We start from the raw sequence: 117,276 nt of genomic DNA, 5'->3' as shown, positions 1-117,276 counted from the left end.
GTTTTCATTGCATAGAAGTTCTCATTTGTGGCAATTAGCAACAGCCTTTGTAAGCATCGGAAATATTTAAACTGATCTTTCTTTTCTTCCCTGTAAAAATATGTACAGAATAACCAAGTTTTTTCAATTTCAGCATTGCATCTTGTAGTTTTTACTATGATAATTTAACTAATTCTTCCTTGTAAAATCCTAGCTTTAAGAATGTTTTCAACCAGTACAACTTTTTATAATCAATTCTAATTACTCGTTTTAACATTTGATATCAAATATCAAGGCTACAGTGACATCTTGTGGCATTTTTTGGTAAAGAAGCAATTTTCTTGTAGTCCTGTTACAGTATTTGAACACTAATATCCTGACTTTTTCAACTAGGATTGATCTTTCAGGTATTTTAAAACCCTATGTTGCATAAGCACTAATTTCTAAAGAACATTCAGAGGTGATGATGAATCTGTTTAGACTCCAAAATATTTACAAATGACATCTAAGTAATATCTTAGAAGAAATAATCACATGCATATTATTATGTTTTTCATTAAAGAATCCCAAAGCACTTTTATAATCACCAAAGGATAAAAATCAGCCTTTAAAAAATAAGCAAACAAAACCCTTTTGGTTCCCAAACAAAATTAATTATGACTGGAGCTGAAGTCTTACCTTTGAATTTTCTTTCCTATCTAAGACTAACTGCTTAAGGCTGTGTCTTTTTGATGTCTTTTCTTCCCTCACAAGTGGGCCTTACCTAAATTAAATGAGTGTATGTGACAACAAGTACACGTTTTTTAAAAAAAGAAATCTTGGTGCTGCTCATCTGTATGCAAACTGTGAGCTTACTTTAGACATCTTAACACTGAAAATTTTGGTAAATAATCTGAAAATCATCAAAAATCTGCTTTCTGTATTTTATTTGACAATGGTACAAATTAAATTTAACAATATCATTAAAAGCTTGTTCTATTAATTTTTTCACTGATACAGAAGAACAAAAAAAACCCAGAACAAATCAAAACAACTCCTTCCATCCAACACAGAGCCCAATGCTAAGATTTGGCTGAGCTGACAGTTTGTTTCACATTTTAAAAATAAGATAAACAACAACTGTGAGTCTTCACAATTCTAGCTGATACTGCACAGAACAGAAATTACGGAAGACCAGTAAGTAAATGAAATACAGTAAACTACAACTGGGAAAGTTGCATTTCTGGAAAGATGATAGACCTGTTTGTATACTACTAAGCACTACAACACAATAATTAAAAACTACTTTTCACTATTACAACAAAATTAAGCAGACTTTACAATGCCATGTTAAGATTTTGCCCTTTAAGTCTTACAAAAGTACCAGGAAGACTTCACTGAACAGAAATCAAATCCTTTAGCACTGATAGAACACGGCAAAAGAATCCTCTGTTCCCCCAAAGACTCACACCCTGCTGTAAAAAACTTGTCACATTCTTCAATCACTTTTTGTTCAGCTAATGTATTACAAAAAAATGATAAAATTATACATTTTTTGTGCAGATGCTATTTGTTTACCAGGTATTAGCTGTTATTGGTTGCCCACAGATACCTTTGAACTTATACTAAGAATCAATTAAAAGCTGATGCAGATGAAACTAAATCTGCTTTGGATGCCAAATCTGATTCTGTGGTCCAGGAAAATCACTGTCTTTTGTTCTTTCTTCCATACCATAAAAAAAAAAAAACAAAAAAACAACAAAAAAAAAAAAAACCCAAAAAAAACCCAACCCTTCTGCAACTGCAATGGAAAAGGTTTGTCCTGTCTATGTTAACACAAGGTTTCCAGAACTACAGAGCCCCAGTTTAACAAAAGCTATTGACAGCAGTTCTGTTTCTTGCTACAAATGAAGCCAGGGAATTCAGAGACTGATAACAGTCCATCCCTGTTAAATATTACTGTAGTGTAAAATACTTTTTTTTCCTAATGCTTTACCCATTCATTGCACATTTTAATTCTGTTGTCATAGTCACCAAAACCAGAGAAGGAACTAGAAAGTAAATACGCATTTGAAAGAGTAGTTAAAAAAAAACAACAGATCTGTACAATTACAAAATGTACACTGTAATAAATGTAGAACAGCTTGCTCTTACTAGGAATTGTAAATAAGACATTTTTAACAAGTGAGGATTTTCCTGGGCACATTTTTGTATCAATGTAAATGCAAAATATCAAAATAAAACTATGTACTAAAGAGAGTATTAATAAATAACATCCCACCCATTTCTTTGACTGCTTATGTAAGTGTCATATTTCATGTATTCATGTTTCTTACATTTCCAACTGCTAGGATTTACCTTTCAGCTGCTTGCAGTGTTTCAGCAACTCTAGGCAAATCAATAATAGGAAAAAAAGCCACATCACAGATCATTTTCCACTATCTCAGCAGGAATAGATATGGTAGGCAATGGTTTTAGGACTATCTGAGATTAAGGTGAGGTACTCTTCTCGCTTTCATAGCAGCTTCAGAACATCTCAGGACACCAAACAGCTTATATACAAACTTCAAAGGGGTTTTGTACAGGAGTGTAGAAGCCTGGCCAGCAGTTCACTGTCGCTCTTCTACAGTTTCACTGGGAACAGAAGGAGGTGAGGAGAGGAAAGGCAAGGAAGCATCTCAACATATAACCGTCAAAAATATGCCTAGGTCTCATTAGACTAGATAAGTTTATTCAAGAAAAAAAATCAAAATGTAAGATCTGAAGGGTGGGAGTGCATTTTTGACTGCATGTTTCTAAAGAATTGGCCTAATAGTTATAGTAGCTTTTCAGATTTTAAGGAAAGAGGATGATTTTATCACAGCTAAACATTGTTATATATTAAGTTTTTAGAAAACTTACCTTGGTGAATTAGTTAGAAAGGAAAAAAAAACACATAAAAAGCCCAAAAGCCCAATGGAGAAAAATCAGAGGCTACAAAGAGGGATGACCAAGATGCAGGAATTACACCTTATTCTCTCCTTGAACTCAGTGGAGTTTACTGAGTACAGTTTAACATTTAACACCTTAAATTCATTGGCTTACATTTTATTTTTGTGATTTGCATAATTAGGAAAACCAAACTGAGAAATCATGATATTAGAATATTTTAAGGGCATGCCATCATAAATATTAACCAGTTTATTTACACAGTAGGATCTCTGTAACAAATGCTCTGCTCGGTGCCACATTCCCGAATAGCCACTGTTAGTGTCTTTTTCTAAATTTCTTATATCAACAGGCTTTACAAACACTCCTGAAGGCTTTCCAGTATGCTTGGCTACCAGAAAATTCATGGCAATATCATCACAATTTTGAGTTTCATCTATTAAGGCGTAAACTGCTTCTGGCTGTCGTTGAAAGTCTTCTAAATATCCACTGTGAAAAAATGCTGCACCAATAAGAACCATAGAATACTGATCTCCATTTCCAAATCCAGGGTTCTGCAATTCAAAGCTACCATAACTGTATACGCCTGAAGGAGTAGAAATGTGCTTTCTAGGAACAAATCCCACTATATGCTCTGGAAATTGCTGAAAGAAAAAAGAAATTTAAAAGAAATCAAAGTGAACCCCACACTGTGAAATATGTGTTAAGTACGTTCATAAGAGAGATTTATCCATTTTTTAAATGAGAGGAGCACAAGATTATTGCCAGGAAATAATTAAATTGTTGACATATGGTCCTTTGATCTGCATAAATGTTGCAATTAAATACAGTTTCACAAAACTGACACAGTATGCCTCATTCCACATCATGCAGTGCCAAGAAACATCTTTCCACAAATTGCAGCTGTGTATTTGGCACTGAAAATAACTCTACAGACATTTTATCTTGTTTTGCAAAGTGTAACACTTTTGTTTAACAAACTACCATACTACAATAAATGTAAATAAATTCAGCAGTTAGCACCTTCATGTTTTCGTAAGTAAGAGTTACAATTTTAAAGTTATAGATTACAGGTACAGCTACTACAGAAGATTATTTTTGTAATTTCTACTATTCAACACTTCAGTCCTTCCAAAATCTAACTTTACAGCTAGAGAACCAATGGTCAAACATTATGATACAGTATTACTCCAAATAAACCCATTAATCTCAATTGTAAGTCACAAATACTGCCGGCCAAGATGCAAAACATTACCTGCCAAACAGAAAAGGCAAAAGCAAGGTCATGAGCGCTGACTAGAGTGTCATCATCCATCATTAAAACAGCTGAAGGGAGGAAAAAAAAAGGAAAAACTTTTAATTTATCAAAAGATTAAATACACGAGCACAGTACGCAGCACAGTATTTGACAAATTAAATGTGAAATTTCTATAACCATTAAGCTGAATTACAACTCCCTGAAAGTAGATTGAGAAAACACAACTATATTTCAAAGCTAAAGCACGGTTGCAGCTTTGTGGTAGCTGGAAGCAAACCTAAGTTTTAGATTATTTGCCAGGCTGGAACAAAACCCAGCAACTTTTGATCATCTGTAGTACAGCTGGAGAGATATGTGTTGGAAAACTTGGGAGTGTTTGGCAAAGCAGCTTAAAATTCTAGTAATCTTGTGTAAAGATACAACTAAAATAGAGTTAGATACCTTTCTTTAGCATGTGAGCCTTATAAAGGATTCTTAGAGTAAAATTTTACTCATCTCCTCACTGCTTGAAAGTTCTAAGTAAGCAAGTTAAATAAATTGCACAGGCAACATTCAACATGATTAACTATAGAAGGAAGACTCTTTGCCTTGAATTTTAGACAAAAGACTATCAGGAAGTGGAAAAGGAAGGATATTCTTGGAACTCCAGATGCATGAAAGCTTTTTAAATTTACAGTAGGCACAAATCCTATTACAGTAAATAAAACACTTGGGAAGTTGAAGTCTCTAATGTCTCCCTAGAAATCGTGGGTTTGGAGTAGCAAGGCATGTTAGGAAGGGGGCAGTAAATAGAATTACCTTTACTAATCATGAGTAAGGTCAGGTCTGTAATGCAACATATGGGGTTTTTTTCCACTCGAAACAAACAGGACTTATTGTTGTACACCTCCTGGAAAGAGCTTAGGAAGAATATTTAGATGAATAGCCAAAAGACTGGGGAAAATGCTCTTAAAAGGGATGCATAATTTGAGATAAAAAGCCAGACAGCTAGGGAGGGAGGTTTCTCAGAAGAGCAGAACATGCTTGAGAATTCAGTCTTAAATGGATTAAATCAAGTCTTTACCAGATGACTTAAGTCCAGATTAGTGCACACACTTAACAAATACATGCATTATGAATTTCAGTTTATGCTACAAAAGGAAGAGAGGCTGAACTACCTATGTCTGCCTGACAAAGGAAATGGGGAACAGTTGCAAAAGCCCATGAAATACTTTGACATCCCTCTTCTTTTTCCTTACTCTTCACTGACAGCCTGTTGGTGGTGTGCATCTGACATCAGAACATCAGTTTCCTCTATACTACTCACATTCTAAGTGACCCAGCACATCCACGGATTTATTACATAGTATAACTCAAACCATCTCTCTTTTAGCATTCAGATTTTAAGCATGAAAATAATATCAGTAGTAGTGATATGAACTGTTGATTACCTTTTGTTTCCAGCTCAGGGAAATTCTGCAGCCTGTTTCTCATGCGATTTACACTTTGAACTTTAAAGACAACAGGGACAGGATGAGGCCCCAGGGAATTCCACATCTCCTCTGGTGTCTTCTCACCAATGTTGTTCCACACAACAATTACTTTATGTAGGTTGGGGATGGCTTGATAATGATTTAAGAGCTTTAGCAGTAAGTCAGTTCTATTATATGTCTGCATAATAAGAGTAAATGAATCCAAGGCAGACTGACTCTGGGGTTTTGGTTCCCTTCTCAAATTGGGCAATTTGTCATCTTTGATGTTGGGAAGCAAAGCTGTTAAAGCACCTGCCACAAGAAGTAAGACGATGATCACCACAGAGGTGAAGCGGAGTAGGCGGATTCCCATAACTCTTCCTGGAAGCTTACAGAAGTGAAAATACCTTCAAAACAAGTTACAAGAAAGGAAAAGTCATTAAATCCATGTTAATGAGCAGAACTTCCACAATATTAAGCAGATTTTGGTTCAAGTAAATAAATAAGGAGGATTTTGTATTTGTTAAACTTCATACAGTTTCCTTTTCTCCTCCTTTACTTGTAAGATTAGTATGAATTGAATGCAAGATGAATGCCCTAAGCTTGCTACTAAGTAGTTACTCATCTATACATATTACTCATGTTAGTAATTTCTAGGTTTTCAGCAGGGAATTCTGATCAAATTCAGTGATCCAGGACAGCTGAACAATTACAATTTGAGAGTGTTTTTTCACTGATTTTTTAATCCTTCTTTTCCAAAGTGCAAATACCATGCTTGAAAATGTGAATGTAAATTATTTTAATCTAAAAAGCCTTGTGACTCACCTCATTGTTGCCAAGTAGGATCGTTTTTTCCCCCCTTCTTTTTATAGGGCAGTTGTTTGTGATCTTTAAATCTGTTGGAAATTAAAGGGACTCTATAATTGAAGATCAACAATTATCTACATGCTACCCAGCATTCTTTTACAAATAAAAGTTCCTCTCTATTATTGACTGATATACGCATTCATGGCAATTATCCCATCCTTTTTCCTATTGCTCAGTTGAATTGTCTCTGCCTGTCAATGAACACTCCAGAAAGAAGTTATTACACCAGATGGTCAAAAAGAAAAGAACAGCATGTTTCTCTACTTGCAAAATTATCGCCTTGTGCCAGTGCAATGTCTGTGTGTTCCATCCTTAAGTTCAACTACAGAGATATAAGGAGTTCTCCAGAACCTCACCAGCTGTTGCTTTGTTCACCAGGCACCACTAAAATATATATTTGGCTACCACAGTCAGGCAAGTACTCCCAATGAAGTTATTTTATTTTATGGCTCATCCCCTTCATGTTCTCCTTCCACTGAGTTAACGAGTTACATCAGGGGTTTAAGACACAGAATTTTGTTCTTCCCATCTGGTTTGGCAGCTTGGAAAATATAAGTGTAAGCACATAAAGGAAGGATGTACAAGATCCTTCCTTTTGCAGGACAGCAGAAGAAACTTGTGTCTGTTAAGGCTCTTAGATTGTGGGAGGGATTTTGTTCCTTTAAAACTAGAAAGAGTCTTTAATTTTGATTTAGGAAAAGTACTGTGAAAGCTCAGAGAACAAGAATTTGCTGAATTTGTTGAATAAATGAACCAATGTGAAATTTTATAGGAGAAATTTGTTTGAGCTATATAAACTTGCTTCTTAAAAATACAGATTTGCCAATTCGTGTGTATAACAATCAGAATATGTCCACGTATACAGGTCTTCCCAAATCTGAGTTCCAATTTTACCACTATTTTCTGAGGAGAGGTCACTGAAACTATTTCCAGAAGCTAATAATTTGTTTTGGTTGCCTAATTTTATAGGTTTAAACAATCACATCTGATTTCTAAAAATTATTAGCAGGAGTGGCTACTCAGCATTTATGAGGTCCACTGTATCCTCATGGTATGTGCTTTTGAAAACCTTAGATCCTCTTTCCCCAGTTTGCAACCTAGTTGCAACAATACTTACCACTACTACTGTAACGATAAATTAAAATTTAAAAGCATACAATATTGTTTGCTGTTTATGAGGCTTCCTTGCTTATAACACATTCTAGTGTTTACAACATGTAGTGACAAGCAAGGATTATATTATTATACACTCCCTAATTAAAATAAGCGCCTATTTAGATTTTTTAGAATTATCATCACGGCACTTTCTGATGTGCCGTGAAAGCGCAGATCGGTTTTGCCAGTTAAATTATGAAACTGCAATGCAGGATTGACCTCTTTTAAGAAACCGTACAGTACTCCCTGTACACAACATAAAATAAAAATGACGAAAATAAAACCCCGCTGTCAAAACCCAGTGCCTTAATCCTCGTTCCGAGGAAAAGATTTCTCGAGCGGGTGCCCCTCCTTTGGCGGGCAGCACCCCGTTAGCAGCACCCCGCAGCACTTCGGTGCGGCCCGGCAGCACCGCAGCATCAGCATCTCCCGCCCCGCGCCCGCGGCTTCGCTCACGTTGCGCTTCCTCCGGCCGGGCGGTGCTCCCGAGGCGGCACCGGCAGGGCAGGGCAGGGCAGGGCGGAGGATCAGAGCTGCCGGCCCGGCCCCACCGCCCGCACAAGCCCCTCCGGTGACTCAGGGGCGGCCCCGCGGCAGCGCCGCTTCCTGCGGGGCGTCCCCGCGCTTCCTCCCGGCAAGCTCCGCGCCGCACGGCGGGTCCCCGAGCCCCGCCGGTCACACGCGGGGCGCGCCGCGCCCCCGCCCCGCGCCGAGCGCCGCCGCGACAGCTGCGCCGGGAGCGCCCGGCATCGCCAGCGGAACGCGCGTGAGCGGCTGGCACGGCGCGGGGCGGACCAGGGCTCCCGCCCCGGGCGCGTTGTGTGTCCCCAGCGGGCAGCGCGCCCTGCCCCGCGTTCTCTCCCGCAGCCCCGGCCCGGCCCCCGGCGCGCCCCCACAGCCCCTCTGCCCGGCGGCGCAGGCGCAGTGGCGGCCGGAAGCGGCGTGTGGGCCGGCCGGGCCGCGCCCCCGCCCCTCCGCCCGTCCTCCCGGCCCGGCCCCAGCGCGCCGCGGCCCCGCCGAGATGCTGCCCCTCTCCATCAAGGACGATGAGTACAAGCCGCCTAGGCTCAACCTGCTCAGGAAGGTGTCCGGCTGGTTCAGGTGAGGGAGCGGCTCAGGGCGGGCCGGGTGCAGGCGGGGCTGCGGCCAAGCCCCCGCGGAGGGCTCGGGGAAGGTGGTGCCGGGGGTGCCTGGGCGCCCGGCGGGCGGGTCCGGCCTCCTGCCGCTGTGTCGGCGGCCGGTGACCCGCGGTGTGCTCCGTCCGCAGGTCCATCCTGGCGGACAAGACCTCCCGCAACCTTTTCTCCTTCCTCTGCCTCAACCTCTCCTTCGCCTTCGTGGAGCTGCTCTACGGCATCTGGAGTAACAGGTAGCGGGGCTGGGGGCGCGGGGCGGGCCGAGCGCGGCCCCAGCGCGCAGGAAGCGGCGCCTCCCGTCCGGCCAGTGCCACGTCTCCGCCCGGCGGGGCCGGGCCGGGCCTCCTGCCCGCCGTGCGGAGGGGCCGCTCGGCACAGCCTCGGGGCTGCTGGAGCGCTGCCCCGGCCGGGAGCGCTCCCGTGGGCAGCGACCGGCTCGGCCGCCCCTCCGCCGGGGCCCGGCGGCGCGGGGGCGGCGCGACTCGGCGCCTTCGGGAGGAATCCTCTTTGGAACTGCTGTCGTACTCGGCTGTGGGCTGAGGAGGAAGCCTGGCCTTGGCCCGAGTTACAGGACTCGAGGGTTGTAACCGTTTCGTGCTGCCGCTTGCCACAGACATCCTCTGTTTGGGAGGAATTTGTAGGTTGATTCCTGGGTTCCTTCCTCTTTCCGAGGAAAAAAAAGGAATTAGCACATCCAGGTATAATTAAGTGGTACTTTACACAGCACATAAATTCACAAAGGTGGGAAAAAAAGCAGAGACTTGACTAAATTGCTGTTGAAAAATGTGCAGTGAAATACAAGCAAAAGTGCAAAGTAACTTCTGTACTGATGTGTAGACAGTGGTACGGGTAGACAGTGGTGCTAGTGTCAATCATGCTTCATTTGTGATAGAGAAGTTGTTTTATGGTGGTATTTCACTCTCTTTTGTCTATAGTTCAGTTCAGAGTGAACTGGCTTGGAGATGTCAATTAAGCCCAGCAGTGTCCTTCCACGTGGGAGTTAAAGTAGTCCTTGCCAAAAGCTGTAGTATGGACACAAATTACGGAGACTCTTCTTTTTAAGAGTCTGGAGTGAACGCAGCAATGTGGATTTGGAAACAGTTGCATTCTAACACCATGTTTTTCTGAATCTCTCAAACTACACTATAAAATCCTTAACTTTGATTACAGTAATTAATCAAAGCTACAGTGTATCACTAGTGAGCACACAATGTTATCTTGGGCACAGAATATCTTAGTAGCACATAGACTATGTGTTTGGTTTTGGCTTTGATGTTGATTCACTTTGCAGTTGTGTGAGCGCTATTATGTGCATAGTCTGTCTGAGTATGGATGTTTTTTTCCTAATAACTCAGAAGATGTAAATATTTTTCTCTGTAGTTTGTGTATAAAGAGGCTTATGTTCATGTGAGTTCGTTCTGTCTTTTAAGCGTAATTTTTTTCGTAGTGGGACCTAAAAAAGTCCTTTATATGAGGTAACTAGTAGTGACACTTGGCAGTTTGTCACTGTGGAACTTGGCAATTGCAATTGAGAAGACTTACTTATTTTTTTTTTCATAATTGAGATTAAGAATTGTGATTTGCATTAGTTTTGTTTATATTTCAAGTCACTAATTTTGGGTATCTCTAAGCCTAGATTTTGGGCTAGAACAAAACTGTCTTAGCAAGCACCTCCTTAGTAGAGAGTGGTAGCAGAGATTATGATGGGGAATGCCTTCAGTGAAAGCAGGCAGTTCATGCTGTGGAAGAACAAGCACATAACAAGCAAACAAGGAGCCATATAGGGAAAATTATTTCTTCATTTTGCAGAGCACAGCTCCGTCGTTCCCCACATGAGAGATTACCTTTTGTTTGTCAAGCGGGTTGCTTCCTGAACTCACATAGCTGGTTTGTCATTTATATGATCATCCTAGAAATGATTTGGAATGCTGACAATCTTGAAGGACAGAAAACAGAGCTGGACATGGTATTTTGCTAGCTGAGAGCTTGTTTAAAGTTGAAATCTGCTACTTGGGCTGTTCTGTTTTACAATCCTATTACATGCACACTTGTGTAATTTGGTATTAAACTTGTATTATTAAATGAGCTGTGGAAGTGTCCTCATTTAGATGCTGTAGTTTATACTCTGGATGATGTGCTCCATTTGTAAACAAAGTTCTTCCATACATCCCATGTTGCTAATGGTTGACTGAATCACTTGTTTACTTTAGTAATCACTTTGCACACATTTTTTTAAAAAGTCTTGTTAGTTTATAGGTCACTTAAAAAAAGCCTCAGATGAAATGAGATTGGCCTCTTACCAGGCTTCCTGCCACTTGTGCAGCTAAATCACTTACAGCTGTACCCATGATCCAGAGCATGGTTATGCCATGTGGTGAACTGTGCTGCAGACACAGGCTATGCTGTTCCCTGTTGATAAATCCACATGCCTCTGGTCACCTGGAGTAGTGAGCTTAGGTCTTGAAAGCAGCTGTGCTGGTGTTGCACCTACTGTGAGTCTTGCCTTGCTGAGATTTGCAGGTGTGAGCACAGTGCCATGGTAACTTGCTGTATGATTTCTGGTTCTGGAGCTAGTATGGGATTTTGTTTCAGTAACAGCCTTTATATACTTCTCTTTCCTAGGAGACTCTATTGGAAAAAAAAAAAAACAAAACACCAAAAAGAGGCCTCGGAAACCACTAGCTATCTCTGTTTAGCCATGCTTATTCCTCCCATTTCATAATCATTACAACTTAGAGTTACTGTCACCCTGTTTACCTTCTACCCGAATGTTTGGTGTGTTTTATGGGTTTTTTCCCCCCACTGAATCTTTCTTATCGAGGAACCAAGTCTAAAGCGATGAGTTTCCCTAGAGATGTCACCTGGTTTGGGGCAGGGGGAAGCTGTCACCAACACCCTTCAAGAATTCCATAGCAAATTCCATTTTGCTACTTCATAGGCATCCAGCTAAAACATTTGGTTTTAACTTTTAAAGTTTGTTCAGAACAGCTTTATCTGTTTCCTGCTTTGGTGGCTATAGCACCTAAGGACAATTCATCATGGCATCGTCTTTCTGCCTTAAGTGTTACAGTTGTGTGTATGTATAACTCTGTATGTGTCCCTAAAGTATATATGTAAATATATAGATTGAGGCACTTGTTCTCTCTCCTCTCTTCCAAACTCGCCTCTTCCACAGTTGAGTGTTTCATCTGAAACACTTCAGATTAATTTTGTAATTGTTTTCAGTCAGACTCAGATGGTTTAGTTTTTTTAATGTGAGGTAGTTGGAACTCTGGCTAATGAAACCTTTTGTTTGACTTCAGTGTGAAAATGTGGCTGTCTTCTAGAACTTGATACTACCAGTAAACACTTCTTGTTCTCCAGTTTCCTAAAACTGAGTTGTGTACATAATTGTTCTTAGACAACCAAAGGATTGGGAAAATGGAACTTTTGGGATGCTCATCAGTGCCTCTGTATCAAATGTCTTTCCAAATATGAAGCAAATTATGTGTCGCACATACTTCCTTGCAGACTTACAGAACCCGTTTATGAGTAATTTAGTTAACTTTGGCAGCTGTTGTGTGTAGTGTTAAAGCCAGTTTACCTATAGCTTACAAACTGATATGAGTTCTACTGACCGAAAAACTCATGGACTAATTTAGCTTGCTTTGAACTTTTTAGCATGCTGTTTTACCCTACACTTTAACTGTGTTTGTCAGTCAAGATTGTAGTTGTGCATTGGTCTTTGAAATAAATCCTTTAAGATATGATCTTTCAGCTTCTGCTTCATTCAGCTTCTAGATCTAAGAGGAGTGTGGATCTTCTAGTCAATGCCTTGCAGCTGCTAAGGCAAAGATTTAAGGTTGAATTATGTTAGCAAGAGGTGTGCCTGTGGGTAGATCTATTCCAGAGGTTTTGGTTTGTGTCGAGGGAACCCACCTTTCACTAGCACCAAAATCATATGCTAGGAGGATTTTTTTTGCCAAGCGCTCTTCCAAAGTGCCTTTCCTAAGCTGACAAAATCAATTTTGGTGTTATATTTGTGTTGGTGATGAACTGTGGATTTCTCTGTGCTAGCAAAACCATGCCTGAAGCTTAGAAACACAGTGTATTCTGCTAGTGTGTAAAAGATAATTGGCTGTATATTTTTTTTTTATGTTCAACATGTGGAACATAACATTTTTTTCTTGTTCTCTTTCAGTTTAGGTCTAATATCAGATTCTTTCCATATGTTTTTTGACTGTACTGCTCTATTGGCTGGATTAGCAGCTTCAGTTATTTCAAAATGGAGGTCAAATGATGCTTTCTCATATGGGTAAGAAACTTCAGGCTGTTACCTTGATGTACTGTAATAACTGTTTAGGCAGTCATTTTTCACTCTATAAACAAAACCTCTTTTTGCAGAACATGGAAAAGCTATGTTGAAAGTGTGGGGGTTTTTAAGGTGAGTTATGTAAACCTTTAAGTTAATATCGCCCTAGAAATAGTAAAAATATGAAGGCATTGCTTTTGGGGAGAAGTTTTATCCCTTCCAAGATCTCTGTGATCATACTAATGGAAACAAGTTATACAGGAGAAAGGTGCCCTGCCCTGTCGGGTATTAATGGCACCAGTGAAGAGCGAGAGCTGCATCCTGCGTTTGTCCTCGCGGTGCATGAGGAGTGTTACAGGGGCTTTGGCTGCTGCTGTCCCATGCCTTCTTTGGAACAGAAAGTTACAGCTGAAAGGAGCTAAGTCACAGAGATGCTGCACTGAGATTATAAGCTATGATTCTTGGAATCAGTAGGACTTGACATCTGCCATTTGTGGCTGCCATTAATCCGGATCTTCAAGGCTGAGGTGTCATCCCATCCTGCCCTTGGTGGATATACTTGCTGCAGCTGGTTCTGTTGGAGGGTCACTTGGTTTCACTGAACATTGCAGTTCTGCCCTATAGAACAATACTGGTGGTACGATATTATTAATTGGTAATACTGATTAACAGCAAATGAGGTGTAACATGGGCTGCTGCACTCCCCATAACGTTACTGACCCGAGTGTCATCATTTAGCTTCAGCTGTCTTGCTTAAGTGTGAATTCTGTAGTTGAAACTTAAAGCACAGTTTAATTAAGATGGAAACTCCAGTGTGCCCAAAAATCAGTTTATGAAGAATCGTACCATGAACTCAATTGCAATGAAAGCAGGTTCTGTATTAATTACTGCTCTTCATTTAAACAGCTGGTGTTCCATTTATTAGAGAACAGCCACAATTTATTGTTTGATATTTGCTACATGGAAATTACACGTTATTCTAACCTGGCAGTTTTTTATTGTCAAAATTTGATGTTTGAAATAATTAATTTCTACTTAAAACTTTCACTAGTAATCCCCCTTATAGATGGGAAGCAAATTAATGTATGTCAGTTTGATATTATACGAAACTTTACGTCAGAAGACTTCAACTACATCTTGCATGCTTATTTTTGTGGCTTCCCCAAATATATCTTTATACCACAACTTCCAGTAGAGATGATCTTAAATGGAAAGATTTTGACATATTGAAAGATTTTTTTTTTCATGTAGAGCAGGTAATAGCTGATGTGGATCAGGTAGTGTTTGTCAAAATACAACTTAATCCATTTCATACACTTATTCTTAGTTTATATGCTGCATCTTCCATTTAGCAAATTCCTCTGTAGTACAACTGTTTGAGAACTAGAAGATTGCACTCCAATCTTTTAAGTTCCACTTCTAAATTTCAGCATTTAAATGAATGTGGTAATATCTGCTATTGCTTTTTCTGTTTTTTGCAGGTATGTTCGAGCAGAAGTACTTGCTGGTTTTGTAAATGGTTTATTCCTCATCTTTACAGCGTTCTTCATTTTTTCTGAAGGCGTTGAGGTATGTTATGAAGTAAATTACGCTGTCAATTGTCACATTTCTGTTATTAATAAGGGTGAAATTATTGAGTTAAATAAATCGATTAGGTTCATAATTTATTAAAAATCGGTGATTTGAACAGACAATAGGGCCATCTGAAATTGCTGTTTTGTGACACAGAAACCCAGCCTTTTCAGTATATCTGTACTGGCTTCTTAAATGGTGTGTTTTGTTTACGTGTAAAGATTCTGTGAGATGTAGTCTGTCCTTTTTTTCAGCCAGTTAAATGTGTCGTAGAAAGATCTTCACTTTTCATTGTTGAAGGACAAATGAGGCCAAGAAGGAAAGGCCCAAAGTAGCCACTCAGAGGAGTTAGTCATACGTCACGTGCTGGGAAGAAGTTGGACTAACTTGTTAAAGATAGAGCACTATCCTCCAAATCCTGAAGTCTGATATAAATGGCAAGTAGTGATAACTTAGAGATCTACAAGGGTTTTTTTCTCAATTTTTTTTTACATGATGATTCAGGTGATAATTTCAGGATTGAAATTTAGACATTAAGGGCAACATCGAGGATTAAGAGTAAAACTGATAACTATTTCAGATCAGCTTGCATTAATGCTTCTGCTTTTTAATGGGAGATAGACTATACATTTGTTTAGACTTTTACTTCATAAGATGTTCTAGTGAATTTTTCTTTTTTTAATAAAGAACTGGGAAGAGCTTTCAGGAACAGATCTTTTGCATTGATAAGCCTATCAATACCTTAGAATCAGTACAAGCTGGGCTGAAATTGCCTGTAAGCTTGGGAAAACTTCAAATCTAGAAACAGGAAAAAAACTTATTAGAAAAATTAAAAGCTGACTGGTCAAGGGTATTGTTGAAATGTAATTCTCTTCTGGTCTTAGCCCCTGTGGGAAGTATTCCCTTTCCTTGGGATGGTGACTTCTTTTCTCGTTGTTGCTTTAAAGTTTTACATCTGCTGGAAGTTTCATTGTCTTGCTATTGCCTGTACCTTTCATTCCTGTGGAGAGATGGTGAATGTTTATCTCCTCTGTCAACAGTAATTTACGCTTGTCAACACTTGAGATGTAAATTGTATTAGGTCTATAATGTCTCATTGAGAAAAAAATTCCAAACAAAGTAGGTAAAAAAGAATTTAAAAACCAAAAATCAATATAGATTTTAGAAGTTCTAAAAAATGTCACAGTTTGTTCTCAGTCTTCATTTCATTTCCCTCATTGCCTCACTCTTCTCAGAAGAAAGGAAGAAATAGTGGAAGTTGTTTAGGTGACTTGGGCAATCCACAAACGACAACAGACTTGAATGTTTTCATGTGGTGTTGAGTCACCTCCCACAGCAAAATGAAATCTTATGATAACAGTTAGCTCGACTATCAGAATATTCTACTGTACTGTCAGAGCTTTAATAATAAAATTTCAGCTTCAGACAATAAGAATTAGTCTATTATACCAAAAACTGGTAGTCCTGAGTAATTTTTAATTATGTCTGTACATATGTTTGTATGAGAATGCTCCTGTATCTAAGTAGTTTTTTCAGCATCTTTTAATAATGTAAAACTCTACATTTGTGCTTTGTTTTGTTTTTGTTTTTTTGTTTAGAGAGCACTTGAGCCTCCTGATGTACATCATGAGAGACTTCTTCCTGTTTCTATACTAGGATTCATTGTAAATCTTATAGGAATATTTGTTTTTCAGCATGGAGGTCACGGGCATTCACACGGAGCTGGTAGGATGTCTGTAACTTCCAGTACTGTTTCCTTTCTTGGCACCCTGTGTTCCAGGACTTTATAATCCTCCAATGTGAACCCCAGTATTAAATTTGAATGTCTTTTTAGTAGCAATCCTAGCCAAATGTATATTTGACTTCTGACTTCTGTGTTTTGTCACTAGCCCTAGTCACCGTTGTACTTCTCATGTTAATATCCATTAACTGGAACAATTAGAACTCTAGAATCTGCTTTCTGGAACAGGCACTGTTCTGAACAGGCACTCTTCTGCACCTTGTTGAAAGAGATTTGCAGAGTGTCTTTTGGAAAAAATTAAGCTGGACTTAAGCAAGGTTGTGGCTGAAAAATTTAGAAGACATTGTCTGAACCAAATTTAAGCATGGGATGATTCAGCTTCAGGTGCTTCTCAACTCAGGTGTCTTTGAATTGAAATGCAGAATTTATTTGCCTAAATATATGTGGTGAACACTTGGGTTTTTTTCTGCAAAGCCTGTTAGTGTCTCATTCAGCTTAACATATAAAACTTACATAGTCTAGTGGAAGGAAACACTCTTTCGTCTTTAAGCAGCAATCTAAGCTTGAATTTTGAATGTGTGAACAATAGCCTATTTCTGGTTTCTTAAAACAGCTGTTTTTAATGTGATTGTATCTAATTATGTGAACATTTTTCAAATTGTACTAAAAGTGTAGCACAGCTTCTCAGAAGTGGGAATGCATAAAAGCACTTGAGTTCTCAAATCAGTTATATTTTTTAGTGTGTATGTGTATATAATTTATGTGTATATGTATATATATATAATATGGCTGCACAGCAGAGCTGTAGATGACAAACAGTTTTGTTAAGTTTCTTAACTTATTTAAAGCCATACCTTAAGATGACCTAAAAGGCAAATAGGTTTTGAGTGGCTTAGAAACAAATATAAGTGTACTTTAATTCATTATTTAAGTTCATACTCTGATGGTGGTATTTGTCTACAGGGCACGAGCACAGTCATTCTCTGTTTAATGGTGGTCTCGGCCATGGGCACAGCCACGGAGGTCATGGGCACAGCCATGAACAGAAACATGCCCATGGACACAGTCATGGTCACGGCCACGGGCACTCTCATGGTCAGGATTATTGTCATGGTAAGTACTTAGTTAATGTCCTAGACCATCTTGACTCAATCTAAATGTGCTACTAATAATTTACTGGAAAAAAAAAAGAGAGGGTGCTGGCAGCTTGTTGAGATCGTACATGGGAGTAATTTCATTAAATGTCTAGTATGCTGTGCTGCTGCCATGTGTCGTGGCTCATTTTGTGTGTCACTTGCAGTAAGTTCAGTGTTAGTTTTTAAAGGCTGTGATTTACCTGTGGTTTTTGAATGTTCACCTTAATGTTATGTGTTGGCAGAGGGTGGAACAGCTGGATGCGATGGCAATATAATGAAATTATCAAGTGCTCAGCTTCAATTTTCTCATTTAAATCAATAGGCAAAGTTAAGCTGCTTTGCTAGTGTTCTCCATTTCAATAATCTTACAGCTCAAGATATTAGAAAATATGAACACACAAACTTTGAGTACTTATGGATTGTTAGTTGTACTTGGTTTGTGATTTCAAATAAGATTTTCCCTATCTTGTGTAGTTGTAATCTGTTTTAAAAAGGTGGTTGTGAAAAAGGTGCTTGTTACCTTAGCTGTGTTTAAATCTTTTCTATAAAGGCAAACAATCTGAGATGTTCACGCAAAATATGATCAGTAGCCTTCACTATGGGAGAAGAGGCAACCCATTGAAACAGTGCAGATGAAAGCCTTGTGGTGTTGCAGGGTTGTCAGTCCTTCCTGCCTAAGCCATAAACTAGGATCTGATGTGACTAAAAATGTGCACATTCAGAGCAGGGAATAGTGTTGCAACTTGCAGACAGGAGGTGACAGTGTAAAAATACTTACTTGTCTCTTCCTTGCTATTCTTAGCAGAAAAGTGGTGCTTGTTTTCCAGGAGTTCTCCTGGAATTTGGTTGGAAAGTAGGAGCTCCCCACTTTTGCTTCTTCCTTGCTTTCCCCACACTGCCCACCCCAGTGGAACAGTGAATGTAGCTGTGTTGCGCAATTTGATATTCAAATCAACTTTTGTGTAATATATTGTGTATCCTCACTAGAAGTCATTTGCTATCCTTTAACAAGTTTTTCTTAACATATCTTTCTAGTGTGTTCCACAGAGGCATTAATCTGCTTGGATGAGAGGATTTTTTGCTTAGTTCTACCTTCTCCAAGTCTTATCCTTGTTGTGCAATTAGAAATTTCCAAAAGGAAGACCATAACAGAATGTACCACTAGAGAGAGCCTTTGTCTAGGTTAATGTGTCAATAATTGTCTTCACAGATGACCATTCTCTTGAAGCAGTGGCTGGATCCAGCAAACAGATTTTACAAGGTATGATGATAATAAGTATAATAGTTTATTGGTTTTATCGAGGCCTGCCTGTCATTCATTTGTTTTAGAGGGTTCCTCTGGATAAATGCCACATTTTTCATAGAGGAGCTACTCTATGAAATCCCATTCCCCCTGTAAGCAGAGCAATGCTGTACCCTGTGCATGTGTAATTCACTGAAGTGTAAATGTAATGCAGTGTCAACACAGTTTAAAAGAGAGATCCCAAAATCTGGAATTCTGCTTCTGTTACTGGTGCTGAAAAATCAAATAATGAAAAACTAGGAAAGAGTGGTTAAAAGCAGAAACTTAAGGACCCTAATTGCAATGTATGTTCTGGAAAATGAAGAACAATATGATTAAGATAGAATGTATTTGAAAAATGCAGATAGATATAATTGTTAAAGAGTATCTAAGCTTAAAACTTATCCTTCATCAAGCTCTTAGAGTTGGTTTAAAGAAGGTGGTAATTTGTGATGCAAAGACAATCACTTACCTGACAATCATTCACAAAGACAATCACCAGCAGATCAATGTCCAGGGAAGTCTCTGAGCAGCTATTTTGAAAAGACAGCACCTCAGTTTTAGTGCTGAGCATGTGTGAGATGGTATGGAGTATCCCCCTGGTCTGTTTGGGTCACCTGTCCTGGCTATGTGCCCTCCCAGCATCTTGCCCCCATCAGCCTCCTTGCTCTGGGGGCAGTGAGAAATGAAAGGCCTTGATGCTGTCTAAACCACAGCATCATGCAGGCTCCTGTGGAGAAAACCTGACTCTGTCCCAGCCAGATACAGTACAAATGTAGGCTTGGAAAAATGACTTAAGAGCTGATTTGTAGTTGGGTGTTGTTTTTACAAGAGGCTGGAGACTTGTATTCAAAAAGCTGCTTCTGAGTGACTTCCCATCATCGCCAGCAGAGAGCTCCAAAGACTAAATTTTGGCTAGCTGCAAAGTACATCTTTGTATTTTAAGGCAGTGTTGTTCTTCAAAATAAGAGTGAAGTTTTTCATGTCTGCAGCAGTGTTTAATTCTCAAAACTATTTGTCTTGGATTTCTTTGCCAAATAACTTCTGAGAGATGTCGTCAATGAAACAGTAGCATGTTTCAAAGCTTTGCAGAGCTGTTTCTGTTAATAGTCTGTCCATCTTAGCACTGTCTGTAGGCACCAGGGAACGTGAATTTCTTTACTATAATGTGAATGAAAAAAATCTAGCTGCATCTGTTAATCACTGTTTAAGTTGATAGCCATGCTATGAAATACCCCTTACTGCTAACTGAAGAAAAGAATGTAAATTCTTCAGGTGGTCTATATTCTAAAAATATGTTAAAATCTTGTGATCACTTTGTGTGCTTGACCCAAAATTGACCACAAATTAAACAGGTATAAATCATGTTATCTAGTTCTTGCAACTCTTCTCTGTAAAATGTCTTTGAAATACACTCTTTGAAATACATGTCTTTGAGAATGCCAAGTTGTAATGATATCAATTGATCTTTTACAGGTGTATTTCTACACATTGTGGCAGACACGCTCGGAAGTATTGGTGTGATCATATCTGCTATATTGATGCAGAACTATGGTCTAATGATAGCAGATCCTATTTGTTCAATGCTGATAGCACTACTTATAGGTGTAAGGTAAGTGTTGCTATCCCTGATATTTGGTAGTACTTCTGATGCTAGTTACAGCAGAAATTATAGCTCAGAAGAAAAGGTTTGTTATGCTGATGACTTACAATGTTTGCTTTTCTTCTGAGAGGGGTATGTTATCTCTCTTCTGTACAGCTGTTCTGATGAACTCTTGTATGAGCTATTTTCTTTCCCTTTTCTACAGCCACAACTTTTGCTCTTAGATCTTCATATTTTGGCCATTTGCATAATACTACAAAAACGTCTTTCAGGTTCAAACTGTAGAAAGCTTCCTCTCTGTATTTAGTACATGCTTATATAAACCAATGTACTCCAGTAAATGGAGCAGAATGGCTTCAGGGCAGCAGAGTTGAGCCTGCTGGCACAGGATGTGCCCTTGTCCTTGACAAATCAAGGCTGGTAGGTTTTAAATTTTTTTTTCTTTCTCTGGTGAAAACTGTCTTTTCCTTTGTTTTTGTACTCTGAGACATCCTTATTCCTTTTAAAACCTGATGGAAATGCTTCAAGTAGCTCTAGACTTTTCCAGTTGGTGCTTACCAAGATCACTGTAAATGTGAAGCTATTTGGATTAGACTGGACAAGCAAATATTTCATTGAGTGACGCTGTTATTGAGGTTTTCTGGCAGCAGTTTCAATGGTGGCGCAGGGCAGCGTGCCTCAGCTCCAGTTACAACCTAATAACTGAACACCTTTGTCTCTTCAGCAGTGGTGAATGTCATCTGAACTGCAGTTACTTATGCTTATACCATGTATGGCATGTTTACAGCATATGCATGGCAGCATTCACAGGATTATTGATGTGAATCTCCCCATTTATCAAAGTAGGGCAGCGTGCTTCAGACACAACGCCCACAGAAATCTGCTAGAGATCACTATTATCATTTTAATATACACTCTTAATATTTTAACTTAAACATCTTGTAATTTCATAAAGGACAAATTATTACAAGCTACTTCTATTACTGAAATTTCAAAATATGGGAGAGGAAATGTGCAGGTTACCAAGAGGGGAGAAACTATTGCTGAGGTAAAGATAGTAGCTGAGTAAAACACAGGTTTCCATACACTTAGATTAGTGTACATAGATTAAATAATTGTCTGCTGTTTCAAAGGAATATTTGTCCATTTTTTCTGTGTCCCTTTTACTAGTTAAACCAACTTTGATAAGGTGAAGTGGGGTGAGAGTGTGTGTGTGCCCCAACAAGTGGACCCCACTCATGTGTGTTCAAAAATCAGGATCTGTTCCATAATCAGGATCTTTGTGACTCTAATAAAGCAAGCACAGTTTTGAGTCAGAGATGCAAAAGCCAGTCTGATAAGGTTGTCCAAAAGTTTTAATGGCGTTTAGGGACTTCACCCTAGTTGGAACTGTATCCTCCCAAGTTATTGCTTAATGGTCTGATTTTCACCTAGAGTCTGCAGGGCATGAGTAGGGGGTAGGTTTGATCCTGGGCTCTTTTTTCCCTGGTGTTTTGTTTGTTTTTTGGGGTTTTTTTTTTTGTGGTTGTTGTTAGTTTTTTGGGAGTTTGTGTTGTTTTTCTTTTCTTTTAATCGGTATTCTTTCTATGATACTTATATATCGAAAGAAGGAATAAAGCCAGAACACAAATCCTTATTCCCTTTTGTGGAACTTTTTGAGAAAGCAGTTGCAGGAGAGTGCAGAGGGAAGTCATTGCTCTTAATCCAGTGTTGCTTGTGTCTATGTGAGATAACTGTTCATTCATTCTTTTACTGAGTGTTTGCTTTGCTTCAAGGTTGGGGCAGTTCTCTCAGATTTACTTGAGTCTTGCCTGCTTCTGTAAGTGGGTGTTCTCTGTTCAGGTTTCTAAAATGATGGTCACACTTGCCAAAAGAAATCACACAAATACCTGTGTAAGATGACTAAAAAGCTTACTGCTGCAGTATAAAGCTGTCCAGACTCTACTTTGTAACCTGCTTTGTCTTGTGCACAGGCAGAAGGGTTGAGCAACGCTTCCTCAGAGAAGTCAAGTAGTGCTTTTAAATCAAATGGTTGAGCCTTGCTGTAGACAACATCTCTAATTAGTGCAAATTGTCAGCTGCTGACACGGTGTCTCTGTGTTGCTCCTGTGATCCTTCACTAAGGCTGCTCTAGGGTGACATATTCTCTGCCTAACACCTCCTGAGTTAGCACAGAACATTCTGACTGCATAGTGAAAATCTGCTGTGGGATTTGAGTTTGCCTGGATGCAACCACTAGTATCTAATGAACCCTTCTTTAATTACTTTTGGTACTATCTCATGCAAGTGTCCATTTAATTATAAATAGGACAAGCTTAAAATAGACAAGTCTGTCTTACTAACATTTTTAAGGTTGCTTTTTTTAACAAAAGCTTGGCTATTTCATACTTGTTCAGGTTGACACTTGAAGTTTTTTTCCAAGGTGTTGTCCTCATAATTGTATGTGCCTGAATCAATATACAATTTCTCAAGTCTCTAAACTGCTTTTAATATTTAAAACTAAATATTCATTTAGTTTTTAGCCTTAGCATTCTGAGCCTTATTCAGAACGTTGAAGCAATTTTAGTATTTCAGTCAGCTATGTGAAATTAGACACCACACAAAAGCCACAACACTAGTATAAATCAAGTTTGTCTGAAACCACTATTAGACCCACATGTTTCTAGAAAGGCACAGTAGACTAAATCTCATACTAGATTGCATAGGGTATGCAGACTACATATTAAGTGGTCAAAGAAATGAGGCAATTTACATTTAGTGAAGTTGTTTCCATGGGTTACCTAATTTTTTTGCATAAAATCTAAAGCTTCTTGAACATGATATAATATGAAAGAGCTTTGGGGGAGGGTGTGCCTGTACTGTTTTGGATATATGTCTTTAATGTTTGAGGCATAACAATATGAAAAAATTACTTTTTTAAATGAAGTGCTGCATTCTGTAAGATTCAGAAGCAATGTTTTATAGCAAAACTCCTCCAAACTAGCATGTTTGTCATTGGTGTTGTTTTAAGCCATTATTGCTAAATGTCGTGCACTGCTTTTATTTACAGGGTAATGGTACCTGCCAACCTTGCTTGAGAGTCAAGGTACTATGTTGTTATGAGAACAAGCAATTCAAAATCAGTAAAGTAAAGTTGAAACCTGTCATCCTTGTCTTGAGCAAAGCTTGCAGTCTGATTAAAATTGCCATTGCCTAGTAGAAAAATTTTATTAAAGTTCTCAAATAGGCTGACAGCCTTGGCACTGTGGATATGGATGGTGGTTGGGGAAAAACAAAGAATTTGGAAATCTGGCTGTAGATTTTCAGCTATGGTGTTTGAAGAACCATAGCTGGTCTTGATCCTTAGCAATGTTTGTTTACCTTCCACAAAATCTATCACAAATATCCTCTCTTTTCTGTAGTGCTGAGAGCACTGAATGAATTTCCTGCTGCGCTCTGAGTGCAATGACGGTGAAAAGGGTTCTTTACCCAGTGTTGTTTTCAGCCCTGCAGTCTGAGATTATAACAATGCCAGGGTCTTTCCTAGCTATGCCTACAAAAACAGTGGCATAAAAAGGATGGGACTGGAATGGATATGAATATTATCTGAATGCGATGCAGGTTAATTAAGAGTTTGATGCTTTCACTCTTCATTTTTAATCAAGCCTTGTGTCACTGGCAGGCTGGATTTATCAGATTCATATAAATAGCTTTTATCTGTTTGAACACCTTTCACTTCTTCTGTAACTGTTATGTGCAACTGTGATGTGCTGTAACATTAGCTGCTTTTGCAGTTCTAGCTTTTTCAGAGGATATGTTTTTATCCCAAGTCTAGCTGTGGGTTAGCACCTCTTTCAAATTCCATTGTCTTGTAAAAGAGTGTGGTATTTTAGACTTAAGGCTTGGTAATCAAGAGACCAATGGAAAATTGAGTCTACTTTAGCAGCAAAGTTTAAAGACTCCTTGTGCATGACAAAGCTTTCCACTTGATGAGCATTCAGCATTATTTATTTTCCTCGATGATCTTATCATTTAAAACAAACAAGAGGGGAAGTACCAGTGCAATAGTTGCTGCAGAGAGAGCCATGTATTTTTTTCACTAACGATTAATCCAAAAAAAAAGAAAAGGAAAGCTTTGTCAAATTCTCATCCTGCTTGGTTTTGTCATCTTTCGTAATGTTTTCTTCAGTCACGTGAGATGGAACTGATATTTCTAGTGCCTCCTTGTGATTAAATATTACTGTGTTTAGTTAATGTTTGAGAAAAGAGCATAGTGTGTGGAGTTTTGGGTTTTAAATTAAAGGTTTTGTACTTAAGTAGTATGCCTGAAACAATGGAAAACATCAGACATCATCAAAGTGGATTCTGTTGTTTGTGGTGTTAGTTTGGCTTACAGTAAGACTGTCTCGTGAGATGGTATCCCGTTGGATGCAGAGGGGTATGGCCGGCTGTGCTCTTAACAGCATTTGTGAGGGCCTATCACATCCCTGCAGCTGTCCTTTGGCCTTTTCAGCTTTTCAAAAGATGACATTTGTATCTGAACACTAAGACAGAGCAGGAGGGTGTGACCCAGGATATGCTTCAACTTCACCAACAGTATCAAGCCACATCCTGATTTACCTCTATTCTTTGGACTTTTAAGATGGTTTTGTTTCATAGCCTGTCTCTCCAAATGTACTGAGAGTTAATTTCCCTTCCATCAGATAATGTACATCAGTTTTACCAAATAATGTAAATAAGTTGTGCAAAGTAGACATTTTTTGTTAGATTTCTTTCCTGGCTTTTTTCACTCGTAGTGGTATGTTTCAACAGAAAGGCAGGCTATTACATTCTCCATTCCTTTAGCTATTTCCCTGGGGAAAAATATGCAGCCTGTATGTGTGTGGTTTTTGAAGCCTTTGGGTGCATATGTTACAGGGACCTTGTTAAATTTATGGAGATGGAGTCAGTGTTCAAAATTCCTGCATTCAGTTTGCATCCTGAAGTTGTGTATTGGTCTTTCAAGGTTTTTATTAAGAAGCAAACCTGCATTTTAAATAGTGAGTTAAACTGAAATCAATTCATCAGTGGAGTGTTTTGGCAGCTCCAGCTCCCCTTGATGTAATGCTTGTGACATGGACATTATTTAGTGAGATGGGTCCATTAATGAGAACCTTTTTTTCCCTAAACTTCTGTAATCCACTCTAGAATGTGACACTCCAATTAAGCTTCCTTTAGACAGATTGACAGTTATTGCACTGCTAAATGTTTGTCTTGGTGACAGGTCCAGTTTAGGCAACTCCTGGGTGTCCCTAATTGCTTCTTCCTATTTCTGAACTGATGCCTTGGTAGCAGCACAACTGTGTGAGGCCATGTGATGGAGTGCACCAGGCAGTGACTTTGGCTGGAACCACCATTGTGCCTGCAAGAAGACTTCATTTTAGGGTGATGGTTTTTCCAGAGGTTCATTAGACAGGAGTCACACACCCTCTAAGTCCCTCCCGCCCCTGGCTAAGGTTTAGCCAAGGGGTGGGCTGAGCAATCAGTCAGCCAGCACTGCTTCCATGGACTAATGGAACCACCTGTTTAAAACTGGTTAGGTCACATTGTCCACCATCTGCAAATACACAGCTGGTCTGTGCCATGCATTCCACATCACTTCATGAGATTTTGAACAAAGTTTCTGTGGTTTGCTCTAAGAACTAGCCTGGTTAATCTCTTACAAATGTTTTGGGCGTGCTTGCAATCCTATTACTCTGTGTACTGCAGCTGTGATGCCAGTGCTGAACTCTGAAATTCAGCTTACCATTTCTGAAATATATAGTCACGTTTGGTCCAGAGTGTTCGGTGACTTGTATGCTCTTGAAATTAAATTGCTATTTAAGCTTTGGTGTTGGGTTATAGATATTTGTTATCCTCTTGAAAATGTTAGAATGCTGTACTGAACCAGGCATGGTGCACTGTTCCTAAACAAAAAAGGTACCAAGCTGAATACTTAATAAGAGTATAACTTTTTAGTGGTAGCTTCAGGGTATGGGCTTACTGGTCTCTTGGTTTTATTAAAAAAAAAAAAAAGTAATAACAATAAAAAAGGGTATTAAATGTCTACTTAGTTATCTGATTAAACAAGACCACTTGGCCAAGAGGGAACCTCTAATTGCTTCCAAATGTTTAACCCCTGAGTTTGGATGAGACCCTACACTTAGTTCACTGCAAGAATATGCAAAGTTGTCTGTTTCTGACAAAATAACTTTGTAATAGCTGGACTGCTCCACACTGATTTCATTTTATGATTGCTCCATTATTATCTTAGTTCATAAGAAAAATATGCCTTAAGCCAAACACAAAGGCAAACCCTATTGCAGTTGAATATTGTTATGATTACTTGTGAATGATTTGCCATTGAAGTAGGTTTTGAGCTATACTTATCAGCTGCTTTGTTGTATAACTTCTAAGATACTAAGATATCTCATCTCAAATCCCATGATTAAACTATTAGTCTTTTGTGATCAGCCATTGGGTAGTTCTGTGGAAAATGTGAGGGAGAAGTAATCTTGCCTTTGGTAAGACACCACAGCAATTTTGTAAATCCTTCTATTTTCTATACTAGGTTTTCATGGCAACACTCTCAGCTTCTGGATGAACAACTAAAGAAGAATTTCTCATGAGTGTTAAGGAACCTTAGGTTGCATCTTTTGAAAATGTAATAATAGCTAATTTCCTTTTTTCTTTCTAGTATTGTTCCACTTTTAAAAGAATCCATTGGGATTTTGATGCAGCGAACTCCTCCTTCCTTGGAAAATGCCCTGCCTCAGTGCTACCAGAGGGTGAGCTCTTAAGCCATTTTTGCTCATCAAGCTGCTGGCTTATTGAGCCTCAGCTGTGTGTATGAGGATATTTTATGATGTTTTTTCAGTAATGCCTGTAAAAGTTCTTTAGAATATACAAATGGAGGTACTAGTTTAATTAATGTTTTCCTGAAGTCCCAAATTGTATGTAGCTTCTCCTTAGTTTGTGTTTTAAAAATGTGCTATGTTAGTGAAGAAAAATAGATCCTGAAGCTTTTCCTCCCAAAGTCTTCTGTGCTTACACAAAGTGCAAAATGTTTTTCTGTTTTGTTCAGTTTTTGTCTCCCACAAAATCTAGTTCTTAGTAATGTGAGGTGGAGTAACATTGAAAGTGTATTTGAGTATACATAGGTTACTCTGGATTTGACCTGTTCTCCTGTTTAACTAATCTATTACAGTGTCATGACCAGAACACTGAAGTGTCTTTGCAAAGTTAATAGGAAGCACTTGTAGGAATGCTGTCTGCCCTGGGGGAGTTACAGATTGTAATTGGTCACTTGGAGGGTTTGCTACAATTGGACAGAGGAAAAAGAAGGGGGTTGGCAGGACAAACCTAAGCCCTCACAGAATATTTACAGAAACGTTAATGTATTAATATAAATTATATATGAATATGTTTTCATTGAAGTTAGAATCTCACAAATTTTTTCACAGCAGAATTCCCACTTTTGCAAAAATTGCAGTTTTACTTTAATGCCCTCTCAAATTCAGTAACTGACTTTTTTCTTTTGGACACCTCTATTTTCAGGAATGGTTTCCGTAAAATACACGTAGAATGTAAATGCATGGTACAAAATCATGGCATATACACAAATCTGAATGATTTCACCTTCCTTAGGATAACCGAGATAGTAATGAGAAATTTTGCTAAAAGATCACAATTTGCACAGTGAACTAGAAGGAGAAGAATGCATTGGCTTTTATAATATTTTCTGTAAAAAACATAGTACAGACAAACATTTTCTGAAATACATTTTCTGAAATTTGCCTGTATTTTTAGGTGCAGCAGTTGCAAGGAGTTTACAGTTTACATGATCCACATTTCTGGACCCTCTGTACTGATGTTTACATAGGGACTTTGAAATTATTAGTAGCTCCTGATGCTGATGGAAGGTGGATTCTAAGCCAGACTCACAATATTTTTACTCAGGTATGTCTTATCAGTGGAAATCACATCTCAAAACATAAACTGCCTGTCACGTGATGTGACACTGTAATTCTTATCAAGCAAAATTAAATGTTTCTGGGTTTGGAATCTGTGTTTTGGAAAGCTTCTCTGCTCCAGCTGTATAGAACAATTTCAGAATACTCAGTTGTGTAGATGGAATTACTGTGCCTCTCTGCATTCGTTTTTGATGCCACTTAATGGAAATAACACCTCAGGTGTATCAAATTGGGTTGACCTATATTGACCTATGAGGAACCAAGAAAATAGCTGAGGAACCAAGAAAATAGCTGAGGCTTCCCTTGGGATAGGGCTTCCAACCACAGACTGGACCTATTCAAGCTTTTCACTGCACTGGCTGCTTGCACATGTGATGACTTTCTTGCCAAAATCATAATGTAGAACTGGTTTGAACGACAAAATCCTGTGTTATGCTCTTGTACTTAGCTTCATTTTAAACCGACAGCTCTTCAAGCAGCTTACTTTTCAGGAAGTTAAACTTGTACAAAAGAAAGTAAGAATTGCTTTTGTGCAGCTTCACGAATGGCAGTGATTTAGGATGAATCAGAGAAGGTAATGTAGCAAAGCTAATGCTAATATATCATTACTTGACTGTGTGAAGAACTCTGTATTCACACTGTGCTCTCAGTGATCGATGTGCTAAATGTGAGAGATGAATTACAGATAAATAAGACATTGAGGGTTTTTGCTAGGTAACTTACTGCTGTGAACTGATGTTCAGGACAGGTAAATTGCTTTGGCTTTACCGGGTTTTTAACTCTCCTTCCCTTCTCCATAGGCAGGAGTAAGACAGCTTTACATACAGATTGATGTTGCAGCCATGTAGTGAATTTCTGGAATTGTGCTGTTGGACCAAAGTTTTCAGTACTGTACTGGTACAACAACCTACTTCTCGAGACAGAGCCTGCCTCCACCACTGTTCTGGAATCGACTGAAGAGATTTCTGCCCTTGGGCTATGGGTGGAGTTCACTTCTAAGGAGTAAATATTGAATGAATGTTATGGACTTTGGGTCTTGGTTTTTTTGGGGCCCCCAAACTTGTAAGTTTTTGAGGGGTTTTTACTTAATAAGATTGCGGTACTGGAAACCCTGTCATGTCTTCAGTAAAGCTGCTGAAACCACTGCTCATTCCCATAAAACCAGTGTTATCGACAATTGGAAACTTGTTTTGTAGATGATGTCACAATGGCTGACATGCTTCAATATAATTGTATGTTTGTACAATTGTTTGTACTTTGCAAACTTAATGAACCAAACCATATTGGGTTTTCAAAGTGCCTTTTATATCAGGAGAGCTATTTGCCAGCATAAATATGGAGCATCAAAGGGTTTTATTACTTTTACAAATAATCTTGTATGCAGTCTGATTATTTACTAGTGATGTATGTGGGGGGGTTGTGTACTTGCATAACTGTAGATGTTAGACTTCCATTATACTTGCATCTTACCAGACAGAAGAATTCTAAATGTAAAAGACAAAGCTGTTGTGAAGAGACTTGCTTCCAAAATAAGCTGGGTATTTTGTTACACATGTCTTGTGAAAATTATTTTCGTCAAAATATTAAGATTTAACTCCAATTCTTAGTCTCTTCATACTGTTGAAAGTAATGAGACACTACATGATGCTACTCATGTTTATAGTCACTTAAGAAACAGACAGCTGAGGGAAGATGCTGGTGATGGAAGCAGTGCTTGAAGTTTTTCATTTTCCAAATCCTGGTGGAAAAAACTAAATCTCAAAATTGTTTGTGAAAGCTTAAATCTCCTTGATTTTAATAGGTTGTAATATTTTTTATTAAAGTGATTGGTGAGATAATTTTTGCCTTTCCAAATACTGAAAATAGTTGTTCCTGGTGGCTATACCCAAAACAGAAATAAGGACCATGTTTCATATTTAAGATTATGCTTTTCCCAGGTTGACAAGTCTGATATCTTTGACTATCTTACTGTAGCTTTTGTATGTTTTCATGGGGGAGAAAGTTCTTAGTGCAGCATGGCTTGGTTGTTTGGGTTTTTTTCCAGAAACATTAGTCTGTCATATTTTTCTAGCATTTATAATCATTTTGCTCAGATATCTGAGTGTTGTTTTCAAAACAAATCTGCTATACTTGGTATTACAGATGATAGTTCCACTATGCTGTAGGTGTTAACTTATAACAGAAGACTTTTTAAGAGGACATTTTCCAAACAGAACACTGTGGAGTAAAAAATAAGGCAGGCATTTTTCTGATAAATCATAGCTGCCACTGACTGGTATGGATTTTAAGTATTTTTTTGGTACCTGTTATGTGGTAGTAGTGAAATCAAGGCCCTCTGAAGCTGACAGTGTCTGTGTAGTAAGTGCTGGGCACTACAAAATTACTGAAGGTTGATTTGCAGAAATGTTTGCCACTGATATTGCCGAATTCATAGCAGATATGAAGAGTTTCTTGCATTCACTCTGTTGTTCCTATAGAGCACCTGGATTTTGATTTCTTCTCATGTGAAAAAACAACAGTTGTTAAACTGATAGGTGGTTCCTGACTTTTCCAGATGGGATATTGAAACATGAATGTTGATTTTGTACAGAGCTTAGGGGTGTACTCTTGCGCTTGGAACCAAAAACTGGATGCAAAGAAAAATAGCAGTACAAAGCCACATATATTACTGCTTTTAAGCTTTATAGTCTCTTCCAGCCTTCAGATCCTTCTTTATCCCTGTTGCTGGTTTCTCATCCTGTTGGCTGCTCCTGGGGATGTGGGTGCAGAGTACCCTCTCATCTGGCTGCACCACTTCACATCTCTCTTCTGGCCTCCTGCCTGGCGCTCTGTCAGGCTCTCTCCCCATCCCACCTTGCAGATCCCCTGCCTGGCCCAGACTTTCCTGACTGAAAGATGGGATCTGGGAGTTACACAGCACAGGGTGGGTGCAAGAATCTGTTGAGCAGATTTGAGCATTGCAGTTTAAGATGCCACGTGCATGTATGTTCACAGAAAAGGTGATTAAAATCTGGTTGTGATTATAGGGTGGAGTTACTGTTTTGTAGTGTGTTGCATATAGACTGCTGCTTGTTGGCTGACAGCATGACTTCCTCATTTTTCAGTAGTTAGTGTTACTGCTGTTTGAGGCTAGAGAAGATCAACTGATACTACTTTAAAGGCAAGCACCAGCCAACTTCAATGCCATTGTGTCATGATCCAAGAGCAGGCTTTGGTTTAAATTTTTATACCAGCATGTTTTGGGACTGGGTATTCCCAAATATGGATTTGATAAAATACTGTAGTGCTGCCCTAGTCACTGAGCTTGGCCACTACTTTAGTTTTCTTAATGAAAAGACAACTGCTACTATTTGTTCCCAAGTGACAATCTGGCCAAGTGGCAGTTGGTTTTTTTTGATGCTGGTATTTTTTTAAATGTACATCTACAGACTTTTTTAATATGGCAAATGGAGTGAAAAAGCCTGTAAGCCAGTTATAATTATAAAAACAATTTTAATGACTTTTTTTATTTTTTTTGCTTATTATGATTTATCGGATTGTTGGAAGGATATGTACAAGTCTGAGTTTTCTAACTAAGATAGCACTTCGTTATTTTTAAACTTGGTGTTTTATAGTAAGAAATGTATCATTTGTTTGTCAAATATAATTGGGGATAGTGTAGGGAAGTCAGATTTAAAATAGACTTTAAGCCAATTTTTAGGCTTTCTGAAAAAGGATAAGCATCACAAAATGTTACAGAAGGACAGTATATGACGTGTTCAGTAGGTAACTACAGTCATATCTAGTATGTCAGTAAACTGAGTGACATCAGATTTATTTTTTTCACTTACTGAGGGGATACTTGCTCAGGTTTTAGGAGAGTACAAATCACGCAAATGACAGTGCAGTTTTTCTTACCCTGAGAGCCAAAGGACCATTACTTTGTGTTTTGCTAATTACCTAACACTTGGCTGCTTATGTAACACTTTGCTTTTGACACTTTATTGGAAATGCATGGCATCATTTAAACAAAGCTTTGTGTGAGTGGCTGACATCCAGAGATGGATGAACGTCTGCAGATCATCTGCTAAAACTCAGCTTTCTGGTGTTCACTACTGAATTTTGAACGAAGTTTTCAATTTATGGTTTTCTCATGTTTTCATGTAGCTGAGCTTACTATGGGGTTAAACGTAGTCTGTCTTTGTGGTTTGTTTTTTTTCTGTGACTGAAACCAGTAACTTACAACCCTGTTGTCCCAAAGACCAAGCCTGCAAACTGCACGATTTTTACCGCGCCTACAGCAAAATAAGAAGACAAATGCTGCAGAGTGTCTGTATGAAAATGCCCCAGTGTTTTTTATGGTAAATAACAGTGGAAGAAAACTACTCTTATGAATATGCACAGTGAAGACTGGTCCTTTATAGGCTAATCCGGTAAGTCTACAGATATGTACAGACTGGCTCCTTAGATCAGCTGGGCCCCTACAGAGAGCTGAGTTACTTGTGTGATTTGCTAAACTAAGGCAAAAAGTGCAAGAAGCAAATAAATTACTCTGGTTTTTATGTAATACTGCTTACTAAAACAAAAGTTTAGTTGCATCATTAGTTAGAGCTGCTTACACTATTTTTACATAAAAATTGAAGCTGCTGCTACTAATAAAATGGACATTAGTGACTCTTAACATTCTTAATTTTTTTTTTTTAAGTAAAACTGGCTTTAAAGGTGAAGGAAAGTAAGGGTATCTCTTTAACTGTTGTAAGTGAACCTGTTTTGGGAATTCAGACAAGATGCAAGAGGGGAGAGAAGCTGCTGCTGACCTGCAGTTTTCCACCCTTTGCACACACTCTGCATTCAGATTGTAAAGTCTGTGGCATTTCTCTCATAGTGCAGATTTCAGTTGCAGTTGCACAGTGCAAATTTTCAGTTGCATGCTTCTGTAAAATGCAAACTCTTCTCTCTCTTCATGAAACAAGGTCTTTAAATACCAGTTCAGAGCAACAGTTTTATTTAATAATTAAGCCCTGTCCTGTTTCTTCCAGAAGCCATCAGACTGCCACTTGCTATGATTCTTGATTATCCACCCCTTTAAGCAGGATTTTCTTTTTTCTCTTTTTTAATAATCTGTCTGATCCCTAATACTGACTCAGTAGTTAATTCCTCCTTTACACTTCTACTCCCTTTTGGATTTGTCCCCCATTCAGGCTTTGTTGCAGTGACCATCCCTGTTGGGACTCCATTGGCCAGACACTGCTATAATGTGAAGATGCCAGTCATGCTGTGCCTGGCATGTAAAGACTGTCTTGCTGTGTGCACACACTGCTTAATCTGCTTCTCTGTTTCAGTGAGCCACAAAAAGTTCCTGCCTCTGTGGTAATTTGGCGGAAATAATAAGTAAAAGGAGGTGGGTATTTCACTTCCCATGTGCATTGGAGTCTCTCACGTGTATGCTGGGATCTTGTACAAGAGTTAAGTGAATGGCTACAGTATTTTGGCTGAAGTGTAAAATAACGTGAATGAAGCAATTGCCAAAATCATTCCTGGTAGCAGATAGCATATTGCTTACCTTTACCTTTAAATTACAGGAATTACTCTTAGCAGTGAGCTAAAGTTGAATAGCACAGTGTGTCAAAGTACCTGTGAAGAAATCACAAGGCAGCTCACTAAAATTCTGAAGACTCTGTATGATTTGTTCTGGAATGCTAATGTTAGTAGCTTAGCCACGACTTGTCCCAAGTGCAATATTAAGAAATTTTTAATGTAATCTTTTCTACTTGAATACAGTCTATATAAAATGTTAAATATCCTATATTGCTGACAAGATATGGGATCAAATTTCTTTCCAATAAATCTTCAGTTTAAAAAAAAAATGCATACAGGTCTGCTTTGTTCTCATCTTACCGTGAAGACTAGTTGAAATAGTGACCACCATCATCCACCAGCTGATTTTAAAGAGAATTCTTGCAGTCTGCTGAGACTTGGCTTAAGGTTAATTGTGGTTGTTGCAGTTAGAGTCCAGCCCTTTGTGAATGCTAGCATTAACATGAAGAAATCCAGTTCTGTTTTAAGTTGCAGCCTTCTGAAATAAGAAATTCTGTGCAGCTTCTCCGTCTGTTTCACCAGCTGATCAAAGGGTAAGTTCTTGTTTTTCTCGGTTTAGAGCATTCTCACCTGTCTGTATTCACTCTCCCAAAGTAATGATGGACACAAGACCTAACAGGTTTTGCATGCTAATGGTTTCTATTGGTGAGAGGACTACTAAGTTTCTGGGAAGTTGAAAAGCGAAATTTAACATCTAATGCACTTACAACACTGTATGGCAGTAGGCTTCATGGACTACAGCACAAGTGATGTCCCCTTGATCACAAGTGATGCTGATGTGTTTAAAACTTTCTGGAGGGTCTACATGGTAGAAGCATATACTTGCAGCCTCGGGTGAAAGCAGGTGCATGTTCCTACAGTGCTGTCTTCTGAAGCAATATGCAGTGTAACTGCCGTTAGGCAAGTCTTAAATATTCACAGGAATAGCTTTATGCTGTTAGGAAATTAAAGACGGAATAAAAATGTAAATGCCTCAATTTTATTTAAGTGGTCCTTTGACATGCATTATCTTCAAAACTGGAACTATCTACAGAGAAGAGCTTAAGCATCTCTAATTCCAGAGGATGCATAGTGCCTGTAACAATTAAGGAATGTAGTGGACCACCCAATTCCACGCTGGACATCTGCTGTAGTGTGCCTGCTGCAATCTTCTCATCTGGAGCACCCACACGAGCAAGGCCAACACAAATTGTGTTTTCAGTAGTTTCTGTAAGAAAGAAGATTAAATGCTTAATTTATTGACTAATGATCCCATCATAAAGGAAAAAAGTACTCAAAGTGCTTAAACCTTAACACTGCTTTCTTAAACCTTCAATTATTAAATTATTGGAGTGGCTCAGAAAGAAGATTATTCTTCAAAGAAAATAAAAGCTGTATCTTAAAGATGTTGATAAGGAGGAATGGGAAGGCAGCAGAAGTAGAATATGTAATTCTTTCACGAACTGTATTCACTTTTGGGAAATGGCTGCTTCTGACTATTCTATATAAGGGATAAAAGGAAAAGATTTTCATTTTAACACTATTGAAGGAATAAACTTCTAAAAAGAGGAATAGAGCTAGGTGAATTTTTATTAGAAAAAATTTTATGTGACACAACTGAGTCATCTTTATAGCTGCTGTGAGTTTACCATTGGTTTCAATAAACATGTTTCACAGTTTGCTCTTGACTACTGTTAAGAATTCAAGGTCAAAATCACAGTTCTGCATCCTTAGATTAACCTAGATTTATGCTGGTATTCATGTAGAGCAGAGCATGACCAGTACAATGTAGCAGAGATTTTTTTGAAGCTTGACTGATCAAAAATGCTCCAAATCCTTCCACCTCGTGCAACGCGAATGGATCAAAGAGCTCATAGTTACAGAGGGATAGAAACAGTCCGTGGTTTCCAAACTGAGGCTTTCACTAAACCTCCAGGAGCCACTTTTGCACCTTCATCTGTGCTCACCAAGCTGTGCCGTGTTCAAGCTCAGCTAAATCCATCTTGACTAAGATTTAAAGCAGCCTAAATCCACTCCAGAGCAAGAGAATGCCAAGAGTAAGAGGAAGGGAGTGGAGCCCAGAAGCTCATCGAGGGGTGTGACTGGAGAGGGGTAGTAGCAGACACAAACATTGCAGTCGTATACCTGGTTTTTCTCCTTGGAGCCTCCTGTTTTGAATAATGGCAAGAAGCTGCTCTGCAGCTTGATTCACACTCATGTAGCGCGGTGGCTCATAAATCTTTCTTCCTCTGCCGTGAAGGGAAAGTAGAGAAATTTCACATATAACACATTTCATTATCCCCAGCATTCTTGCAACTTATTTCAAGAGGCCTCTAGACAGCAAATTGAACATAAACAGGCCCAGGCTCTCAGGCTGGGCATTTTAGACAAGAGTGGAATTTTTAAGGAAGACAGAAGTCTGTTGTGCTCTCGCCACACCTGTGAAACAGCTGGGCCTCCAGCTGGCACATCATTTGAGTCCTAAAAGCAAATTCAGCTGCTAGAAGCAATATGCAGGTTTTGCAGCTACTCCCAAAAGATGCATTAGGCTTAAATTCAAGGGCAAACGACTGTTTTTCTGTCAAATGCCCTGCAGACAGATGATTACAGACTAGAAATATATTCTTAAATGAAATGCTGCTTTCCTTGCCAACTGTGGAGGACTCAGTCAAACAGATTTTATTTTGAACTCCAGAATAAACAAACCTCAATGATACTGTGAGACTTCATAAACGTTAATTTAGACCAGTTAGAGCATGTGTATAAAGGAACCATTTATATTCACCACTGTCAAAACACACAGATTGCAGAGAGATGAATAAGATGTGGTAAGAGCTTTTTGAATACAGTTAAGCGAACTTAAGAGCATTTTCTACATATTGCTTATTTAACTGTTTAAAAAGGTTGGTACGTATTCTGTGTTTCACACTGTTTCTAGCCAGTGTACAGAAGAATAAATTTAGAACACTGTTTCAGATATTAATCTGTTTCAGGAGGTGACAGCAAAGGAATAACACTTCATTCACCAAGCAGAAAGGCCTACCCCATTCTGACCTAGTGCTTCTCACAGCAACAGTTACAAAAAAGATTATGCTCTGCTGCAATTCCACTCAGTTACTGTAAATAAAGCCAGGTCCTATTGCAGTGAACAAAAGAGTTCCACTCCTTGTAAGAAACAAAAGACAGCAGCCACTGAGGAGCACGAGAGGAGAAGGCAGGTAAGTTCAGTATTAGACCATGGGCAAAGAACCTTTGTTCCTTGTACAAAAAAACCCCTTTGTAAGTGCACTGTGTGTTTCTGTATATTTTCAAAATGGTGACTCACTTCATGAGATTCTCCAGAGACTGCTCCTTCACTTTAATATCTGTAGAACAAAACAGATATTAAAACACAGGTTGCCCACAAACTGCCCACTTAGTTTTCTATGTAGGTAAAAACTTAATTAACGGTTTCTATAAAATTTATAACAAAATTTTATCTATTACAGGAAAAATTGTACTGTTACATGTGTTAATTAATCAGAAAGTATTGTGACGTTATGTGTGCGATTTTACCCAAGACAGGGAAAGTTTCACAGATTTCAGAGCAACATAGCTGAATAAAAAGACAGCTAAGTATACAAATAGCAGGCATATTTACCATGGGATAGCTAAATACCAGCACATTTGGGCATACCAGGGTATTGAGGCTACTCCTAAATCAAGAGCACTTTGTGGTCACCAAAGGTAAGAGTATGACTGACCGACAGTGATTACATCACTGGCCTGCAGGAACCTGACTTTCGTTAGCACTTCCTTCCTGCCCCAATCAAAATTTAGAACAATCTCCTGTTATGGGGGAAAAAAGGCTTGGGCAAAACTGAAATAGAAGGAGTGAGGGAGGTAAGACTCTGCACAGATGCAGTTTTATGAAACTAATTGACCATAATTTCTCCAAGAGGAATTCGAATGTTACCTGTATTCAAATGTCCCCCCAAAATTATCATTTTTTATAATTTTGAAAGCTGGATACATTTTTAACCTTGGATTTTTAAAAAGTATTGCTTAATTATATCATTAACTTATAAACCAAAGTGACAGTGCAAAGCTGCAAGACTGAAAGTGCCTAGTTTACCAAATTGCATATATGTCCATGAAGTCACTTGGAATTCGGAAGTTTATCAGCACTAACCTTTTTAACATCACATTTGTTTATACAGTAATCCAGTCAGTTGGATAAACACAGTACAAAGACCAAAATGACCAAGGGAAGGATTAGTTTGGAAATGGGTAGTTTTCAGCTGTAAGTAACAATGAGATGCAGTTACCACAATAGTCCCTGAAATGTGAGATTTATAATGCGATTTCATGGTTTCCAAATTTTTACTCTCTTGCTACTATGTAAAAAAATTTAAAAGGGACACCATAGGAATTATTATACAAAATATCTAAAGAATACTTTGTTTCAACATACTGTAGCTGTAATAATCCTTGTCTGAAGCACTTGTCAGCTCATCCTTCTTTAAAACAAATTACCAGAATTCTGATTTTTAGCCAATTTTGAAAACAAACAACTTTCAAGGCCTTGGAAAGTCTGATGTGCAGTGATGCATACACATTTAAAATTGTTTCCTGCTCAGGATCCTCCAATTACCACAGACTTTGTTTTTACTTAAGATATTAATTTATTTAGCCCTGAATGATCCCAGATGTGTCTAAACTATGATACAGAGAGATATATAACTATATATACAAATAATGCAGGTGCCTTATATTTTATATGCTGGGAGTTGCATAATCCTGAAGGAGTTACTTATAGTAGAGTTTCTCATAAAGTGGCTGTCAGCTGAGGGCTGTTGGGTAGAATAAAGATCAGAGAGCACTGTGAGAGAGCCTGGGACAGTGATGGGGTGGGAGCAGGGTTCCATTTCAGCTCCATGATAGCAAGGATTTTTTAAGCACTGAAGCTTCTCACATGACAACTGCCTTTGGCCAAAAGACCCTTAGATAACTTAGGAAAAAGAATATCACCTTACAAAATACAAACGTGGTTAAAAGTATGATTTAGCTCCCCAGAAAGTTTAAGTGTGTTGACTTAATTAAGTCAACAAAAGATGGCTGCTAGTCACTGCAATCTGCTTGGGATGCTGAGCCAGATCTAGCTCAAAATCTTAGTGAACTTAAGAGCAAAAATGGACCTTCTGCTCCTATTTGACTTCTACAAAGGCATCAGTAGGGATTTTCTGAGAAGGAACTACAAAATTCCTGGCTGCTGTAGCATGAACAACGGCAAATTGACTCTAAGGACCCATGCACTAACACTCCAGTTTTTTTTTATTTTCAGAGATACATGTTAGCTGAGAACATGTTGAATCACAGACAGCATCCCGTGCCTGTCACTGCTGCCTCTGAGTGCTGTGTTGGTAATTAAGGAGCCCGGGTAGCTGCTCACCAAGTAAGCACAGGGTGTGCATTCCACTCCGCCTGTTCTTCTCGATCTTGTCAAAAAAGCTTTCTGGCTTCCATGTATCTGTCCAGAACACTATAGAAACTGTCTCTCCAAAACTGTACAACTGTAAAACAAAGCAAATGCAGCAACATGTATATGCAATAAGAAAAAATTAGGAGCATGCAATAATGTTAAAGAACAAGTAATGAACTACCTGTAAAGTTTTTACCTATCTCTGCATTCACCTTTCCAATGTATATTAAACAACTTCCAATATACCTTCTATTCTTTGTTACTTAATTTTGAAGTCCTTTTAAAGGCACAAACTTTGTAAGATTAGCACAAAAAGTATTACTTTTTATTTCTTATTTTGCTTAAGGCTAGGCAACTTCGAATAATGCCATAATACAATGTTTTGATTCTACTGATACAGTAGTATTTAATTTAAAATGACACTTTCCTGCAGATGAAAGCTCTGTCATGCAAAAGAAGCTACAGTCTAAGGAGACAGTGGATGTGAAGATCTGAAGAAAGGACAAACTGCACATGAAGCAAAGAGGTGCAACATTGTTTATGCACATATGGTAAGAAGAATATTGCTAGCAGATTGTATGTCGAGCATACCCACTGATTCTGTTCTCAGTCTTAACACATTTATTACTGTCAGTCCCTAATCTCAGTGAAGACATTTGAAGCAATAGTCTTGCCAATCACCTCTGGTGTTGCAAAAGTGAAAGTCATATGTAACCTAAGGCAATATTTGGCTTCGAAGTCTTTGTAACCAAGCTGAAAAAGGGCAAAACCATGCATCAATTTTGGTCAATTCAGCTCCGGAACAGGGCCGTCCCAGATGGATTTTTACAGCTTGCCAATGTTCTGTCTGCTCAAGCCTACCAGAGAAACAACAGCTATATGGTCTACCCTCCCCACTTCCTCTGGACTCCTGGAAGGAAAAGATGCTTTTCCATGCCCACTACAAGAGAGACGGTGTGTGCTGTTGGCAGAGGACCCTGTGTAGAAGCAGCTCTGGCAGCCCTGTGCCATTTGGGGATTTCCCTATACAGACTTATTTTACTGTGGCATTAGGTTGTGGTTTTAACTCCCTTATGCTGGCAGAACAGAACTTGAATCAAAGCAGAAACATGTTTGTTTTCAAGGGACCGAAAGCTCAAATTTTAACCATTCATGCTGATAGAAACAGAGTTTATTCAAACATTCCTGGAATACTACTGAAAACGTTTCCTCTTTTAAGTATTTCATTCTAGTGCGAGGACAAGAACACACAGTGTACATTTCACAACCTAAAGGTTCTTCCAGTAAAGTAAATACAGGTTGAACCAAATGAATTGCTCCTGATGTAACTTGTTAACTATTTCAAGACTGTGTTCTAGAAAATTTAAAAAAAACCCCATACTATGCTTTGCCTATTTTCCATGTGGCTGCCTAGAACTCTTTCCCATTTTGTACGAAATCTGAAGAAAAACTATACAAGAAGTTTCTCCCCTTCACTGTTAGAACATCTGGGAGCAAGATACCTTTATTCTCATTGGTAGTATCCCTGCAATCTTCCACAACTGCTGAAATGTCCAGTACCAACCCAACTAACTGCTTCCCATCTGCCACCTGAAAGCCACTGCAGCCATCTCCCAAAAGCAGCAGTCCTTGTTCAGGACAGAAAGTGGCCTCAATTAACCTGAAATCTTATCTTGTCCCTTTGGCATTTCAATAACCTAAAGGAGACAAACTTCCACCTCTGCCTTTGAGCGAAGAAAAGGATGGGCAGAAGTGGGCAAAATGTCACTATCTGATAGGTATTTTGTTGGGAATCAGAACTTCTAAACCACTCTGCCACATATTAAGAACAAGTTGGGCATTCAACTTTATACCCTACAGCGCTTGTTCCAATTGTTATCGTTCTCTTTTTCCATTATTCATTACAAAGATTCTCCATCCTTTTTGCCAACAAGAAGTTAAGCAAGTTATTCTTTTTGTGCAAGCCCTGCCAGTCAGAGTCACTGAATCTCTCCTTTGTTTACCAGGTTTTGCATTAAAACTAAAGTCTGAATATCAAAAAAAAATAAAATGTTTTTCTCAGAAATGGCCTGTCTACTCAGTAGAAATAACTTCAGAATACCTTCATGAAGTATTGATATCATAGAAAACTGTACTTACAGTCTTACAAAAATACACCTGTTTTCTCAGCACCTGGAAGTACAGAAGTACCTTCTACAACAATAAGATGGAATGGGACATATTTTATTAACCTCCTAGAAATGCCTTTGCAGCTTACACCCCTGTACTAACTAACCTTGTGAAGAACAGATTTCCTAGCATTAATGCACACATATTTTTACTTTAATTTAAAGAGGGAGAAATACTGCTTTGGAAACTTTCTGGTACAGCATCAGTTAGAATGCTGTGGAACTGAATCAATAAGTGGATACCTCTATTGTGCTTGACTATGTGTAACCAATTACCTTACAAACACTTCTACAGACACAAACCACTATTTCTTTCTCATCCAGCATTTGATCTCTGCAGATGTGTGACATTATGCAAACATAGGAACTGCTCTTCCACCAGGGCAAGCCTGCATTAAAGGAGCAACACATGACTGTGTCAGAACTTACACCTTTAACACCTTCCTTGTACCTCATGCAGATCAATTTTTTCCTAATATATATTCCTCTGCTGCGTTCTAATTTCTGCCTCTTGAAATCATGTGAAGTATCCAACTTTCAAGAAAAGCCTAGGTGCAGAGAGAGCAATAAATGTCAAAAATTCCACTACTGTTCTAAGGACTCAGCAGTTACAGAAGACAGTAGGTCCACTAGAGTCAGAACCCACTGAAATTAAAAAAAAATGTTCTTTCCACAGACCATAAAATGCTAAATAGGGCCCCAAAACTCCAGAAATCACACTTGTCACTGGAATAAAACTGTTCAACATGTTTGTTAACCAAGGTGTATTACAGCACAACTAAGGATTAATACCATGCTTTGAGATTGTTCAGAAGAAGTTCAATCAGGTGACAAGGAGCTGTGTGTGTTTTCAGTGAAATGATCATGCTGTGCATTTGCTGGCACAGCTTTAAAGGGAGGCAACAGCAAGTGAAGTTTCACAGCTGCCTGTGTGCTGCACTCCACATGAAGCACCTGGCATTTAGGAGTAGGTGATATCTGTTCTGTACAAGCCAAAACATCTCAAGCATCACACTTGCACTAATCATCAGATTTGTTAGAGTGCCTACATTCTGCTCAGGCACAGAAGTGCCAGAATTTCAAAGGGGCTCAATGAGATGGTTGGACAGATATTTTGTGCTCTCAGCTTGGAAACTAACCTTCTTACCTTCTCCCCAATGCTCAAAAACATCACAGAAAAATTTCAAAAGGTCATTTTGAAAGACCTCAGTCTTTGGAAATACCTCTACCCCCAACCAAGAAGTAACTGGCTTAAGCAAAGGTTTGTGCACTTAAATTTTGCAACACAATAGCTGAAAGTCGGGAAAGGAAGCCAGAACTGAGGCAATACCCTGCTATTAGAGTTTTCTGCCTCACAAAATACTGCAGAAAACTGTGCTTCAACTCAGAGTTACATCACCTCAGACCAAGCTATAACTACCAAGCTATAACTTCCTATTTTATTTACACACGTAACATGAAAGAATGATTGACAACTTTTGGTACTGAGGTGCTTGTTTTCAGTTGGTATTTTAACCCTTATGTTATTGATATTTCTTATTTTACTTCTTGTTTATATAAGCAGAAATGACTAAAAATCGAGAGGCCGAAATAAACTATGAGAGAAAAAGTGCTGTACCGTGATTTCACCTTGGAGAACCTGTGTGCAAGTGAAATTTCAGTGAAAACTACTGAGCAACTTTGTTAAAGGCCAGTCTGAAATGACATCAGACACCTGAAACTGTCCAGATCAACCATCCTCACTTAAAATGTGGCTAATCACCACAAAATCACCACAAAAATTTAGGGCATAAAAAGAAGGAACAAGGCTGAGACTAAATAGGGAAATTGAAAAAGGAAGATCTCCCATCCCATCTAAAAAGTACTAAAGCAAGCAGGAGAGAAGATGCAAAATAATATTAAAGGGCAGTAGGGCAACAGCTGCAGAGAAACCAAGAAGTAAACATTTCAAAATACAGACATTTATTTTTACAATATCTTTCCCAGAATTATTGCTGTATCAGCTGCAATGGTGACAAAGCAATTTTTCACTTATGAGCCAACCTCCTTTCCTACAATTTCAAACAGCTTCAGAACTGGTTATGTGGCAGGAGAAGAAGGTAAAATGAGCCATTGCATTTTTCAGACCTGCTACCTGTAATACACAACCAAGTACCTGAAACCCCATAGCACTGATGTGCTACTCAGCTGTGTTCTGTGAGGTGGTTGCAGGTTACACTGCAGATAGTTCTCACAGATGAGTTCTGTCTGAAGACTCTTCACAGCCTGATCACATCCCACTGACAGGAACTAAGAGGCTTTTTCTCCCAAGACTACTCCTCATTGGAATTTGGAGACTGCAGAGCACCTTGCACTATCCCAGGTTACTTCCTAATAAATCCCAATGAATATACACAGAAAAGCTAAGACACATTTTCTTTATCTTTGTCATAAGAATTCTGACATGATGCTATGCAGTGTTCATCCTCAGAAAAGCGGAAACTTAAAAGTCAGATTTTTTCCCTTTATCCTCTCTAACCCATTAACAACCCTCTAGACCATATACATTAGATTAAAGGGCTTCTACTGTTCTTTATATTATATATTTTTGCCAGATAGCAGCTTAGGCAGTAGTACAATCATCAACAAAGAGGTAGCAAGAATCAGTCAACCTTTGTTTTTGCCTGGAATTGAAACAACCACAAGCCTAGCTCTAGGTCTTTACACTACCTTATTTAGTAGCACAGGCATTTAGCAACTTCGAATGCCTCTCATGAGAACCTTCACATGAAATGGAAAGGTTTTGCCATTCACACATATGTGGCTATGACTCCTTTTTGTACTGCAGGCCAACAAATTGGCTCAGCTGTCCCAAAAACCTCCAGTCCCCTTAGTACATGCCAAAGAGAAAGGAACTGTGAAGAAAAGACATTTGGCTGAGGGAATCCCACTCCACATGATTGCAGTCTTCAGAAGGCAGCTGAGAAAATCACATAAAAGCAGCTGAAGGAAAGAGCACATTTTTCTATGGCTGCCTCTTGTATCTGTGCTTAGGAAATAGCCACTCCACAAGCAGAATAAAATTCAGCTACGAAAATACTCAGAAACTCCACAAGCAAACTTGAATAGGAGATTTTCCCTCCAAGGTAATGTCACCTTATCTTTAATAACCTTCTAAGACTCTTTCCAGCAATATCAAACAATGTTTCCTTCCCACCCTGGTGACTTAGGTTACTAATATGAAATAAAGATAGCTAAAAGAAAAATACCACAAACTGTTCTGATTAAATGGATTTTTCTGGGTCATGCCTGTTGGTGACAAATGGCACTAAGTTGGACAGCAATTTTGAGTAATGAAGTGGTGTGACTAGCACTGATTTACCTTTAATTGGCTTGAGAAAATGCCAACTTCTAAAATGCTCAGAAGCTGGTAGTAATTGAGAAAACCAAGTAGTGATGGAAAACAGTTTAACTGTCAGTGAATAAAAACCTTTTCATGTAATGTCCCTCCTATTGGAGCAGAGTGTTTTTGAAGATTAGGGCACAGAGGTTCCACTACTGCAGCTACTATAGGTTTTCTATTTGACTACAAGCACAGTGATTTATAATAGCATCCTTCAGCTTCCTTATCTTTAAGTAATATTTTTCAACTTGACACTAAAAATGTACTCACCTGTTCAGTAAAAGCTCAAAAATAATATAGTAAGCACTGCTTTTGCATAAGTGATCACCTGGTAGCAAAAAGACTATTTTCTACTTTATAACTGTAATTGTCTTACAAGAATTAACTGGACTGCAAACAAAAAAAATCAAGATGAGTCACTGAAAAAAGCAAAGGAACATGCAGATGTTTGTTCTGAAGCTATTCAGGTGGAAAGTGGGTACATCTCAAAAGAAAGGCAGGTCTCTGCCGTAACATGTTTTTTTTCCTAGCTGCCCTACCAAAATATAAAGCAAATGCTTTCAAAATGAGCAACACCACTCAAAAATGAGTGTCTCTTTTTAGTCTTTTATCTCATCCCTGTCTTGCCTCCAGCTTTCCACTTTAGTTCTAAATCCTCCTTTTTTATGTTAATGCCATTATCTCAGCTATTTTGAGTTGCATCATTCCTTCACTTGCACCACAGGTCAGTATGATGCAAAATCTTCCTCATGTGTTTGATCATCCTTACTTCTGCCTCAAAGATATATTACCAGAATTGGGTCAGAGAGAATTCTGTCCTGAAAGCATCATTTTGGCCACTGACCTTCCCAAACTAACCCAGGTATCATGCAGGTTAGGAAGAAATAAAAAATGTGTAAATTAGAGATCCTTAGTTTTCTGCCTCTTTATTCTAGGGCTAAAAGCCTTAGCAATCAGCCTATTCCAAAAAACTGAGTGTGGGTACAGGTAAAGCCTTGGAAGTCAGGCTAGCTCTGCCTCTGTTCTCAGCTGCAGTGCTGAACCCTGGTCAGACAGAGCCAAGGCAATGTCTTGCTCATGGGGTAGCTGAGCAGGGATAGAGCAGAGCTAAGCCTGTTACCTAAAACGCTAAGCTTTCCAAAGCTAGGGAACCACTGTGAAGCTGCTGATGAGAAGAGCTGGCCTGTCTCACTTGTTACCTGCCACTAGAAGTGCTCTCTGAGAATTTTGGCCTTCCCTCGAGGATGTCCCCTCTCCCTGACTTCCCTGGCAGTGTGTACACATACCAAAGTGCCTGACTGTCTTCACTAATGGTGTTTCCCCACTTTCAGAGGAGTCCGAGAGATAAACGTACCTACGTGTCAGACTCTCAGATAAGAGGGGTGAACCTGCAGAAACATGCAAAGAGGCACTGACACATGGCCACTCTTCCTGGCTTCTCCCCCCCAGCTGTATTCATTTGTTTTTGAGGGAAAATATGTTCTTCAGCCTTGGAAAAAAAAATCTGGCACAGCAAATCACAGAGCCTTATGCACAGCCAGACTAATACTTTGCTCAGTTATACTATCCCCTGCTTTCAATAGCTACACCTCATTGCATCAATCTGTAAGAACTTCCAATAAGTTCAAAAAGTTTAATTTTCAAAACCAAAACCCCATTCTTTTCTTTTTACAATCTTCAGTCTTCCAAAACAACTGCACTAATTCTGTTAAACAGGCAAGATAGTAAAAACAAAGTATTTGAAAGTCTTTACAATCTATGAATTGAAGGTAACAAACCATCACTAATGCTCTACTGACTTCAGTAACTCGCTACTGCACAGGAGAAGTGCACAACTACAACTACAGAATGCTGTTGGCTGTACAGAGACATTGCTCTGATGACAAGAGCCATGTTCTTCTCTGAACAGACTGCACTGTAGCTGCACTTACTGAGGGCCTAATCAGCAGTTACAGCTCACTACGCACATGGCTCTCAGAACAGTGTATAAAGGTGTTTCCTGTTTTTCTCAGCTAAGAAAGAGGGTTTGAATCACAATCAAAGCAAGAAAAAAAAGCCAAGCCTTTTCTGTGGTAAAGCAAAAGAGGAATCCCTCCTATAGTTGACAGCAACTTTGCAATTTGAGACACAATAACTCCAAAACTAAACTGATGGTAGGAGACAGCCATGAATGTAAAGACTGTTGAAAGAAATTATAAACTTTCACCACAACTCTAAATCACAGGCTGCTCTTTTGTAAGATACACCTCACTTGCTGTTTGTGCCTGTACCGATAACAAAGGAGCAATGAAGAGTTAAACATATAACTGGTTATCATCTGTCTGGTAATACGATCACTATTTCCTAAATGCTTTATACGACAACAGGAATGAGAAGGCAGCCCCTCCCAAGCCAGAGAGGAAAAGGGGACTAATGCCAGAGTTTAAAAAACAGACCATGTTTCCTTCATAGTCTGTTCCCTTCAGCATGGGATAAGGAAATAAAATAGTAAACTAATCTCCAAAACTCTGCATAAGTGAAAAACTTTATGAATTGTTTGTAATATACTCCCAGTTAGTTTTCTGGTCTTTCTTTCAAGGAACCTAGAAGTTCTGTACTCTTCCTTCCCATGCCTGGCTGGAGTTGTGGGGGAAGGAAACTTTCAGAAAATTAGGAAAACTCTTTGGGCTTTGCATCTTCCTTCTGAATAAGCGTAAGAGAACAGTAAAAAAGACAGTGACCAGTAGAAACTACTTATCAACAGTCAGATAGCAGAAGCAAACTTTCCACTACCATGAAGCCAAAAGGGGAAAGAGAGAGCCCCAGCCCCAACTCCTGTGTTACCCGCCCCAGTAAGTGCAGTCATGCGGCAGCTGCCATCTGTCTCTGCATGTACATTTTAGACACCAAGAAACTTATTTCCTTCCTAAAAGATAATTTTGCCCAAGTCTTGCAGCAGTAGGCAGGTATCACTGAGAAAGGGCTCACAGGAAGAATGATATAGAGTGTGAATGCTATGCTGTGTTCCCTTTAGCATTAGCATTCACCTCTTGCAGCAGGTGTCAATGCACTGTTGTTGAACTGCCAGATCAGACACGGCTCTCAGATTTCTAATCAAAGCCAAAGATAATACTCAACTTATTGCAACAGATTTTCTGCTGTTGGGCAGCATTGTTAGTTCAATGGCATTCGGAGTACTGGAGTTTGTCAGGGGAAATTTGATGGTACCAGTTGTTTGCTGAAATTAAAACAAATTTTGTTATTTTATGTACAGCTAGGAAGGAATTCCTCTTTCAGTGATGAAAAGTTATTGTTCAAACCCTCAACTCTTGTCTATAGTACATTTACATTGCTGTGCTTGGTAAAGTGGGAAATTGGTTTGGGTGTTCCCACACACGGGGAACCATTCTGAACCTTGAGAGGGCAGGTCCTATGTTAAAGAAATGAATGAAAACAAGAAGGGGAAACTTCATCTAATTTATATGTGATTAGTTATGATTCATACACTGCCATAACATTTTTCATGCAGGAAAAGTAGTAATGGACCTATACATGTGTAAAAGGAACTATTTTCTTGGGGAACACTAGACCTTTTCTACTTTAGCCATTCAAGATGCACAAAAACTGTAATTTGTTTGACGAGTCCTTGGCTGGGCAAATCCCTCCTCTCTCATCAGATGGGCAGAAGTGGAGATAGATCGAACTTGGAGAGAAAGAATGTATCATATACGAGACTTTGGAATTAGTTATGAGTTGAACATATAGACAAGCTTGTGCATCTGTTTCTTTTATGACAAGACCAGCATACTTCTCAACAGGATAACAACCTTATTTAAGAGTAAACTTATCAGGTGACCATGAGTAACACAAGGAAGCCAACATGAGTGAAGTTTTATCTGCAAAATAACCTTAAATATCAGGGTCTCCTGGGGCAGAGGAAAGTTAGAAAGCAGAGAAGAATAAAAGTGTTACTACTCATTTTCATATGTGCTCGTCAAAAGGGACTTTTTCTGACATGTTGCATGCTGAAAAGGAAGTGTTAACAAATTCTGCTACGGATCTTCAAAGCTGAGACTGGAACATGAACTGCCACAGCAGTAAAAGAGCTCACCAATTCTAAGCTTAGCAGTTGGGAAATAATATATATGTATATACAAAGTATGCATATATATAATATATGCATATACAAAAATGTTACCTGTAAACCACAGCAGCCCACTGCATTCATTATTGAAGCATTATGAATGACCTTGTAAGGAATCCCCAATTTTACTGCACGTAGTACTAAATCACTGTGTGTTGTGGCCCTGTGTTAAGAAAAGAAAGGAATTAAAGATTGAAAAGATGGAAGTTACCAAGTGTTACCAGCATAATAGTTTGTTTTGAAAGTGAAATTAAACCCTTCACAACAAGGGCAATGCAGAGGAGACAAAATGGTGACAATATCCTGACCAATTGTTACAGGAAAGTAAAAACTCCGGTAAGGTTTCCATATGTCATCTTCCCTAGCTGAAATCACAGGCATCTTCAGTATATTACAGTTCTTTGCAGCTTTCTGGCATCATTAAAACTGTAACACGAATACAACTGTTACTTTATAAAGTAGCTTTGGCAAGTACTTGAAAAGGAAAGCTCCATTTATCCTTTGTCTTCTGCAGGTATCTGTGGAACATGTGTTGAACTGTAAAGGTCAACTCTATTTGGCACAGACTTCCACAAAACTCCAGTACTGCACAGCCGGGCCCTCTCCCATCTGCACCAGCACGTGCCAGGAAAGCAACACAGTCAGACAAGAACTCCGAATGCACAGGGGTGAACTGCAGGCACTACTCAGAAAAAACGTCCTTAGACTAAATCACCTTTCATAATATTTAACTCAAATTAACAATGCCTAAATCTGAGTGATCAAGTTTAATCTGAAATAATTAAGAAAATTCTCGTTAAGTTTCAGACTGAGTTAAATTTGGCTCCAGGTCTAAGACTCAATAAACACCTTGCAGTGAGTGACTACTGCAAAAATCACTGGGCTTATAGTTATGCAATTGAGATTAGAGCCCTTCTAAAATGATAAGTATATAGAGATCAAACAAATCCTTGAATTGCAATGATGTTTACATGTGTATTTGCTCGCACGCGTGCTTATATCATTCCCAAGATGTACCACAAATTTCTGTGTGGCGGTTCCAAAGAAGGAAGGAAAGGAAGAAATAGCATATGCCCATCAGAACAATGAACTAGGAAAACTGCTTTCACCCTGGCCTTGTGCAGTTACCCTCACAGAATTCCCCTGAATTTAGTCTGATAATTTTGACCCTGTGTGTCTGACCAGCACCAGTCAGCAGGTGCTCCAGACTGGAACACAAATATGGCAGCAGCTGGCAAGGCTGTAAAGATCAATACTTTTAAAAGAAAAATCAATTCACTGAAAGAAAAAAAAATGAGGAATCTGAATTTGTAACTCTGAGGCCCTTATACAAATAGGCTCCCAGACCTGGAAGAATGCAGAAAAGTGATCTAAACCAAACACTTTAGTTAGTAAACAAACATTGCTCCTGACTTCCATAAGCAAAGGTGATTTAAGAATGTCTGATCTAAGAGAAGTTTTACAGCCTTATGTTATTCCCTTCCCATACAAAGGACGAGGAGCACTGCAGGATTTTGTGGTTATGCTAATACTGACCAAGGGATCAGCTGGCTTTATTCACTAAAATTTGCTCCAGCCACTATTTTCTCCCAGTAGATCTATCTATAATGACTGTAGCTAAAAGCAGAAGTGCCCTCATGAGCACTCAGCTAATGCCAGCAAAGGCTTCATGGAGTCAGCCCTCTGCACCCAAAACTATAGTAGTATTTTCTGTCACTGATACAGATTTTAAGTTTTATGGGTAGTAATGATACAAATATTAACACCAGCCTAGTGTGGTGGGCTTTCCACTGTTCCACGGAAATTGCCAGGTTCCTGCAAGCACATCCAGAGCTGTTACCACACACGCAGATAAAAACTTGCAGTGAACACAGTGAGGAGGATGAGGGGGCACAGCTTGCTTTATTGCTTTAGCCATTAACCACCACCACTTGAGATTTCCTAAGGCTGCCAAGTACTCTTCTTACCTGCAAAGAGACTGGAAACTCTATGATCAGCTGCAGTCACGTGACTTCTATCATCCTTTCCTCCCCTGTGGCTTCTCTTAGGACAGAAACCTTCAGTATTCTTTCCTAGTAACCTCACAAACCCCTAAATCCTTAGGGCTCTATGTGGGCACAGGAGCAGTTCTAGCTGCACTATTAAAAGCTAAGAACATAAATATTTAGAGAGAAGCAACTCACTCAAAAAAAAAGGTAGTTTTCTACAAGTATGTAGTTCATTAACCAGAACTGAAGTATTTTGACACTGAAACTATTGATAACTGAGACAGCTCAAAATATTGCTTACAAGGGTACAGGTAATGTAGCTCTACACTCTACATGAATCCTAATTTCAGTGTAAACATGTACTGCAAGTATAATTAATATTTCTGAAATACAGGATCATCTGCCCATAATAACTAGCTTAATATAATATTCTCTTGCCAATTCCCTTCAACCTGTATTTACATAAATTATCTGCTTTTGACAGATGTGCACACTGCTCCTCTTTTTCATAAACTCTCTATTTTTTCACTCACAAATAAGGTGCCTAGTGATTTGATTTTTCTTGTGCCCCTTAACACTGTGGTATAAATCTTGAATCACCAGCTGGAGACTAAAAGCTCTTCTGTATGGCTTGACAACACAGATTGATGATGCCTGACCAAAGAGACAGAAGGACATCCTTCTGGTGATAGAAAAAGACTATGCTTCCCAGCAGGAATAAAAAGTGGAAACAAAAGGCTTAATAGACCAACATGAGAAGACATGTATAACGACATAAGTGATTTAAAAAATTGGCCTATATCAAAGCAGAACCACTGTACAACCAATAATCTGTATTCATTCTAAAACAACTGAGCATAAAAGCTGCAATTTATAAGTACAAACAGAAACTAAAAGAATACTCCTCCAAAACAGCACATTTCTTAATTATGGGATATCCTAAAATTTCTTCTGTTAGCAAACAAAACATGAAACAAAATATTAATTGTAAATTAATAGAGAATAAAATTATAATGAATGAAATTATAAGTGTGTGCTGAAGGAAAGATTCATGCATCCACATTCCTATCTATAAGAAACATCTGGGCAAGAAAACTCCAAAGCAAGATAAAGTGTAGGCAATTGCATGTATATTTGTAATACAATAAAGGGTATGCAGGCATAAAAAAGTGCTTCTGGTCTGAAAATCAGCTTCTTCATAAAGAATTACAGTTACGGAGTTGGCTTCTTCCTATTGAAAAAAAGTTATCAAGCTAGAGCAATAATTCAAAAGTTGCTTTATCTTACCCAAAAGGATCCCCAACTACAAGAAAAGCGACATCACAAACATCAGCTTCTTTTAAAAGGGTATCTGCTTCTTGCTCCACCATTTCTCGGTCAGCCAAAATCAATTCTTTTCCATAAAACTCTTCCTAGAAATTGAAATTAATATTAAGCATCAGAATAATACAGTTAGGAGTGGTTTTGTATCTCTCTGGGTGCTCACTCAGGAACATGGATAATGGACACTGGAATAGCTAACTTTAATATTCTCCCCAGCAGTCTGCCCCAGGTCTTGGAGAACCTCACCCCAACTTGGCAGAATGCCTGAGCTTCCCATAAAGCAGCTCCTGAGCTGATAAAAATCAAACACTTTATTCTGATACTGACTTCTTTTTTTTATGTCTTCTGTGTCAGCTGAGAAGCTGCCCCACAAGTAGCTCAGTCACACCTGCATTCTGAAGGTGCCTGGCTGGGCTCTTGGTACAGTTAATTTAACTGGCCGTCGTACTGTCAGGCATCTCCCCTCACAGTCTGAGCCTAACTGCTTAGCTTAGTTATAATTCTGACGTCAAACCAGATACAAACACCACACTAGCTATACAACAACCTGTTTTTTTCAGATTTTTCCTTAGAACATTTAAACAAACCACATCTAAGGAATGATTTCATATTAATCCTTCGCCTTCAGAGTTCTCTTTAAGAAATACTTTACCATGTATACAGGTGAAGATGCATTTGCTCATTTCTTTCACCTTTCCTCAGCAGCTCAGTAATCATTGTGTCTCTTTGTATGTTTTAAGTGCCTTTATTTCCCGAATCAACTTCACATATGTAATGAAACTTCAGTTAGTTCTAGAACATATTGTCTGACCATACTGAACACATCTGTCTCTAAGTCATGTGTCACCATGCATTTCACATCCTCTATACATTTTAAGGTATATTTTCCAAGGCAAAGACCAGAAAAGGTGTTTTTGTTCTAAGTAGTATACAGAAAATTTGGGTGGAATTGTGAATATTAACCAATATAAATAAAGAATTGATAAAACTATTAAGTCATTTATGGCCCAGAAAGAAATTTTTATGACTTCTGTGACTGTGCCCACAAAGGACAGTGAATTGATGAGAGAACCATCATACTTGTACAGAAGTGGAGCAGTGCTTCCATAAAAAAATCCATCCCATAGCCAGAGTACTAGGTATGGGACTCTATAAAGCAAAGCCCTCGGTAACTCCACATCCATTTGGGTGGGCTTATCATTGCACCAGGCTGACTTTAGTCCGATGCTGCAAACAAATGCACACTACAGAACATATTGGGTGCAGTCCCAGGAGCACACCTTTGTTTGTTTTCATCCAAGGGAATCTATTTGCATGCTTTGAGACTACTCCACAATGCTAATCAAAGCATGCTAATTAGAGAATATATAGAAAGCACCCTCCTGGCAACGTAGACTCACTGGGAGGCCACTGGGTCCACACAGTTCTTTCACCAAACTAAGGGCCAATTTAGATGGTCAACATCAAATAGCTTCAAATACATGTTTTAGGCCAACAAGATAAACTAAGCAAGTCATGTCACTTGAATTTTGAGGTCTGATTTTAAAAGCCTCAGTATAGAAGGATTTCCAGAAAATTTCTGCAGGAAAGGATCTGTTCTTTACTTTTTTAGAGCTTTCCCATAACTTTTCATGCTGCTTAGGAGAGATTGACCTTCAGATCACTAAATAAACCATCCAGCATTGTCACTTGTCTGCAAACTGGGCTGTATTATAAACACTTGGTGATTAATTCCTGTATTTCCTCTTAGGTGGTTTCAGATAAGGTATCTTTTACTTTGTTTTTATTGATCACTTTTCCAGTTATCTCATCTTTGGGACTTCAAGGTTTGCAAAAGACTTAAAAGAATAAAAAAACATAACAAAAGCCCCCAAAACCCAACAAAATAACCACACCAAAATATTCAGCATTTCTCCATTATTCAATGTTTTATTTTCAGATGGCTAGGAATTCTTTTTTTTTTTTGAGAGAGAAAATGCAAATTTTGTGAAGTAAAAATACCCAAGTAACCTTTTCCATTTAGCAATTTTCCAACTATCAAACAACAAAGAATATTTTGTTTTAATGGACTGACTACAATTTAGATTGCTTCAGTGTACTGAAAAGAAACATAAAAACACACAGCATATCTTCATTCCAAAATACAGCAGATAAACCAGAGACGGCCTCAAATATTCTAGCCTACCTTGTATCCAGAAACCATGTAATGCTGACTACAAGCTAAAAGTCTCACATGCTGTATGTATATACAGGTATGCATACAGGTACATTATGGCTGTACAGCACCCAGGACCCAAACAGCATCTCTGTACAGTACTGCACAGCTTCCCGGGAGGAGACATCCCTGTTTTGTGGGCAGGTATGGTCTTTTGTTGGTATTATTTTGACATTAAACTTCATGTTTCTGTGACCACCTATGAACCCATCAGAGTTACAATTTGTACATTTGACTACTGTTGTCTTCTGTAAGGTTTGTTTATCTCCATGTTGTTCAACAGCCCATCTCTGACTGAACTGTACCTGTTCTGGGAGTCTCAACCTGGTGAGACAGCTTGGCCCACGTGGAAACATGGAAACGTAAGACAGTCAACTTGTTATTCCCAGCAGTCAAGCCACAACGCCTCAGGTTGATATTGAGGCCCAGGGCTTCAAAACGTGTTTTATTCTGATATGTCTTTTGGGCTTTTTTTGTTTTTAAACAGATCAGACATTTTTCTAACCACGTTCTCCACGATCTGCACACATTGGGAGAATTTGAGATGAAAACCAGTACAAAGAGTTGAAGGAAGGAACATTTTATTTTTGCCGCAGTCTTCTCGCAAGGTAGCAAAGCAACATCTCCTATAAAACGTAGTGTGTGAGGGTCACGTACCTCTTCCTCCCCGCTGACCCCCCAGCCCCAGCGCCCGCCTCGCCCCGCGGTCCGAGAGGCCTCGGGCCCCGTGGCCGGACCTACCAGCGCTTCCTTGCCCACCGTGAGCACGGACGTGTAGGCCTCCAGGTACACCCTGCGGCACCGCCTCACCGCCTCCAGCCCCTTCACCGTGATGTCCTTGGCATCGCCCAGGCCCAGCCCGACCAGGTACAGCATGTTCGGGGGGCCGGGCAGAGCCGCCACCTGCCACGGGAGGCAAAGAGAACAGCGATCAGCCGCGGCACTCCATGGCCCGTCGGGACCCGGCCCCATGGGCAGGGGGACGGCCCAGCTCCCACCTCCTCGTATCCCGGCCCCCACCTCCGCGCTCCCGGCTCCCACCTCCGCGCTCCCGGCCCCCACCTCCGCACTCCACTCCCACCTCCTCGTGTCCCGGCCGCCCCTCCGCGCTCCCGCCTCCCGCCCGGCTCCCGGCTGTCCGCGGCGCGGGCGCAGGGGCCGCCGGGAGCTGTAGTTCCGGGCCATGGCGGCGGCGGGCAGGCCCAGGCCAGGCGCCGGCCCCACAGTGCCGCTCGCCAGCGGCCGCAGCATCCCGGTGCTGGGGCTCGGTAAGTGGCGGCGGGCCCGGCCGAACCCGCCTCCCTGCCAGGGGCGTTGTGAGCGGGCGGGGGTCACCGCGGGGCCCGGCTGGCCCGGCCGGCCCGGCAGGTTCGGCGCTGCCTTTGGCCCGCAGCCGGGCTCGCCTCGGGGCAGCCCGGGCTAAGCCTCCTGCCGAGCTGCCCGTGCCGAGCCGGGCAGGCCCGGTGCTCCTCCGAAAGCCCTTTTATTGCCCGGTGGAGCTTCGTGCTCCTGCTGAATGGGACCAGCAAGGCGTGCTGGGACACGGGTGCTGTTCTGCGGGGACAGCAGCCCTCCCCTCCCCTTCCCTCGCCTGCCCCGGGGCGTTGTGCCGCGGTTTGGTGTTTTGGGTGTGTTTTCTTACGAGGTTTGGGAGCAGACTTTTCTTTAGTGCAGACTTTCAAGGCAGGGTTAATCTTACTGCACCTGTTGCAGCTGAGAACCAGCATAGGAATCTCGGCTCGTGAGAGACGCAGGGCCTTGTGGTTGTAGCAGCATTTGGCCTGTGTGTGTTGAAGAATTAAAATGCTGTTAAACCCTGGCAGTGTATCAGAATCTGGGGTGTGATTATTTTTATTTTTTTATTATTATTTCTTTTTCTTATTGTAAACTAAGGTTTGATGACATTATACTGAAACTTCACAAATGTGTGCTTTTGGTTGTTGCTCATGCAAATGTGTATGACATTTTTAATATGTTTTTAGGAGAAAAAAATATGCCTGGAAATATGAAAATGCAAAAGGGAATTAACTTTTTTTATAATTTACATTTAATTTTATCATCAGTTGTTTAGTGAGAAATTCTTAAAGAATTCATTTTCTAAAATGTAAACATGGGGAAAAAATGAAAAGTCATTTTAATACTGCATTAGTTGTCTGAATTAACGCTAGTTCAGGAAAGCTGTTGTATTTAGTCCTAGGAAAACAAGGCTATGTGCTAACCAGAATACAATCCTGCAATGAGAACTTAGGTATGAAAACATTTAAAATTTGAAAGTTGGGGTTTTTTTCTCTCCCCCCCCGCCCTCAACAAGCAAAATGTGGTATAAACCCAAGGTTGACTTGCAGCAGAATGCTCCTTTTAGTTGTCTGTAGGAATGTCAGGTTTATACTGTCCTGAATTACAAATTCATCTAATTAGTGGATTTGCTAATTGTTCAAAAGAGTCAAACTATTAAATTATTGAAGGCCATTTTCCAAGTCAGCATAGGGCCATGTGAGCAGGGGAGGGTTAATAACTAATTCTGTGGTGCCAGAGCCCTGCCCATGCTGTAGCACAGCAGATAAAGAGACTGTGAACTCTCCCAAAACAGGAGCTGTAGCAGAGCACCTGGAAGGTGTGCCACAGAGAGGCAAACGTGGACCATACACACACCAATGACCATTGCACACTTGGCCAGAGCATTTTGGGTTTCTTTGAATAACTGTCTTTTTATACAGTTGACATTAATTAATTTTTATGTCTTGTAAGGAGTTAATTTATCTCTTGGTTAAAACCTCCTATTTGGAACAGTATTTGAGCCTCTCTTTCTTTCTCTTCTTAAGACTGTTTCCAGAAGTCTCTTTGATTCATAACATATTCTAAAACATGATTACCCTTCCAAGTTAGTCTTTCATGATACCATTTTATCATGGGTAAATTCAGTATCCCAGATTTTCCAGTTTTTTTACATAAACATACAAATCAAAGGCACTGGTGTTCTTTGTGACACTGGAGTTAATCAGTCACACAAGTATGGAGCTAAGCTATAAAACAGAATTGCCCTTGTGCTCTTTTTGTCTTTATCCTATGAATGTGAACTGACTTCAGAGCAATTATTTAGGATTTTCATTAGTATGAAGGAAGGCAAAATTAGAGCTGTGGATTTTAGAGTGAATTAAGCCACTTAAGTCAATAGGAGTTGGTCTTTGATTTTAATAGGGCTGGGTTTTTATCCAGAAAGGCTAAGCAGATAAAGCTTGTAATGCTTGTTTCGAAGTATCCAAAGTTATTTGAGCTGCACATAACAAAGTCTGAGCAATTCACCATCATCAGCCAAAGATTAAAAAAAGAAAAGAATTTGGAAGTCTGCAAAATGTTGTTAACTGCTTTTACTGTGTGTTTTTGTGCATGCATATATTCATAAACATGTGGTATGTGTTTACCCAGTGTATGAATTTACTATTTTAGTATCTGTTAAGAATACTTGATGCAGCTGTCCCTTACACAGTCATTATGTAGTGAGCAAAAGGGTCTGTGTTGTTCAAAATTGCTATTTTTTTTTGTTTTGCTGTTTGGTTGGTTGGTTGGTTTTTTGAGGAGTTGGTTGGTTGGTTCTTTTAACTTGTAACACTTTTTGCCACTTTAGTTCACTTGGGGATTTTTTATAAAATTAAAGAAAACATAAATAGTAGAGAATGGACTCGGTTCTCTTCTGTCCATTGTTTCAGTATATGCTGAACGGTGTTTCAGACTATATATAGAATAGATTTTTTTTTTTTTGTTGGAGGTTGTAATATTTCTTAGGTTATGGGAAGAGTAAACTGCCTAGAAGGTAGCCAGGCAGAAAGACTCCTTTGTACTCTGCACGCAAAAGCTGCTGCTCTCTGTCCTATCGCCGTCTTGGTAAGTCCTGAGTTGTCTGTTGTTAGGCCTGAATTCAAACTGCAGTAAATGGATAGTGGCATACAAGAGAATCAAGTTTGAATTTTTCTGACCCAGTTATTTCTGTCAGATATGGCTTTCAAGGAGCTGCTCTTGACTTACAGTGGTGGTGATGTCATGAGCAGCAGGATTTGATTCCTTGACTTCACCTATCTCGTCTTGCTGTAGTAACACTTGACATATTGCTTTATATATTCTGCAGATCTTGCAGGATCTTGTAATAGATAGGAATCAAACAGGTCATTTTAAGAAATCCTTATAGGTGCTTCAAAACACTGAGAATTTTAGAAAAGAAGGGAGGAAAAAAAGTTCAAGGCTTGCCACCCTCGCATTTGTGGTCAAGCTATAAGTACCACGATATGCAGCCCAATACAATGGGATCTTTAAGTGGGTGTTCTCACTTCACTATTATTTTCCATATTAATGATTTATTTTTGTTCCAGGCTTTCTGATTAACTAATGTTTGCAGCGCAGAAACTTGGCTATAAAGTAGAGAAGAATTTTCTTCAAAGAGGATGCATTCTCTGCAAGGCTATTTTCTGCAGGATTTGAAATTTGTTTGGTTGTCATTTCTTATCCCTCTAAACATGCAGACATAATTGTTATATGTTCTCTAAAAGACAACTTTCATAGATATTTATGTTGCCTCTATTGCTAGATCATCTTTCTAAAAGCTTCAGAGAGAGAAATATGCTGTTAAGATGGTTTCAGCTATCCAGTTGTGTCAACTGGAACGCAGCTCAGACAGGTATGCAAGTTATTTCCAAGTGATGAAACTCCTTTTGTAGTAGCTGGGAGCTGAAGTAGGGGACAGGTAACATGCTTCTTGGCCAGAACATGTTACTCAAGAGAGTGCAACAGCAGCCTAGGATGGCATTCTGCCAAAAATACCTGTTCTTTCTGTTCAAGCTTCAGTTATCAAAAGGTGTTTGTGGTGGTGTTTTTTTTAGTTGGGTTTCCTTTTTTTAAATGGCTTTCCATGTCACAGCTGCTTTGGCTCCCAGATTTGTGTAGGAGAAGTTCAGTAAGTTGGTTTGATGCAAAAGGGGAGACGAGAGGAAGGATGTTAGTGGTCTTTCAGTAGGTTACCGTTCTCTTTCTGGCGCTCTGCGCTCTCTTACACAAACTGTTCTTACTGAGGAGGATCCATTTCCATTGAAATCTCCTGTGAGAAAGATGAATTTTTACTTCAGAGAAGGCCATGGAGCTTGCAGAAGTTATGTTCTGTCTGAAGGGTTACTTGGAATAACATGCCAAATTCTGTATATCCAAAATTCCATATTTACTTCGATGCATATTCATATTGTGTTTTATCTGTCTTGTGTCCAGCAGAAAGACAAGTCTACTAGCAATGATAAAACAAGCTGACTTTCCTGAGATACCAAACAATTATAAGACAACCCACCTTTGTGTTAGAAATATGTTGTATAGCTAAAGTTTTAATTAAAAAATAAAAATAATCTGCATCTTGTTTATTGCATGATTATAAAAAGTGTTGGTAACTTTATGTTTCTCATGGTTTAACATTTGTGTTAGCCCATGTTATTCATGTGCAGAGAGTCAGGCAAGTTTACGGTCAATTTTCATTACAAAGGCTGCTTTAAACTGGGGTGGGCTCAAGCCTAAAATGAATTGGCATTTTGGCCCTAATATTTGTATGGTGTCAAACTATACAGTAGCTCATAATGGCTTTAGATTGCTTTAGAAAAAGGATGTATTCACTATCTTGCTAATAAGATAGCTATAATTTCTTTCCATGTTTTTAAGGCTTTATTAGTGTTTTAGAAATATAGGCAAATAACTGATATAAAATGTGATGCTGCTTTGAAGTTGATGTAGTTACACTTTTTCATAGGAGCTACATGTATCTTAGAATCAGGTACTTGGAGAGCATTTATACAATAGTAGAAAACTACATATTCTTACACTGTCTTAACTGCAGGATACTTGATGCTTCTCTAAAGCAGCATCCTCAAAAATGGATCACTCCTCAAAATGGTGCACACAGTATCATCCCCATCAGGCTTTGGAAAACAATGAATACAATTTGAATTGTTCACACTTACATGCTTACTGCTGCTAAGCAGGAAGCCCCCACTTAGAAAGTTGTCACTTTTTTTTTTTTTTTGGTTAAAAGTCTGAGGGGTGAAAATGCTACCATTTAAAGCATTTGATTATAATTCAGTAGCACAAGGGCTTCTCTTCCTGTAACTGAAATATTAGGAAGCTTTTTCAAGGTCATGTGCTGAGTGGTTGACGTCTCTTAAGGCTTGTTTTGGCACTTTTTATTGAAACTCTCTTCATGCCCTTGATATGGTAGTTACATTCCCATTAGAAGAGGGTTTTTTTTAGTGTGTTTTTGTTTGTTTGTTGTTTTATTAGGGGTTTTTTTAGAGACAGTAGTAATTAAATTCAGGTGAGTTTGTCAAATAGTTAGTGATTGCTATTTGACCAAATGTGCTGGTGATACCGAAAATTCACAGACTGTTTTTGTGTAAAGTTGCTTTCTATGTAATCCTTGGAGCAGCTAGAATTAATAACAACTTGATGAGACAAAAAGTTCTCTAATGATCCTCTCCTATTAAAGTATAAAATTAATTGCATGCTTGCTTGGGAGGGGGCATCAGGACAGGCAGTTAAACTAAATGAAATAATCAAGTCTTTATACTCATTGTGCCTTACCCATGACACACACAGTGAGTATTTTATTAGTAGTAATAATGTTCTTTACAGAGGGCCATTCAAGAATGGCCAGTGCCATTATGCTAGGTGCTGTAGCTGGGAAAGCAGTCAGGTACTGCTCTAAGCAACTTCTCGTCAAACAGCCAAAGCCTGGGAAGAATAAAAATCAGTTCAATAAATAAGGTGACGTTGATTAACTTCCAGCACTAGTAGCTTGCTTAAAGTACTTTTTTACTGCATTTGTCAGTATGTTGCACTACTAAGATTTTAAAGTATTACACACAGACACACACAGAATCCCTCCACAGTCAAGGGAAACCATTAAAATATCTCTGTCTTCATTTCAGGGTGTTCCATAGATAATATTCCTGATACTCCACTGTACCTTTATCTAAGTAAATATATCTTAAAAGTAAGATTTTCCTGATTTTTACTTTGCTGCTTGCATTAAGACATATCATTTGTATTGCAACCACTCAGGATTCCTTGTATTGTTCCCAGTTCCTTTCACAGCACATGGGACTTTCTTGGAGAACAGCAAAGAATCAGATTGCTCCAAATCCATTGTATCAGGTTGTGTTGGGGTTTTTTTAGTGAAAATGCTACCTATAACTTAAATCATAATGCTGAATGGAAGTATTTTAACATTCCCTTCTATTATGTATTAGTAATCCAGTTACTTGCTTCTTAATCCTAGAGTTGCTCATAATCATTCTTAAACTTAGCTGTGGTCAAAAAAGACCCAGTCCTGCTGGGAGTGGAATAAAATGAGATTTTGCTTTTCAATTCAATGGCAACAGAGTCAAGGCTTCACTATTTGTCATTTTCTACTGTTACTGCCTTTTTTTTAATTCACGGTTCTTGTTTCTTCATGGCTTTGGTTCTTAAGGAAATTTATGGAACAGTGGTGCTAATACTAAGACCTATGGCACTCCCTCCTATTAATCTTATCCCCTAATAAGAATTGGCTGTTTATTTCTTCCCTTTGTTTTATGTCTCAACCATTTATTTTTTATTCTGTTGAGGCTTTGCTTCTCACCCATGGTTACCAAGTTGCCTTAATAGCCTCTTGTGATGAACAAAATGCCACCTCTATAAATCTTTCTGTCTCAATTCACCCACTGTTTCAGTAGATCTGACCTTGAGAAGTTGTACTTGAGCTTTGAGGGCCTCCAGATATTTAACTTCTGTCCTGGACAAAATGTGGCCATAGCCCAGGCAGCTGTGGGTTTGTAGACAGTGGGACAAAGCATTTTCCTCTCCCAACCTGATTAAACCTGGTGAGCTCCTACCTTCCTTGCTGTCTTTGAACTTACCTACTTCCAGCCTGGTGCTGTTTTATTCCTAAAAAATGACTGAACGCTGTACAAATGTTGTTTTAAAGTCTACTCATAAATGCATCTGGGGCAAAATGCTGAGCCAACTTTTGCTTATATCAGAGTGTACACAGTACAGAAATATTTTTTTCCTGGGGGAAATTGCTGCTCTGTCTCTGCTCTCTTTGTGCACCTACAAATCTAGGAGGTTAGGTTTTTTTATTTTTGCTGGGGATTTTATTTATATTCTGGCATATGAGCCATGATTTCATAGCAGAAAAATAGCTGCTTTCTCAGGCTGAATTCTTTTTGGTAATCACCCTGTTGGTGATATGATACAGATGAATTTTAAATGTCCTTCATTAAATCTAAGTAATAAACCAATTTAGGTTTCTATTGATGTTTAATAATTAAAGCTTTTATCAGCATAAGCAGAGGCACTTCATGTGTATGCTTTTAACTTTCCTGTTGCCATTAATACTTTTAAATGTTGCAAACTTAATCGTCCATGAGAAGAACAAATGATTTGTAAGCAGTTTGAAATTAGCAGAGAAGCAAGCTCCAGTGTGTAGAACTTTTGTCTTTAACCACGTTTCTGTAGTGTAGGAAAATTACACCAAACTTTGAGGGGTGAAAAAAGAAAGCTAAACTTTATCTTTCAACCTTCATGTAGCAGATTTTAGTCTTCATACCTTTTTTCTTTGCCAGAGCTCACTAGCATAGTTTTGGCAGCGTTGAATGGTGATGTCACATGCTGCTGTAACCTAAATTGCTGTAGTTCCTCGTGCTTCCAAATGGGGAGAATGGAGGTGCTAATTCCTTAACTTCAGTTCTAATGTGTATGCAAAGTACCTCCAGCACTGAGAATGATACAAAATCCTCATTATGGGGGGAGAAGGGAGAGAAAAAGGAAAGGCATCTTTGTGGCTTTACAGCAGTTTCGTAGCTGTGAGGTCTGTTTCTCACTGTTAATGCCTGAATGGAAGTGCAGTGCATTCTAATGCAGAATGTTCTAAGGCTGAATGTGCCATGTGAGAGGAGGGGCTACAGGAGGTGGTTTTGTCTTGGAAACCTGGAGAACATGCATTTTAAATCCTTAGATGATGTGGGGAAAAGTTAGCGTTTGATCAGAAACATTCTTTATTGTTCAGCTTTAGTTTGCACTAAGGGTGTCTGGATTGTTCCTGTCCTTGGAACTCAGCAGTGGGACACGGCAAGTCTCAGACCTCACAGTGTCACATGACAGTGCAGAAGTAGGATCTGTCCTGGTTCACAATTGCACTTGCTCTGCACTCTGAGCAAAGGGCACTGTTATGTCAAAAATTAGCCATCAGCTTGAACGTTGTCTTAAATTAGGATCTTACAATGACAATTACTGTATGTGCATTTTCATTGTGTAAAGCTATGTCACTATAAATCATAGCTCTTCTTATAATTTTTCCTATAATATTATCTTTACAATATTTTAAGCAGTTTTGAATTACTGGTCTCATGTTCAACTGCACTTCTTAAATTTACTGTCCCTTTACATAACTTTATGTTGGTTATGCTTAATCATAAATTATGTACATAACTTTTTTTAAGTCAACAGCAGGAGTGATTACCAACAGATTATGGTAATGTTCTACTTAAGTACAGAGTATGGGCTTAATTTTTTTTTCTTTTTATCGTTCTTTTTTGTGAAAGTTGTTTAGAAGAGGAAAAAATTGTCACAGGTCTGTCTCATTTATTGTGAAGTATTTCCAAATGTCTAATTTTGTTAATCAATTAATGTCGTCCGCATCAGATAGAGTAGGTTTGGGACATGTTTTAAGGGGGAGGGCAATAAAATTTTTGTTCAGTCTGTTTATTTGCTGTACCTAGTAAATATCCTTATTAGTTATGAAGTTAAAAGCTCTATCAAGGTATGGTAAGTACTGGAAGAAATTTCAATTGAGTTAACAAAGGAAATAGAATGAAAATAATTTAAAACTGGTTCACACCAGCAATTCTTCGTGCACTATTAACTGCTAAGATCTAGTCACAAAACATTATTCTGAGGAGAAAAGGTTTAGTGAACCCTAGAAATTGGATTTGATTTATGCCAGAAAATCTGCCTTTTCACTGCTTGAGATTTCTATGGAAGGAAGCCACAGTCTTTTACCAAATGGTTTCTAAGGTAACATCTTATAGCAGAGCATCTGAAACCAATTTGGTTGTTAATGAGAAATAGTTCTCACGGTGGTGGGAAAGTGTGGAGTGAAAGAAAAGGCTCCAAGATTTGGCAGTCTGTCTGTAAAGGCATTTAAATAAATGTGTGCTGCTGCTCTGCTTATGAAATTTCTACATGAATTACACATTCATAATTGCCTTTCAAATGTATAGGTCTCTTTCCAGATTTTATTGATAAGTTCTGCATGATTAAAATGTTCATATACTACAGTTGAATAATTTAAATAGCTGGCACTTTTCCAGTGGAAATCTCTTTACTCCCACTGAAAAAAATATTTGCATTTTTTGGGTGATAGTGTGTTTGTGCTGCCAGAAGAAGTACATCAGTGGGTTGGTGCCATATCAGAGCAGTAGCATCTCACTGATGTTGGATGCTACTTGCAGACTTTCTGGGATTCTCATGAGACACATTCTGAGAAGTTGCTCTTACACCTGCCTTCTTTTCTGAGGTTCTGTCTAGGTAAATGGTAGGTCAATGAACAGAAATGTGTGGTCATTTTACAGTAGATGATCTTAATATCTCTTACAGTCAGAGCCTCTATGAGATGGAGGGAATAGAGTGCTTCTGTCAACAATGGCTCATTGCCATTTCTTCCTTCCTCTCAGGAAGAGAGAAAACTAGCAATTCTGGCTTCCCTTTCCCTGGATACATAATAAACACGTAATGGCTCTCTCCTACCCTTTTGCCTTGCGGCGAGACTGTATTTTCCTGCATTTTGTTTCTTGGTGCCTGTGAAGACTTGCCTGAGTAGAATTCCAGAGTTTAAAATGATGCTTGCCTACTTTTTTTTGCTCGTGTTATTGAATTCTTTGAGTGTATTCTGAGTTGCACAGGGGAAAAACAGTCCCAGAGTGACACCTTTGCACTAAGCAATTGATCATATTTAGCAAACAGAAAAACAAAAAGAGTGAGAAACGTTACTGAAGTAAAACTTTTATACTAAAATATATAAAATAGCCATAATCCAGATAACTTTTACAGAAGCAAGAGAAACATGCCTTAAATGACTGAGTTTCAGATAAACCTGTGTGCTGCTTTAGTTCTGACCAGTTATAGAACCATTGGTTATATAGTGTGAGTCTGCTCAGTGCCTTTCTCTGATCATTGATGTTGTTCTACCAGTTCTTCCAAAAGCCTATTGTCTCTATAGGCTGCATTCCCTCAAGGGCAGCTGCCCTGTTTTATACACACATTGGGTGCCAGTCTTGGACTCTGAATAAAATATCCAAATTATTTTGTAAAATTAATTGTGATTAAATTTGGAACCCGTAACTTGAAATACTCTCTAGTCACCGTATGAAAATTGTGCAGTATAATAGTAGCTTCACAGTGAGGTTGACTTTGATTTCACCTGCCACAGAGGAAAGCCCTACACTCTAGAAGAGAGAGGATGCTATGAATACAGTGTCAGGTGATGCTAAATAGGATTTTCAGAGTAATTGACCCCATTAAGATAAAACTATACCAAAATATGCAGTAAGAATACTTGGGTTCTAGTGCTGTGGTTATAGAAAGTTAGTGTGACATTATCTGCCTGACTTAGAGCAGCTCTAGGGATGGTGTTGGGGAACATAATAGGAAGGCTCCAAGAGACAAGTTCATGGAGAAGGTCTTTCTGATCATTTGTTGGTTGGCTTGAAGACAACTGTGATTTTATTTTAGTTTTAGTTTTAATAAAAGCACTTGTTAGATCGAATTATTTAACTGCTACCGCTAAAGGTTTTTTTGCTTCATCCCTTGCGTGAAATTTAGTGGCTTTTCCCCTCTGAGAAGTCATTCAGGCTCATGAATAACCCTAAAACTGTACTTTTTTGTTTTGCCATTTGACAATCCAAATGAGCTTGTCAGAGGATCATATGAATACAGAATGAGGAGGAGGATATAAGACAGACAGCAAGGACAGCGAGTAAGGACTCTCTGTCCTTGAGCCATTCCATGGAAGAGGCCTGTGGGGTTTGTGAATGGATTAGCAATAAACCTTGAAATGTGTTATACGTTCATTTGCACTATGTATAGTCAACATTTTATGTTTTATCATTGAATTTGCTCATAAGGTAATTAGGAAATGAAACTTAATCAACAGCAAAAAATTTAATATATCCGTATTTGTTTCCATTGATATACTGTTGAGATAGTAAAAATAAAACTAATAACACCAGGAATTTCAAGCCTGTTCTGGTATACGGTACCATATATCCACAATGAGTGTCTAAACATCGATAAAAGGATGTTTGAGCTTTTGCTTTTGAGAGTTGTTTTCTTAAGTGAATACTTAGAGAGAGATCAGGAAAGGAATGGCCATTTTTGCAGGTGTTTTGTTTGTCAACTGTTTTAATTTAGTACCGGGTACTGATGTCAGAAGATCATTAATCTCTGATGTGACCTCTAAATATTCTGGCTGTGGTTTCACTAACAGGAACTTCTCTGATGTTATTCCACTGAATTCAAGTAGCCAAAGTTATTCATGTCACAGAACATCTTTGTATTTTCAGATAAATAATCGTTTCACACTTCACAAAGAACATGAAGACACCCTTCTCCACAAAGGAAGGGAGAAAGCAGGGAGGGAAAGTAGGTCCTGGTTCTCTTTTGAAAAGCTGCTGGTGCTTTGGATCTCTGTCTGTAGTTCTGCAGCTTCCGCGAAGGAGAACAGAAAGTTTAATGAGGCTGACAGTCAGCTGAGATGGTGCCCAAATCTGGGGCAGGGGGGTAGCATTTTGGTTTGTCAGTTGTTTTACATTTTTAGTGGGTTCAAGGGGGGAGATGTTGTTGGGTTTCTATTTTTGAGGATTTGGGGGAGGTGTTGCTGATTGGGGTGCTGGGGTTTTTTCCCTGTAGCAACTGCATTGTGAACAGGATTGTGCCTTCCTAATAATCTTTGGAACTTTTTATGGCTTGTCAGAGCATGTTTCTCACCCCAGTTTTGATAGCAGCCTTCTTCAGCATACCAAGAAAGTGATGAGTAACTGTGGTAAAATAACAACGTAACTAATTAAGCCTAGTTTTCAATGGATTTGTGTCCTTTGACCTATCCATATTTTCACTGCAGTATCCTTGTCCCTCACAACCACCGATTTTCACAAAATCCGTTGAATGTAATTATCTTGGACATCTTTGGATCTGTCAAATTTAGCTTGGTTCAGTCAGTGAGAGAACAGTGCTATTTCCGAGGAAAACAAGTTAAAATACTAGCTAAGAAGTAGGGAGCTTTTCCAGACCTATTTATATTTGACATTATTTCTTAAAGGAATTCCTGGTTTTGACCAGAGAATTCTGGGGGAAAAAAATTATTAATAAAATATTTTTGGAAACAGTAAGGGGATGGAATGGGTGCTGGTTCATATTCATTTTAAATGCAAGATTGGATTTTGTCTTTAAATATACATGTGCAGTGTGAATTATATCTCTGTGAACAAAAGATCATCCCAACCATGTGAGAATGTTAATGTCAGTAAGTTTGATTTCTAATATTAGAAAAAAATAGAAATTTCAGTGACTCCACCTTCTTTTGTTATCCTTCTATATCTGTGTAATGTAACATACTTAATCATGAGTAAACCTAAGAAAACTATAATTTCTAATGTCTAGAAGCCATTATTTTAGTAACATAACTACCTTATCAACCTGTTATTTATGATTAAGTTGGCTTGCAAAGTGGTAATATTAAATAACTGTTAAGCTTTCTTTTAATTACTGTTTAGTGCCCCAGGACTGTTGTAGTTCATTTTTAGGCACAGAAATTGAGATAATTCCCTCCAGACTGATCTTGCTGTCTTTATTTCCTGTGTAACAAGTGTGCATGCCATCAATGAATGGGGTACAATAACAGAATTATTCTGAATTTTCTTTCTTTTCCACTCTCTCCCTTTAACTTAAAGAGTTAAACCAAAAAAAAAAAAAAGTTGTTTGTCCTAAATGTTCTTACTGAAATCCATTATGCATGAAAGGAGTCTGAGTCCATTTGCAAGACCTCTAAATGAACTCCATTCATTCTGTGCTTAGAAATGTCCATTCAGCCAGAAACAGACACAATAGTTACAACCTCATTTATTTTGCACCAATACCATCATATTAAAAGTGAACCGTTTGTTTTGAAAAAGTATAGTAATTTTTCTATGCTAGTTATATAATTCTTTAATAAAATTACTTTAGGGTTTGAATGATGTAAAATTGCCTATCTGTTCTTTGCCCATAGTTGCAATGTAATAGCATTGCAGTCATCTAAAATTCTTAAACTTCTTAAAATTCTAAAAATCTTCATGGAGATTTTGAAATAGCTATTTTGAAAATATAAGTTCACTTAGCTTGACTTATTTTCATGTAAAACAAGTTACAGAGACATCTATTTCTAGTTAGCTTGGAAATTAAGCCAATTAGTGATCATAATTAGTGGCTATGGAAAAAAATAGATTTAAAGTTTTGTCTTTTCAAACATTGAAACTTTGTTTGCATTTGGAAGGTAAATTATTTATGATATGCATGTCAAAATTGTAGGAATGCAGAATTTCATCACTTTAAAATCCACTAAGATAAGTCAAGAATTCACTACTCCACATTTTGTCTGTCTTTAAGTGGAAACTGTCCCATTGTGATCAGCAGAATTTCATGATCCTCAGGGTGTGGTATCAGACCGTATTACATCTCAGTTTATATGACTTGGAGTGTTGAGCAAGACTCATTGGTTTTCCTTCTAAGGTTAGGAATGAGCAAAAATGATAAGCATTTAGGAGAACCTGGCTTGCCTTACATGCAAGTGGGACTTCCATAAGTTGTCATTCTTGCATGCACTATTAAACTTGTGTGAGAAAAGTCTGCAGCCTCCCACGAGCATTCTCTCCCCAGTTCAGGTGAGGGAGGCTCTCTAAAAAGAACCTGAGATGGTTGCATTTGTGTCCTTTTCCTGCCAGGCTGGGTGGCCATTTGCATGTGTTATTTGCCTAACATGCAGATAGTGTTCAGTGTAGAAATAAATACTATTGGAGGGAAAGAGAAAGTTGAGAGCAGATACAAACCTGAAGTCCTTTATTTATTTAGATTCAGCAGACCCTGTTGCAGTCGACTGTTCAGGGCCCTTTTGAAGGCAGTGACGGAGCCATTTTCATGCCAACTACTGTTTGCGGCACTCTGGCCTTTAAGTACCAATAATCAACTTGGAAGGAGGTGACTGTGGTAGCTGACTGGAACTGACTGAGCATTTCCTCCAACAAACTGTAGAAAATACTGTTTGTGGGAAGTGTGTGAGTGAGGGTGAATGGGTGAGGGGCTCACGGCAGGAAAAACAACTAACAGGAAAGTGTAAGGAGAAACATCATCTCCTTGCTCTCAACCAGTTCTTTATCTGACAGTCCTCCTGCTGGTTTGCTTTTCCTGCTGAGTCTCCTCCTCCTTCCGTCCCCTTGACATGCAAAATACACAATATCCAGTGAATACCTACACAATGACAGTAACAGCACTTTGTTACTGAAACTCCCTGCATTCTGTAACTCTTGTGTCGCATTCCATTGTTTTGATTACTGCTGAGCTTGACATTATGTGAATCGCACCTGCAGTATGGCCTGGTCTGGGATCGTACAATGCAATAATAACTTGAAGCTACCAGGAGTTCAACAGAGTAAAGGTCTCAGGATATGCTTTCCATAAAGTAAATTGTTTTTAAAGTTGTTTGGGTTTTTTTAATATTTTCATCTGTAAATGTTACGCTTCTGTGTGAACATTAAGTGACATATGCTAATTTTCCACAATGTGTGTTTTCTGTGGATGATTTTCGGCCTGACTCCTTAAATCACTTCTTTACAGTTAAATGCTGTTGATTTTGATGGAGTTTTTTCTGATCGACATCAACATTCTCCCACTTCATGTATTTTCCCAGCTTAGAGATCTGTCAGTTCACTTTTTTTTTTTTTTACTGTTGGGAAATGAAAATTGAATAAGAAGCGTCTGTGACCATATATTAAAAAAAAAAGAAGCAAAAATTAAGAAGAATGATAAAATATGTCCCTCATAACTCAGTGCTGACAACTCACTTCTGCTTTTGTTTGTTTAGGCACTTCCCACCACGGTGGCTATTCCCACAATGCAGTGGTCCACGCATTACAAAAATGTGGCATTCGTCACATTGACACAGCAAAAAGATACGGCTGTGAATCTCTCCTCCAAAAGGCCATCAAAGAGAGTGAGGTGAAGCGAGAGGATCTCTGGATAACTACCAAACTCTGGCACAGTGACTACGGCTATGAAAACACAAAAAAGGCCTGCTTGGAGTCATGTGAAAGACTTGGCATTGAATATCTTGGTATGAATGTTTACATATAGCTCATTTATTGTGCCTTCCATGTGAGTACTCACAAAGATGAATGAATTCCTGAAAAAATAGATCACAGGAACCAAGTTCTGCCTTTATTTACACATTTGCAGGTTTCTTGTTCTGTTTGTTCTCTACAAAGTTCACATGCATACAACTGAGAGTGCAGAGTTTTTTCTTGTTGCAAATGTTTTGAAACAGACCAAGGTATATTTAGTAAAGGTATATCTCATTGTTAAATTCCTTGAGGAACAACTACAGGAGTTTTATATATTTTGCTAAAAACAACCAAAAGCTACGTAACAAGGATTCATAAACTTTACAATGATATATTGGCAACAGGGTGACAAAAATGCCTGTTTTCTTCTGTGTTCCATTTTCTTCTTCTTGAGGAGTGGGAGTCCTTTCTAAAACTTCCTTTGTAGGTCTATTAATTTTGAAATTCAGAATACTGCCTTTGGTTTGGTCTATCTGACACAATATACTTTGGGGAAAATATTAGAAGTATTTACAAGACTTTAGAAAACTGAAACTAAATCTAACTAACACTGATGCATTTTCAAATTTAACCTTATCATAAACTTCTTTTAGTAAAAAATGTGATATTGGTGCTCCCTTATTAGATAGGCAAAGAGCTGCCATAGTGATGCCAATTAATTCTTTGCAACAGGCCATAAGAGAGGAGATACCTGACAAAAATAAACATGATATTTGCTTCTTCTTCCCTAGCTGAAGCAATGAGAAGAAAGTGGATGTAGAGGAAGGTGAATTTAAAGTAATAATCTAAAATAATGACACTGGTGGAGATAATCTTTATGCTGATATTCAAGAAGCAATAGACCTAACCATCAAACATTGCCTGTCAGTGTCCTGAAGACCTTCATTTCATTTCTTTCCTCACCCTGTCCCCATTTTAGGAATAAACAAACTTTGATGAGGAAGTGAACAGCTTTTGTGAAGTATGAATTTTGCTGAATTAGTAACATATAATATTAGTGGCAGCTGCGTGGTATGTTTACTGGCTTTTTTTGCTTGGGTACTTTGCAAGGTGAACAGGGAAAAGCTCTTATATCTGTTAAAGACCGATACCTGCATGCACATCTTTGGCTTCATTCTTTCTGGAAATGTATCCCTTCACTTCCTCCACAGGTACAGAATAATGCAAAATTAATTAAGATTTCTTTTTGTCTGTCCCATGCAAATGCAGGTCACTGTAATGAGACTTTCATAAACCAAGTTTCAAGCTTTGACTATCTCCTTTAACTTGAGAAGTAACATTATTCCTCCTCTCTGCTTTCTGCTTGTTATTTTGTGTTTGCTTTCTTTTTTCTTCTGCTTGCTCTGGTACCGGTGCTGAATGTCAATGAGAGGAAAACTTGACTCACTTCCAAGAAGTCTTTTTCAGTATTCCTTCCAGTACTGTAAGTTGTTTTTATTTTCTCAGGTAGTAGGCTGATTGAAGTAGGTGCTCACACAAATACTGAGTTTACATATTGCTGCTAAGCAGAAATACCTGAAAGAAGGAAAGGAATATCTGAGAGCAAGAAATGCACTAATGTTGTCACCATGTGAGTAAGTCCTTGGATTGGCATAAAGAGAACTTCAATTTGTGAGATGTGTTCAGACCTCAGACTTCTTTTGCTCATATTACTAAGGCAAACTAAGGGAGTATTACAGCTGCCTGTCCAATTTGTCTCCATACTAGATTTGATCCTTTTTTTATTTTTGTTTTGTTTTTTTAATAACCTCACTCATCTTCCCACCTTGCTTCCACTGATATGGAGATGTCTGAAAGATTTCTAAAGCTCTTCCCAAACCACTTAGTCTGCCATAGTGACCTAAATCAATGCAGGCTTCAGCTTGCTTTAACTTGACAGTTTGTGAAGTGTGATGGCTTTGGAAATACTTGACATGCAAGTCACTGATCTGTATATGAGGATGGTGACCACCATGAGAAGGATGGGATGGCAAGTGGAGCAACAGTTTTGGCTGCTGGGGTTTAATCTCTCTTGTACCAACTCCACAGTTTCTATTAAGCACAGTGTGATCTGCACTGCTCTGAGAGAGATAAGGCTGAGTTCCATCTTTGGTGCTGTTTATGGTGGGAACTAGACCCTCAGAGGAGGTACAATACCTGGAGTGTTTCATGGGTTCATGGAGAGCATCCTTAGGGAGTCCTGTACCTCCTGTCTGAAAGCACTCAGCTGGAAGGTGCTACTGGAAGGATTTTCAAGCAAAATGAGGCAGTACCTTGAAATATGAACCTTTCAAGTTTTTTCAGGAATGCTTAGAGTAAGAGCTTTCTGTTGGAAATTGAGGCTTATCACAAGTCCAGCAAAAGTAATTAGAATCCACAAGATTGGTTTGAATATAAGGCTATAAGGTTGTAGAAATAAGGTCAAGATATCTGTTTTCATTCATACCTGCCTTTTGTGTCCCTTTTCTGCTGACCAGTCTGTACCATAGAGAGGACCTAAAATCCATGGCAAAAAGAGATCTGGTAATAACAGAGCAATTTGTGCCCAAGCTTATTTAGGAAAGTAAATTCTTTAGTTGCAATCATGTGTTAATGCTGGCGGTTTTTCTGTAAAACAGGAGTGTGAAATAATGATCAGAATAAAACAGAATTTCCTGATTTCACTCTATGATATTAACCATATATGGTTAGTTCACAGCATTTCTGTAAAGATACATGGTTCTCAAAGAAAACTGAAATATCCTAAATAAAAATCTTTGCTGTTAGACCTTTATGTTGTAGGAAAAGTTAGTAATTCAGAAGACTACAGAGAGAAGAAGCTACAGGAGTCCTGGCAGCTAAATGTTCAGCTCAGCTTTTTGTTCCTGTTCCTGTTAATTTTCTTGAGGATCCTTATGGATTACACAGTCCATCTATACAGACTGAATTAGAGACCTGGGAAGTAATCTCACAGGAGTTAATAAATCTGTGCATTATCAGTATATAGGCTGCCAGCTGTTGAAACAGATGAATTGTTGAAAGCAGTCAGCTTTTTAAGAGAAAAAGTGCTCCATGTAAAATATGTGTTATGAAGCCTTTTCAATAAACACTTTTGAGGCAAATGGTATTAGGAGAGCAGTGTTCCAGGATTTTTATTTGAACTGGTAGATTATATATCCATGATGTGCTGGAACTTTGTATTATTTGTGGGCAGTGGTTGTAATAGATATTCTGCTCCTTGCATTTTCTAAATGTGGTCCTCAACTAGCAGACACAGTAAACCAGTATGAAATGGCAGCAAATCTTACAGGTTTGGCAGTAGCAGAATACATTCCTTGGTGTTTGGATCTAACCTCCAAAATAACTTCTTGAATGTGATTTGTGGGTTACGGAATTCATAAACAATTTTATTTTCCTTTTGACTGTTCGAGTTTGTCCCATTCAGGCAAATCTGACCTATCACAAATCCCCAACTGGAGCTGGACAAATGCACTCTCAGCATATTCAGTGTAATAGATGAATCACATGGAATGGGTGTATTATCATAATTCAGGTTCTGTATTGCTTCAAAACACTTCGGGGGTTTTTTTTCACATTGATCCTTGTTCAATAGAACAAAACAAAAAAAAATACAAAAGATTGAGTGGGAGAGAAAAACACATCATGTCAATACTAAGTACAGTGACTATTAAGAAAAGGAGGGAAAATAATTGCATTAAGATAGCTGGGAAACATTGAAAAATATTCTTTTGCTTTCAGATGTGATATAAGACAGGGCTTGTTCTTCAAAACTACATTTGTTTTAGTCAATGTGGACTTTTTTTTTTATATTGTATTAAGAATTTCAATAGAATTGCAAACTTTATTTCCACAACAACATGCTGTTGGCTTCTAAACCTACTTTAAAGGGCCATTTGATTGTTGATTGTAGGTGCTGCAACCGCTAAGAAGTAATAAGCCATTCTATTTTAAATGTATGTGTGAAAGCAGCACTGTGCCTTGACATTTAAATGAACTTCAGGCCTTCGCTTACCACTGCACCATTGCAGCTTGATTTTCTTCAGAGGATGTTTTAAAAAGGTGTTAAGTAAAAAAACTGAATGTTTGGATGTTTTTTTCTTAAAAACCTTCAGTGATAAAATTACACATTTCTTGATTACTAGAACCTTGAGCTATTTCGATAAATGATTTAAAACTAATTTCTTGCCTCCAAAATGAATTAAAGAGTGTTTGTGTTCTCATAATCCCCCAGGAGGGGAAATATTTTAAGCAAAAGAAAAAGTGTGTGTGGGTGTAGGGTGTGAATGTGTGTACAAATAAAGATGAAATCATAGACCTGGGTTTGTGCAGGGCTTACTGTTTTTGTTGGCCTGAAGGTATCATGCAAAGTTTTCCAACAGATGCAGTAGAAGAAAGCAGATCCTGGCTGTGCTGGAGGTACTTTACCCATGACTGGCACAAAGACTATTCTGCTCATTATCTATGAGATAAGGGACCTTTGCCCCACATCTTTGGGGAAAACTTCCTGCAGTCCAGAAGAACTGTGCTTTGTGATCCAGTAGAGGCTTTCTAGCCCTAAATGCATATATTTCTAAATGTGAAGTAATTTTTATTTCAACAAAACCCCTAAATTAAAATAAACATAGTAGGATATGTTACCACATACCTGGTAACATCACCTTTCTAAAAAAAGGGTTAACAGCTAATCATGTTTGCACTGAAGAGGCCTAAGGCACTAGTACAGGGAGGGCTGATGTGTTGCATTTTTTTTTTAAATGTCCAAGGCCAGAGATCTTTCAGTTATCAAATCTGTTAAGTCTTTCTTCTGAGAGTGCTTGAGTTTCTTGGACTGAGTACAATGCGTGTCTGTATATGGAAATCCATGATGTAGCTGTTTCTGTGAGCATTTGCAAACTGTCGTGTCCAGCTGAATAATCAGGCTTTTGGAGAAGTAGCTTTTGGTGAAATTCTGCTGAAGTTTGATTATTTTTGCTAAATGATGTGTTTCTGCATACTTAAGCAGTTCTTACTAGTCTGGTTTGGAGAACATAGCAAGCAGCAATTAAAGATACATAATTCCATTATTATGTGAGGTAGGCATCAGATACCAGTAACTTACACCTACTTACATGTGACATTTGCTTTATCCAAGCAAAAAAGTTTAAATTCAAACATGGCAGTCTCTGTGCAGTAAGTACCACCAATGGCATATAATTTTGGATCAAACCAAACACTTGATATTAGCAGTTCCTAGTGCTAATCCTTGGGTTTACATCTAATATAGATCAATGGAAATTTCATTGGCATCAGAATTTAAGTAGCCCTGACTTTTGATCAGAACCTCACCAAATGCTTTATTAGTTCCCAGTATTAGTTTTCAGTTAAATGTCACAGAAATTGGTATTTATTCCAATAGCATGTATTGGTATTTATTTTTAATAAATACAAGTTGTTTTCTCAGAGCAATTAGAGAAGAAGTAATTATTCGTGCATTGGTGATAAACAAGACTGCATATGGAATTGGAAGTGGATTTTATGTATATAAGGGCAAAGAGTAAGCAACTTTCTCTTTAAATGTGATGCAAATTCAGATGCTCCAGATCATTACATATGAGTGATATTTGCTTCCCTGAGCAATTGTATTTAAAAGTCTAATGTGTTATTAATATTGGAAAGTGCAAATTTAGCTTGTGATTTTTGTGATACATCCAAAATAATTTTTTTCTTCATACAATTGTAATGTATCTTACTGTACAAAACTCTGTACTGTTCTAAAATGTTTAATCCAAGTAAAGTACTCTTTTTAACAGTGTTGCAGTGATGTGCCAAAATTGGAACTGGTGTACTATAGAGAATTTCAAGTTACCTTTTCCTCTTAAATTGAGGTTGAGTTTGTATTTTTACAGGTGGAAAACTAATATACCAGCCCACTGGTATAGTAATCATTAGTGCAGTCCTTAAAGGGGAATAAAAAGAATTATTTTTCTTTTTTTCCCGCCTTTTTTCGTTATTCACAAAGCAGAGGATTTGTATTTTCTCAAAGAGGTGCTGTAAATGAATGGTGTGATGTATTCAAAGAACAAAAACCTCACTGAAACAAGTTGGAGGTTTTTTTATTTCTTAACTCTGTATTTGACCTGCCATAAAAGGAATATTATAAAGAACAAAGAAAATGGTGTACATCTCAGTCATCTCTTTGTTTTCTTTTGCTGTTTTTCATCAGACTAATGTATGCAGCAAAGGCCAAAACCTGTTTGACTGGCATGCCTGCTGTTTAATCTGGAGTTGGAATTTAAATAGAAATGTAATTGTTTTCCAAATATCTCTTAAATTTCTCCTTCAGAATGTCTAGCAGTGTCTACAAACTTATAAAGGAGTTTAGGTCCTGCCATTTTTGCAGTTTAGATAATCTCATTTGAAACTCTGAGTCCAATACATGTACATTTCTCACTTTAATTTATGTGAATTTCTGCTGCCCTTGGTTGTTAATGAGATGTTATAGAATTCATTTATTAAAACTAAATGGATGTGTGCAGTAATGACCATGGAGTAGTATCTGTAACTATTACAGTGATAATGTGTTGGGGCCATTATGGAGGGAAAATGCTGTTTCACATGATTTGATATATTTATTTTTTGCACACTTTACTGACCAGTCTGGTTCTGTTTCTTTTTTAGATCTGTATTTAATGCACTGGCCTGATGCACATGTTCTGGGTAAAAGCAATCGAGAGGTCCGAGCTGAAACCTGGAGAGCAATGGAAGAGCTCTATGAGAAAGGTTTTTCTTGTTACCTCACTTATCTCAACAGAAGGAATTATTGTGCACTTCGGGATTTGGGGAAGTCATAGTGAGAGATGTTCAAAGCTTAATTTGAACTGGGTGCTCATATTTCAGTGGAATTTGTGTGTGTAAATTATGAGAGTCTCTTTGGAAATTGCAGTGTTCCTTGTAAATAATACATTGGCAAATTCTGTCCACGACATCAATAATGGTGTGCATACTTTCTTGAGGAAACCTACTGATTGCATTGAAATCTATATGCCACTATGGAACACTACAGAACACCTTTGTAGTAACCTCCTCTGTGTTAAGTATAAATCATGCCAAGTTTTACTTCTTTTAGATTTTTTTTTGATTGTATGATGCCATTTTCCAGTTTATTGTGGTATTTTGTAGTTCCATTTGTGTTTTAGAAAATGTTCAACAAAAGAAAATGGCTAGATGAGGAGCAAATACTGAACTGCAGATTCTTTCCTACTAACTTTTGGAAAAAATTTCAAAGAAGGGAGCTATTTGCTCAAGTTCTGATAACTCAGTTTTTGGTGCATTGCAAACTTCAATTTATGTTCATAGCAATAGGAAGAGTAGCCTGTAGATTTACAAGGAGGATTTTGCTCCTGAAGTATGCAGAATTATTAGAAATGGTGTCATGAGAGAAGATCCTGTCGTGCAATTTTTGGCCATGTGAACCACCCTGTTTACAGCTTCAGAGAAGCTCCACAGTTGGGGAGAAGACTTCTTGGAGTAAGTAGTCTAACGCTAACCCAGAGTTACTGAAGTAGTGATTGCAGCAGGAGAGTTGCACAAAGACAATTACAGGCTGTGTGTCACTGCCAGCTTTATCAGAGCCATAAACCAACTTCTCCTCTTACACTTCAACCCTTTGTTTGCTTTTGCTCTGCCTCTGGAAACGCAGAAGTGAATTATCTTTGGTATATCTTTTGTTCTTGCTTTTTGTATTAAGCGTAAGGGAAGGTGCCAGAAGTGTATTCTGCTGTGTAAGGCATTACAACATTCAGTTTTTAAAGAAATGCTGCACTGACCTGATACTTCAAAGCATCAATGACTCTTACATCCAAAATTGGATTATTCCACAAGGTATTTCATCCTTCCATTGAGAAGGTTTTTTTCTCAAGAATACTTAAGGTAGTGCTTGTCATTTGTGCCTAGATATGGCATCTTAATTTGCTGCAAACAGGTTGTATTTTTCACATTCTATTATTCTTCCTATCGGCTTTTTTCTGCTTTTCCATATGTCTTTGTGATCCTTCCTGTCTTGTACAACTCCTTCTTTCTCTATATATCTTCCAGATGGGAAAGAGTATGAGTTATTGAGTGGTCTTCTAAGTAAGACACTGGAAATACTACTCCTGGCCACGCAAACAGAGGGAAAATTGCTTTTAATTTTTGTTCCTATGCATGATAACTCTTTACAGACATTCCATGTTATATTTATTTTTCATGAAGTTGCATTTCTTCAACAATTTTGTCAATTTGCATGTTGTTACCCTCAGTCTTTTTCTGAATTTAAGCATTCTGTAGACTCATGATCTGTTTAGCTGAGCATGAGTTTTCCAGCTCTGGTTGTCTAAATTACCTCAGTTAGATCATATACAGGGGAAGGAAAATTTAATAGTCTGGTTGAGTCAAGTGCCTTGAAACATTAATTTCCACACTTTTGCTTTAGGGCATACAGACTCTGGATGTCCTGACCATAAGTATGTGTTACGGAAATGACACGCAGACGTTAACCACTCTGGAGTTGGAAATGCAATGATTCCTGAGCAAAATGTTAAATAATTTGTTTGCATGGTTAACCACTAGGTTTTCCACTGAAGATTAAACACTTGCTGCATATCTTTGTGACTTGCTATGTGTTACGTGAGCAACATGTTAGCCTTAGTATGGACTCAATGTAGGATTTGGTCAAAGTCCTTAATTGAGGAAAAACATAAAATCTTCTTTTATTGGGGGAAAACTTGTAAGTTCTTTACTAAATAGATGAGTTCTTTGTCTTCTCTGAACTTGACATTGGTTCAGGTAGTCACTGGTTCCTGTTTGCAATTCTGTTACTTTTTTTTTTTAAAATGTTTATTCTGGAAAAAAAAAATGAGTAGAAACTAAACACAGGATTGACAATTTAAACAAGTAATGTGCTTCTACAGTTACTTCACAAAGGTAATATTGAAGTGACTGAAACCCACTTGCTAGTGGGTTTAGCAACTAACTGCATCCACACTGAAATGTGTCTGAAAGTGCAGAGAATAAAGGCTGTTCTCTATAGAAAACAAATTGGTTTGTGTTATGGAACTGATAATACTTTTATGGTACAGAGCTGTCTGCAAGAGACTTATGAGATGGTTAAAAGATGTCTATGTTGACCTAAGGCTTTGATCTGGCTGAATTTAACAAGATTTTCTTTAATCTCTTCTCTGTATTCACAGATGGTTTGAGTGCAGATACTTGTAAATCTCATTCTTCAACTTCAATTTAAATCCAGGTTAATATTTATTCTGCAAAATTCTACTTACCTGGGGCAAGAAACATTATTTTAAAGTAAAGTAAATTCTTAATAGTCGATTGTTATGATCAGTTGCCCTAGGAGTAGAGTAAATTAACTGCCAGTACTCAAGACTGTAAAAGTCTTTAATGCAGACTTTTTTTTTCAAAGATTATTTAGATTGGTTACATTGGTCAGAAATGGACACAAGAAACTGGAAATATGGACAATTTAAAATGAGAACCTGAAGAGTATTTGTTAGTGATCTGGTTACTCTCTCTGGTTGATTATTTGCCGTACTGCAGTTTTGGGCTGCACTCCTTGGATCCAGTGTGCTTTGGAAACTAAACAGAACTTGGTTACTGCCCCAAGGATGGAGTCCAAGGAATACACTTGAAAGAAGTTTTCATGTGTTAGCACTCTCACCCTTGTGCTTGAAGCCACCGTTCAATTGCCTAAGTCAACTAAGCAGCAAAACTTTAGGTCAAGAACAATTTCTTGGGCATTTTTCTTGAGATTTTTCACAAGGGAGACTTCCACTGATCAGCCATTGCAACTTCTTTGTATTGAAAATTAGGAATGGGGGAGGAGAATTATTATTTTCTTTACTGGTTTTAGAATTTTAGTAGGTATGTGAAAGTATAGGATAAAGGCAGAGAACTCTAGACATATGTCTTTGTTTAATAGCCTTGCTTGTGTTTTCCTTTAAAGGCTTATGGGATAAACAGCACTTAGGGAAAAAGAAGGAAAAAAATTCTAAAAGTTGGTCAGTGAGACATTTGTGTATAATAACTGCTTATTTCTGTTGTAACAGCTGAAATCAACTAGGATTCTTGTAATATCAAGGCTATGGTTTGAATTTTTGTGGTCTCAAAATTGTCGTTTTGGGGAATTATCCTCTCCAATACCTCAGAACAGAGGCCAGGCTCCCTACAGAATCCATTCCAAGATACATACATTGAGTCATATATTCCCTTGACAGCTGCAGCATTCTTGTATAGGCATTTGTGTGCTGGCAGATGAAAGCAGTGTGGCAAGCTGCTTTGACATCATGAATAGTCATTATATGTGCTCACTGGTAATTGGTCTGTTCCTAGCAAAGTGACCCTTTCCATATGCAGCGTCTTTAATGACCTTGATTCTGGCATTGTGGCTAGCCCATCATCTTGGAAAGCTTTTCATACACACATGCACATGATTACTCGTCCCTCTATCTAAAAATGCTGGGAAGAATGAGGACTTCCAGCCAGCTTTTGCCTGAAGTTGGCAAGAGTGGTAACGTGGTGGTTGTTCTGGGTTCAGATCCCACTCGGACTCGCTGCCATTTTACTAAGAGTAAAATTGCTTATCTTTTTCATGTTAGCAATGCAGCTTATGCTGAGATGAAATATCCTTGCTTACCTCAGAAATTCCTTAACATGTTAACATATGTTTTCGTTATGATTATGTGCATGATTCAAAGAGAGTCTTATAAAGAGACAGAAATTGTTTAGCTCAATAATTAAAGCCGTGTTACTGTGTTCTTGGAAAAAGATTATGTTTTGCTTAATTCCAAGTGAGAGAAGAAATCTAACCAATCTTAATAATATTCTTGTCCTCCTCATTGTTGGGCACAGGCGAGTTCAGTCATCATCTTTTCTTTCTCCATTTTCTATCCATTCTTAAAGGTATGAGTGAGGTGTCAGTGAACCAAATACAATTTTTTGGGTAGGTGGCACAGATTTCTAGCACATCGTTTGCCGGATGGCATATTCTGCTCTTATTCTACTGAAAAATTACTTTAAATCTATATGCATATTGTCAAATGATGAACAGCTGACAATTCAAACTGTTGTGCTGCAGCTCCACAAAATGTTTGCCTCAGGAGTGCTTATGTTGGTAGCAATCATATGTGAATGTGTGTTCATAAGTTGCGCTAAAGTTCTGATAAGTAAAAGCAAGTAACTAATTTGCCTAGCAACACTTCTTTTTCACATTGTGGATTGTATTCTGTCTGTACAGATGAAGATGTCTCGTGGGCTTGTTATTATCAGAAACACAGTTCAAAGATGTGTTTTCATGGGTTGGAGGTGGTTGCAGTTGGTGAGGATGTTGGTTGCACCACACCCTGTTGATCAGATAAGGCAGCAATAAAGACGTAGGAAAAAAAATCGCTACACTTATTTATGTTAAAGATCATAAAGAAATCTTCATCATTTTCAGTATCTTATTTAAAAAAAAAGAATTACAATAGAAGAAGTCCTTTTGGTGCAGATGTAAAAGTGGGAATTAATCTAAACTTGCATTAATGTCTATGCTCATTTGTTTTTGCTCTTTTTTCTTTCTTAATGTTAACTTCATGGGTAATTCTACGTGTAAAAATAAGCCCTCAGAGGACATTGTTTCATGATTTATTGCAGTGTATGATTTGAGCCTTTTCTACTAGCAAGCAAATCCTTTTTGTCAAAGCTGTAAATAAGCAAGCTAAGCAAGAAGATTTAAAGCAAATGTACACATTTTTGTACCCACACAGAGGTGCCTAGAGGTCCCAGTGTGAACACAAGAACTCTTGTGAAGAAGGCAATGTTGAAATACCTTTCAAAGGAAAGGCCTTGTCCAAAATAACTTTTCATCTCAATAAATAATGTACATGATTTGAGGAAAAGGCATAAGTTATCTGTTTTGCATATGTTGAATTAAAGCCTTAGATTCTTAGCTATTATAAATCAGTATTGCTTTACTGACATCAATTAGGTTGCTGTTATTCATACCAATTGGGAATCATTATCCCCTTTGATATGGAAATTCAAAAAGTATCCCAGTTCAGGAAACTGTGCCATTAATAGTTACAGAGGGGACACACTGTTTAAATCTAACTATGTGCTCTCTGTAATGCTTCCAAAGTGCTACATAATCCAACAGCCTGTAGGTACGTGGCTGAGTTGCTGATAATTTTGATCACATTTTTCACACCAGTGTGTGGTGGCAATATTTGCTTAAGGTATAATAGGATTCATTCTGTACCATGTTGCTTTTTCAGTTTTGATTACCCAGATGTTTGTGAGCAATTGCAGAATGTTGTAGATATAAAAATGTCTTTTCAGCCTCTTTTTAAACCTATGTTCTCTTCACAGCATGATTTTACATGCTTAAAGTGGAGTAAGAGAATGGAAAATCTGTAAGAATTCCTGTTTGTCTGGTTGTTTTCAAAACTGAATCCTTTTTGATGGATTTTTTTTTATCTGTTCTGGTTTTTAATGTAACTGTAGAATAAAAATATGTCAAAGTAACTAAGATAGTGTTGCATTGAAGTAGTCAGAATGAGCAGCCGGGGTCAGAGGCAGCATATATTAAGCCAGTATTGCTGCATTATCCTATTGAGTTAGCCATTTAACAGTTGTGTACACTGAACGTTTGTAATGAGTTTTCAGTCACAGAAATTGATAATTTGACTTCTATTCATACCTCCTCTCCTGTTGTCCTCACAGTCTACCGTGGTTCACAGATGATCTATAGCAGGAGTGATGATCATAGAATTGTAGAAGCAGAAAAGTAATTTTAAGACAGATAAGCACCTATACTGTGGCAATGAATAGGCTAAAAAGAAATCCTTTGGGGGAGGAGGTATGGCTTCTGTGTTTTCAGTTTTGCCACAGTCTTCCTGTGTCTCAGACAGGACACTTCGCCTTTTGGAGTCTGTGTGTTTTAGCCTGTGAAATGGGAATAAGTGTTACTTCATAGGTTTAGAAGTTAATTCCTTATGGATTGTGTCTAAGCATAGTCTGCTTTATTTATCAAGGCTTTGGCTTTCAGTCTGCATGTGGGGCACACTCAGCCCACAGCTCTGATTTAGGAAATTGTGCTGAAATCAAATCTTGTATGGTTTCTATGGGTAATGTGATTTAGCCCCAGAGAAGTTCTTAGCATGCATATCAGAGAGAATGTGGACCTTTCTAACCTGTGTAACCTTCGTTAATAAAGTTACAGTTACTGTTGTTGACCTTTTGTGAAAAGTAGATCCATTTGTGTTTTTATTCTGTGGCCTGAATAGAAGATAAAACAGAATGGGCACTGTTCTTTGGACGTGGGAATTCTTCCTTGCTCTGACTCATGTAGAGCAGCAGGGAGGGGGAGGAAAACGGGCTCCACAAACCTGGTATCCAGTTTTGTAATTTAAAAACCCTTTTTGATCTGAACTTTGTACATTTCATATTTCAGAGGGTATTTAGAAGTCTGATAAAAGTCTGTAGTAGTGCTGGAGAAAGATAAGGCTCACTATTGTACTAAAACAGTGCTGTGGTGCCAAGACACTAAACTTATGCTTTTTTGTTAGAGGAGTAACAGTGACTGTCAAACTTTGTATAATTTGGTATTATACAGATTAAAGGAAAAATACCCAATCATTCTCTACATTGCCATAAAAAATACTTTAGGCTTAGTATGCAGCTATATTGCAAACCAGTGCTTCACAGCATCTGGGAGAAATACAGTGTGGTGAAATTACCAGTGGGGTGGAGGCCAAGATTTTTTTGTGTAGAATAGAAAAGATCCTTACTTTTTTCCCATTATATTCAATCATTATCCTGCCAATATGTTTTCTGATGTGTCTTGCGGAATTTCATGATAGGTTTTCAAAGCTGGATGAAATTTTCTGTTCCACCATTGTGGTCAGTCAGTTTTTAGCATGCATAAAAGAAGCAGCATTGCCAAGTTTTTCTTCAAGCCTGTGAAGTCAGAGTTGCAAGGAGTAGGACAAAGCCTCAGAGCTAATGGGGAATTGCAAACTCTTTGTTTATTGCACCTGGCACTTTCTCAAAATCTGCTTCGTAGGGGCCAGACCACTCATTTCCTCAAGCAGATAAGGAGGATGCTTTCTCTCCCTGAGTCAAAGCTCTGTGACTTTGTAAATAAGTCAGGATAAATGTATATTTTAAGGGTACTTTCTAGAGGGGTTGTAGCTAGCACATTGCAAACTTTTATCTCGGAAAGCCTGAACTCCAGGACTAGTTAAACTGAATAAGTTAAAAAGAACTATAGACTTAAACACCACATGCTGTCATAACAGCTAAGACATGAATTGTGCCTGAATTGTCTGAAATGAGATTTTTAAGCATACTAAACAGGTATTAAAAAAACCCAAATGCCTGCCCCCCTCCTCAAGAGCATTCTAGTGGTTTTGAGACCCATGGCAGAAACCGGGGAACTTACCTGTTTGAGCTCTGTGAGGAAATGTGCACCCCCCACACCCTCCAGGTTATTTCAAGGCAGTAAGTTGGGACACTTTTACACAAGTTTCTCAATATGTAGGTTTTTTTATTTCTACTATTGATGTGATTTCATGGATCTTGTTTGATACACGTAGTCACAAGTGTTGGTCTGTCAGATAAGGCCCAGCAGTGAACCAGACCTTCATTTTCTTGTCTATCTTTTTTTAAATCTTCATTCTTAGGAATTAATCCAGCAGATGTAAATGTGGAAATAATTCTGTGTAATCTTCTGCTTTAAGACAGTCGTTCTGAGATTTGGACAATGCTGAGCAACTGTGTTAATCTTCCTTCAGGCAAATGGAAGCAATTCTCTATAGAGTAGAGATTGATTGATTGTTGAAATTTAAGCTCTATTTTTCAGAAAATTCCAGTATTTTGAATTCATGTTTCCACCATGCATTAAAATAAGGTTTTTTTAATACAGTTACCCTGTGCAATTGTTTTAATTATTTTATATTGTAATTTAATGCAAAAGTCAAAACACTTTAACTTTCATGTATTAGACTATAACTAAAACCAAAACAATGGCATTTAAACAAAGGGTTCTAACTTTACCAAAACTGAGTATTTAATAACAGTCAAATGTTTTAAGCATATTACCCTAAAAAAAAAGTTTTAAGAAAATGCTGGTTCTGCAAAACCATTGAAATTCTAATTATTGTTTCTCTGTTTTCTGTGAAAATGTTTACTTTCTTGGCAGTTTTGAATTCAGCTTTGTGCGACATCACTGTAAACACATGAATGCTGTAATACTGATTTTAGTAGGAATGGCTCAGATGGCTTTTAACACAAAACATAAGTAACCTGAAATTTCTTGTTGGGAAATCTAACTCGATGGAACAGACTTCGAAGTCTCCTATGAGAAATATGCTAGAAGCAAAACATCTTAGAGCATACTGTAGGGGGAAAAGAATGGAAGCTTTCTGTGCAAATGTACAGGTTTGATAAGCCCTTTCATATTCATTGTCTGTGATTGAATTTTGTTTTATTTCAGCCTGAAATGAAAGCTTTATTCTTCAAGGGCAATAATGACATGGGTTTTGTAACTCCTTAGCTTTCAACAATAGTGTATAATATTTTGGTTCACCATTGTGTTAAAACCGTGTTTTTCTAACTGCTGTGGCATAATGATTTATTAGTGTTGACACTCAAGGGTTGTTTGTCAAAAGCTAAGGTTTTGCTCCTTCTGGCAGATTACATACAAATTATGCAAATCACTATAGTGCAGATTTTAACCTAATTATGTTATACATCTTGAACAATGATAATTTCTGTAAGGGAAAGATGTCTAGCACTTTAGTTGCTAATGTATTTTTTCTTCTTTTGGTATTCTACAGAAGAAGCCACATTAAAAAGTGATAGTATGTGTTATAACAGGTTTCGCTGCTGTGCAGGTTATCTGCTTGTGCTGCTAAAGTATATGAAAGCTGATTTTTTTTTTTTCAGGGCCTTAACATTCTTTATAAGAATTCTAATTCTTTATAAGAATTAGCAGTAAACTGTAGTTTCACTTACAGAATTTCCTAGAGGACTAGAGAAATTTAATTTCTTTCTTTGTGTATAGATGCACACATGCCTATACATTTTATAGAATTGGCCAGCTCAAATAACTACTGGATTAACAAGAGTGATCAGAGTTCTGTGTTCACACACCTTGAGACAGGCTTGCCATCTGTAGAATTACAGACTGAAATGCAGATCAAGTCAATCCAGACAAAGTTCACCTACTGAAGAAGTTAGTCTGAGTTGTGGTCCACACACTCCACAGCCCAAGGAGACTCCTACTAGCCTAGCTTCCCTACCAGCACAGAATAAGGACCAGACTGTGCCAAACAAGTCAGGGTTGAGGTGTGTATGTGGCAGGCCAAGACTGGGAGTTGTCCTTTATCATATCTGAGGTTTGAAGAAAGACATCTGATTTCAGGTCTGTCAGCTCCTAACTTATACACATGCATGCACACTTAAGGCTTATTTTAAAAAATAACCTTCATGTCACCCAGGTCCCATTTAATTTTATTTGCATGTCAACAGGAGCTGAGAAATCTAGCTACATTTTAAGCTTCATGGTTCTTGTTAGACACTGCTCATTTAACTGAAGATTTTACACCGAGTTTTACGTAACGTCTCGCAGTGATCCAGTAGAAGTATAAGCAATGTGACATAGTTCATTTGGGCTGCGTGTCCTTGTGTTGTATTGCTCACACCTTATTAGTCTTCAGCAAATGTTCCACTTTTCTTTAGTTTTGGCAAGCTGCTCGGAACACCATTTCCTTCTTTTCATTCTGGTGGAGTCCGATTGTTCTTTGCTTACACTACATCAGCCTTTCCCAGAATTTAGCCTGGAGTTTTTATACACTGGGGAGTTTCCAGTGTGTTTAGATTTCCTAATGTGACTGTGACAGAACCATGCTTTCAGATAATACTGTCAAACTAGATTTTGGTGCTGTTTTTCTGTGTTTCTTTGCAGTATTTTGCTCTGCAGAAATGATGCGAGCAATCATTTTGTCTCTCGAAAGTGATGTTTTTCAAATCATCCTCCCAAACAGTTAAGATTGTCCCAAAACTTTTTCTTGTTCTGTTTTTCATTAGGTTTGTGTAAATCAATTGGCGTAAGCAACTTTCTTATCAGCCATCTTGAGCAACTAAAGGAAGACTGTGTCATTACTCCACATGTTAATCAGGTGAGTGGATAAATGTATTTAAAGTATCTGAGTTTGGGTTTTTACTTTGTTTTTTTGGTGAACCTCCCCACCCCTGTGTCTGAAAGGCTACACCCAAACTAGCTTTAGTCATACAATTTCTCCTTTTTTTAGTATGTACATACTGAAAACCATTCAAGGAAGATGACCTGAAGGGGAGGGCAGTCCTTCCTCCTATTTTCCACCCCAGTTTCTCCCAGGCTACTTGTTTGTGTCTGGTTTTACGACACAAGCAAATGATCCCTGTGGCAGTTTTTGATGATAAAACAGTCAAGAAATAAAATTCGAGGAGCACTGAACATATAGCATCTCTAGAGAGAGCAGGATTTTGGAAAGCCTGTGTTCAAATGCTTTTGTACTTCCTCTAAGCAACACCAAAAGCCTCAGGTAATTACATATCCGTGCAAGGCTGCTGTTTCCCTTGATCCCCCCTTATTTCCTATTTCAAGATCACATTAAATTCAGTGAACTCCTTGTCTAGGCAGGTGCTGTGACAGCCCTAGCAAAATTTTTTTTGCTGCCCTAGGCAGATATAAAACGGCCACCTACATACCGGCACACTGCCAGGGCACTTGACAACTCTTCCCTTGTTGCAGGTTTCTGCCTCCAGCTGTGCTGGAAGTTCATGCTCCCATTCCTACCATCTCCTGCCAGAGAAAGTGTGCTTGTGCTAACATGGACGTGGGAACTGGAATGGATGGAGTACAGGCACATGCTTTTCCCCTTTGTACAGGTGGTCAGGATTTCTGGCAGCTGTTTGTGGTTTAATGTCTTTAACAGCCATACAAAGGTTGCTCAGTGTGACCGTCAGAACCAAGCAGCTCTGATTTTAGCTGTCCACTAGATGAAAGGTTACTAAGGGACAATTGTGAGTAATGTTAAATTAGCATAAACTCATATAAAATAGTTAAATTCAGTTACTCAAAATTAGCCATTGAAATATGTGTTAAGATGGCCAGGCTGATGACTTTAAGAATCAGTGAGTTTTCCAAGGTTCAAGAAAGGCACATCTACAAAGTCTTGCTAGAATTTGGCACAAGCTGTTACTGCTTGTTAAATGAGAGGAGTTGTTGTGTCCTACTAAATCACTGCAAAGAAAAAAAGTGTATTCTTGAATTTGTTTTGAAATTTCCTCTTACTCACAGTGGCCAAATGTTACCAGTCTTGCTGTGTCAGTAGTATTCATGGAGACAAGTTATTTCTTGATCCTGTTTGACAGAATTCTTTTTCTGTGGCTGAAAAAAAGGAGACAGTTGAGGTGGTGGTGATACTGGGGGGGTGGGAGAGTTATTTCTTTAAGGTGATGCACAGCAATGTTCTGATTTTAATACAACAACCACCAACGAAATACCCATGCCATTGCAAAGTGCTCCACTTTGAACAGTTTTGTTATAGCATTAATTTACACCTTTTAGATTTATAGAAATCTTATAAACCATACTTCAGGTTATCCTCAGAGTATTTATTCTGTTTCTTGCTTAGTGTTGGAGAGTTATTGTGTCTGATGGTGAGATTACTTAAGCACCATCAAATAACTAATGAATTTCCTAAATTCAAATTGGAACTGGAAATGCTGTATTGAGTTCCTATTTCACTTTCCACAGTTCATAACACAAATTTTTTGCTATATTTATGCATAAAATAGTGTGCTCTTTCAATGGACTTATTTCTAAATACAAAACATTTGCAAATAATCACTGTATACGAAGTCTAAATATGTAAAAAAGCAACTGGAAGAAAATCACTTCCCTTTTAGAATTTTGGGTGTTCTTCTTACAATTCCAACAGTTCTTATGATGCTAAAATTGAAAGTTGTTTTTTCTGTAAAGAGGAGGAAGTAGGAAGGCAGGAGAAGTAAGCAACACGTCTGTTTTACAAACCAAGTGTTAAGTACTGCTTTCTTCTCAGTTCCTGGAAAAAAACCCCTGATATCATTATGGCTTTTGAAGAAGTAGGAAAGGCCTGTCTTTTCAAGAAGATAGTATTATTAAGGTATTTATTACTAAGCAAGCACCTTTTAAAATTACAATATATTATTAAAAGTACTGCTAAACACTGTGTAAAATGATGGAAAATGCTTTATCATATAGAATGAATCTTATAACCTACAAGTTTCAGGTTTGTGTTCCAGAGTTTGTAATTGACTTGGCAGTAGTAAGTTTGGATTTATGCTCAAAGAAATCTTTGAAGTCTCTTTGAAGACTCCTGGGCCTGTCACTCATTAGGGGAAAAAATACATTTTGTAAGTATTTAATTAATATATATGTTTCATTTAATAAAGTGATACACTGAAAGCAAATATAAACTGTCCCTCTCTGAATTCCATGTAGAAATGCTCATCATATTTTTTTCGCTCTTAGAGAGGTGCTTATTACTGTGTAATACTTCAGAGAGATTTAGCAATGTCATTGATATTGCCATTAATATTGAGCTCTATTGTGTAAATTTGTACAAGGTAGAAATGTATTTAAGACATTAGCAAACAACACCTTTGTACATAAACTCACCTGAACTGCTCCTCTATAGAGAAAATATTTATAGGCTTGTATTTCAGTTTTATAAAGAGAAATAATTGTAAGACTCAGCATTCCCATTGAGAAAATTACTGGATTCCAGATGCAGGGAAACCTTACCAGGTGAAAAGGATCCACAGCAGGGTGGAAAGAGTAAGGCTTTTGTGTACCATCATCCAAGGTATGACTTTCTAGGGCCATGTGTCAGGATTGTTATTAGACTCAGCTTTTCCCCATTTTGCTATGACTTGAAAAAAACTGCACTTCAGTTAGAGGTCCCCTGTGGGCCCCCTGACCAAGTAGCAGCTGTGAAAAGTTCTGTAATGTGAACTGCAAACTGTTTTATTAAAAAAATGCCAGTTTTTACACAGAAATCACTCAGGGTAGAGTGCCAGAAAAGATCAAGATCTTCCTCTACCACCATGTGATGGACAGCCCTCGCCTCAGAAAAGCTTGGTGACTAAAATGGCAAGGGTGGGGCAAGGCAGGAAGCAGGAATTATTACTTTGAGGGGAAGCACATGCTGGCCACTCACCTTATGCCTCTTGTAGCTCAGGATCCTGGTCCCTTGCATTCAGGTGCTACTAGGACCTTCCAGAATGTTTTCAGGAAAAAAATTCAAAAGTGCTTATTTTATTGTATGCGTTTGATTATTTTAGTAATATATTTAAGAAGCAAAATACTTGCTTGCTACTAACACAGAACTGCTTGTACCAAAACTCATTTCACAAAATTTGGGAGACTCCTGGTTCAGTGAAAGGCAGAAAGTGTAATCTTCCCAGGTGGGAAGTAGTTGTTGCTGTGTATTCTGCTTGTGAAGGAGGCAGGGGACGTCTCAGCATGCTACTCTTGCTTTAAACATGTCTGGTGTAGCCTGGAATTGTGCTGCCTAGAATCTTACTAGACCAGCAGATAAATCCTGCTTACAGTTATGTTAGTAATAAATGCCAAATAAGTCATATGATGCCATAGGGGCACTGCAGATTTTTCAGCATTTGATCATAAATACATCCTTCTTTATTTAATATTTTCTAAGCCACAATATTTGCTATACTTAGTGTAAAGAATGTCTGCTAAAATTGCTTATTATTATTATTGTAACAGTCTAGTAGTACACCCTGCTTGCTCTTTCGTTTCTCCCCTCATAGTTTTCCGTAAATACGAGAATATTTTGTAGTCAGCTCAGGTGCAAACAAGTGAATAATCATATGACCTAAACACTGCTCTTACACGTATAAACATGAAATACAAAGGGTACTCAAAGGTCAAGAAACATCAAAGGTTGAAGACATGGATGTCTGCTGCTTGAACCTTGTTCCCGAGTCCACCTAGTAATTTAGATCATAGCGGCTCTAGGCTGACTCAGCCCAGCCTTCCAGGGGCACAGTTTTTTCTTAGCACATGTTGAATGACTGCCAGCCTATTGTTCTGACTATTGTTGTCTGCAAAGACAACATGTACTAAAGATGAGAAACAGGAAATGTTCATTTTTCCTTTTTGTGGCAGAAGAAATTTTCCAGATTCCATGTGTTGAGGTAATTGTTCAGAAGAGTATTTTTCCTCAAAATGCGCAAGAGTTCGATCCCTGGAACAATGGTGATGACCAGTCACAAAAATATATAACATGATTATGTATTTTGTAAAAGGAAACACTACCCATTTTCATCTGAATGCAGAGGAAGGTATACTTCTTAGAATGTGTAAACTGTGAGATGCTTATTTAAATAACATATTAAGGAATATTACAGAGGTTCTCTTTTGGGTTTAGCTACATGCCAGAATACGTGGCTCCTCTGAGATCCTTACTTTCCAATAACTTCTGTTTCCTTTTGCTCCCAACAACTGTGTCTTTGTAGCTTGTTACTTTTCCTCTTCTGACTGGCTCCTGGCAATTTGTGACCTACCTTCCTACAAAGGGTCCCCTTCACACTTCATTCCCCAACAAGACTGCTTCCCTGCATAAGCTTATGGTGACAGTGCACACAGAATACAGCATTTTCCATGTACAATCCATGCCAACAGGTCAGGCCCTCATCCTAAGCAAATTGTTCTGGTTGGTCTCTTGCAGACCCAGTCCCTGCTCAGCCCCCTCCCCTTGCCTGTGCAACTCAAAGATGATTAGTAAAGAAACAGGAAAGGATGTAGATTTGGGGAAGAGAAGGTAGTCTCAAAGCACCAGTAAAAATGACGTGACCATGATTTCCACTGTGCATTGGCAAGTATTTCTCAAACACAAAACAGAACAACAGTGCAAGTCCAACTGCAAGTCAGGCAGAGAACTGCTCCTTGCACCTTGCTTCAGAGGGAAACATAAAATACACAGTAAACTGCTGTGCCAATTACAGGCAAAATACTTGTTGATTTATATACTTCATGTGTCTTCTAAAACTGATAATTTACATCTACTTCCCAGAAACAGTGATTTCACTCAATGCTGTATTTTTAAAACAAGAAAGAAAAAAATATTTTCATTTATCAGTGATGTTTTCTACAAAATGTACTCTCAAGGTTTTTACTAGAAGTTTATTTCTGTTTATCTAAGGTTGAATACCACCCTTTCCAAAGACCTCAGGAGCTGGTTGATTATTGTAAGAGCAGAGATATTGTCTTTGAAGGCTACTGTCCTTTGGCCAAAGGGGAAGCACTAACTCATCCTACTATCATTCAGATGGCAAAGAAGTATGGCAGAACTCCAGCACAGATTTGCATACGCTGGAGTGTACAGGTAATGGAGGGTGGTAATAAAAATGTGTCTTCTTTCTCAGGGAAAAAATGCAAATAGTTTGGGTTTTGTGCATCAAACCAGAATTTGTACAGACAGTATTTCTGCCTTCCGTATGTTGATACCGTGTGAACTAACTGCTGTACTGGAAATTTGGAATGTCGTAGGCAAACCGTGCCAGTATTTTAAATATGCAAAGAATCTGATTCTGGAGAATAAGTACTAATAAGAGATGTTTTCAAAGTAAGTGTTACAAGCACTATCAGGCATCATTCCATTTCTGTCACTCAACACCAAGTACTAAGGAATGAAATATTGTGTTAAATTGACATAAACCTCATGATCTGTGTTGGAAATTAATGCAGTGTATATAACTGCAGTTGCAAATGGCATATAGAAATGTCAGTGTCCCCAGAAAAATGAAATTAAAACCTCAGAAGACATGGGGAATGTCTTCAAATGTTTTGAGAGAGATAATTTTCTTCAAAACTGTGTACATTTTAATGATAAGAAGCATTATGTTTTCCAGAATGGGATTGTCACTATTCCAAAGTCAACAAAAGCGGAAAGGATAGAGGAAAACTGCAAGGTGAGATTTGGTTATGCACTCAAGTCTGACTTACATCCAAATAACAGTTTTCAATACTTTGGCTTGACTCCCCATTTTCCTATGCCAGTTTTATACTGGAGTAACTCAGTTAAAATTGGCAAATGATGGTACCATAAAGTTACTGCAATGTAGTAGAAAACCGTAACTCACAAATATCTGAAATCAACCAGAGAGCTAACTGCTGTGTATAAAGAAAAATACATAGAAGATCTTTTGTAGTTGGTTTTTATTATTAATATTTTTATTTATGACTTTGCTGGTTGTAGAACATCCTACTCTGGTTATGGTTCAGTCCTTTTTGTGATAGGTACACAGGTCAAATGGAAGGAGCTGTGCATAACACTATGTGAAAGCTGTAAAACTCACTTAGGGTTATCTCTCTGAGGTGGAGACCTTCCAAGGAAATCTCAGTCTTGCCAGAGCTGGCTCTTCCCCTATCTTCTTCCTTCTACTCAACATGCAGAAAAGGTCCCAGCATGAAGGGGATGGACAAAGAAAAGAGGGCACAAATGAGGACTGGCAGCATGATTCCTCCCCCGCAGCCTTGTTTTAATTTCCTTTTCATACCAAATGGTTTTAATTCATTACTTGATTTTTCTCTCCATTTCTCTAATCTGAAAGTGTGCTTTCTTTGGGGGAGGTGAAACCACAACAACTTTATTGTTACTTCCAAAAATATCATTGGGGTATGCACTGTTTAGCAAATCAGGAGGAAACTTTGCAAGACAGGAAACTTCTGTCTTCTATTTTTATCACTGTGTGTGTGTGTGTGCAAACATATACATTTAATGAGGATTTCTGCTGGTGGCCATGCCTGTTTATATAGCTCCTGCCTTGATTATTTATTCTGACACGCACACAGCCTTCTGTGGTACAAGCACAGCTGCTTGTGGTACTGTAGTGTGAACCAGACAGAGAACAAAACCATGTTAAAAATCCTTCCTTATTCTTTTTATTTTATTTTCCCCAATGATATTTTAAATCCAGATTAATTTTATTTCTTACAGAGTTTACTCTGTTGCACCACCAATTAATTTCACACAACTGAGGGAATGTGTTGCAGCAAAACTTAAAACACTTAAGATGGAGAGGAGGAGGGAAATGGCACAGTTATCGAGTGCTGTTTATCACATTTGCTTTCTTTTCCCCATGCCAGTGTGTTGGCCTGAGTCTCTACCACTTCTAGTCAAGCTGGTGAAAGTACATTTAAGCCTCAGTATGTAATATATAGGTTTCTAGTTGTGTGACAGGTCCCTGGTTTAGGTTTAAAAAGCTGAAGATTTGACTACAAGGGTCATTCCAGCAGACAGGGATTGCTGGATAATGCAGGATGGGAGGAGCTCATTTGGCAGCAGTTCAGGACCCACAGGATCTTTTTATTGAACATGGAGGAGCTCTGACAAAGACAACAGAAGCAACTTTCTGATGATAATGTCTGAATAAGACATCTGCTAAGAAACCACTGACACCGTAATTCCATGTTGCAGGTCTCGGCACAGGAGAAGGCAGTGGCTGTAAGAACCTGTGCATGAGGGCAGGTGATTGCTTTCAAGTTCGAGTTAGTACTGAGGCACTGTAGCACTGTTTCTGTATTAGCTGATCTATCAGTGCTTTGTCAAAGCAGAATCATAGACAAGATAGATAGAGCCTTTGGTGTGCTAGCTTTGTGAATGTCCTGATACTTTCTAATAATTTTTTTTGGCTAAAGGTCTGAAGAAAAGAACTGTAACATTCTAGACTGAACATTGGGATGCAAGTGAAATACGGAGCTCAGGTTCCCAAAAGGATTGCAGTCAGGGTATGCCTATTCCTCTAGCAGTGACAATATACAGTCTTGTCAAAAAGAGCAGCTTTGATACTACTCTTGTCTTGGACCCTTGCCTGAGGCCAGAGTGCTACAAAACCATCTTAACAGTCTACAAATAAAAATGAATCACTCGGGAGCAAAGGACCCAGTGGAGCCTGTCAGTTTAATAGAGTGTTTTTTTGTGACAAAATATAAGAAGAATTTGCTGATTCTCTCTGTGTTCTGAAGTTAACTATACATACATTCCCATAGGTGTTTGATTTTACAATAGCAGAAGACGATGTTGGAATTCTGAATGGAATGCATGATGGGAGACATGTTTCCTGGGATCCAAGCCTTATTGAGTGAACGAAGGTTTGAACTTTTTCCTTCTCAGTGATCAGTGAATCACACCATGTAATTTAAATTCAAGGAAGGTTACAGTATGAATGTAATCATGATAGTAATGTCTGCTATTAATGATAACTATTTTGAAATCCTTAACATTGAAAACACAGAAAAGATATTTTTGAGGATAGCACTTTTTTACTATCCTCACAGAGATTTTATATTCCCATCTCAAATCCTCTTCCCTAGTTCACTGAAGCCTATGCAAAGACTCTTGTTTATACCATCCACCCTGCATCAGGCCATTTAATCAAAGAGCATGATGAGGTATCCCTTCTTGAAAAATGTAGGGAAAAAATGCTACCTGCTAGTGTATAACAAAGGTGTTAAGTATGAAATAATTTTTCAAGTACTTTGTTAGAGGTAGAATCTACAAAGAAGAAAAGGCCAGGTGAAAAAAATGTATCATAAAACAGTATTTATGTTGTACAATAAACTGCAAATCTCCGCCAAAAATACAATCTCACTGTAATATGCAATATCTGAGCATCACAAAAAAAAGGTTTAAGCATATGGCATTGACTCAGAGAGTTCTATGCACATTACTTAGTAGCCTGTAGATACAACAAAGTAGAAATCTTTCCAGAGAAGTCCATTTACTAATAAAGTATCTGCACAGCTGAGTTGAACAGCGAGCTCTGAGAGCCAAAGAGGCATCTTTGTTATTACTTACAGAAAATTCTAATGAGCTTTTTGTGAGAATTAGTTTAGCTTTCATTTTGGGTTTGTCCAGGAAATCTCATTAACAGACTGTACTGTTCTTCAGGTTTTTTTATAAAATGGCTATCTATATAAAAGAGATAAATAGAGATACTTGTAGTTTACAGATCTGTTTTGAGAAATATGCCTGCATGGTCTATTGGCTGAGTAGTCAACTTCTAGCTGCTTTGGTTTGATATTTTAGGAGTTTCTGCGTCTAGAAAGGTATGGAAAATCTGATTATGATTTATATTGTATGTGGACTTCCTGAGGCAGTTTTCCCAGTGCTGTTCTGCTTTAGTCTTATTGTGAAACAAAGCTCCTCAGCTTTTTTATCAAGAAGTGACTTACAGCAATCATATACTCTAGCCTGCATTGTATGTCCTCAAAGTAGAGCTTGGCTAAAATACAGACAAACTTACCTTTTTGATAACAGCTCCTCAGAGTATTTGGCTAGTTTTTCCTAGTAAACTTTTCCATAAAAATTTGTCTAGATTTGCCTCTGAAACCATTAATATATTATTTATTATTTTTAAGAAAATATGAAATGCTGGTTACTAATACCTGTACAGTGTAATGTTCTGAGAAAGATACACAACCTCTCCAGTAAAGCTGTTTTCTGGAGTTTCAAGCTTGGCCTGCAGTCCAGGAATGCCACTTCAGGTGTCTAAGAACAGCTACGTACCTGGCTTAACTGTTGTGATGAGGGGTTCAATAGTTCCAAAAAGTAAGGCTCATTTATAAAACTAAGGTAATTCTTGGCTTTTTTAAGCTTTTGCAGAAAATGATGGCAATGACTAAGTGAAAGTTGGAAAGATTGTCCAGAAATAAACCTTTCTACCAGTGGCTATCAGCTAATACTATTAAAAAGTCACTTTATTGAACAACACCTTAGCAATATGGAAAAAAATTCAAACTGTGCTGTTGAGGGAGTCCTTGCTTTACAGTGTATCTGAATTCATAAAATGAGGACTAGAAAGAAGAGAGTCATGCCTAATACTCACTCAGTGTGGCTTTTTTGGTAGTGAAGACTTTCAGAAATTACAAAAGATAAGTCTGAGTTTCACCTCCAGTTCTCTCTGAAGAAACAGACATCACATCAACATACTACTCCCAACATGAATGATTCACACTAAATCTTTATATATGCTAGCAAATTCTAGCTCCAGTATTACCAGACCAGGATCAGTTAGGCCTAGTTATGTGGCTAGAAGTCCCATGTTAGTTATAACAGTTCTGGGGTTTTTGCCCTTAATTCTGACTGATGACCTCCCTTGTTCTGAGCTAAATGGAATTAAAACAGATTTTCTTGGAAATGCCCCACAGAGGTGACTTTAGGCTACAGTGAGGATGGCTTTGAATTCATTAATATATTTCACTGTTCCTTCTGTCCAAGAGATTTTAGAGTGGTTTTTTGTGTCTGCATCTGCTTTTGCTAGGAAGTCAAGCCACCATTTTCTTAATCTAGGTCATGGTATCTAAGCAGTGCAATGAGTAATGAAGGGAATAATCAGAAATAGTATTACTAAAAAAAGCATTATTCTTAAGGAATAGCTGTGGCAAGTTACAGTTTTAATCTGATACTTTTCTAACTATATTCACTCTTAACTGTTGTTGGTTCAGGACTTTTTTTCTGTGGTTTTTTTTCTTATTATTATTTTGTAATCTTTCCTAGCACTTCCTTTGCTATCAAGCAGTGGCTTTAGAACTACAGAAGAGTTTAATTTTAACTATGTACAAGGTCAAGTGTAATTTAAGGCGAAAATAAGCTTTTTCAGTGCCAGGACTCAGCTGACCCAAACTATCTTTCTCCCAGGTGTGATGAGCAGTTTTGCACATTGTGCCTCACTAAGAGCCATTGTTTTCTGCTAGAAGCTATTAATTGCCCTAGGAGACTGGAACCCTGTTATCTCCTGTGTCCTTGAGATAAGTCACTGGAGCCTCTTCCTTTGAATACGGTATTCACAAGTTTTATACTGTGTTTGTTAATTAAGAATCATTGAGTAAGTCCTCTTTTACTTTTGATGAGGTTGCAGAGGGAAAGACAGAATCAATAGATTCATATTTTATGTTCCTCTCCACAACTAAATTGACATAAGCCTTGTGGTAATAGATTTTAAGCTAAGGCTGCTAAAGAATAAGTCCTCATCACCTCCTCTAAATGAACCTTTCTAAAGTACTGACAACATTGATCAAAGAAATAAGACAACTAATAAGAAATTAGCAAGTGAACAGTAGCGAGATTTAGGGGTAGCAGGGAGGAGTGATGTTTGGTAATAGAAGCAGAACATGGAAGACCAAAAGGATATAAAAGTGCTGAACATATGAAATCAGGAACTTTAATTCCATTTTTTTTATTTATTCTTTGGTCAGTTAGCCTGGAGGTGCTCATTTTTTAAGGTTTTGTTTTATTTTGAACTCAGAATTTGTCCCTCAAGTGAATTCTTGGAATTATATGCATATTCTTCCCCAGAGTTGAAATTCCTCCTCTTGCTCTTATTTCTGTAAAACAAACTTTCTCTAAAGGGAAAAAACTTTTTCACCTCTCTACAATGACCCTTTTTAAGATGCAGCAATGCATCCATTTCATCCACATAACCCATCATCTTGTCAATAGGATCAGGGAATACACCAGAAAACTGGTGTCACTTTTTTTTTTCCCTATCATATAGGTCGTTTATGGTAGTGACTGATTGGGGCACTCCTTTTTAGTTGAGATAAACCATTATTTAAAATAAGATACAATTTATCAGTGCCATCTACCTAAGTGCAGTCAGTTGACTTTGCAGGAGCTCTGTGATTCCTAATGGAATAGGAGTCTCTTGAAACATATAAGGAAAAGAAAAATATAAACTAAAACTCAGTGGAAAGTGTGAGACCATTTTCAGTGCAGCCAAGTAGCTTCTTGCCTAATGAGTGGTTCCCTCTCTTCTTTTTTCTTGCTTCTTTCTGATTGTCATCTTTTATATTACTGGAGATAAAGGCACCCAAGAATGCTTCATTGGAAAATAATGGAAATGGGGTTTTAAAGTGCATATTCAAGATTTTTTTTTTTATTTGGGCTGCAGAAGTGTTTCTATCACATCTGTCCCCCAACATGGCTTTCAAGGCATTATTTTCTGACTAGCATGTGTAATAAAGAAACTGTAATGCTAGTAAGTTCACAAATTCACTGAGCCAGGTAGACTGCATAATATTGGCCCCATTTTTTGCACCGTGGTTAACCCACGTGTTTGAAAATGGGGATAAAGGTGGCATAGCTCTTGCTGGTTGAAGATTGAATCTTGCTGATTGAATCTAAGCAGTTAACTCATTCCACATTGCCACACCCCTTCCAAAGCTTTGAAGCTCATCTCTGACTATTGTGCATTGGGTAAAAACTACAGATAAGCCAACCCAGCAATTTTTTGTGTTGCTGTGCTGGGAGACTTTTTCTGTACCTAATTTTTTGGCACTTTTTGTAGCGTCCAAGAAGATGTCTGTACTTTTGAAAAAAAAAAAAGGCCAAGTATTTGCACTGCCTTGTAGTATCATCCTCTTAATAATTGCTCCCTATATTACAGTGTGATACAGTTTGGGTGCAATGATATCCATGCAAACTATTGCATGTCACTTTCTCAGCTACTTCAATTCTCTCCCTTTGGACTTGAGCTTTTCCTAATGTTATATTCATCATAGTGAAAAAATAAAGTACAAATTCTCACAAAATGAATGTAGTAAACATTTTACATTAGCTTTTTAAAACAAAAAAGGACATTTAATTAATATTAATGATCAATATCAAGAACATAAAAACAGGCCATCTGCATGCTCATACTGAAGAAATATGTGTGCTTTAGTCTTTGCAATGTTCTCATCACTTTTTCTTTTTCTCCAAACTAGGTTTTTGATTTTAATCTGAGGAAAGAAGATAAGGAATTTTTGAACACTATGAATATCAACAGAAAATTAATTCATCTAACCTATCCCCTGTGGAAACTATAATTTAAAACCAGATTGTTCTAGATTGCAAAAGTGATGCAACTGAAGCATTAATTCATTTTAAACTGAAAAATAAATCCGAATTGTTCTCTTAGATATTCAGAGAATACCTAAGAATTATCACTCAAGAATCAGTATCAATGGTTTGTATTTACTGTTATGTTAACAAATTAATAAAATCATTTAATTTACTCTTTTCTGTGTTGCTTTCTTACAGATACAGAAATGCTTACTTTTTTCTGCTCTCTCTGAACTTTGTGGTATAGCCCCCCAGTATAGGTTATCTCACAATGTTATAATTTTCTTCTGCCTGCATGTAACTTCATTTAAGGTGTCATTTTAACCAATATGAACAAATTAGCTTACAGATTTTGGAAAGTATTAGTTACTTAATGGCGCATATAAGAGCATGCTACAATGCATGGAAATTTTGACAAATTATTCAAAATATGGAATATTTGTTCAGATATTGCATCAGAAATATGAATCTGACTTTTTCACTGTTTTTTATATTTCTTGTAGTCATGAGAATTTTGGGGGATTCTGGAGGCCACTCTGGATACTTTCTTGGTGATCAGACCTGCTCTCTTGGTACTGTTTTAAGGATCCCTGTTCGTGACCCAGCACTTAGGGAGGAATGGCTCTCTTTGGGGTCTAAATTGTGTCAGAATGATTAAAAGTACATTTTGCTTATATGGATAAAGATTTTTGAAGGTACAAAAGAATGATGTGTTGGGGACAAATCCTTTGCTAATCTGTCTTGCAGGGATTTTCACTGTCTTTTCCAGATGGATAGTGTTCAGACACTCCTCTGGTGCAATTGTGAGTTGTCCAGCAGCATTAGCACTGGGAGAGTACAGTCTCCTGGTGGTGTCAGAGGCCACCAGTCTTGGTATGCAGGCGTTGGGCGGACCCCAGCTTACAGCTTCTCTTCTGACACGATCAAAGCATTTTCCTGCAAGGAAATTGCCCTGTGACTAGCCCTGCTTCTGCAATCCTCACTACACTAAGCTGTCATTGGAAATTCCACAAGTTTGATTGTCACAGGCAGTTGGTGTTATGTTGTTGTTGTTGCTGTGCTCTAAAACATGAGTTTCTGCTCATCCTAAAAACTCAAGTACCTGGGAGCATATACATACTCAGGATCTCTGTGACCAAATGCCTTTGCCTCTTTATGTTTGTGGACATGTTGCAAAACAGTTTTTTAACCAGTTTACCCAGGTGAAGTGGCTGTTACGTGTCAGTTCAGTGTTCTGATGTGTGCAGCTCTCCTGGCATTTGACTGAGACCTGCATTCTGGTTATTTCTGAAATGCTGCATGAATAACATTGTGTTGTTCTTTCTCCTTATTCTGACCGTAGCCAATTCCAAGTCGAGTTCTCAAAGGAGCTGAATATACACTGGATTTCTGTATGTATTTCACAGAAGTACAAGCTTCCTTAACAGTGGACCTGGCAGTTGCAGAGGTACTGAGAAAAAGAGTTGTCATTCTGTTGGTGGCTTGTATTGTTGGTGGGGATCAAGTATAACCCTGGTGTAAACCCCTCGCTGAACACTTAGCAGCAACTACACTTTTGGTAGAGTTGGCTGGACCAACCTGAGTTTACTTGTGTTTCAGCCCTGGCAAGGAGGCTAGAACCTGTGCAGTTTGAGCCATGTTAACCTATCATCTCTGAGGATTTAGACAGCTTTCAGTGCAAATCCAGCTGATCTGGCTTCATTTGGCCGAGAAGAGTGAAGCTGTATTTCAGTTTTCTCTGTTGAGATGTCAAGAGGGCTGTAAATGTGTGTGGTCATCTAATTTTAATGATACTTTTTGTGATACAATACCCAACCTTTTGAAGTGGAACTTAAATTGCCTGTGTATTTTACCCAGTGCTGCACCTGGGGTGGGGCAACCCACAGGGATGGAGAAGGACTTGGGAGTGCTGGTGGATGAGTGGCTGGATATGACCCAGCAATTTGAGCTTGCAGCCCAGAAAGTGAACCGTGTCCTGGGCTGCATCAAAAGCAGCGTGGCCAGCACTGAGAGAGGGGATTCTGCCCCTCTACTCCGCTCTGGTGAGACCCCACCTGGAGTAATGTGTCCAGGTCTAGGGTCCCCAGCACAGGAAGGACATTGACCTGTTGGAGCAGGTCCAGAGGGGGCCACAAAGATGATCACAGGGCTGGAGCACCTCTCTTATGAGGGAAGGCTGAGAGAGTTGGGTTTGTTCAGCCTGGAGAAGAGAAGGCTCCAGAGTTAGTTTATTGTGGCCCTTCAGTACATAAAGGGGGCCTACAGGAAAGCTGGAAGAGGGACTTTTTGCAAGAGCATGTCATGACAAGACAAGAGAGAATGGCTTCAAACTGAGAACACATTTAGATTAGATATTAGTAAGAAATTCATTACTGTGAGGGTGGTGAGGCCCTGGAACAGCTTGCCCAGAGAAAGGGTGGATGCCCCATCCCTGGAAGTGTTCAAGGCCAGGTTGGATGGGGCTTTGACCATCCTGGCCTAGTGGGGTGTCCCTGCCCATGGCAGGGGAGTTGGAACAAGATGATCTTTACGGTCCATTCCAACCCAAACCATTCTATGATTCTGATTTTACACAGCCTGTGAAAATTAATTTGTTGAATGTAACATCTCTGAATTGGAGTTCTCTCAGTTGGTAACCAGTAGCCCCAAAATGAAAGCCTGTACATCTGACTAATGAAACCCTGAGTCATTCTAACCTTTAATTAAAGCATGTTCCTTTAATATGTTCCTCTTGCTTAAAATTAGGTGGGAATTACTTCCTAGAGGGAAATGCCCAGTGAATGCACTTTTATTTAGTATTTTCTACATATTAGCTAAACAAGGGGGAAAGCTTGAAATATCTAGGGTATGTCAGGCAGTTGCAGGGGATGCATGTGTCAGCCTCAAGCATGATTTATTTCACATGCCTTTTCTGACAGTTGTAACTTAACGGCTGTATTTTCCTCCAGGCTCTCAGGAGGCTAAACATCTTTTCAAGTTTCTAGCTTTGTGGTGGAAGAGTTAATGTCTGTTTGCCAGTGTAATTTATCTGAGTCATTCTGGGAGAGGCGTGGAACAATTGAAGCGTGACTATTAGCATAAATAAGAGAGGGACCCTCTACCCTCTTCCTGAGGGTAGAGTACTCTTACTGTCTTTCAGAGGAAAGCTGCTTCCCCATAACAACTGCTGCTGCTAATTGACCAGTGTGATGCTATGAACTGAAAGACCTGATATATTGAGCTCTGGTGTATTGTGATATCTGTTTGCATTTCAATTTGGAGTTAACAAGAACAGAGGAAGGAACAAGAAAATTTCTGCAGTAAGTGCAACTATAGATTACCACCAAAGTTAGCATTTCACATACACCAAGGTGCTTTTTCTTTTAAAAGTTTGAAGAGAGAAGGAGTTATAAAACCTAAACTCACTTCTTTTTCTGTCTCTGTGTAATAACTCTGTTACCACTGTAAGTAGTTGCCATTGCCAATTTTGTTTTTTAAAAAAATGAATTTAAAACTTCTCTTCATATTTTCAAACATGTAGGTATTTTACAGCATCCTCTGAACATGCATAGATTTTTTTTTTTTTAATGTGATGCTGTTTGACAGTGGCAAAAAGTGAGCTTATCCCCCATGGGTCAGTGCTGGCTTCTGCCTCTCCGGTGTGCAGCCTGGCACCATCCTTGCCCCATCGGGCCGGTGCCTGCCCGGGGGGAGCCGCTCGTGAGTCACCCAGCGCCGCAGGAGGCTGCAGGCCAGCGTGCGGGTGGCAGCCACCGGGCCTGCCAGGGCAAAAACACACCTTGGTGAAGTGGGAAAATGGAAGAGCCTCTTCCAGGTGTTTCCTTTCCCAGGTCCTGTGAGAGGCAGGACGGAGGCGGCATATGGCCATAGCCCTGCTGTGCCTAGTCGGGGGTGAAGAAAGCCGGAGGGTCGGGAATCTGTCCCCGCATCCCCGAGGCGTAGGGACCGCGCTCAGAGCCGGCCGGGCCCTGCCGGCTCCTCCTCGCCCGGAGCGCCGGGCGGCGGCCGCTCCCGGGGCGGGCACGGCTGGGGCGCGACCGCGGCGTCCCCTTCCCCTCCTCCTCCGGCCGGGCAGGGCCGGGGGGTCCCGGGGGGAGCACTTCGCAGCAGCGCCCGCCGTGCTCACGCCGGGCGGGGCGGGGCGGCGGCTGGGCTGGGCGTGCAGGTCCCGCACGCAGCAGGGAGGAGTTAGAAAGGAGGGTCGGAAAAGGGTGGAGAGCGGCAGCTGCAGAAACATTAAAACCACCGAGCCCCCCAGCCCGCCCACCGGAGTTGCTCCGCGGGCACGCAAGATGCGCAGGGCCGGCCGGGGCTCCGCACCGCGCTGGAGCGAGGTGAGGCTCGGGGAGCCGCGCTCCGCCCGCACCGCGGCACGGGGGATCCCGGCGCTGCGGGTCTCGCTCGGCGCGACCCCCGGGGCCCCGAAACAAAACGGGGGGGGGGGGGGGGGGAGACTGCCCGGGCCGCGCCGTGCCCGGCCGGGGGCTTCGTCCGGCCGAGATGGTGCGGGACGGGAAACACGCGCGGCAGAGACCGAACCGGAGCGGGGCGAGTTTGAGCCCGGGAGCGGTGCGGGACAGGAGTGGTGCGGGACAGGAATGGTGCGAGTTTGAGCCTGGGAGCGGTGCGGGACAGGAGCGGGGCGGGTTGGAGCCCGGGAGCGGTGCGAACTGGAGTTCGGGAACAGAGCGAGGAGTTGAACCCACTGGCCTCGGACCTCCTGCTCTGCCCCGGTTAGGCTGTAATTTAACAACTCTGCGTGCTGTTCTTTTTCCCTTGCATGATACCTGAGTTTTAATTCTTTTTAAATGTCCACTACAACCTTCATATGTAAAGGCAGTTTGCTCTATATGTGTATTCCTTAATCATGCCGATTTCAAAAGCTTGCAATACTAGTTATTTAAATGCAAGGGTTTTTTTGACATTCTTTGTTTCAAACCCATGGAATGGGCTTGCGCTGTAGCTTAATTACATATTTTTTTTTCTTTTCTAAACTTTTACTGCTGTGGCTTTTGTAAAGCATGTTCTTACTTGTGTTTAGCAAGGGCACCCCTTACCTGTTTACAGCTTTGAGATGATCTCTTGTTTACATACACATCAGTGAATTTACCACTGAGATGGCATCAGTAAATTGCATAACTACCCCCTTCCAAAGTGCATTCAGGCTTTAATAATGGAGGAGAGTACAGGTCTCCTGTCAAGTAATTTCTGTGCAGGCTTTCATACATTTGCAGTTAAATCAAGCAAGCCCTTTCCCTTTCTAAATCTCTGCTGTTGTATTACAAGTTGTGTTTCCTACTGAAAAAAAGAAGGCTAGAACTTATTGCTGGGCAGCTTTGAGATCTTCTGAGTTGGAAAAAGTCCAGTAATGCAGTCCTTGCTGACTCCAGTTTACCTGTTCAGCTCTGAGTGACAGAACTTTTTTGTCTTATTAACTTTACCTATTGAATATGCCTAACCATCTTTTAAATGTATTTTAGTAGCTGAATGAAACTGGTCACATGTGAATACCTATATGATTCTGATACACAATTAAACTAGCAGATTATCTTAAACCCTTTGTGATTTTTTACATTGTTTGCCTTCCTTCTTTTAACTCTGGGCTTTGTGCCTCTTGTTCTCAGGGCTGCAGTTTCTGAGGCCGTGCAGCAGCACCGGGCAGGCTGCGGGGCCAAGGCTCTGCGGGGCAGCCCCCGGGTTTGCAGTTGGTGTCACCGTGTGGTGCCGCTGGGGAAGGAGCGCCAGCCGGGCACCATGAGCTCTGGCACCACTGCCCCGCTGAAGGTCATGAGCAACCCGGCCAACACTGATGTCAACTATGTCATCAAAGAGCATTATAATTACACGGGAAAGCTAAATGAGAATGTGGACAGTGGAATTAAAGTGACGTCGGTGGTTTTTATCATCATTTGCTGCTTTATAATCTTAGAGAACATTTTTGTCTTGCTTACCATCTGGAAAACCAAGAAGTTTCACAGACCCATGTACTATTTCATTGGGAACTTGGCTCTTTCAGACTTGTTGGCTGGTGTGGCTTACACTGCCAACCTCCTGCTATCTGGACACAAAACCTATAGCCTCACACCCTCCCAGTGGTTTGTAAGAGAAGGCAGCATGTTTGTTGCCTTGTCAGCTTCTGTGTTCAGCTTGTTGGCCATTGCCATTGAGAGATACATCACCATGTTGAAGATGAAACTCCACAATGGCAGCAACAGCTTCCGCTCCTTCTTGCTGATCAGCGCTTGCTGGGTTATCTCCGTGATCCTCGGGGGACTCCCGATCATGGGCTGGAACTGCATCAGCCTCTTGTCCAACTGCTCCACCGTGCTGCCTCTCTACCACAAGCACTATATTCTCTTTTGCACAACCGTTTTCACTGGCCTTTTGCTATCTATTGTCGTCCTGTATTGCAGGATCTACTCCATGGTGAGGACTAGGAGCCGCAGGCTGACATTTCGGAAAAACATTACCAAAGCTACTAGGAGCTCAGAAAAGTCACTAGCCTTGCTCAAGACAGTGATCATAGTCCTGAGTGTCTTCATTGCCTGCTGGGCTCCTCTGTTCATCCTGCTTTTACTGGATGTGGGATGTAAAGTGAAGACCTGCCAAATCCTCTATAAAGCAGAGTATTTCTTAGTGCTGGCCGTGCTCAATTCAGCCACGAACCCTATCATCTACACCTTGACAAACAAAGAGATGCGCAGGGCTTTCATCAAGATTTTGTGCTGCTGCAAATGTCCCCCAGCGGATTCTGGGACCAAATTCAAAAGGCCAATCATTGGAGGGATGGAGTTCAGCCGGAGTAAGTCTGACAACTCCTCACACCCACAGAAGGAGGACGGTGACCATCCTGAAACCATTATGTCTTCGGGCAATGTTACCTCATCTTCTTAGGAATAACTATAGGGGTGTATTTCAGAGCCTTACTCTGAAGTGGGGGAGCTGGGATGCCTCCTGCTCACAGGAGCAGCATTGGGCTGAGTGAGCAAGTAGCATTAGTTCTAATGAGGCAAACGGTGCAGTTGTGAGGCTGGAGTTCAAGAAATGGGACAGACTGTTCTGGCTTGGAAGTCTTTTTTTCCTGGAGCATGTTTTGTCTTTGCACTGAGGCAGCTCAGGATTGTCAGGCGCATTCATATCCTGAAATCTCCTTAGTAACTCTGAAAGACTGATGCCTTGGTGAAATGATGCCTGGTGTGTGTGAGAGAAAGAGAGAGGGGGAGGAGGGAAAGGGAGAATTAATCTTTTTTTTTTTTTTCCCATGTGAGAAGAATGTGAAGTTTTTTCTCCTTGCAGCAAACCACTGACACAAAGATCTTTCTGTACTGAGTTTAGTGGTGGCTCTGGTATCATTGGTTAGGAGTGTTTGTTTAGCACATAACATGGAAAGAGATCACAAAAAAATAATTTAGACCACATACAACCATAATTTGGCATCACTTTGCAGAGTTTTTAGTTAAGTCATAAGGTTTAATTTGCAGAGTCCAAAGCTGTTGGGGTTTTATTTAGCAAGATCATAGCTGTGAATTTTTGCTGTCAGTCCATATTACATTTGAAGACCATGAGCTAGGTTCTGCAGTTAATTTCACCTGTACAATTCCATTGACTGTGTCAGATTTTATGGAGTAGCTCATAACAGCATTTGGCCCCATACATTAATTGCCTTTTTATTTTATAGCATTAAATCAACTGCATTATCATGAAAAACGCAAGGTAGAACTAAGTGTCATTTCTCTTCAAGATGACTGAAAGTATACATAATAGTAAAAAATAGTATTGACAACAGCAGGATTTTTGCCTAAGTAAGAAAAGCTAAAAACTGAAGGGGCATTTCAGTGTTAGGTTAAAAGCCTGTCGAAAGTAAAGATCAGTTGGAAAATCTGAAAAGAGTACCTTGAGTTTCAGAAAAATAAAAGGAAAGTTGAAGTGAAATGACTATAGATAAATGCACTTCCATAACAAAATGCAATACATTTTGGCACATTTTATTAATGTTTATAATTTCAGCAAAGATGTCTGTATTTTATCAATTCACGGAAGAAGTACCTGTCATTAAATTGAATGTATTTGTTTTACAGCATCATTTTTACTCCTCTGTTTTTCTAACCTGTTCTAATGGGGTTGAATGTGTACAATGTAAATAAGTTAATAAGATGCAGGAGTCTTCATGCGCCTAGAGTATTGCTATAACAAAAGTGGTATATCTGGAATAGCTGAGAGAAAGTGATTTACAGTTATTGGCAATTCCTAGAAGTGTATTTTTTAAAGAAAATGTACTGCCTTTGTAGTAAAATTTCCAGTGCAATTAAACTATTGGATTTTTTTCTGGTTTAAAAAATAGTATTTAAAATGTTTCTGACTTTTATTGTTCAATTTGCACATAGCTTTATTGACTTCTAAACATTAATAAACTGATTTTTTAAAAGATTCTGTTATCAGATTACTAGTAGTTTTGTATTATTGTGGTGGTTTCATGCCAGGTGTGTTTTTTTTGTTGATAGAAGCCACTGAAAGAATTCCTTGATTTCAGTACATGCTGGGATTAAGTCAATTCTGTGGGGACACAAAATGCATAATGTCACAGGATCGCGTAAAATACAGAATGAATACTAATCTATAACTTTTTCATCAGCATATGGTGTATTACTGGAATGCCATTAGAAAAATCTCTGGACTAGCAATCCTTCTCCAACAGCTAATGAAGTACAAACAGAAGGAAAACCAGTTTTACCGTGACTGCCTAGAGCAGAATAAGTGAAATAATTCACTTGTTTCACCAGTATGGTTCGTAAGTTTAATTCTTAGTTTATTGCAAACATGGAGGAATTACATGAAACACCGAATGGTGGCCTCAACTCTGCAAGCACTGCAGCTCCGTTGGGTCCACCAGTGAAGACCATGGCAATGGAGTGGAATAGATGCTGCGTTACTTCTTCCAAAGGCTTGACTTCCATTTCCTCTCCTGCGGCTGTTGCCTCTCAGCATTACTTTTAAGTTCCATGGAGCTCATACAGGATGCAGTTGGAGTGTGAAGATAAACCTCACCTTCTCGTACTGTATGTCATCACTGTGCAGGGTTTACTGTGGGAAACGAGAGCCTACTCACCGAGGAAGGCTCTGGGTCATAACCTCACTTCCTGAAGGAAATTCCAAAAATGCCCTGAAGACAAAAGAGTGGAAACAGGGTGGAATTTCTCTCCATCTGTCTGCCTGTACGGAAGGAATGATTTCATGTGTGCTCACTTCCTAGGCTTTTAATTAGTGACCTGAGCAAGGCTGGAAAAAATGGCAAATCTGTATTTGTGCACAAGATAAAGTGTCTCTTGGCTAATGCCTTCATTTGGGCAGGGATGGTGTACTCTGGGTGCTGACAGTCATGAGGGAAAGCACTGCTTTGTCCCAGGGATAAAGTCACTTCTGTGCAGAGCACCACAAGTATATAAACCATGAAAGTCCAAGTTAAGCCCTCGTTGTGCTCCCAGTGAGTAAATAAAGGCAATGTACAGGGATGAGGCAATGCACAGGGACATCTGAATTTGTAGAGGTGTTTTTATCCAAAGGACTGGGGCCTTTCTGCTCCCGAAGCCTTATGGGCATTAAGGTTGTTTGTCCCACATGTGACAAGGGATGAGCTATATCAGCATGGCTGTGCCACTGACCCCTCGTGACTACCACTGGCCTTTCCGTAGTCATAGCTGATAGCCCACAGGTGAGTCACTTCCCTTCGCTTTGCCTTTGTTTCTGTATCCCTTGCTTATCTGCCCCATCTAATTGCACTGTGGGCCTTCTTGGAAAATGACTGTTTCCCCTGCGGAGGTGACTGTGAGATGGGAGCCCAGTTTTCGTAGAGAACTCAAAGCCCTACGTAATTCATGCAATAAAAGACACGCACGCACCAGAGTGTGGCACTGGGCCATGGGAAGCGTTTCCTACACTCTTGATCATGGTGACTGAAACTGGCTTCCTCCATAGACAGGCCACATCTATGCATGTAGACAAGACTCAGGGAACAATCACTGTAATAAAATAATAACCTTAATAACAGTAGGGGTTCCTGCCGTGAAAAAATAAAGGCAGGCCACTTTGTACTGTTCCTAACTTCCTGCAGGAGAACTCTGCAGCTCCTTGGCCAGGGCCATGCATTCCCATATACCAGCAGGTTAGGCCAAAGGTCTTGTGCACAGTTTTGAAGGATGCAATGTAGAAAGCACCATTCCAGCCCCAGCCTGCCTTCTGTGTGCATGGAAAGGGTGTGGAGCTTTGTCCTGGTGTTGGCCGTATGACAAACAGGCAGAGAAAATGAACTGAGGACTGAAAAGGTGCATTATACCAAATGTCTCTGTGAAATAGAATAGCCTCAATTATTCAGAGTAACCTGGCCCTTTGATGTTTAGTCTTTTTCCTAGCTGTTCTTCCAGTGCAAGAAATAGAACAGGGATAGAAAATTATCATAAAATCTCTCTGCTGCTTCCCTGGCAACTCCCTGACTAGGTATGTCTCTGTGAGAGCCAGTTGTAGCAGGGTGTACATTGGGCAACAGAGGGGCTGCAGCCCGAATGCCCCACAGACCGCTCAGCAGGAACTAACCTTGGGCATGCTGTACACCACAGGCAGCCAGGACTAAAACTAGGGAACGGAAAACTGTAACAATACTGTTATCCATCCTTTTCTTACTCTGTCAACTAAGAAATTTAGGGATTGCCCAACTGTACCATTTCCTATTTCCTAATTTGGCCTGGAAGACCTCAATACTGATTCAATTTTGTATGGTCTGAGGCATTGTCAGATGTTGTAAAAAGGGTCAAACTGACAAAGCACCCAAAAATGTGGGTATGCAAACCAGAGCTATGTAACCTGCTCAGCTATGAAATGCTGGAAATTCCCCGATGAAATTTGCTAGGAAAACAGCTATCGTCTTTCAATAATTCCTTATACTGTTTATCTTGGAAAATGAAATTAATCCAATACAACTGAACTGTCAAGATTTAAGAAACAAAAAACCCAAACAGAATTCATCTAACTTAAGTTCCTGTAATCTGCTTTCACAAACTTTTCTAGTCTCTTACTCTGCTGAAAAATCTTATTTGGGAGTGAAGCAGGAAGTGTTTCCTTGCACTTGGACCTTCCGTGCTACCTTCATGGGACAAAAGGCAGGAAATCCCATCAGCCACACCCAGGAGTGCTCCGGCATGGAAAAGTCCTAATAAAGCAGAGCTCACAAAGCTCCGTCAACCCTCTGTGAACCTTCCACCAGCCTGGGTTAGTACTCACATAATGGAAACCTGACACAAAGGCCAATATTTATTTTGAGCTTTTGTGAATTACTGCTTGGAGAAGACCCATTTTTAGGTGCACGGTACAGTAACTATACATAAAAACGGCTCATCGGAAACATGTGTGACCAAAGCCACATTAAATATTAAGATGTGTATGTAGCATTTGCAGCGTTTATTCAGAATCACTCCACTCAGCTAAAAGTGGGCTCAAAATACTGACTGCACAGCTTTGAAAACAAATGGACATTTGGAAAACACAGGCTAGAGGGAAATCACTGAATAAATACTGGGTTAAAATTATCTGCTGGGCTTTGTGAAATCATTGATGAAAACTGTATCACTACCTGTGACAAATCTGGTGTAAGCCACAGCTGACACTTAGAGGTCCTGACCTGAGCTGACTGCTAAAGGTAGTTTTGCTCTCTTAAACAATGATATACTTGGCATAAGCCAAGACTTTTTTACTTAGCAGGATACTAGTAAAAATTGCTGGAATAGTGTCTCAGACAAATTCTTGCCCACACTGAGCACCTACAGCTGTATAATGTGAAGGTGGGGGCGTGAATTGCTTTAAGCAATAGAAATAGAATTTATATGGTTACAGAGAATGTGCAATGAAAATGTTCATGATGTGAAAATTGGATTTGGCACGAGATTGTGACTGAGAAAACAGGCATCGGGGACAATCTGGGATTGTGGCTGGGGGTGGGGAGAGGAGAGCTGGACTACAGTCTGATATTTTCCACTTGAAATGAAGGAATCCTTTCTGGTAATGCAGACATAAAGCTGAGGATTTTGAGGATTTTCACTTGTGAACTCTATCCTTAGTTCTGTAACTCTTTCCTGAGCAACTGTGGGTAGAGTCTTGGGAACCCTCCCACAAAAGATATATATAATAGACACACAAGGATGTTTACAAGTGAATACTTTGAATTTTGTGGTACTATTCAAAGAGGTGGTATCTATGTTAATTTTGAACTGGGGGGAGAGTCTGCCAGTTCAATTATTACCCAGTTACTTGCAGTATTTCCTTGCACTTTGATGAGCTGGATGCTGCTTAGTTAAGTGGAAGAAAAAAAATCTAGCAACATGTTCAACTCTATCCTCCCGTTTGGAAGAAGGATCAAGATGTTAGTTGGAAAACACATTCTGAAGAAGTGCTGAAAAACAACTCACCACAGTCTGCATTGTTATCTTTTTTGCTTTCAGGGAAGACACAACAATGGTCTAACGATTTCTTCTAATCTGTTGACCACTTTGATGCCTGTTGCACAAGGAATCCATGTGAACCAGGCACTTTTAGATGTTTTTTATTTCCATCCAACTCCCACTTCTACTGCTGGTTTAGGCAAAAGATAAGAAATTGCTTGCAGCTAGTGTGTATTTTCTCTCTCTGATCAAGGTTATTTGATCTATGCACCTTTTGAACAAATCCTTTATGTTGGCACAGAGATGTTAATTCAAAGCAGCCCACAACTCCAAAAAGTGTAATAACTTTTTTTTTTCTGCTCAGAAATTCGATACATTTTGCATTTTATCAGTTCTCTTAGTGTTTTTATATTTCGTGTTGCAAATGTGAGAAAATATTTCAAATTAACTTTTGTCTCAGAGAATGTCCATTTCCCAAGCAAAAATGTATTTTATTTTTTTTAACAAATAACATATGTGAGGGGGAGGAACTTGTTTGCACAACTATCACAAGGTGATAGTGAAGTAATACTGAATCTTTCAACTTGAAATGGTTCATGAGGGAATGAATGTGGCTCTCGTCAGGACTCTTTAATGATACAGGGTGAAGTTTTGCTTTTCACTAAACTTGCTGAAAAATGCAGAGGCATTAAAGAGGGTTCAGAGGACAACAAAGCAAGGCGCTTTAATAGGATGAACTAACATAAAAGGCTCAGTGAGCAAAGCCTTTTCCCACCACATCGGCGAGAATGGGGAAACACAATACTCAGCCCAGCAGCTACGCTATGGAAGTGTGCTGGGTGGTACAGAAAGAAAACTTTTTAAAGCTCCAGACAAAAAGCAGAGTCTGTCTATAGGAACTAGAACCAGTTAAAACATGTAAAGTAGCTCAGAGTATTTTCAAAGTATTTTGATGTTTGAAGACTCAAAGTACCTCAGTATTTCAGGACGTAATTAGGGGTGGTTGGTTTTTATTTCCCCCAAGCGGCACGGCTCCTGCCCCTGAGCACCAGCTCTGTCCCGCGGCTCCCGCACTCCCACACCGACCCCCAGCTGCGGACGCCCCTCCCGGGCTGCGGGGGCGAGCCGGGGCCTCGGCGCCCCCCCCTCCGGGGCACGGCGGCTCTCAGCGCTCAGAAGGGCCGCGAGGGGCACGTTCTGAGGCGAAAAACACCCTCCCTTCCTCTCCGGGCTCTCTTCGAGGCCACCGAAACCGCTCCCGCTGCCCTCGCCCCCGGGCCCCTTCCTGCGTGCTGTTGCTGCCTTCCCCGTGCCTTTCCTGCCGGCCCAGCCCGGCTCTTCCTGCGCCGCGTTTCCCTTCCCTCTGCTTCCTACGTGCCCTGTGCTGTCTGGGATCGCTGCTGGGGCCGGGGAGCCCCGCGGGTCCCACGGGGGAACCCACAGCCACCCCGGACCGACAGAACAAACCAACCCAAACAAAAAACAAAAAAAGAACTGAAAACCTCTTTTATCTTGGTAATAAGTAAAGAGCGCTCGCTGTAACGGGGAGAAGTTTAAAGGGACCTAAAGAAGTTAAAGGCTCCAGCAGCGCCTCCGAGAGCGCCAAGAGCCGCTCGGGCTGCGCGAGTGCTGGGTCAGACAGGGGGTGTTAAACCCGAGCCCAGAAGGTGAGAATACAAGCGCGGCAGCTCTAAAGCTGGCCAGGCTTTCGCAGAGCCCGTGCTTTTTTTGGTACTTAAGTACTTAACCACATCTTCGTACTGCAGAATACTGGGAGCACCGAGTCACACCCTCAGAGCAGAACCAGCCTTTGAGGGGCCGGGCCCCCCGCCTCGGACACCTCCCGTCCCGCCGGGCACCCTCTCCTCCTACCAACAAGAGGGAGCTTTGTGGCAATGCAAAGCAACCAGAAGTATTCTTTTTCTCTTTCTCTCTCTCTCTCTCTTTTTTTTTTTTTTTTTTTTTTTTAACAGAGGTGCATTGCAGGTCTGGGATTGTTTTTGAAAGCTCGGTTTTTATTTTCACTTAGCTGAGGCAGCACCAGCTCAGCAGCCGGCTGTAGGAGGTGGTAGGGCCGAGGGCCTGCCCGGGAGAGCCCCCAGCCCTGCCAGGCTCTGGGTGTAGCTGAGCGTGGGCGCTGTCGCCCTCCCCCGAGGCACAGGGCAGTGAGGGGGAACCCGCAGCCCTGGGGCGGTGAGGGAGGAGCAGGCAGGGCTGAGGCGCAGCACAGGGAGCCTCGGTGAGGCAGGGAAGAGGCCCTCGGGTGTTGCGTCCAAGGGGAAGGAGGACCTTGGGTCTAGCTTGATTTGTCCCCTCGCAGTATGGGGGCTATGGTGTTTCTATGGGAACAGTGTAGGATCTACAGTAGTTGTGGTGTGTTTGTGTGCTCCTGTAAGTATGTGTGCACTTCCCTGGCTGAAGTGCAGGCAGTGTAGGTGATGCTATGTGAAATTAAAGCCCAAACTAATGAAGTTTTGATAGCTGGAGCTTAATTACAAAATTCATTGAGCACACGTGCGAAAGCTGTGGCACAGATCATAGACAAAGTGTTTATTTCAATCTTGCCTTTACTGTAGTCCTCCAGACTTACCTGAGTATTATCTGTGATCCACGCGTGGGCAGCCTTTTGGGAACAGGTTATTGAAGACACAAGGCACAGACCAGGTCAGTACCACCTCAGCTTGACATCTTGGGAATTATGATACAAATTAATGCTTATTCAGGGAGAGGACCCAGCTTTCTCACACAGGTTATCAAGCAGCCTTCACACTCGCCTTTGTTGATCTTGTGTGCATTTATGCAGATACTTTGTTGATAAAATAACCATAGTTTTGATCTTCCTTCTTGAAGAACATTCCTTGGGACTGGTTCATTTAATCAAAGCATTTATTTGTAGGGATAGAATTGACTTCAAACAAACAAAGTCATACAGGTACAGTGGAGAAGGTGTAAGTATTTCCAGATGTCATGCTTTTTATCCTGTTTGATTGTATCCCTGCATGACATTAGGTTAGTGTGGCTCTGAACCACGGTTACTTTCTGAGCAAAGTGAAAGAAATACCAAAGCAGTTTTAGCAGTATTTAAAGGCATTTTGATATGTGCCACTTGCAGCCCCAGTGTGTGGCCTCTACTCACCTCCTGTTATGGGAAATCAACGTAATAAAACTTCTCCTTCCCTTCTAAGTGAATATCATTGTTATAATACAATGAGTCAGGAAAGAAACAATATGAACTTCAAAATAATGGCAGTCTGTCTAACTACCAGCATGAGTTCTTCCCCCCTCCCATCAATCAGCTGGAATGCCTTAACTGTGTTTCCTCATTGTGATCATAATTTGGCAATAATTTAATGAAACTGAAAGTGGAGGAGTTCCCACAAATCAAAAGTAGGATTTTCAGTGATATAATTGCAGGCATGAGACCTCCTATTCAGAGTCAGGGAACTGAAAAAACCTTCTTGCCTATGGGCATTGCCTGGGTACATCAAGCAGGGCCACATGTGCCAGGGTTTTGGAAGTAGTACCATTATGACTTTAACACGTTCAGAGTTTTGATGACATAATGAATGAAGCCTATGACACTTTATGTCTGATACATACCTTGCACTGAATTTAAAAACCATGCAATACTTGCAGATTCAGGTAATATTGTAATTCCTACAGTTTGTTGTGCTGATGGTGTGGAAAGGATGTCAGAAATTAACTTCTTACATGAAGACAGAAACAAACATATCTTAGATCTTTGCTCAGGTCAGTTCCAGGGTAGCTGGCTGCTGAGCTGGCTTTGGTCTCTGATTGTGACCCTCTTTGGCTTATGGCATGCTGGCACATAAACTGACAGCCCTTAAAGGTTGCTAATACTTTGCTGTTAGCCCTGCTATTAGACTTGGACTTTTAGACAAAGGTGGAGGTAGTGGAGAACTCAGGTAAGTC

General features: G+C 39.3%; 5 protein-coding genes across 19 annotated transcripts; 3 read left to right on the top strand and 2 right to left on the bottom strand.

Moving 5' to 3' along the window:
* Positions 1-888: 888 nt before the first annotated feature.
* EXTL2 (exostosin like glycosyltransferase 2) lies at positions 889-8,804 on the bottom strand. 3 transcript variants are annotated; one of them, XR_010432703.1, is made up of 6 exons: positions 8,074-8,396; positions 6,421-6,491; positions 5,575-6,002; positions 4,943-5,043; positions 4,142-4,212; positions 3,516-3,530 (listed from the first exon to the last, which is right to left on the bottom strand). XR_010432703.1 is itself a non-coding variant. In XM_064664593.1 (5 exons), the coding sequence occupies exons 2-5, from the start codon at positions 6,423-6,425 to the stop codon at positions 3,039-3,041; spliced, it is 996 nt and encodes a 331-aa protein (XP_064520663.1). In that variant the 5' UTR covers positions 6,426-6,491; positions 8,690-8,804; the 3' UTR covers positions 889-3,038. The 3 variants fall into 3 exon arrangements, 2 of the variants coding, with proteins under 2 accessions (XP_064520663.1, XP_064520661.1); XM_064664593.1 differs by lacking the exons at positions 4,943-5,043; positions 8,074-8,396 and adding an exon at positions 8,690-8,804 and having other exon boundaries at positions 889-3,530; XM_064664591.1 differs by lacking the exon at positions 4,943-5,043 and having other exon boundaries at positions 889-3,530; positions 8,074-8,378.
* SLC30A7 (solute carrier family 30 member 7) lies at positions 8,564-30,186 on the top strand. Of its 2 annotated transcripts, XM_064664584.1 has the most exons (11): positions 8,564-8,718; positions 8,885-8,986; positions 12,934-13,047; positions 14,526-14,613; positions 16,215-16,341; positions 17,321-17,470; positions 18,704-18,754; positions 20,252-20,387; positions 27,073-27,163; positions 28,185-28,334; positions 29,149-30,186. In XM_064664584.1, the coding sequence occupies exons 1-11, from the start codon at positions 8,639-8,641 to the stop codon at positions 29,194-29,196; spliced, it is 1,137 nt and encodes a 378-aa protein (XP_064520654.1). In that variant the 5' UTR covers positions 8,564-8,638; the 3' UTR covers positions 29,197-30,186. The 2 variants fall into 2 exon arrangements, with proteins under 2 accessions (XP_064520654.1, XP_064520655.1); XM_064664585.1 differs by lacking the exons at positions 8,564-8,718; positions 8,885-8,986 and adding an exon at positions 9,180-9,451.
* Positions 30,187-34,882: 4,696 nt separating this feature from the next.
* Positions 34,883-55,708, bottom strand: DPH5 (diphthamide biosynthesis 5). Of its 4 annotated transcripts, none has more exons than XM_064664588.1 (8): positions 55,646-55,708; positions 55,306-55,467; positions 52,314-52,438; positions 49,093-49,201; positions 39,336-39,456; positions 37,230-37,269; positions 36,050-36,153; positions 34,883-35,132 (listed from the first exon to the last, which is right to left on the bottom strand). In XM_064664588.1, the coding sequence occupies exons 2-8, from the start codon at positions 55,438-55,440 to the stop codon at positions 34,909-34,911; spliced, it is 858 nt and encodes a 285-aa protein (XP_064520658.1). In that variant the 5' UTR covers positions 55,441-55,467; positions 55,646-55,708; the 3' UTR covers positions 34,883-34,908. The 4 variants fall into 4 exon arrangements, with proteins under 4 accessions (XP_064520658.1, XP_064520657.1, XP_064520656.1 ...); XM_064664587.1 differs by having other exon boundaries at positions 55,627-55,699; XM_064664586.1 differs by having other exon boundaries at positions 55,606-55,667.
* LOC135418862 (uncharacterized oxidoreductase ZK1290.5-like) lies at positions 55,696-101,091 on the top strand. 7 transcript variants are annotated; one of them, XR_010432706.1, is made up of 10 exons: positions 55,696-55,832; positions 70,739-70,987; positions 77,631-77,732; positions 88,071-88,162; positions 93,236-93,418; positions 93,945-94,004; positions 96,085-96,186; positions 97,124-97,143; positions 98,735-98,876; positions 100,801-101,091. XR_010432706.1 is itself a non-coding variant. In XM_064664594.1 (8 exons), the coding sequence occupies exons 1-7, from the start codon at positions 55,748-55,750 to the stop codon at positions 96,178-96,180; spliced, it is 867 nt and encodes a 288-aa protein (XP_064520664.1). In that variant the 5' UTR covers positions 55,696-55,747; the 3' UTR covers positions 96,181-96,186; positions 100,801-101,091. The 7 variants fall into 7 exon arrangements, 2 of the variants coding, with proteins under 2 accessions (XP_064520664.1, XP_064520665.1); XR_010432704.1 differs by lacking the exon at positions 97,124-97,143; XR_010432705.1 differs by lacking the exon at positions 97,124-97,143 and having other exon boundaries at positions 96,085-96,214.
* A 567-nt stretch (positions 101,092-101,658) lies between these two features.
* S1PR1 (sphingosine-1-phosphate receptor 1) lies at positions 101,659-109,345 on the top strand. 3 transcript variants are annotated; one of them, XM_064664581.1, is made up of 2 exons: positions 101,659-102,365; positions 106,543-109,345. In XM_064664581.1, the coding sequence occupies exon 2, from the start codon at positions 106,673-106,675 to the stop codon at positions 107,810-107,812; it is 1,140 nt and encodes a 379-aa protein (XP_064520651.1). In that variant the 5' UTR covers positions 101,659-102,365; positions 106,543-106,672; the 3' UTR covers positions 107,813-109,345. The 3 variants fall into 3 exon arrangements, with proteins under 3 accessions (XP_064520651.1, XP_064520652.1, XP_064520650.1); XM_064664582.1 differs by lacking the exon at positions 101,659-102,365 and adding an exon at positions 105,125-105,252; XM_064664580.1 differs by lacking the exon at positions 101,659-102,365 and adding an exon at positions 105,404-105,651.
* Positions 109,346-117,276: the final 7,931 nt, after the last annotated feature.

The sequence above is a fragment of the Pseudopipra pipra genome, chromosome 9 (assembly GCF_036250125.1).
Source record: "Pseudopipra pipra isolate bDixPip1 chromosome 9, bDixPip1.hap1, whole genome shotgun sequence".
Taxonomy (NCBI): domain Eukaryota; kingdom Metazoa; phylum Chordata; class Aves; order Passeriformes; family Pipridae; genus Pseudopipra; species Pseudopipra pipra.
The sequence above is the reverse complement of the archived record's forward strand: the minus strand, read 5'-3'. Positions and strand labels throughout refer to the sequence as shown.

What these genes read in the sequence shown, in the direction of transcription:
- EXTL2 (XM_064664593.1), bottom strand. An exon ending in CCCTGAGCTGGAAACAAAAG is followed by an intron (nt 4,213 to 5,574) that starts GTAATCAACAGT and finishes TCCTCCCTTCAG; the next exon opens with CTGTTTTAATGATGGATGAT. An exon ending in TTGCCTTTTCTGTTTGGCAG is followed by an intron (nt 3,531 to 4,141) that starts GTAATGTTTTGC and finishes TTTTTCTTTCAG; the next exon opens with CAATTTCCAGAGCATATAGT.
- SLC30A7 (XM_064664584.1), top strand. Translation starts at nt 8,639, where the DNA reads ATGCTGCCCCTCTCCATCAAGGACGATGAGTACAAGCCGCCTAGGCTC. An exon ending in AAGGTGTCCGGCTGGTTCAG is followed by an intron (nt 8,719 to 8,884) that starts GTGAGGGAGCGG and finishes CTCCGTCCGCAG; the next exon opens with GTCCATCCTGGCGGACAAGA. An exon ending in TTTTTTCTGAAGGCGTTGAG is followed by an intron (nt 14,614 to 16,214) that starts GTATGTTATGAA and finishes TTTTTTGTTTAG; the next exon opens with AGAGCACTTGAGCCTCCTGA.
- DPH5 (XM_064664588.1), bottom strand. Translation starts at nt 55,440, where the DNA reads ATGCTGTACCTGGTCGGGCTGGGCCTGGGCGATGCCAAGGACATCACG. An exon ending in GTAGTTGGGGATCCTTTTGG is followed by an intron (nt 49,202 to 52,313) that starts GTAAGATAAAGC and finishes TTCTTAACACAG; the next exon opens with GGCCACAACACACAGTGATT. An exon ending in TGGGCTGCTGTGGTTTACAG is followed by an intron (nt 39,457 to 49,092) that starts GTAACATTTTTG and finishes TTTGTTTTACAG; the next exon opens with TTGTACAGTTTTGGAGAGAC.
- LOC135418862 (XM_064664594.1), top strand. Translation starts at nt 55,748, where the DNA reads ATGGCGGCGGCGGGCAGGCCCAGGCCAGGCGCCGGCCCCACAGTGCCG. An exon ending in ACTTGGCATTGAATATCTTG is followed by an intron (nt 70,988 to 77,630) that starts GTATGAATGTTT and finishes TTTCTTTTTTAG; the next exon opens with ATCTGTATTTAATGCACTGG. An exon ending in TTACTCCACATGTTAATCAG is followed by an intron (nt 88,163 to 93,235) that starts GTGAGTGGATAA and finishes TGTTTATCTAAG; the next exon opens with GTTGAATACCACCCTTTCCA.
- S1PR1 (XM_064664580.1), top strand. Translation starts at nt 105,419, where the DNA reads ATGGTGCGGGACGGGAAACACGCGCGGCAGAGACCGAACCGGAGCGGG. An exon ending in GGACCTCCTGCTCTGCCCCG is followed by an intron (nt 105,652 to 106,542) that starts GTTAGGCTGTAA and finishes TCTTGTTCTCAG; the next exon opens with GGCTGCAGTTTCTGAGGCCG.